The 121,896-nt window shown below is 41.1% G+C and overlaps 2 protein-coding genes across 3 annotated transcripts; one reads left to right on the top strand and one right to left on the bottom strand.

Annotated features, from left to right (window-relative positions):
* Positions 1–984: 984 nt before the first annotated feature.
* On the top strand, positions 985–57,115 carry LOC130207084 (SH3 and PX domain-containing protein 2A-like). Of its 2 annotated transcripts, XM_056435510.1 has the most exons (14): positions 985–1,231; positions 6,841–6,921; positions 16,114–16,189; positions 18,402–18,478; positions 19,340–19,431; positions 26,443–26,474; positions 34,990–35,118; positions 47,302–47,415; positions 50,554–50,637; positions 52,631–52,748; positions 52,833–53,161; positions 53,309–53,358; positions 53,842–53,961; positions 54,156–57,115. In XM_056435510.1, the coding sequence occupies exons 1-14, from the start codon at positions 1,160–1,162 to the stop codon at positions 56,079–56,081; spliced, it is 3,300 nt and encodes a 1,099-aa protein (XP_056291485.1). In that variant the 5' UTR covers positions 985–1,159; the 3' UTR covers positions 56,082–57,115. The 2 variants fall into 2 exon arrangements, with proteins under 2 accessions (XP_056291485.1, XP_056291486.1); XM_056435511.1 differs by lacking the exon at positions 50,554–50,637 and having other exon boundaries at positions 986–1,231.
* Positions 57,116–61,686: 4,571 nt separating this feature from the next.
* LOC130207085 (E3 ubiquitin-protein ligase NEURL1-like) lies at positions 61,687–99,293 on the bottom strand. Its single transcript, XM_056435512.1, has 6 exons — positions 99,133–99,293; positions 92,336–92,577; positions 89,987–90,308; positions 73,652–74,368; positions 67,086–67,265; positions 61,687–65,906 (listed from the first exon to the last, which is right to left on the bottom strand). Exons 1-6 carry the CDS (start codon positions 99,164–99,166, stop codon positions 65,662–65,664), a joined length of 1,740 nt encoding a protein of 579 aa, XP_056291487.1. The 5' UTR covers positions 99,167–99,293; the 3' UTR covers positions 61,687–65,661.
* Between the last annotated feature and the right edge of the window lie 22,603 nt (positions 99,294–121,896).

Here is a 121,896-nt window from a genome sequence, read left to right as displayed (position 1 = left end):
ATCACACACGTGCACTCTTACTAATACTATATTCTGCTTTACATTTCACTGTATTAATATGTGAGACACATGTTGTTGTTGCAGCTGGTCAAGTAACTCATCATTTTGAAACGAATGATCATACATTTAAACTAATCATTGAATGTGTCAAATCTCAACCTAGAAAAGAAAACTATAGCGGTCAAATAAATATAGGCCTCGTGGAGTAAAACGTACACTATTCCCTTTGTAAGAGTAGAAGTAGAAGGAGGCATGAAATACCCAAGCAAAAATAGTACTTTTAAACTGTGTGTACTTGAGAAAATGTACATTCATCTCCATGTTTGCAGAATGCAAATCATTGGAATAATAATACATAAATAAAAAACACTGCTTTAGGGAGAGAGAGAGAGAATATTGTGTGTGTTGTGCAGCGCCCCCGTGTGGCGGAGTTAGGTACATGTCCCTCTCCTCTTCTCGTGGATTTACGCCCCTGCCTCCAGCTGCAGGACGCAAAGTCGTTTGTCATATGCCGACGGAAATCCTCCCGTCACCTTGTAAATAACGCACAATGGACATGTGTTACTTGATTTGCCAGCTAGGCAGACACATTTTATGTTTCCATGTAGCCGAAAAGCTATAAATCAAACTCGTTTTATTTTATATCGCCTCAAGCGGCGAAACATTAGGAGGCGGCAATCCAATTTTCTTTCCAAAGAAAGTAAAAGTAGAAAAATGAAAAAGAAAATATAGGCTGTATATTTAAAAAAAAAAAACCCAAATAGTTTTCATTTGTTGCACAATGGGACACTTAAGCAACAATGAGACAATTCGCGAACGGTCTGACTTGAAGGTCTTCAAAGGGTCCCGTTGTGTCCAGCGCGCGGAGCCGGGTCCGCCCCGGACTGCCCTCCGGTCCGGCCCCCCTTTGAGGGAGGGGCGGAGGACCGAACACCAGTTCTGTTGCGTTGTCATGATTCACCAGGAGTTCAGAAGCTCCCGAGACCGTCCGGGACTCTCTCGTTTCATGCATGCAACCACCGTCTCCTCCTCCTTCTAACTTTGCAGTCCTCCACAATTCCTTCCCGTGTGTGTGCTTTTTATTTTATTTTTGTGAAACTCATCATCTTTTCCATGGGCGAGCATCTTCTTTTATAGCTTTTCTCTTGGGTCTGTCAAGATGCAGCTCCGAAACGTCCTGGACGTAAACGTCGTGGACGTGCAGAAGAGAAGGAACCCGTCCAAACACTACGTGAGTTGTCCCTTCCTTCCGCCTGTGTCCTCCCACAGTTGAACAGACGTCCAGAGGTGTCCAGAGGAGAACAGCCTCGCGACGTTGCGTCCACCGTGAGGACGTTTGAATAAAATGTAGCTGCGTGACAGGTCAACACTTCAACTTGTATGAGGTTTTGGTTAATTTTGCTTTAATGACACAGCGCGTGCGAAGCTAAGGACGTCATGGTCAGCCTCGGCTGTGTGTGTGTGTGTGTGTGTGTGTGTGTTGTAGTCCACATTAGCATGCTAACAGCACTTGAACAGTTAGCACGGTCACTGTGAGCATGTTAGCATCCTGACATGAGCTGCAGAGCTGTGGACTTGTACAAGTACACAAGTATTCACGTGTACTCGTCCCTGTTGCAGTCGCACGTGACGTCAGAGTGAGGCAAACATTTTTGTCAAAAGTTTCTGTCTTAAAAGGAAGAGAAGATTATTATTTCACTATAATCTGGACAGTCTTTTTCACTGTCGGTGAAACAAACTTGAAAACCTCATCATATAGTGAGGATACATTGTAATATCTCATATAGTGAGGATACATTGTAATATCTCATATAGTGAGGATACATTGTAATATCTCATATAGTGAGGATACATTGTTATACCTCATAGTGAGGATACATTGTAATACCTCATATAGTGAGGATACATTGTTATACCTCATATAGTGAGGATACATTGTAATATCTCATATAGTGAGGATACATTGTTATACCTTATTATATAGTGAGGATACATTTTAATAAGGTATTCTCTCGCGAGGATACATTTGAACAATGTAGGATTTAATGAGGATACATTTTAATACCTCATATAATAAGGTAGTAAGGATACATTTTAATACCTTTTCATATAGTGAGGTAGTATAGATACATTTTAATACCTCATATAGTGAGGATACATTTTAATAACATATATCCTCTGGGGATACATTTTAATACATCATCATATAGTCTAGAGATATATTTTAATAACGCATCATATCGTGAGGATATCAAAATTACTCAACAAGAGCTCCTCGCAGTGTCAGAGAGAATATATTCTAATCAAAATCTCTTCTCTTCTCACCTAACACACACACACACACACACACACACACACACACACACACACACACTCAAACAATAATAATGTTGTCAAAATGACACCACAGTAGACAGGAAACTAATGGTACTCTAACTCTAACCCACACTAATGCACAGACAGCAGGCGCCGTGGTGAAACCAGGATTCCTTTTTTATGTTCATAAAGGAAAACCCAGAACAAGTGATTCCGAGCAAATTGTTATGCGGTAGCAAGTGGAACAAACCACACAATGCTTCATTTCAGATAGAAATTCAATGTTTTTAAATCAAAATAGAAAGAGTTTTTGTTTTGGGGCAGGGGGGTCAACTGGCCGGCCGGCGTTTATGAGATTGGAGTGAGACATGGAGAAAAGGTGATGTGGTGATCATGGAACAGACTCGTGGAACAGACTCGTGGAACAGACTCGTGGAACAGTCTCGTGGAACAGACTCACGGAACAAGTTCATGGAACAGGCTCATGGAATAGATCACGGTCAAAGTATCTCATGTCCGCCTCATGCCACTTTCCAAGACATTCCGGTCAGGCTTCATCACAAATCAATTATTATTCAGACATCTTGCCCCCTGTGTGTCTGCTGCACGTCTGCTGCACGTCTGCTGCACGTCTGCTGCACGTCTGCTGCACGTCTGCTGCACGTCTGCTGCACGTCTGCTGCACGTCTGTATAGGCCAGGCTGCCTCTTTGCCAGGCTGCTTGAGTGACTGTTGAGCTGATATGCAATTACAACTATCCAAATTGATAATAATTGATTTGGCAGAGCTTGTGACACCGCAGCCTATTAATCTTGATTAATCTCTGTAATTTGGACAAGGACATTAAAACACATGAAAAGACAAAAGCATGTTGAGAATAATGCATTTGTAAACATTTAACAAACAGAATGTTACGGGACGTTCCTAAGGCGACTCCTTTCTGAATCTGCGTGTACGCTTTAATTATCCACCTGCAACCCAATAATTCTTCCGCTTCCCATCCCTTTTTATAGTATTTATTTTAATGATGTATTTGAGTTTTCCTTATTAATAATAATAATAACTTTAATGAATAGAGAGGTTGCTATATTTATGTGCGCAATAACGTCACTGCAGAAAATATTGGCCATTTAAGATGATAAAGAAATTGTAGTCCTGTGACTTCACTGTGGACACCTGAACTGTTATTTTTGATAGGAATAATTAAATTACAGATATCTGCAATATATATCCGCTCTACACATTAAATGTTAAAATACTGATTTAAATATATGTTAGTTAGTTTTGATGAGTATAGTCACAGTTGTAGATATAATATCAAATACAGTAAAATGTAATTACAGAGAGGTGTGTGGTTTGATTTCATGTTTAAATGGCTAGCTTTACACACACACAGATTCACAAGGTGTTGTCACCGCTGGTTATTGGCTACATAATGTTTTGTCGACAAGTTTAGATTGACGGAAACACTCAGCACATAATTAAAACAACTTTAATTGAACAATAATGACCGTAACATATTCCCAGATCAGTGTGAGCGTATGGTGAGTATCTCTCGTCTGCCGGCAGCCGGTGCCGGTTAATGGGGTAGTTATTTAAACATACCTAACGTGTATCTAACATATATTGAACAAGTTGGACTTGCTGTTCAGGAAATACATCAAACTAATTCCTCAAGGCTTTCATTAGTGGGATTGCAAATATCTCCTCCTAAGGGGCACTCCCAGAGGCCACTGAACATAGAGCACAGACCTTCCCTTGGGATGGAAGCTGGAAGTAAGGGTTGACCGGGAAGTCCCCTTGAGGGAAGAAGAAAATAAAATCTCATTATCGATGAGCTAAGCCACTGAAAATGCTTATCCGGTTCGAGAGGGGAAAGAGGCAACCCCTTTGTCTTTTGTCCCCACGGCTGACTTCCTTCCAGACACTGGAAACAGGGAGATAAACAAGCTGCTAAACAAGAAGCAATTTATTTTTAACCACATAAGCCCCAATTTAAAAGTGCGATATCAGTTATCAGTCGTGAAGTGCATGTATGGACGAGAGGCGGAGTGTACGGAGAAACAAAAACACAAGTCGAAGCAACTGCCTCACGCGAGCGACACAAAGGATCTCCTCCTCTCAGAGAGCGGCTGCCAGAGGATGAAGGTCACAACACCTCCGGTGTGGCTCGTCCAGGTGACGACACTCCACTCAGCACCTGCAACAGAGAACCAAAACAACAGGGCCACCTCGGGTTTGGGAGGAGGTGTCACACCAGGCATTCACCACACTGAAACCATGGCAACCAATCCTTGTTTACTAACATGGCCAGAAGATTCGGATAAGATTCGGATTAGCAGGCGGCACCTCGAATGGCCGCCTCTGCTATCCACGTAAGAATGTTGACATCTCGGCTAGTTTAAAGAGCTGTGAGCGATCCGAAGACTAGAAAGGTGCAACAGTGCATAAACTAGTCCATTTCCCAAAATCGCTGCCGTTAACACAACCACCTCACCTCTCGCACAGTCAGCTGTAGAGAGAGATTTGGCTTTTTACCTTCGCATTGAAAATGCCGAAGGTTATGTTTTGATCGCCATTTATTTATTTATTTGTATGCGTGTTACTCGCATAATTTAAAAAGTATAAAACCGAATCGCATGACATTTGGTGGGATGATTGGTTATAATCCGGGGACCGTTTGATTAGATTTTGGGATCGATCGGGTCAAAGGTCAATGTCAAGGTCATGAAAAGGTCAAAATCTTCTTTTTACCATAGCGCGATCAATTTGTATCCAATTGGCATGCAACTAATGCCAAAATGTTCATAATTCAATGCCCAATCCTGTGATATGCGAAGGTATGCGCTCTACCGAGTGCCCATTCTAGTTTAAGAAATAGTTACCGAGGTCCAGACTGCTTATTAAATACAGACTTTAATATTTAGAGGAAAATTGCAACCAGTTGTCAACGTGTATCCATTTGCTGTTACTTGCTTCAAATCTCCAGTTCACAATGTAATAATCCTCCATGAAATCACATTAGGCTCATGAGATACCAGTATTATTGGTTGCAAACATCACAATCCATTCCTTACAGTGTTCATGGTTTGTGAGAGGTGTACCTCCACCTCATGCTCCCTCACTTTGAGCCAGGCTGTTGCCTACATTTGGTGTGTTTGGTCATGCTGCCTGCATGTAATTAGTGACTTTCTGGAGAACTCATTCTGCCTAGCTGCACACTCTTTCCGTCATGAACCGGTCGCACACAGAAAACTACATTTTAAACGAGAACGGGCACTCGGTAGAGTGCATACCTTCGCATATCACATGATTGGGCATTGAATTATGAACATTTTGGCATTAGTTGCATGCCAATTGGATACAAATTGACCGCGCTATGGTAAAAAGAAGATTTTGACCTTTTCATGACCTTGACCTTAACCGTTGACCCGATCAATCCCAAAATCTAATCAAATGGTCCCCGGATAATAACCAATCAGGCCACCAAATGTCATGCGATTCGGTTTAATACTTTTTGAGTTATGCGAATAACACGCACGCAAATAAATACACGGCGATCAAAACATAACCTTCCGCATTTTCAATGCGAAGGTAACTAGCAACTGATGTCCTTGTAGATTGCCACCATATGTGTAAATGCTGCTTTTGTAAATACTCTGTGCCAATGCGCTTGGATGGAAATGCGTTATGTGCAGCCATGTGTTTCCGAACCTCAGGGCAGAGGTCAGAGTGCACCACTGTTTGTGGGCACTCTGTTGTCAAGGCAAATAAAGGAAACAATGAGGAAAGATTCTGGCAACAGTGTAATGTTCTCTTCATGACTAATGTCAGCCGAGGAAATAATACTGCCATTTCAGCTTATTCTTCCCTGTCTTTAGGGTTGTAACAGTGTGAGATTCTTCATTCAAGATATAACGGTTTCACAATCTAATGATATAACAATGTTATTATTGTTATTATTATTATTTATTATTAGTTACAATGGTCCTTACAGGATTGAGAACATAACATCTTACATAACTGAATTGTGTTAGTTTACATACAAGCATGTTAAATTAACTAAATGAAAATAATGTCCTTTCATTATTAGTGATTCACATATTCTGGATATTGCACAACAGTGCAGCTAGACTGCTCCTGGGTTTTGTTTGCAGACCAGAATCAAATCATAGCTTCTTGTTATCAGCACTGGGGAATAATTATTACAGTTGAGATTTAAACCTCCAATATTTAAAAACAACTGAGGTCTTAGTCACATTCAATCCACTGTACTCGAGAACCAGTGTAATTCATGATGAATGGTTTGAGTTAAATAATACTTCATACTTCTATTAGCCCTCTCATTAACCACTGATGTCTTTCAGTCGCAAACAGATGTACTTAATGGGTTTATTTAAGTTAAGTCAGGAAGGAATGCACTTTGTGCCATGAGGGCGAGGCGAGCTAAAGTGGTGTCATGGTGTCTTTGACAAAGTGGCCTTGCTCCTAATGGGCCTCTTTTGTTTGTGCTTTTCTCCCTAGGTTTACCTCATCAACGTCTCTTACTCAGACTCCACTTCCCATGTCATCTACAGGAGGTACAGCAAATTCTTTGACCTGCAGGTATGTTGTCCTGGTACATGAACTGAATTCTTCTACTGTAATATACAAGCAGCATTCATCTAAAACCTGATGGATTGTTTATTAAAAGGGCCTGGATATGTCCTCATATTAAACTCTGTGAGGGACGTTTTTCCTTTTGGTTACATCTTTCTGTTCAGCTGTTAGAAGGCAGTATGCTTTGTCTCATTTAAGACGATGCTTTGTCTCATTTAAGACGATGCTTCGTCTCATTTAAGACGATGCTTTGTCTCATTTAAGATGATGCTTCGTCTCATTTAAGACAATGCTTTGTCTCATTTAAGACTGCTTTGTCTAATTTAAGACGATGCTTTGTCTCATTTAAGACGATGCTTTGTCTCATTTAAGACGATGCTTTGTCTCATTTAAGACTGCTTTGTCTAATTTAAGACAATGCTTTGTCTCATTTAAGACTGCTTTGTCTCATTTAAGACTGCTTTGTCTCATTTAACCCTTGTGTTGCCTTAGGGTCATTTTGACCCGAATCAATATTACACCCTCCCCCCGCCTTAGGATTAATTTGACCCCATTCAATGTTTAATGTCGGTGTTCTTTCGGTAGTCAACAAACAAACATAAAGTGCCTCACACTTAAACTTGGAAAACAATATTAATTCTAATAATTTTCTGGAGGTTTTTATTGCTGGCGTCAAATTGAACCCAAAGGGTAAAATATGTTAGTAAATATAAAGGTAACAGGAGGGTGAAACATTGAATCGGGTCAAAATGACCCATAGGCGGGGGGAGGGTGTAATATTGATTCGGGTCAAAATGACCCTAAGGCAACACAAGGGTTAAGACTATTGAAGCCGTCTTGGAAAAATGGAAATGCGGGGAAATCCAGTCAGCAGATGCAGGAAGAAAACCTGACCTCAGTCAGAATACAGCATGGGGCAAAGCTAGGCCTCAGGATCTTTTAGGGATCCAGTAGCCTGCAGGGACATTTTCACACTTCCTAAAAGCGACTCAGCTTTACATTCTAACCACACAGGGCTGAATTGTCGACATATCATGTGTGTCTCAGAAAGATCTACATGTAAGTAGCTCAAGCAACAGTGTGAAGGGTGTCCACCTAAATCAATGCAAACCGTATCGAGCATTTTTCGCTGTTGTAAAAGACTCTCTGGCTCTCGTCTGATAACTCTCTCGGCCGCTCACTCTCCAGTGGCTCTGGTGGGCTGGCTGCATCGAGGGCAGCAGAGGAAACCCTTTGTTCTCTGGTCTCTTGCTAATAGCCAGGAGAATTCTGTCCCGGTCTGTTTGATGTAAACAGAGCTTCTCTCCTGTCTCTGTAAACACGAGTCCATAGATCCCTGCTGCCGAGGTGTGTTTGCCCGGCCAGGGTAATCTGAAGAGCAACAGTCTCCAGCTGTCCACACGTAATAGATAGAGATCGTGCGTTTCATTTTCATTTGTTCACATGAACATAAAGGTGAAAGATGAAGCGTTTGGAGTGAAGCACACTGGACATTTCAGACAATCTACGATCAGTATTGGATTGCGCAGGTGTAAACAGGTGCTTACAAAACAATTCCACGGTTATACAAATTACCTAATCATTAAAAAAAACGGGTACTTTCTGCAGAAGGATGATGGTGTATCGGTAATCCAAAAAGGCGTTGGATGAAATGAGGAGTAAGTTGTGGTCAGGAAAGTGTTGGGGTAATGTACAGATTTTGAGGCTTTGGATTTAAAGACTGAAAGGCCGGAAGATGTATTCTCTTGGAAAGCCTAAGCCGGCTATTTACAAGCTGCATGTCTCCTCGTGATTTCAAGAGACTACCTATAGTCTGTCTCCTCTAACGCCTCTATTTAAATATTTGTCTTTTCTCCAGGCCTGAAAATAAGCTTCTGCTTGTGTGTCTGCCAGCTGACGCCTACACTCTTTCCCCAGCTCTGCACAGCTCTCTGCCTTCGGAGAACAATTGCATATTCTACGTTCCCAAGAAGCTGAAATATGACACTCTTGGCCTGACGAGTGTGACCATGATCTCATCAGAGAGCCATTAATTCAGAATTCAGAAAAGCCAAGTAAGGTCACAGAACAAGGCACGCCTTTTAAGCAGTGGCCAATCATTCATATTGTGTTACAACAACAGCCAGCACTGTACAGCTGGTCATATACCTCGCCAACAACTAGAAGCTTTGTCGCTTGTCTTTTAAAGACGAGGTATCCACTTTGGTCGCAGAATAGAGAGCACTCTGCTATTGTTTCAAACCTCTTCAGTGCACCGAATATAACTCACAGCTGTTCCTCTGGGAAGCAATTATCATAAATGGTTAGGATCTCCTTTTACTTGAATCCTTCTCTTTGTCTTTGTGTGCTGACCCAAAGTGACGTTTTTATAACGCATGTGCAGACTTAATAAGCACATGGATTCCTTGTTTTAAAGACGGTGGTTTTCACGCCGCTGAGCCCGAGTTCCACCAAATGTTGTTTCTGGTATCAAAGTGAAGCTTTTTGGACCCGCATATGTTTGACGTGAGAAGAAGTCCAGAGAGAAGGGAGTGAGGGCTCCCCTCCTCCACACCCTTCAACCACAGCAGCAGAGCACACGGGTCACAGCCTTCCTCAGGGGGATTGGGGAGTGTGCAAGCTGGCTTTTTTTTTTTTTTGGGACAGAAATATCTCCCTTAGTCGCCATTATTTTTGCATTGAGGAATTGCACCAGGGTCAACTCTACTCTCGCTGCATTATAATTTGTCAGGCCTACATTTTTGACACATGGAGGAACTTAAACAACGGAATATTTCTCCAAACACTTATTAAAACTGGACTCAAAGACTGCAAACTAATGGCTGATAATAGTCTGACGTTAAAGATTGTTTGGAGGTGTTTTTGAAAGTTTCAAAATCAAGGCAGCAGAAGGAGAGATATGGTCTTTTTTATTCCATGCTCTCTTATTACCTTCGCATTGAGAATGCGGAAGGTTATGTTTTGATCGCCGTGTATTTATTTATTTATTTATTTGTATGCGTGTTATTCGCATAACTCAAAAAGTATTAAACCGAATCGCATGAAATTTGGTGGGATGATTGCTTATTATCCGGGGACCATTTGATTATATTTTGGGATCGATCGGGTCAAAGGTCAAGGTCAAGGTCATGGAAAGGTCAACATCTTCTTTTTACCATAGCGCGGTCAATTTTTATACAATTGGCATGCAACTAATGCCAACATGTTCATAATTCAATGCCCAATCCTGTGATATGCGAAGGTATGCGCTCTACCGAGTGCCCGTTCTAGTTCCTTGTGAAAAAATTCAGTCTGGATTTGGGTGTCGGCTCATGTGGCCGAGAGATGAGGAGTGTGCTCCAGAGCAACAGTGAACTCACTTCTTTCTAACTACACACCGCCATCTTCATTTTCAAACTTTAAAAAAAGAACTCGCTGACAGAAGTGATGTCATCTGAGCCACATGTTTAGACTTCACACAGCTGGAGCCACACACGGTTGCGTTCAACTTTCTTTCCTCATATGTACACACTTTGAATCGTTTCCCTTTCTTAATGAATACACCGATAATAGTCAGTTCAGTCTATGGGTAGAAGAGATGAACAGCCCAAAGATGTGAGCACTTTTAAAAGTTGCATCATTTTATTAGCACTAAAAGTGTAATGTGAGTTTAAATGTTTTTGTTGTAACAACATGATTGATACATCTTAAGAGTTTCTGACCAAGATGGCTGTTGCATCATAATCTTTCTGCGCTCAACAACTGTAAAGCAGATGTCAAAATACAACCCGCAGATGGAATCAGATTGTTTCCCCACTCAAACACTCCTCCACATTCCCCCCCGAGATTCATCTCAGTCCAGTTTCTTTGTCTGCTGCACAGTGCAGTGTCTCTTTGTTTGTTGCTCCCTCACTAAGATGAGTGCAAAGATGACTCTATGATTATCATGACAGTGTGCAGAAGCTGCTTGGTTTCCTCTCAGCGCCATCATTCCTATCCATAATGTCATTATGCCAAAATAGAGATGGTTGACTATTTATTACACTTTCTTTCGCGGGCATTTATTCACAGCATCTGCTGTGAATAGTCAGAATCTGCTTTATTGGCCAAGTATATGGGCGCACATACAAGGAATCTGGTTCCGTTTTTTCACTTAAAATTGATAGCTAGGAACAAAGAAAACAAAGCTGGAGGGTAAAGGATAGAATGCAAGTAGTGGAAAAAATAGGTGTATATACATATTGGATCAAGATCAATAAAAAGCACCAATGGTCCATGATGAAATAAGAAATATGACATCTTTATACAAGTTTACAATACCAATAGTGGAAATGAATAAATACTTAATTGACTGGATGATTATGGACATCATGGACGAGTAAAAATGTGAACTGTATCTACCGTGTGTAGGATTTGTAATGAAAGTGACACTTTCAATACAAATTGTGCATTTAAAAACTGTAAAATGTATAATTGATAAGGATAGCAGTGGATATTTCGAGGTCATCGACAGTGAAAGTGGTGGCAGGCGGGAGGAAGTAGTTCTTGTGTCTGGTTGTTTTTGTGTACAGTGCTCTGTAGCGCTGCCAAGGAGAGGCTGAAACAAGAGGCTGAAACAAGAGGCTGAAACAAGAGGCTGAAACAAGAGGCTGAAACAGGCTGTGAATGGTCTGCAGGGATGTGTTCAGTCTGTTTCCCGACTCTAGCGATGTACACATCCTGGATGGAGGGCAGACTGGCACCAGGGATTTTTTCTCCAGTCCTGACAGTCCGTTCTCGTGTTGTACCTGGCCTCAATGACCGTGTTTACATGCATTCGAATAGCTGGCTTAGTCGGACTGAAATCGAATGATCCGTTTCATGTAAACACCTTTGTTCGACTATTTGCGGTCCGACTACGATCCGATTAACACCCTGGATAACTCGATCCGATCCGGTTGATAATTCGACTATCGCGGCATGTAACGGTGAATTGGATTAGGAACTGGACTTTGCGTCTTTGCGCATGCTTGAGATCCCGCCGCCCTCCTCCCTCCCATGTCGTGACCCGGAAGTCGAAAGAGTCGAAAGAGACGATAATGTCACTATTAACATCATGCAAGAATAGTAGAGGGATGGAGCTTCGCCTTGCTCTCTGTTCGCCATCTTTCTCCAAATGTTGATGTTGTTGTTGTTGGTTGTTGTTGGTAGTGGTGAAGAGGTCAAGCGGAAATGGCTGTATCACCACGAGTTGTAATGAAAACAGCGCCACCTATCGTATCGGATATGACATGCTTTCGGCCAATGATTTGAATTACTCACTGCCATGTATATTGGGATAACAGCAGATCCCCCAAAAGATAGCATAGTCCGACTAAAGCAAGATTCGAATTATACCATCATGTAAACGCACTCATTGGTGGCTGATCCAAAACAATCACTGATGGATGTGCAGAGAACAGACTGTGTCATATCATTGAATCAGCAGCTCCTGAAGCAGGTTGAACTTCCTCCTCAGCTTCTTGGAGATGGTGGATCCCATAAACTTGAAGGTTTCCCACAGTGTTCGGTAATGGGGGTCACGGTACAGGTGCTCCCCCTGAAGTCCACGGTTATGTTCACAGTCTGAAGGGCGTACAGCTCCAGGTTCTTCAGGTCCAGCTGTTCAACCTCTCATCTGTATGCAGACGCAGCACCAGCCCTGATGAGGCAGATGAAGTGTGTACAAAGAGATCGAGAAACATAATAACATCCTAGCACCTGTTGCTACATGCTTCACTTTCACAGTGGGAACACTTGGCTGCCAAAGTAGTGGATGAGAGAATGAACAATCTGAATCCTTTGCCTTCTTTTAGTGCTCCTAATTGCATTTGTAAGATTCCCCCATGCTCAGTTTGACAGTGTGATTGGACTCCATGAGCCTTACGAGCAGTGATGGATATCCGTGTTAGAGACTCCTTGGCAGTGATTGGCGGTTTCATTTTGGACGCGGTGCAATGTTAATCCTACTATTACCTTTGGGGTCAATTTGACCCCATTCAATGTTTAACGTCTCTAAAAAAATGATTGACATCATTTTTTTTGCTTCATATTTCATGACTTTTCCTAATTTATTGGGGACAACTGGGAAAACCTAAAATTCACATGATGATATGTTTTCAATGTCCTGTACACAACTTATACATTTGTAAATTTGACCCCAGGTGTAAAACATATAAGAAATATCAACTTTTTTATTTATTTAAAGGGTGATTTAGGTAGACAAACAAACATAAAGTGATACTTAAACTTGGGAAACAATATTAATTCTAATAATTTTCTGTAGGTTTTAATTGCTGTGGTCAAATTGACGCCACGGGTAAAACATGAAAGTAAATCTGAAGGTAACAGGAGGGTTAAGGTCAAATGGAGCACTAAAAGGAGGCACAGGAATTCTTTCTCATGTATTGTGAGGATATATTGACAGTTTCAGCAAATATTAAAGATAATTAAATCTCAACTCCCTGAAATGTGGGAAATGTTTTCCCTCCGAGTTGTCGGGCTGTTGCCATATAAACAACTTACACACCTGTCCCGTAGAGTGGGGAGTGTATCAAGGAAGGTCTCCCGGGGGGTGATGTCATTCTCGCCCCTGTATGAGACGCCTCTCTCTCCCCCCTGGTGAAATGGCTGCATTCAGCTGAGTTTAATGTGCCAGACAAACAACAGTTGAAAAAGAGTATAAATCTCTGGTCAACCACACCTGCACACAGACACATCATGGTCAGATGTCGGGTCTCGTTAGAATGTCATGCTCCTAAAAAAAAAACAAGGCAATACTACTAATTTCACAGTAAGAGTTAAACATTTCCAAAAATCCTTCCTTTTTTTCTTTTTTTTAACAGAGCACATAATGAAGGCTTCCCTCTTCAAAAGAAACCATTTCTTGTTTGCTGTCTATATTTGGGAGGAGGGGGGGAAACGCCATGCACTGGGAGAAATTATGGGATTTTACAAAGGCAGCAGATGAGTTCAAGAAAAGGAAGAACCACAAGAAGGGAAAACCAAACCACCCGGACATGAAAAGTCCTACAAACAGCGTCTGCAGGCCCAGACATAGTAGATCCCATTTGTCTCCCCAAAGCTCGGTTCCGTTTGTCCACTTGGCTCTTTTCGGCTCGGTTTAGACCAGGATTAGTCTCCCGGTCTCCTCCTCCCGGTTAAGTGTGCTCTAGCTTGACGCTCACAGTCTTTGCCGTTTCCCAGAGCACATCTGGAACAAAGCAAAGCAGAACGAACAAAGGCGGGGGGGCTGCATCTGGATTTTGAGCCGACTGTTACTTTAGGATACTCTCGTGCGTTCATGATCTTGTGATTCATTCAAAGAGGAAACCAGAAACTCTTCTCGGTGTTACAGATACACATACATGCACATTTGCAATTGCATGTTTTTTTTCAGCATTCATCAAAACAACCTAGTACCAGCAGCACACACATCGAAGGCAGTAGTTGTCATACCATTTGACACAGCATGCGCTGGTGGAGACACCGTAACAGCAAAATAATAATGACAAAATAATAATTCCTTTTGATAATAATGTTGCAGTTCAACATCAGCCGAAAATAATTTAAATGAGATATTTAAAAAAAAATGGTGTTTGTTTGTTTGTTTGTTTGTATTTCTTATTCTGTCAAATACAATACAATATTATCCTATAAAATATACAAAAGAGAAAGACTGAAAAGGTATAGGTAGAAGCAAAAAATGCTTATAAATTCCTATCCTAAATTGAAATCAAAATAAATCAGAAAATTAATATAAAATAAAGAAGAAAATAAAACAAAAAAACAACAATAAACAAGATAAAAAACAAAATATATTTATATATACTACCACATACATCTTCCATATTAATCCGTTTTTAATTACATTTATAACTCAAGATTTTTTTTATAAATAATTCCCTTAAAAAACAAAAAGGAGTTCACCATTCTTACTTCTATTTCAACATTATTCCATAATTGGACTCCGACAACAGAAATACATCTTCTTTTAATCCCTTTTTTAGCCTTTTGTACCGTGAACTTACAAACATCTCTCAAATCATATTTACACTCATGTATTGAAAATAAACTTTGTACACAGTCTGGCAGTGACTTTGCTTTAGCTCTGTACATTGTCTGCATTATTTTATAATAAACCAAATCATTACATTTTATAATATGGGATCTGTAAAAAAGTCCAAGCAAAGCTCCAGAAGTAGGGGGGGTGGGAGCTTTATGCTCTGGGTCTAATTTGGCATCGTGGCTGGCAGGACGGACTCTTGTTTCTGTCTGTTTCACCGCAAATATCTCAATAGATTGGTCCCGTGAATGGCGTGTTGTATAAAGTGTCAACATCAAGGTGTCATCTACTCTGATGCCGTTTTATGCTCCTTAGGCAGAACTTGCGTTTGATATTTTTTTTCTTCTGATACTTGTAGGTGACGTAATCTTGCCCACTGCCACGTCGATATACACTACCGTTCAAAAGTTTGGGGTCAGACAATTTCGTGTCTGCCATGAAAAATCACACTTTTATTTATCAAATGAATATAAAATGTAGTCAAGACATTGACAAGGTTAGAAATAATGATTAATATTTGAAGTATTAATTTTGTTCTTCAAACTTCAAGCTCAAAGGAAGGCCAGTTGTATAGTTTATATCACCAGCATAACTGTTTTCAGCTGTGCTAGCATAATTGCACGGGTTTTCTAATCAGACATTAGTCTTCTGAGGCGATTAGCAAACACAATGTACCATTAGAACACTGGAGTGATAGTTGATGGAAATGGGCGTCTCTACACCTATGGAGATATTTCATTAGAAACCAGACACTTCCACCGTGAATATTAATTTACTACATTAACAATGTATAGAGTGTGTTTTTGATTAATTTAATGTTATCTTTATTGAAAAAACAATGCTTTTCTTTGAAAAATAAAGACATTTCTAAGTGACCCCAAACCCCAAACGGTTGTGTAAGTGAAACTGTTAAGGAGGTTCAGGACACTGTGGCCTTTCATACGACGTGTGTTTGCACCCCTCTTTGACCTCCGTATGATGTACTGCGACAAAAGGCTCGACTGTTCTTGATTGAGACCCCTTTTTGGTTTCTTTCAACTTGGTCTTTGTGGTAGATCAAATGTACGTGTATTTCATTGTGTTCGCTGCACAACTCATGTTTGTGTCACTCTCTACTTTCTCCCTCACTCTTGCAGATGCGAATACTCGACAAATTCCCAATCGAGGGAGGACAGAAGGACCCCAAAAAGAGGATTATTCCTTTTTTGCCAGGTGATAAACACACTGCATCATGGCATGCACAACACTAATACCACTGCATCAATTCTGGTATCGTTCAAGAAACTGGAGTACAAGCAAAAGAAAGTTAGTGCATTTGAGTTAGCCAACTATGCGCCACTCTGCCCTGCTTTCATACGGCATCCCGTCGCGTAAGCACTTTCGCAATAGTTTGCATTGTTGACAGTTATGAACCGCCGTCGACATGATGAGAGCTGTTGAGAGGCAATTATAATGCTCCCAATCTTGGATCTTGCACCATAATCAATCCCACACACCTGCGTGCAAGGCCGTAAACACATTACACCTTCTCGTAAAGTAAGTGTTCACTACTTATCGTTGGTTTACGTGTGCCTTCGTAAAGCGCGTCTGTGATTAGTATGCGTGGCGTATCGGTGTGTTTTTCACCCCTCAAACATTCCGACCTGACAAAAAGATACAAACGTGATGGAAATATAGTCTTGAATTAACTTTCATGGCAGGGATTTCTAAATCATCTCATTGTTTCTTATGTCTTTGATTAACTGCCATACTCTGGCCAAGCTAAATCAATTTGTGGTTTTTCCATGGCAGAAGGACGCTAGCACAGACGTATTTGTCTAATGTAATACATTCATTGTGGGCCAGAGCAGTGAAGAGGTCCTTTGTTAAAGAAGATGTACAGCTCAAGTCTGACCAGTGCTGTTTTTATCTCTCTTTAAGCCCAACATGACGTGAACTGTATTCCATTACACATATCAGACAGCATGCACAACTTACTGTTTAGTGCTCCTTGCATATTTATATGATATAACAGTCCCTTCAGAGTTATAATGTGAGGATGAGTAATGTTTTGCGACTGCTGGCATCCACTAATGGGTCAGAAGACCCTTTGGGGTTGTTCTGCTTTTAGACTAAAGCCTGTGGTTTCAAAGATTTAAATCATGCATGTAATGTATGCTACCTTTTCTTTAGCATGTCGTATCACAGGGAAACAAAGCTGACAACATATGAATTGATTATTGGATCAAGATACAGCCTGTGTCTAAACATCACATGTCCTTAACCCTTGTGTTGCCTTAGGGTCAATTTGACCCGAATCAATATTACACCCTTGTGTCGCCTTAGGATTAATTTGACCCCATTCAATGTTTAATGTCGGTGTTCTTTCGGGAGTCAACAAACAAACATAAAGTGCCTCACACTTAAACTTGGAAAACAATATTAATTCTAATAATTTTTTGGAGGTTTCAATTGCTGGCGTCAAATTGAACCCAAAGTGTAAAATATGTTAGTAAATATAAAGGTAACAGGAGGGTGAAACATTGAATCGGGTCAAAATGACCCTAAGGCGACAGGAGGGTTAAATATTTAATCGGGTCAAAATGACCCTAAGGCGACAGGAGGGTTAAAGGCTCTACTAAATGCTGGTGTTTATATATATATATATATATACTGTTTACATATATATTTACTGTATATACACATATACACATACATATATTTATAAGATATCTATGATGAGTGAAATATACATCCAGCATTTCAATACAACACATTATTGTATGTATATGTATATAGACTATATATTATGTATATATATATATATGTATATACTGTATACATATTTATATATATACTGTATATACACATACATATATTTATAAGATAATAACTATGATAATACAACACATTATTGTATATATATATATACAGTATATATATATGTCTATATATATATTCTATATGTATGTATATATACTGTATATATACTGTATTCATATATATATATATTTACTGTATATATATATATATTATATATATACAGTATATATATATACAGTATATATATGTCTATATATGTATGTGTCTATATACTGTATATATACTGTATTCATATATTTATATATTTACTGTATATATATATATTATATATATACATATACACATACATACATATATTTATAAGATAACTATTATGAGTCAAATATAGATCTAGCATTTCAATACAACAAATATATATATATATATACTGTCTATACACATATACACATTATTACATATATTTATAACTATGATGACATGCTGTTTTTTTCTTTAAAAAAAAAAAATGCTAAAAAAAGCCTTTTACTACTTTTGATAATCTTACACTTTGATTGTGTTATTTGTTATTTGTATATGTTCTTGGATTGGCATGTTCAGCTGACAGTGCTCTGTTTTTCCTCAGGTAAAGTCTTGTTTCGCCGAAGTCACATCAGAGATGTGGCTGTCAAAAGGCTGAAGCACCTCGATAATTACTGCAAAGTAAGACGAAGGCTGAATGTCTCATCATGTCCTATTGAGTATCACATGCTCTGCTGTAAATACAATTCACCTTCTCGAACCTACATGTTCACTACTCATCGTTGGTTTACATGTTGGCTGTCAACGTCCATGCTCTACATCCTGAACATTGTCCACAATGTTCTCAAGGCAGGTCTCAACATTTATCTCCCCCACCAGCATCGACAGGAAAGCAAAGGCTCTATCTGCACTGGTCATTTCCTGTCACCAATGTAAATAGGCAGCCTATAAAGGAAACGAGGGAAATGGGGGCGCACAGGGATAAGACAGAATACAAAGAATACGAATGAATCAGCAGTCTTGAAGTTGTGTAGTCGTGAGTCAAGATGGCTACGTGACCTCCTTTATATTCATGAGGTTGGAGATCGGAATGTGGGGCAAGTGCGTTGCCAAGTACGGCAACATTTTTCATTTACAGGAACAAAGGGAGATTTGCTGCGAAAACAAGAAGCTTAAACATTATTTTTTTAAATATTATTCCTTCAATGGTGTCTTCTCTGATTCAGGTACAGTGGGTTGAAGGACCTCATTTTGAAAGCACATGCAGCAGAGACAGGCGGTTGTTATACAATTCCCCCTATGTGTATTTTACTTTGTTCTAACCCTCCCTCTTGGCTCAGAGCCTACTTCCTTCCCCGCTACACCCTTTAACATATATGCCTAGTCTTCTCATCTGATCGTAAAATGAGTTAGTGTTATGAACTGGTTACCCATTGCCATTTAAACCACACTCCAGCACTTTCAACAATACCTGCAATCTTTGCAGTGTTTTTATCACAACCAGTAGCTTTTCCCCTCCCTTCTTCTCCCCCCCACACACAGGCTCTGATGATGCTTCCCTCTCACATTTCCCAAAGTGAGGAGGTCCTTAAGTTCTTTGAGACCAAGCCAGATGACCTCAACCCTCCAACAGAGTGAGTAGCTATGACCGCACACTTCAAAGATCACACGCTCTTACGGCGCATGAGCTTCATCTCGTTACATGAGCTCTTCGGTACCAAACATTGCCCTTTGGCGTGTTGTGTCTGCTGTGTAGTTCAGCAGCTGGGACAGCACTGACCCGTGTTGATCCAGAGACTTTGCTGTGTCTCAGGGATGAATAATGGATGCCGGTTGAAAGGCACTGTTTTTTCAATTAATAATGGGTTCTGGAAAGTGTGACACCCAATCCCTTAAACGAATGCGTACGGATCGGTGGTGTCATGAGAGTGCAGCTGAGTTCAAGTCTCGGCACAGATAAGACTCTTAAGCTAGACATTTGTCATCCTCACTTCAAAGTCAGAGTGGGAGTAATTGCTGAGTGGCTATTCTTTCTTTTCGATTTTCGCACATGTATGTCTGTGATAGTATTTTTCTCAAATCTTAACTTTTTTTCTTGATAAAGTTCCCAACAAAAGTCAAGGATTAAAGTGTGGTAAACTCTTAAGTGGTCTCTCCACTACCACCAGGCCCGCCACCTTTAACCCCAACTGCCCATTCTTGTTAATCCCACTTCAAAGCACGATCCTCCTCCGGTCTTGGAGGATCTCAATTTAAATGGAGACGTTGAGGTCGAAAAGCCAAGCCACCCAAGTGCTCCGTCTACTCCTGAGAATCTGGACAATTTGAAAAAGGAACATTTCACAATATCACAAAAAAACGTGACCTTGTGATGCCATAATATTACAATGTGTGAGGTACGGTGAACATATGTATCATTATAAACCGTTCACCACCAAAAAGTTAAATCAATAAAGTCCATCGCGAGTTTTGCAAAAAAGAAAAGAACATTTCTGCTCATGTGATAATGATAAATAATTTGTTTAGTCGGCCTAATCACTAATACATGACGAATGAGTACAGGCCGTAAAAATACATTCAGCTTGTATCCAATCAATCCAATACGTCTCTCTCACAATTACTGTGATTATTATGGAGGAAAATCAAACTGGTAATATTCTGTCCATCATGAAACATGACATACATTTTACTGATATTTCTGGCCATATTAGCAGAAGCAGCTCGGCAACTGCTGGTCAAGCCCTCATCTGCTACTGCCATCTAATGGTAAACAGATGTCACAGCACAGACTTAATTAAATAAGGACTACATGGATGTGATGTTGCTCCATCACAAGAGGGAGCCATGCAACAAGCTGGCAACATTGACAGCTGTTTCTCTTGACTTTTTATGAATGACAGACATTATCACACTCTACTGATATGAGGCAGATGTGTGTATTTGTGCTGTTGCACAACATTGATAATTAACTGAATATGTGTGCATAGTTATTGGCAAAAATCATGTCTTGCACTATTTTAATGTTTGATTGGCCTTTTTAGATTAACATTGATAAATCAATTTAATAGTGGATTTGTGACCTTTACATGAAAGATACTGTATATCGCACTGCACTGAGTTTTACCCACGTATAAAGTTGTGGAACAGGCTTTATCAGTATTATGAAACATCAGTATCAAAAGAAAGTAACTGAATATTTCTCACACACCTGATTGTCTACAACTAAATGCTTAAATAGTTGAAACAATTGTGGGAGAAAGTGTAATTCAATATTTTTGATGCAACGTGATGCTTCGTTCAAGTCACATGCATCACATCGTAGAACTCAAATAATGATATTTTCTCTGAGGGTAGCTTCAGAGGCCGAAAGGCTGAAAGCTATTTCATATTTTTCTTAGTAAAGTGAATTTTTAAAGAAACTTTGCATACATTAATAATAATATAAAAATAGATTTGGATAACAGCAACACATCTGCCATTTCTTTTGAACCGTCTCACATTCGGTGTCCAGATTGATACCTTCTGTAAGGGTTACAGGTACTTGAACCCAAAACCACGACTCGGAAACAGGAATGCAGGAGGAGGATCTTTACTTGTTAATTCAGTCAGGGTCAAAACCGGGTGGTCCGTCCAATAGGTCAACAAATCCAAAAGGGGGCAGGCAAAAATCTTAAATCGGGTCAACAGGAAAACGGGGTCGGAACAGGCAGATCAGAAATAATATTTTGAATATACTGGAGAGCTTGGCAATGACACACAAGCAACACTAAAGACAGGACTACGGGCAACAATCCAGCAGGAGACAAGAGAAAGACTGGCACGATATATAGGGGGGAAACAGGTGTACGGCATGAGGCAGTAACGAGACAAGAGTGGCTGAGGGCAGCTGCAGGGAATGAAACAATCAAGGAGACAGGCGTGGCTGAGGGCAGGTGAAGTAAATTAACCAATCAAGGAGACAGAAGTGGCTGAGGGCAGCTGAAGGGAATGAAACAATCAAGGAGACAGGTGAGAAACAAAGAAGAAACAGAGGAGACCGAACAGGGCGTTACACCTTCATTTACTGTGAAGATGACCACATGCAGAGAGTTTAGATATCCTTTTTCGAAGGTCGGAGGCCAGATTAAATTCCAGTATTTCAAATAAATTCTATATACTTCAGTCATTCTTTCATGGTGGTTTGACAATTATTCTGATTTTAAACTGGGCATTTGAGTTTTTTGCAACAAGATATGGTAATTTCAACCTTGTTTAGATGTTTTTGTTGAGAGAATATATGCCGTCAATCCAAGCCCATATGTTGCTTGTTCACTGATAAATATATTTTATTGCAATCTGACTTGGTAGCTGTGGCTTTGAACTATATCCTTAGAGCAGTGAAAGTGGTAAAAAGTCCCCAAGGGGAAATTCGTCCTCTGCATTTGATTCATCTATTTACATTATGCAGCCACAGTGTAGTGCATGGGGACCAACTGCTGATGTGAGGCCAGCAACCAGGTCAAGGGCAAAGGCATAATTATGAATAATATCTGTGAACATATTCAACATCTCCATTTTATATAACATTTAACTTTTCGTACAATCCAATCTCAGGTTAAAACATACCATGTATTCATCTGTTTATGTTTTGCTGACATGTTGATTGGAGGCCTCATTTGTTACTCTCAAGGTTGGTTGGTTTGTTCAAATACACCATAGTCCAACAGACTTAAGCGTCTACGTTGAGACTCGGTAGTTTGATCAAACGGGATCCAGCAGGAACATATCTGACTCACCATACAAAAAAATAACCCGCACTCCACCCCAAAAAGTGTGTGTTCTTTTGTGAGGATAATCTGCATCATTACATTATATATATATATATATATATATATATGTATACACTACCGTTCAAAAGTTTGGGGTCACTTAGAAATGTCTTTATTTTTCAAAGAAAAGCACTGTTTTTTCAATAAAGATAACATTAATCAAAAATACACACTATACATTGTTAATGTGGTAAATGACTATTCTAGGTGGAAACGTCTGGTTTCTAATGAAATATCTCCATAGGTGTATAGAGGCCCATTTCCATTAACTATCACTCCAGTGTTCTAATGGTACATTGTGTTTGCTAATCGCCTTAGAAGACTAATGTCTGATTAGAAAACCATTGTGCAATTATGTTAGCACAGCTGAAAACAGTTATGCTGGTGATATAAGCTATACAACTGGCCTTCCTTTGAGCTTGAAGTTTGAAGAACAAAATTAATACTTCAAATATTAATCATTATTTCTAACCTCGTCAATGTCTTGACTATATTTTCTATTCAATTTTCAATTCATTTGATAAATAAAAGTGAGTTTTCATGGAAGACACAAAATTGTCTGGATGACCCCAAACTTTTGAACGGTAGTGTATATATATATATATGCACTAAAAACACCTACTAAACCATTTATGTGTGCGAATCAGACCTCTTGTCGTAATCATAATGATTTCCCGTTCATTGACGTTGACCTATTGCCCCCAAAGCTGAAGGTCACTCCTGCAGAGGTTAATCTTCGGTCAGACAGGAGTGTCTGTGTAATGTATACAAACATGAAGCAGGACAGACACGGCAGTCCTTTGACTTGCCTGAGAAATGTTCGCAAAGGACTGATGTCTCACACATTCCATTTCTAATAGGCCCACCAACAACGAGTGAGCTGCAGCATTGTGCAAACAGATGGTTATTCTCAACTCAAGCTTAGAATGGGCTCTCGTGGGCTCTGACTTTAAATGACGTGTTCAGCCCACGCATCTCCTGGCATGGGTGTGTGTACGCAATGAAACCACAACTGTGAAGACCATCTCCCAACTCCTGTGACTCTTGGTTAACTAAAGGTTTCAAATGTATCCCTCAAAGATAGCCGCAAAGTCTGTAAAGTATTTAGATATATTTATTGCTCTCTTTACCTTTCCTTAATTAATTCAATATTGCAAGTGATAGATAGAAAGTGCGCAGAGCCAAAGTTGTGGGCGCAGTCTCCCCTTGGGAAGAGTATTATTGCAGCTCTGTGCTAAGGGTCACAAGCTTGCAGGGCAGGTCAAGCATCCACTTTATCCCCATCGTTTCTCCCCAACCCTAAAGGATAGTGCTTTCCTCAGTTTCATCTCCACCCTACCAGATTTTGTCAAAATAAACACTTCATGAAAATACGTCAGATATGTTTAACATGCTTTACAATTAATGTGAAACTGATGTGAACAGCATCTGGAGCCATTCCCATAAACTACTACGTCATACTGTAATTTATCCCCAAGCTTTCATAAAGAAATTACCCAGCTTGCTTTTCCATTCTGAAAAGAATCCGTCAACTGCTCACAGCGTATGTGATGTATGCGTTGTTTGTGATACTATGGGCGTCATCTGCTTACACTATGATTTAAAAAAAAGAAAAAGAAAAACTATTTATGTTGGCTGGGCATGAATATTTAAGATATAGAGGTTATGTAATTCATTTCCACAGATGATAATTACTTTAAGATCCAATACAAACATTTTTTAAAGTGTGGTAATCAAATTGTATTTGTTATTTTATTTCAAAATTGAGCAAGTAATGACGCTGAAGTGAGCTGTAAGCCATTATATGTGTGATTGGAAATATCTCATAACTTGTTCACGCATCTGGAAACAGAGAAGCATTTTGCCAAAAATGACTATCTTAAGGAACAGAGGAATAAAGTTATTGGTTGAAAAAAAGTTTTGCTAGGCTGGAAGTAATATTATCCTTTGAATTTGTTCTTATTGTCCTCAAGAGCAAACAGCTTCAGAAATATTTCAGAGTTTGCATTACAGTTAAAATCCAACTTGCTCAACGAAACTAAATCAATGCAACACAGAGAGTTGATGAACAAGCTGTGACCTGGTAAATGTTGGACAGGTTTATCCAAACATTTATTCATATCCATAACTGACCATGGCTCCAGTCCTGCTGCTGGTCTCTTCAGAGAGCCGGGTGTCTGTTCCGATCCGCGTCAAACCTCAGCTTCTCCTCAGGGTGCTCTCTCTGCAGCGCGATGAACTAAACCAGGCCGTGCAGTCAGCCAACAGGCTACACACCACTCAGAAAACTAGACTCTGCAATGTTGGCCTGTTTTGCAATGTGTATCCATTTCCATTGTAGAAGACATTTCTTATCAAACAGGATTAGGTAATTCTGTGAAGCATCATCACTGAAGTAAGTGCATTCGAGTAAACAAAGCACGAGCATTCAAATGAAACTGACAGCACTTGAATGAAGGGATTTAAATTCAACCTCTGTTCTTTGTATTCATTCCTTGTTTTTTGTTGCCTTTTAAATTGCACATTTCTGTCAAACAAAAATACTAGCTTCATATTTTCTCTGGCTGAATAGATCCAACAGCAGGGACAGGTTTACAGTTATGCAAATAACCTGTTCCAGTCTGAATCACAACGAACCCGACCAAAACGAGGAGCACGCAGACGTGTGCAGTGAACGCGAGTCGGTGGCACATTGATGCTCTGTGAGTCTGATGAGTGTGAAAGCACAGAGCGGGTTCATTGACACGAGTGCTCATCCTGTCAGTGTTTTGTTACAGTCCAGGCTTCGGAACAGAAAGGCGCTTTCACATCTGAACATGAATGGGACTTATCAACGGGATATGATACTGTTATAAACTAGAACGGGCACTCGGTAGAGCGCAGACCTTCGCATATCACAAGATTGGGCATTGAATTATGAACATTTTGGCATTAGTTGCATGCCAATTGGATATAAATTGACCGCGCTATGGTAAAAAGAAGATTTTGACCTTGTCATGACCTTGACCTTTGACCCGATCGATCCCAAAATCTAATCAAATGGTCCCCGGATAATAACCAATCATCCCACCAAATTTCATGCGATTCGGTTTAATACTTTTTGAGTTATGCGAGGAACACGCATACAAATACATAAATAAACTAGAATGGGCACTCGGTAGAGCGCATACCTTCTCATATCACAAGATTGAGCATTGAATTATGAACATTTTGGCATTAGTTGCATGCCAATTGGATACAAATTGACCGTGCTATGGTAAAAAGAAGATTTTGACCTATCCTTGACCTTTGACCCGATTGATCCCGCAATCTAATCAAATGGTCCCTGGATAATAACCAATCATCCCTACAAATTTCATGCGATTCGGTTTAAAACTTTTTTTGTTATGCGCATATAAATAAATAAATAAATACACGGCGATCAAAACATAACCTTCCGCATTTTCAATGCGAAGGTAATAAAAGCCGCTCTGTTGAATATCGGCAGCTGCATCGCCTTCATAAACACCATGTCTGTCATTTCAACAACGACATACATGCAATATGTCTTACTCAAAGCCCTGATTTGTTTTGTTACTCGCCTTGACACACTTCCTGCCGTCATCCACACACACCCACACTGCATGTCGCGTCCCGCCCCGTCGCCCTCCCTCTGGTAGTGGGTCAAGTTCTGCATGCATTCTCAGCGAGGGTTAGGCTGGTGCTCGGGTGCCATCTGCATTCGGACGGTCCCAGGCAGAGATTCAGTCGCTGGATTGCTCAAGTCATATTCATACTCTGACCTCTTGCACACACACTCATTCTGACGATGCTCCTCTGGTGTTGCTTCTTTTCCAGAGACTGCGGAGGCTCCGGCAAACGTAAATCAGGTAAGAATCTGAAATCGTTGTACCCGCTCACAAGAATCTCTGTTGCGGTCATTCGATGCTCCAGCCGTTTGTATTGTGTCTTCTTTGTATTGATGGTTCCTTGAATGCTATTGTGATTTTGAAAATGAAATACATCTGTGGGGACATCTGGAGTCTGCTCCTCTTCTCTGCTTTTGGCTCGCACCTCGAGGCTACATTAGCCACTGCTAGCATAACTCATCCAAACCCCCCGGCAGTCACGTTGCAATTACTCGATTAATCGATGGTGATCAACAGAAAATCGATCAGCAAACATCATAATCAGTTATATTTCAAGCAAAAATGTCATATTTTTTCTTCTCGAATAAAAACATTTGCTGCCTTTCATCGTCACACGAGAGTCAATTGAAAATATGTTGAAGACCTCTCTATGAGGTCTGAGAATTTGTATTTTGTCACGGTTTTTAAATAATGTCATATTATTTTAAAGAATAAATTGAGAAAATAATCTGCAGATTAATCGATAAGCAAAATGATTGCTAGTTTCTAGCCATATAGTTTAGATTAATAAATATTACATCTCTGGGTCTGCTGGATTATTATTATTTTTTTAACCATTTTGTTAGCAGCAATATGAGAGTGCAATGTCAAAATTGCTCTTGAGTTTTTTTATCAAGTGGACATTGTCACGGCGCTATTAGAGTGGACCCAAAAGCACGACTCAGACAGGAGTAACAAAGAATACTGTCTTTGGTTGGAAACAGGCTGGGTCAAAACCGGGAGATCAGTCGAAGAAGCAAACAAGTCCAAAAAGGGGCGGGGCAGAGAATCAGAGGTCAGGGCAGGCAGGGTCAGAACAGGCAGGTCAGGAATATACTCTAATAACACTGGAGAACTTGGCATGAAAACACAAGACAATCTGGCAGAGACCAAGTGGAAGTGAGGGAGCTAAATAGTGAGGGACTAATGAGGGGATGGGCTGCAGGTGAGAAGGGCGTGAGGACCAGGTGAAGGTAATGAGGGACTAACGAGGTGATCAGAGGCAGGTGAGGGGAGTTGGATTGACGAGATGGTGTGACACGATGAAAACAACTCTTACAAAAAGGAAGGCGTGGAGCTAAACTGTTACAGACATGGTTTTCAAAAACACACAACTGGAACAAATTCTTCTGTTTGGTAATGAAATAGTCCGAAAGCATTGTCAGGTGGGAGAGACCACCCGTTTGTGCCTCGCTAGGTTGGCTTCATGTTTGTATGTGAGAGAGAGAGCGAGGAAGACAGAACGACACCGTGACTCAGCTGAGGCGTAGGAGGCAGCGGAAAAGGCATGAGAGGAGTTCAGGGAACAGCTGTGCAAGTGTTGAGTATTTGTGTGCACTTGCATCTATGCAGTCTCAGAATACCCACATGAATTACTAAATTATACGCCAGCCGTGCTATCAGATGCTAGTGGCCGTCCTTCCTGCAATCTGCCGCCGTTGTTTACGACATAGTCTCCGTAAATGACCTGTAACTATATTTTTCGGTGGGCAATGCACTCTGAGGAAAAGCCGGATTTGCCACCAAAACGAAATAAGACCCCAACTTAATTTCATGATGTGTTCCATGGTATTGCGGCTTTACGTAACACGAAATTCCAGCTACTTCGTGAAATGGAAAAATTGTCTTATTTCTGCTGTGTGTGTGTCGAGTAACCTTCATTCAGTCTGTGCACGATTTTAGATTCCAGTCATCATTCATATGTACTGCCTGGAGGGTTCGTCATATACTGCGTGACATCTGCATGCACAATTTCATCTGTTTTATTCTGTATGGTTGGGTTTGATAGTAAATATGTTATTACCTATGTCGTTTTTTAAGACGTACATGCATTCATGCTTCCAATAAATCATTCAATGGCATCAAGTCGACCAGTGGAAACAATAATAATACACTTACTGTCTGGTGCTCATGATGATTTACCATTCACAGTCAACATGGAGCAAGTCCTGCATACTTGATCTCGAAACCTTCGCCATAGTTCCTATGCTGGAGATTAGCGGTTAACACAGCTGACAGATTGATCTCTCTCTTTTAAAGCAGGACAGCAGATAAAGTGCAGTTTATCCGTGGTGAATTTGTGCTGTAGCTGCAGCTTAGGGTTTCCATAATTACATGGTGCAGGTCTCCCTGAGAGTTTACAGAGCCCCTGTCCCTAAACAAGAGGATGTAGCCCTTTACCACAAAACTGCTCGCGGTTATAGGTTTGACAAGGAACTCTGTTTACCTGGCAAGTAGAAGAAATTTGATGAATGTCTTAGGTTGACACGCTCCCAGTTCTCACTATCTTCTTTGTCGTCATGACGATATTGGCAACATCCTTATTGTTAGACTTTTTGGCCTCGCTCTGCAGCAATTTCCTTCGGGACGAATAAATTCCTTTCTTATCTAACTTTTCATTGTCACCGTCTCCCATATGTTTTCAGTAAGATTCTGGTCCATATCTAATTTATTGTCTTCAAACTGTGACTTCACCCCAGTATGAAGCAGTTTGCATTATTGACTCAGCACCTTAACCAGGCCGCTATCTCCAAAAGTTTCAAAGACGGACATGCTATCTTCTGTCTCACACATAATGGAGTTGTCAGGATTGTCTGCCGATCCCGGGCTCGCCTGTCTGGGACTGATGAAAAGAGATGCTGCCATAACCCAACCCGAAAGGAAACAAGAAACCATGGTGATGAAATACATAATAATGTGTTGATACGCGGGAGAGAAAGAGCAGGGTGAAAGGTTTAATAAAAGAAAACAACCTGAATCAAATGAACTCAGATTGTAAGCGGATCAAATGCTGCTTACTCGAAGGGGTGTTGAGGTTCATCTTTCAAATCATCAACGATAATCTTATTAAAAAATGAAAGTGAGAAGAGCAATTTCGAAATTCAACTGGAGAGAAAAAGAACCGGAGCGTTCAGGGGTTGAGTGCATGTGAAATGGTGCTGGAGAGGAGGTTCACGTGGCAAGTGGAAACCATTTCGGACTGAGGGAGCGTGTTTATGTGTGCAGACTTGCTGTCTTTATTTGAGCTGCGTGTGTCTGGGGGTCTGTAGAGTGTGTGTGTGTGTGCATGAGTTTGTGTCTATGTGGGGGTTTAGAGACAGCGTTTGGCTATACGCATGCTTGTTGGGAGCTAAGGGGTTAATAGGTTCCGTTAGGTGGTGGGTTGGGTCAAGAGGGCTGTGTGTTTGTTTGTATTTGCAGATGGATAAGGAGATCATTAAGGCCAATGAGCGCTTCCAAATCCCTTCAACAACTGTCCACTGTTTCAGCAGCTTCCTTCTCAATGAGCACCAGTCCTCTAGGTCCATGTGCAGTGATTCTCCCAAAGCAGCACAACAGATTATTTTTGTGGGTTGAACCCGATTTAAATAGAAATCTGACACCTTTTTAAATATAATACCCTTTTTTTCATAGATATCGCCGTTAGTGTTTTGGATACAGCTGTAACTTCAGTGCAAACATGTTATTTTACCCGCTGAAGTTACAACTTAACTCTGCTGGGTCGGAGCTCCTCCCCCGCCAGCAGAGAGCAGATCCAATACAGGCCTCTCTGTTTCTGATAAGTGACCGTTTTTCACAGTGGACTCCCACCCTGGAGGCAGCACATATGCTTTTTGCTCAAAACACCACGTTGACGCCAGAAAAATGTTCTGCAATAAATTAGATCAGACATTTTTGTTTATATAAGTGTTTTATTATTTTGTTTCGGGCAACCGTCTGCAATATCCAGTGTAATGGTACTGCAGTCACCCTGTGGAGTGTCCTCCCTCTTGTATTGCTATGTGGATTATCCCTGTGTTATACACACAACTAACTGTAATATATGCACGCCGGTAGGTTTCATATTTTTCAAAAACCTTGCCGATATCTGAAAATGCTCTTTTTGTCCAGTGCAACTTTTGTAAACCTTTTTCTTTTGACATCTTTGAAATAAACACTTTTTTTCTCGACCTAAAATACTGAGCAGATGAAGTGAATTTAATTGATATATTCAGTTATCAGAAGCCTCGTGAAGGCTGTCTTACTGTCGGATGATTTTGCTGAAGGTTTCTGTGCTATTTGTTTGTGGTCTGCTTCTTCTCCCTCAGGGCCACATACTGATTCAATGACACAAGTACATCTGTACGACATTGAACAGCAGTCCAGTGTCCTTTTCTAATCCAACTACACATCTGCTGCTGAGGAGCCAAACAAAAGCATTGCACTTAGCCAACTTGTACTGATCTGAACCCAAATCTACTCTCACAAAGTTAGCCCAGAGTTCAAAATATGGATCTAAGTCATAAAGGCCAGTGCAGCATATGCTCTCAGTCTCAACCAAGATGCCTAATCCCGTGAAATCTCTCACAAAGAAGAATTCCTCGGTTTAAATGGGGAGCCGAGACTCCCCGGTTTCCTCCTCTTGGTGATGAATTATTGCAACGTTCTTAACTGTCATCATCGTTGGATGGAGCTGATGATGGGTGCGCTGGGGTGGGGGTGGGGGTTGGATGGAATTAGGACGTCTGGGAGTGCAAGGGTGGGAGCAGGAAGCACATGTATAAATCTTCCTGAGGAGAGATATAAACACAGAAAGTGGCTAACAGGGCTATCTGATGGAAGCCAAGAAGAAAATACTTTTCTTTTCAGAGGTTATGAATACATACGAATACGATCTACACTGTGCATACACACATAGTGAATCTCCACAACCGCAAGCTCACACACACACACACACACACACACACACACACACACACACACACACACACACACACACACACACACACACACACACACACACACACACACACTGTAATAGTTCCCCTCTGCTTATCAGACATACCCCCACAGCCCTATCAGTTGAACTCAAGTGCCCCTCCATCAACAACACCCAACATGTTCTAAATATGTTTGTTTGAATATAGTGTACTACATTTTTCGACCAACTGTTTTTAGAATACATACTGGATTTATCTTTAGTTAAATTGTAATTTCTATTTTTTCAAATGAGTTGAGCTACTCCACGTAATGTAACTGTCGTGGTGATCCTGGTTTAAATCACTGCTCTATGCCACTGAATACTATGACATCACATTATTTCAGGGAGTGACTGATTCAAGTATCGTAACTTTTACTGGGCTAATGTATTTCATTGTCGCCTTGATTTGTACACAGTCATTTATGAAGCTTATTATATACTACCGGTATTTGTTTTATAGCACAGTTTACACAGTTCATTTGAAATGAAACCTTTCCTGTCCAAGACTCCGACACATTTTTCTCAAACATGTTTTTTTTGTTCTGGCTCTGTCTTCTTGCTATTGCAAAACATTTAACGTCGTGAAGGACGCTGAAATATTAGCTTTTGTTTTTAAGGCATATTTACTTTGTAAAGAAGGTCTTTACTCACTCACCTCATGTCTCAGATTTACAGTTCTCTCACAGCATTAGTTCATTGTGTGTCGTAGAAACCTCCATTCACATCATTTTACATAGATTATGGTTTTATGAGTTCATAATCATCACCTGCTGAGTTTTACATCAATCTGTGTGGAAATTATATATTGGTGTGTGTGCGTGCGTGCGTGCATGTGTGTGTGTGTGCTTTTAAGACAATGTCCAGGATAGCAGATTTATTTGAAGTCTATTTTATTTCTAGGTCCATTAAGCAGACGTGTGGTTTAAATAGAGGGAAAAGTACTTTTTGTAAAAAGTAAAGAGTAGATCATTTAAAGTACATCCAGTAAATATGGTTCATATTAATAAATCTTTACATCAAGACAAACCAAGAAAAATTGTAAAATGTGCCTCCTGCATATGAAGTGTGTGATAAAATACCCTTAAAAAATGTAAAAAAATCTGCATAAACACATCTAAAATGACACTAAAATACCATATTTATAGTACCAATAACTGACAGTAATTCCAAGTTACTGTTAAAAATTGGTTGATATTTTCAGAAAGTTTGAATCAGTCTTCTTACGTCCTTGTTGAGTCGTCATGTTTATTGAACAGTGTTAATTGATACGTGAATTAAAACACCCACATTTCCAAGTAGTGTCAAAACTAATATTTGCTGTAACTAAAGTAACTGCTGTCATGTCACACTTTTAAAAGAACCAGAAGGTAATACCCCTTATTTGAATAATATGTTCTTTCCAGTGTTTCTACACCCAACTTTGTGGTTTGACAAAACATCTGGCACAAAGAAGCGACATAAACCACAGCCCAACCACAGTAATCCAGTGTCAAACTTTTTGGCAGTTTCTTCATTTGAGAAGTTAAGGGTAATGCGTTTATCTTCATAAGTTATGAGGTCCTTGACATTTAAAACATTTTCCCAACTTGACTGCGAAATATTATCCAAAAGATAATCTTCAATCGGAAGGATTGTCGCCAGGTCAGCTCTTTTATAAATGACAGCGTAATCCAAGTGGCCTCAATCATTCCTTATCTAAGCCTCAAACCTTCAATCTATTCCACTGAACTATTTTTATTTTCCATTCTCAAGACCAAACTATATTTTTGTGTTTCCCATTTAACCCTCCTGTTGCCTTAGGGTCAAATTGACCCCATTCAATGTTTAACCTTCCTGTTTTTATATTTTACCCTCGGGGTCAATTTGACCCCAGCAATTAAAACCTCCAGAAAATTATTAGAATTAATATTGTTTTCCAAGTTTAAGTGTGAGGTACTTTATGTTTGTTTGTTGACTACCAAAATAGCCCTTTAAATATATATAAAAAGTTGATATTTCTTATATGTTTGACACAGTGAAAAACAGTCTGGGGTCAAATTGACCCCAAAGAACACCGACATTAAACATTGAATGGGGTCAAATTGACCCTAAAGTAACAGGAGGGTTAAAAAAAAAAATTTGATTTTGTGAGCTCCACATATTGCTCAGTATTGAGATTAGTAAAAGCGGCGTGTGACCGTAAATGGAAACTGCGCTCTCTACTGTGGTTGATCCTCTACTGTTATCCAAACACACCATACAGTAAATTGTGTATCTAGCAGCGTTATTAGTGTAAACAGATATAATCTAAAGTGTGCAGACAAGTAGCTCCTTCTCTGTCTGGAGCTTTGAACTCAGCGGTCAGCCGAAGCTCTGGCTAATGTGTGAACTGAATGTCATCTGTGGCTGTGTCTGGATTCCAGCCGACTCTTGTTAGATCTGCTTTAAGTCATTCAGCTACGCTTGTTTTAAGGATTCTTCACGAGTAATTCTTCAGCCGGGCTGATGTGGGACAAAAACTGCTGCCGACGTTTGTAATGTGTAGCGAGCCTTTCATATGCGTTAACAAATACAACTAGAACGGGCACTCGGTAGAGCGCATACCTTCGCACATCACAAGATTGGACATTGAATTATGAACATTTTGGCATTAGTTGCATGCCAATTGGATAAAAATTGACCGCGCTATGATAAAAAGAAGATTTTGACCTTTTCATGACCTTGACCTTTGACCCCCATCTATCCCAAAATCTAATCAAATGGTCCCCGGATAATAACCAATCATCCCACCAAATTTCATGCGATTCGGTTTAATACTTTTTTAGTTATGCGAGTAACACACATACAAATAAATAAATAAATAAATACACGGCGATCAAAACAGTACCTTCCGCATTTTCAATGCGAAGGTAATCACATGTTTCTGTCCAGGCATTCCTGGAGTGAGTGAGAGTGACCACACTCTGGTGATGTAGTGGACAAGACCACTATGATGAAAGCATTGAGGCACAAACTGTGAAGAAACAAATCCCCTGCTGGGGTTTATATGGTTAACTCTGTGAAGTACAGAAAGGAAGATTCCCATTGGCTGGGTTGCACACTGTAGCGAGAGCTCTAGTGTTTCATTGAGTCAGAGGGCCATCCCTCGGAGCGCAGCTCCAGCCCCTTCATCTGGTTCTATTTAAGGCCTCTAGTGCCGACTCTCATGATTGGCGTTCACAACCCCCCTACTCTTCCTTCAGCTCCAGCCCCAGCTCAGGAGAAGGAGGCTTTTAAGCAGATGGTTTATTTTCCAGAGGAAACCATTTCTTTCTCCCACTCCACTGTCCTGTCCTCAGCTGGCTTTCGCTCACTTTGCTATCGCTTCTCCGGCTACTTCTGCTTTCTCGCCGCCGCCGCCGCCGCTCTTTCCGCTGCGTTAATGTGCCGACCGGCATCTCCTGACGCTGCCCAGCTTTGTCGGACTATCGGGATGAGCCCCCTTCAGTGACACAGAATGGATCTCCTGTGCTTGACTGCTTGATCCTTGACTTATTTTTTTGGAGGGACATACCTTTCCTTGACTTTTCAGCATCTCCATTGCCCTTGTTGTCGGGCTGGAGGGGGATGCAGCTCTATGGCTAGACTCTCAGGAAGATGCACTGAGCCCCGTGGATATCGTGATTGGCTGAGCTCGACAGACAAAGTGGCCTATGGCACAACAAGTGCCCGGCGGTCGTTCTCGTGGACCTATGGCTGGCAGCTGGCTGACGGCATGTTTCTTCCCATCGACCCCAGGTCTGGACCCTTCGGATCCCATGCTCCTGGATCAGTACGTGGTGGTGGCCAGTTACGCGAAGCAAGAGCCCGCGGAAATCAGCCTTCAAGCGGGCGAGGTGGTCGACGTCATTGAAAAGAGCGAGAGCGGTGAGTAATCAAAACAAAAGGCTCGACGCAGATTTGTCGGGCAGGAAAAAGGGGCAGCGTGCGTGTTGTGTGCATTTCCGGACACAAACAAACTATTTTGCGGTTGAATCCACAGTTCATCAAACATGCTGCCCTTTCCTCTAACTCTACCCTCTCACCTCCTTTGTCCACAGCGAGCAGTTACTTAGCCCCATCTGGAGGCTCACTTTGGCCTCCAGTCAGCCCTGTTTTCCCCCACTGTTGGTTTAGGCCGGGGTCCAGAATGTTGCCTCTCCCAAGAGGAATGTCTTCCACGCTCGTATTAATTATTGCACCTTCACTGAGATGAAAAGCCGGCAAGATATGCCGAATTTTCAAACGCCCGCTGCAGAGAGTCCTGAGTCAGCTGTTTAACCTCTGCAAAGAGCTCGCAAACGGGACAAAGATCATGTTTTAGGATATGCGACTCAGTTTGACAATATTTCAAATTGAACGAGGTGTCAGCATGATGACGTGAAGCACAACTTCATGCTGTCATGCCTCCTGGAACTCGCATTGATTTTGGGTGGGAACAGACACCAAAATTCTCTCATCATTTTTCCAGCAAATGCTGTTTATTTTTAATGAGTATGAAATCATGTGTCGTGGATAAATATACTAACACTGGCAACTATCACTCACACCCAGGGTTAAGCACATGTCTTTATGAACTTTTATTTTGAAGGGATATTGGACATACGAAGCACAAGAGTGACCAGAGAGGTATAGGGCCAGTAACATGGTCTGAAATTCAGCTTTAATCTTCAGTAATCCAGTGTGCTGACACAGTAAAACAGTAATGGGACTCATGTGTTCTTCAGTGGGCGGATGGGGACGGAGGAAACGGTGACCAGGAAGGCTATTGGACTTGGGTTTCATGATGGGTGTGAGTGAAACACCATGCCACTCTGGCCTGAAGGAAGAGGGTCTGTAGAGATTGCTTTGAAGTGTCACGTGTCCTGCCTTCGGGTTCATGTATTTATTTTAACTCACTGCTCCAGTAGGATTTCAACCCAATGGGGAGCCACAGTGAGGCGGATGATCCAACACCATAAAGTCCTTTTATCAGGGGGCCTTATATGAGAGCGTTCCTCCATGAAGTTGAACTGCATAGTCCTGTGCTTTTAAGTAGAGGCCCCTCCACTTTTGTATTTCAGCTGACCACTATGCAAAGTTACAGGCGTTGATCTGTGTGTTGATGATCCATGCAGAATGTGAAACTCATGCACTTCAATGGTTATGATTTTTTAGGTTTCCATGGTGGCTTAGTTTCCATGTTATTATTGCTTTGTTTCCTCCTCATGTCTGATGCAGAGACGATATCATGTCAAGCTCTTTCATTCATCTCTGGTTGGGTTCGGTTTTTCACCGGTTTCTAAAACACAACACGGACTTCAGGCTCCTTAACCCTTGTGTTGCCTTCGGGTCAATTTGACCCGATTCAATGTTTAATGTCGGTGTTCTTTCGGGAGTCAACAAACAAACATAAAGTACCTCACACTTAAACTTGGAAAACAATATTAATTCTAATCATTTTCTGGATATTTTAATAGCTGGGGTCATATTGACCTCAAGGGTAAAATATGTTAGTAAATATAAAGGTAACAGGAGGGTTAAACATTGAATCGGGTCATATTGACCCGAAGGCGACAGGAGGGTGTAATATTTAATCGGGTCAAATTGACCTGAAGGCAACACAAGGGTTAAAATACATCCGAAGGCTACTTGACAGTTTTATTATACACTGACGGACACTTTCACAGAGATCTGAGTAAATAGAGCCCCAACCCCTTCAACTCGCAACGCAGACTGTTTCCAGCAGCGCAGCGAGCAACAGAAATATCAACACCTCCTGCAATGGAAGTTGGCTAAATCTGCTCCATTTGGCTGGGTGACATCACTTCATATCCCTTTGCCAACCCTCACAAGACCAGGTGTGTGCGAAGAAGATTTCAGAGCTCATTTAATTGAGCAACCAGGATGAATACAAAACCCTGTAATAGTTTCTGACAGCTTGATCTGTGTATTACAGAGCTAAGCAGTACATATGGCGCACTAAAAGGTGTCCTTTACACTTGGAATGATAAAAAAAGGCGCGTATGGCTTTTTACTTAGACTTCAGCTGTACTTACATGTTTGCCTATAAAGCCAAATGACATTTAAACGGGCTTGTGTTCCCTCTGCAGACTCTTTGGAAATCTGTATCCTGTCATATTGCCCAATACTTTTGTATCAGCATTGTGTGTCTGGCTGGTTTTGGATGAGGTGTTTATGCACAAAGGTGTGATAGCATGTGAGAACAGAGACCGGTCTACTTGGATGGAAAACTACAGCTCTGTGTTATTTTAGCCATTCACCCCAGTCCTTCTACAGAAGTCCTACTGTTAAAGCTACTGTACCATAGACTTTGGCTTTGACTGCTGCCCAGTGCAGTTATCGACTTTTCCTTACTTTGGATTAGATAATATATGCTTTTGACAGGGCAGTGAATCTAGGTCAGCCCTATAAGAGAGCTCAGCTTTCTCCACTCTTCAGAGCCAAGGCAGTGTTTTCCATCGCAGTGCCTCGACGATACAGTACGTTGTATTGTTTTCTGTTTGGTTTCAACTCGGTGTGCGGATGATCAACGCAGTAGGCCGATGTATGCTTGATATTCTGTTGTAGCATTAAGTCGTTCAAGAATAATACTCGGATACTGTCAAAAAACAAACATTTTATTTGTCTATTTTATGAGAGTTAGCTAGGGGGCGATGCTGGCTCCACGGGAGAGAGAAGTGCAATGAGAAACTGGGGGAGAAAATGGAAAAAGCCATTTCCTGCCAAAGTTAGTGGTTCAGAGAAGTTTGTTCATTATAATGGCTTAATGGATCCTCCAGGATGCCTCCTCAGCTTACACTGTATTGGAGAGATGTTAACCAAAGCTAAGCGAGCAGCCTTGTTGATCAGTTCAAGTGCTCTGTATTCAGTGGTTTACAAGTTGCCCCTTCATGGAGTCGTATGTAGGAAAGGAAAACATATTTGCAGCTTGTTTTCCTCCACCTCAAGGGCAGCGTTAGGCATGTGGTGCCCATGTTGTTTGGAAAATCTCTCTCTGTGGACCAGTCAGGGTTTAACTTGTCGCCATTCCAAGTCTACATCAGCCTCGAGGAATTACAAACTGCCAAATAAACTTCAGGAATACCGTGTTTTGGAGAGGCCAGCTCACATCCGACAGTGCCTCAGGCTCCTCCAGCACAGTATGTATTATATCTCGACTGCTCCTTTCAGCTTCCTTACGGAGGGTGCTGGATGGTCACAGTAATCTTATCTGTGGAAAATTGCCCTTTTTGTCTTCGCAAACACCAATTATTTTAAGTTGGACAAATGTGAGTCACAGAGTAGCTGGCAGGTAACAGCGGCATCCTGCAGGTGATGATTGACTTCCTGGCTGAAAGCCCAAAGACACTGCTGGAGTCAAATCCTCTGGCCCTCAGCGTGGCATGATGGATGTGCAGGATGTCTTCTCTATCTTTACATGGAGAAAGAAAAAAAAAGTACCGGTACAATAAATGTCTCAGCTCTCTGTCTTCAGGCTAAAAGCAAAATGATCCCAGAGCACAGCTCAGCGGGAGCTCCGTGTTCACAGAGGCAGATTATTTTTGAGTTTACTTCGAGAGCAAAGAATTACTGTTTTGTTTTTTTTAAGGATTATTCCTGTAAAATATAAAGTCAGACATCTGTGTCAATGCAAAACAACAACAAAAACAACAACAACAATAACAACACAGGTACAGATAACTACTAGGTTATTAATCAGCTCATTTGAGTTATTTGTCATTGTTTTTTAGCAATGTTCAAAGCTAGCTGAAAGTGCTACTGTGTCTAAGTGTTTTTTGAGCTACAGACAAACAAGGAAGATATGACCTTGGTAAAGGTAATGAACCGGGTATATCCTTGAAGTCTTCAGTCTGCAGTATTCATTGTTTCATATGGGACACCCTCCTCGGTCCTCATATTCAGTTGTTTTGATCGCCGTGTATTTATTTATTTGTTTGCGTGTTACTCGCATAACTCAAAAAGTAGTAAACCGAATCGCATGAAATTTGGTGGGATGATTCGTTATTATCCGGGGACCATTTGATTAGATTTTGGGATCGATCGGGTCAAAGGTCAAGGTCATGAAAAGGTCAAAATCTTCTTTTTACCATAGCACGGTCAATTTCTATCCAATTGGCATGCAACTAATGCCAAAATGTTCATAATTCAATGCCCAGTCTTGTGATATGCGAAGGTATGCGCTCTACCGAGTGCCCGTTCTAGTTTCATATGGGACACCCTCCTCGGTCCTCATATTCAGCTGCACATATTACAATTTACTAGAACGACCAGCTGACTTTCTTCTGTACCTCGATAATAGCACCACCAAAAGGTGTGTTGCCATATTATTCTGGTAGTAATTTTAGCATCAATGGTTCCTGCGAGTGGGACAGCTGCATGTATCAATAAATTAAATTGAACTAAATCGCACGTTTACTGGTGGTTCCACATTTTCTGTCTCTGATACGCAAGAGGATTAAAGAAGAGCTCAGTGTTGAGATTCTAGCGCTGCTTGTGCTCAACCCCTCAGTTTCCCAGTTTATTATACATGCAGTTTAAGAGAGAACATGTTACATTGTGTAAAAGAGGAAAACCCCTCAACTTCTTGTCAGCGAACAACCAAAGACATGATACAGACAACTTTGCCAAGTGTAAAATGTATTTTTTGAGCAGAACTTGCAGCAGCAGATGGAAGACACATTATCCACTCATAGTCCCGATCTCCCACATTCTTTCAGCTTACCATAAGAAGCGCAAATGACCATCTCAAGAAATCAACCGTATCCTGTATTTTTAGATATGGAAAGTCACATGGGACGTTTGGAACTGTATTTTGAACATCGGCTTCTGCTACTTCTATTTACATCTTACATCTTGTCAAAGAGCAATACAGGCAGAGAGGACGAAGAACGGGAGCAATAACAGCATTTAAGAGCAAAATAATAGAGTACAGACGTCGGTTCTGTGGTGCCAAAAGGGTGCCTCTGTCTCTCACTCAGAAATTGACCATTGAGTTCTCCCAGTATTTTCAGGGGTGGTCTGTTCGACACTCAAGGACGGCTGTGTCTCCGAATCAGTGGAGCCTGGAGAGCGCTCAAGCTGAAGGCTATAGCTTAGTTCAGACCATGAGGGGATCCTTTCAGAGGCTGGGAGGGAGAGAAGGTTGTTCCTTAGGTCAACATCAGCTCTTGAAAGTTGTGTTGTGCCATTCGTGGCTCCCCCACCTCGTACCACAGCCACCCACGCAATTGAAACCCAGTTTATGTAATGAAAACTGGAAATGTGTGTATATTGGGCAGGATACCATCCCCTTGTGCTTTGATACTGAGTCCTATGTTCATGAACACAGAAGCTGGAAATGAATGGGGTTTGTCCTGCTCGACTCAACAGTGGTGTCAGATATCTGCTGAGCCGCTGCATTCCTCATCGCTTCAGGTTGGGGGGGAAAAGAAGAAAAAAAGCCTCCTTGTGCTGCTGAGTCTTTGGTTCTCATATTCACGCTAGATGTGCATAAATCCTCTGTGAATGTTATATTAAAGAGTAACAGAGTCTCTCCATCTCAGCACAGTTCTATTGAAGTGTATTTGTCTCAATGATATATTTGTTGGGATACGTAAGACCTTAAGGGGCATTGCAATGTCGCACTGTGTTATTATGTATGACATTACTGGGGTGATTTATTGCATACGTAGATTCATAGATCATCCATTCACCTTTTGAAAAACCCCAAATGTTATAAATCTAGTGACTTGTTGCAACTGAGAGTCTGTTGTTGATTGCAGTAAAAATGAAGCCGATAGAGTTTGCAGATGGCTGATACTGTATGAGAGACACTTAGAGCTCAGAAATGCTGCTCACTCTCGTCATCTGTCTGTCCACTGTCTCTGCACTTGCAGGAGGAGAATATAAGTTTAAGTTAAGTTTACTCCGCAGAAATATCCCTCAATATTCTATATTATATTCGATAGTATGGCATTCATGTCAATTTCCCTATTCGCTTTCTGGTGCAGCATCAGATGAGACTTTACTTGATACGACCAGCGTTGTTCAGCTCACAGCCGGCTGCAGGGCATACATTTAGTTATCTCGCCCTAAGCTCTGTTTACTACCTCCATTTTTCATGATGTCATAATTCAACAGTGTTTTTTAAGACAACCCGTTTGGATTTCTTCCTTTCAGAGGCTGCGACATTTCAGTTTGATGTCTGTGGTCATGATCCTACGGTGTAATAGTTTTATATGATATCTCCACCAGAGGGTTGTGGATTAAGCTATTGTCTGACCCCAGAAATGTGGCGTTTACTAAACTAAACTCTGCTCAAACGCTTTAGAAAAAAGCTTTTTGATTTACTAAGGATGTTGACTAAGTAGCTATAATCTTAATATTGAATAATGTCAGTCAGTACTTGGCTGTGTTCTTTTTCCCTTTGTGGTTAAACTCTGCAACAGCGTTACAATATTTTAAACGATTCCTCATGTAGATAGCGAAGTAGGCAGACATGGAGAAAAGTAGGTTGTCATATAGAAAAAACAGCAAGAGATGATACCAAAGAAAGCACAGATGAAGATGAAGGTGTAGCTTTGTAATGTAGTCTCTCTCTCTCTCTCTCTCTCTCTCTCTCTCTCTCTCTCTCTCTCTCTCTCTCTCTCTCTCTCTCTCTCTCTCTCTCTCTGTTTCTACACACACACACACACAGTGTCAAATAGTACACACTATTTACAAGCAAAGAAAATGTATAATACAACACACACAAAACAACACAAAACAAAAACACAGTGTGTTGTGTGTGTGTGTGGTGTGGTGTAGTGAGGGGTTGGGGGTCCTGGTGGGGGTCTGAGGGTTGTGTGGTCAGTCTCCTGATCCTGTGAGCCTGACCTCTGTTCTGCTCTCTGCTCTGTCGTCTGAAGCGTGCCTGCCTGACCGCTGCTGCTGGGCCAGCTCAGCTGTGTTGTTCTTCCTGACTCCTGCCTGATCCTTTCTCTGTCTGGTGTGGTGGGGTCTGGTACAAGTCCAGCTGCGTGGGGTGGGGAGGCCTCCTTCTCTGCACAGTTGCCAAGTTTCCTGGCAGGCCTGTCCTCCTTCCTGTCCAGCCTACAGCCCAGCCTGTGATCTGATGCTTCAAGTCAACTCACTCTTTCCTGCCAGAGTCTGAGGAGGTCCCTCTCAGCCTTTTTAATTTCTCCTCTGGCCCTGAGTGAAGTCAGGTGCTGAGTTTCTCTTCCATCCATGGTGTCTTAGTGATCCATGTCCTTGGTGATGGAGACTCTCACCCACTCCCAGTAGCTCCCCACCCTCCTCTCCAGTAGTCCCAGTCCCCAGTGTAATCCCATACTCTGTATGTGTACCTCCCTCAGTCCACACCCTCCTAAAGTCCACTGGTGTGACTTTAGTTGAGGCTCAGCACCAGAGTCAGCTCACACAGATCAGCAGATCAGGATGGGCCCCCACCACTGTCGGAGAGGGTGCAGACCACCACTGTGTCATCCACCACTGTGTGTGACCTTGTGTGTGTGACACCACACAGTGATGTACACACAGTACACAGGGTACAGGAGGGAGTCCTGGAGGAGGATCCTGTGATGGGGGATCCCCTGGGGTCCTGTGGCCACCTGACCACCCTGTGCTCCACACTGGGGGCCTGGTGTCCAAGGTCAGGAAGTCCCAGCAGTCCCAGCAGGGGTCCCACAGGGGTCCCAGCAGGGGACAGCGGCCTGACTTGCTATGGTGAACAGCCTGAGCAGACAGCCCCAGCATGGCCAGCAATGAGACAGATGAGAGAGTGTGTGTCTGAGAGAGAGTGTGTGGTGTGCATCTGTGGATCTGCATCACACAACTGGCGATAAGCAAAGGGAGGGGAGTCCATGGAGGAAGGGAGGAAGGAGAGGCTTTATCAGCTTTATCAGCCTCTGAGCATTTAGCATGAGGGCCACACCAGGGTCACATTCGGTGCATGCTGAGAAGCATTCACATTCTGAGAAAGCATTCACAGGACAGGAGTGGAGACCAGGAAGCAGGCAGGGGGGAGATGGAGATAGTGTGGAGAGGTTGAATATTATGGTGACAGCACAGCAGCTGGTTAGCATGCCATATGACAGCTTGCAGCTGCCTTCCTGGTGTTCACCCCTCAACAGAGCCCACCCTCACACCTCACCTCCTCACAGACACTGAGCTCGGTCACATCCTCACCCGCCTCATTGTTGTTGTGTTAACGATTTGGCTGCTGTTGTGTGTTGCTGTTGTTGCTAAGTGCATAAAATGAGTTCAGGTCAGTCGCTGAAGGATGCGGATGCGTCCGCTCTTCAGGCGGGGCTGCTCATTAGTCTGTGTGAGTGTCCTGAGCCCCTGCATAGCGCCTGGTGTGTCGCTGCTCCGCTCTGTCTCTCTCTCTCTCTCTCTCTCTCTCTCTCTCGAGAGAGAGACAGAGAGAGAGAGAGAGAGACCAGGAAGTGAAAACACGTTCTTCTCTTCATCTCATTTCCATTCTCTTCCACTTTGCTTTGGAGCAGCCAAATCCACCACTTCATTCATTCACCTCAAAGTATTTTTAATTTCAGAAAAAAATGCTGTTTTATCAACAAGAGACCCAGCAAACAGCAGTTTTGTTGTTGTTTTAAGTTGCATGTCATCATAAAGAATGTACAAATGATTACTATGTAAAGCATAGATGGGATTAATTTGAGATCTGAAGCCCTAAACATATGCCATAGATTGATTGAGGTCAAGGTTTCAAAGTTGACATTTTACCGTGCCAGTATACATCAATTATTGGAGCTGGTTCAGTTGCAGTCACTCTGTATGAATGCATGTGATGAAAGACATGAAGCAGGTTTCTCTTTTAGAAGTGTTTCATTTCTTCATTTCATATAATTGCAACCCGCCCGGCATAAAGCTGCAATGACCAGGAAATCGGCACTTGCGTAATGCATGTGTGTTTTTTTATTAATTTTACTGCGGTACTTTTTGAGGTTCAGTGAACTCAGCCTAAGCACCTGTCATATGGGAGGATGGCTGATAAATACAGGAAAAGCAGCGATAGCCATCAATAACAGCTTATATTTACTTAAGCCTTTTTAAGTGGCAGTGTGTCTTGACTTACAGCCAAGTGCAATTAAAGAAACTTATTATAATATTTCCTTACATTTTTACAAGTGTCGGTTTGCTGAGGTGAGAATGACATTTTCTTCCGAGCAGGCGCGTCGGTGTGAAAATGGCAAATTGCAACTGTAGCGTTCGTTCTTTATCGAGCTGACGCAGTTCTTTCTATTCCTGCCAAGCTGACCTTTATTTATAATGGACAGTTTAATTTAATGTGCCATTAATGTAGTTGATGTTGCCCTTTACTGTTCATTAAAACACGACTCAGACGATTTATTTAGACGTTTTCACTGACTCAACGAGATATACAGTCAGTAAAATGTTGGTATAATTGACTCATTCATCAGTGTAATTAATGCTTAACAAACTTAGTTTTTCTGCTCCACTGTGGGGGGAAAAAAAGACCTGAATATTGTAGACACCATTTAGTTTTTGTCTGATTTATTGGCATGAGGTTTTGTTCAAGCCCCGGCTTTGGTGCAAAGCCTGAGCCATTACATGGATTGTTATGTACCTGAGCCGTAGCCAGCATGCGGCTCGGAGCCAGGCACTAACGGCGTCCTCCTCTGTGGACCCAGCCTCACTCTGCGCATCGCTGTTGTTTAGCTGAGCAAGTTCATCACGTGAATAAATCATTTGTCAAATGAATCACAGAGATTGCATGTGTGGTTACAAAAAGGCCTGAAATGATTCTCTTTATTATTTCCTCTACGTCATTGGATCCATCAGTATAACAGCCGGCTGAGAAATTGTTCAGTGTTAGAAAAGGTTTGCATCGCCACCCTGCTTCTTTTTTTTTTTTTGCTGAGCAGGTGTGAAATAAATTGTACTTTTTGTAATTTGTTCAAAGTACAAAATAATTTCTCCACATGAAACCAATCCAACATAATGTAAGGAAACACTGTGTACTTTCCTATCTCCCTCAGACACCAGTAATACCCCCTTATAATCAAATCACAACAGCCTTTAATTGCAACTTATCTAATTGTGATGCATGACTGTGAAATGAAGGACATAATGACAACATATTTCACCACATTTAGATGAATTATTAAAACCTAATAGAGGAGTCGACACTCTTGTTGCTGTATTTTTCTCATCTCATCCTTTGCCATATCGTTAATACATCTTATTTCTCTTCCAGTGTGTCATACTACATTCTGCTTCTTTTTTTCTGCAACTAAATCACCTCATTACTCACCATTTCTGTAGAAAAATGTACACTGGATGTTTGTACCAGCTGTGAAAGTGTGATGGAACACCCCTATCCTCTTTATGGCCCGTCCAGACAGCTGTCGGGCCATATTGTACCACAACAAATAGCATATGTGCGGCATACCCCACAGGACAGTTTTTGTGCCAGCTTTGTCAACCTCATATGTGGGGTGACCTTTTGTGGAAGTGATTTAGCACAAGTTAAACTGTTCTGGTTAGTGTACATATGTACTTTACATTAGCCGCGAGTGTCAGGTTCTAGTGACGGGGTGAGGCTCAGGCGCAGAGAGACAGGCTGGACGCAATATGAAGAACAAAAAAAGCACTCTTTAATGAGGCAAAACAGTTTACAAAAAAACAAGGTCCAAACGGGGCAGGCAGAGAATCCAGGTTCAGGGCAGGCAGGGTGAACAGGCAGAACCAGGAACACGGACAGGACGACGCGAAAAGGACACGGAACTAGAGATGACAATCCGCCCGGAGACAAGGGAAAGACTGACACAATATATAGGGGGGGAAACACAGGTGTACGACATCAGACACTAACGAGACAAGAGTGACTGAGGGCAGGTGCAGGGAATTAAACAATTAAGACATAGGAGACACAGAGGAGACATAGGAGACATGGAACATAGGAGACACGGAACACAGGAGAAACAGAACAGGGTGTTACAGCGAGGTCCTATAAAGCACACTTTATCGAACACAACGCGTGACTTTACCCCACGCGCTTTATCTGGATCGGATTATTCAACCGAACTACGTATGAACATATTTCCAGTTTTGGCATTTGTCGGAGAAAAAAAAGTCAGAGCAATGGCGTCATGCTCAGAGGAACCAAGTCAAATTAGCTGTGACATTGCAAATGGATATCTTGGGCTCGGAACAGCACTTCAGCAATGACCTGCCCAGTGAAACCGTGACTGATCCTAATGAAACCCAAGTTGACCGAGACCTCGTCACAAGTCGAGCTGCAGCCAGGTGGTGTTCCCTCTGATGTTCCTGGCATTTATCATAGTTATAGATGCTGTCAAATCAGGGCTCAATAACTCAACAAAGATGCAAGTGATACAATTGATTTTGACAGGTGATATAAGCCAGTGTGTCATCTGTGTTCATTACCGTCGCATTGAAAATGCGGAAGGTTTTGTTTTGATCGCCGTGTATTTATTTATTTATTTGTATGCGTGTTCCTCGCATAACAAAAAAAGTTTTAAACCGAATCGCATGAAATTTGGTGGGATGATTGTTTATTATCCGGGGACCATTTGATTAGATTTTGGGATCGATCGGGTCAAAGGTCAAGGTCAAAGTCATGAAAAGGTCAACATCTTCTTGAATCGCATGAAATATGGTGGGATGATTGGTTATTATCCGGGGACCATTTGATTAGATTTTGGGATCAATCGGGTCCAAGGTCAAGGTCATGGAAAGGTCAAAATCTTCTTTTTACCATAGCACGGTCAATTTGTATCCAATTGGCATGCAACTAATGCCAACATGTTCATAACTCAATGCCCAATCTTGTGATATGCGAAGGTATGCGCTCTACCGAGTGCCCATTCTAGTTTCCATCTGTCTTTGTGGAGAATTTTTAAAACTTTTTTAGTTTTTTGTGGGGGTGGGGCGGTCCTATCACAGGTCCAGATTCATCTGTAAGAAATGTCAACAAATCGTATCGTGGATTGCAGGACCGAGAGTGCGCGCACTGTGCACCGCTTGACGTTGGTAGGCTGTGCACGGTCCCGGTGGTCTTCAGCATGTGTGTGTTTCCAACAGGCTGGTGGTTCGTCAGCACTGCAGAGGAGCAGGGTTGGGTCCCCGCGACCTACCTCAACTCCCACAGTGGCACACGGGACGACTTGGAGCTGGGGGCCTCGAAAGCCGGGGAAGGTAAGTCACTGCAAAGTCTCCCCCCCCCCCCCCCCCCACACACACCACCTCTTCCCTCAATCCTCCTTTCAACTGTGACAAAATGGAGCAAATTCGCCACGGCCGGCCTCCGCTAACGGCCGACGCAGGGCCGGCGGGAACACCTCTCTCTGTCGGCCCGCCATCATAAGCACGCGTGAACAGAGTGTAGATTCAGACCTTGGTTAAATAGCGCGGAGGAGTTCCAGGAGAGACTGCACCCGCAACCGCTGAAGTGATGCACTGTACAGAATGGATTCAGTGCAATATTAAGCAATATGACCTCCGTGGAGTGAGCTCATGAAAGAAGTGTCTGTTTCTATCAGCAGGAAAAACATGTTTCACAGCACACGCTTTTTGAATCGTAGTTATTGTAATTTGACACAAGCTCAAAGATGAGTTATGCTATTTCATGCTGTGTCTGCATATCCTCGTGGATTGCAGATAAGTTACAGTACAGTAGACACGTGTTGATGTTACGTTGCGTTTCTGGAATGAGAGAGGGGTCCAAAACCCTGACGAGAAACACACCGATGTAGAGTTTGGTTCGCTCGAGTGAAATGCACACGTGGGGGGGACGACGTCCAATTAATCATCTCGATAGCCCTGTCAGATATGGATATCAAGCCATTGTTTCACTCTACAACCCTTTTTCAATATTACGAGAGAGAACATTTGAATCTCGGAGCGATGGAGCTCAATAAATGTCACATACTCAGACGTTGATAGTCCTGACAGGTAGGGCAGCAGCTGCAGCTTGTTTGTAAAGACATATGCAGCCTTTTGTTAGAGAGAACCCAACAAACTTGGAGGCACGGAAATAATTAAGTTGCAAATTACACTTCCAAACAAACATCAAGATTTTCCAGCACTGTGGCCAAAAGATCTTTTTCTGTACAACTGCTGTACTCTGGAACAATGGGACCCAGGGTCCCCTTGGTGTTGTATATATTATGACTCAAGGCTGGAGTGAGCTGGAGAATACTAAGGTTCAACTGTTTCGCAATACTTTTAAATGTCTTTTTCACTTGTGTGTGTGTGTCACACACAGACAAAAATAGATAGATAGATAGATATATACTTTATTAATCCTCAAGGGGAAATTTGTCGTAGCAGTAGCAGCACCAATAAACCAAACACACATGAATAAAAAATAAAAAATAAAATATAAAAACAGGGATGAAAGATAGAGAAGCATACAAAGCAAAATATAAAATAAAAATATATATGTATATATACAACATATATGCATACACAATACACAATACCAATGACAATTAAACTAAATATAAAAACACCAAATATAGACAGTGTGCAAAATGCAAAGTGTGTATGTGTGTAGTGCAAATGAAATGTGTGTGTATGTGTAGTGTAAATAAAAATAAAAATGCAACGCAAACGTCGACACCCAACAGAGATAACTGGAGTTTGAGATAACTGGAGTTTGCTGCCAGGGGTTTCGGGAAGGACAATCTGTCAGTGTAATTAGTGTTTATGTGTCTAGTCAGTCATGGGAATGGCATAACACTCATAAAGCATCTCTTTGTCACTCCTGTGGTCTTCTGTGGTGTCACAGAAAAAAAAGCTTTTAAAAGCCATAAAACTGCTATTGGAATTCCTGACGGGTCTTTTGCAAAGCTAAAAAAAATAGACATGTTGAAAGCTCAGACGGCAGGAGATGAGAGTGGATGCACCGATGGAAGTGAATGCACATCCTCCTTGTTTTGGTCAAATTGTACACACACAAATATGTGTATTGCCTCAAGGAATAGTTTGACAGTCTGGAAACAAGATTGTTTTGCTTCCTGTCAGAGAGGTAAAAGAGCAGATTGATACCACTCGGTCTGTGTGGTAAATATGGAACTAATGCAAGGAGTCGGGTAGCTTCGCCTCACATAAACAAATAATGGGAGGAAAGCAGCGAGCTTACTGTAGCTGTGTCCAACAGTTATGCAATCCACTTACCAACCATTAAAGTTCACAACCTAACATGTTATATGTAAATAGTTTGACTCCCTGGCGTCTCTGCTGGTGGCCTGGTAACATATCCCCCATCAAATGTTAAATTGTCATTTTTAAAGGGCTTTTTTTTGTTTGCATTAAACAAGTGGAATACAATTTTTTTTATTTTTATTAAGTTGTGGTCAGAAAGCAAATATTTCCCAAAAATATATATATTTTTAAATAAATTTTATTATAAGACAAAACATAGACATAACACCCACAAGGACACAACAAAACAATGATGACACACAATGGACATAACATCATATCAGTAGTAGTTTGTGAAAAAAAAACAACAACAAAAAAACAAAAAAAAAAAACAAAACAACAAAAAACATAATAATATAATAAAGAAGAAGAGAAGAAATTAAGACAGATGCATGTGTACATGTGTATATGTGTGTTCCCAAAAATATTTGAGGTGTTACTTTATCATAATCAAGTTAAGACCTACCTCGAAGTATATCATTTTAAATTGTCTGTGATTCTCTCTGATGTGTCATCATTAAACACATTTAAAGGTGCTAATTTTCAAATGTAGAGCACTAACATACATGCATGGGCCGGCTCCAGAAACAAAGCACACAGAAGCTGTGAGTACAACACACAGAGGGAGCGTAACGTTATAGTTGTTAGCTGCTACAATAATGCCCTTCACTTTGAATGTAACCCCTCTAAGTGATGAAAAGTACTTTCAACTCCCTATAAGATAATGTATTTAAGTTTCATCTCTCGTGCTGCCATAGCATTGTCACTGCAAAGGGAAACGTAAACCTTCTGAGGCCCACGGCTCCAAGCAGCTGCTATATTAATCGGTTGACATTCTTCCAGCTGCAATGTGTGTCCCAGATGCTCTAACACACCACAGGACGGGAGAACCATTCTAACAACATCCTAATTACAATCCACGGAGAAGATGTCCTGGGTTTAACACTTTCTTCCGTAACCTCCATCCATCCACCATGTTTTGCTTTGTTTTCATGTCCTCCATGTTGCTAATAATGTGGCTCTTCTTGTGCAATCCATGTCATCTGTGTGTGTGTGTAACATTTGTGCTCGCTCTTCATGTTCTCCGTGTGCGTTTGTTGTCGTCCGGTCACCATGTGTGTCTGTCAGTGACTAAGCGCCACAAAGCTCATCTGAAGAGGCTGGACCGGAGATGGACGTTGGGGGGTGTCATCAGCCGGCAGCAAAGCCGAGGTGATTTTAGGCAGACGCTGCATCACCTCCCTCTCTTCCTTTGTTATTGTCCTACTTATTGTCTCTTTGTCCCACGGGCCATCTCCTCCCTCTCCTCCTGCACACATTGGTTCAGTCTTTCACTTTGTGTTGTCTTCCAAGCGAATGCATTTATCGTGAGCCGCGATCCACCACTAACCAACCACTAACTGACGCTAACACGAAAGAGGTGAAATCATCAACTTTATATGCAGTAATTATTGAGGCTAAGCTCAAATTGTGTTTCAAAATTACTCCTTGTAAGCATTTTTGATATAATTAAACACTCTGTGCCAAAACCAATCTTTCCAGAATCACGGAAAAAACAACGACCCACTCCTCTGAAAGGAGTTACGTAATAGACTCTGGAATGCCTTATGCTGCATTTTAGAGCCATATTTTGCTTTTTATATGAGCAAATGAAAGTGAGCGGATCATTTTTGTTTGAATGAATGCATGTTCATTTACAGATAAATGAAGACCTTTGCTCATCTCTCACTTTTTTAGCAAGACATTGTCAATCACAAACTTGCACATGTTCTTCTTATCATGGTCACGGTGCTTTCCCCCCCCCCCCACTCGAGATACATCTGGATCGCTGACAGTGGAGTGACTCAGGATAAGCTATCGAGTTCAGCCCAAACGTAACTCTTGGCAGCGGACGCCGCTCTCTGGAGCGGAGAGAGTTGTTTCCACCCCACGACTGAAATCCTGCATTTTTTTCCTTCTTTTTTTCTAAAAGAGATATTTTGCTGACTCCACAAGAATATTTTATTACACTGATGCAGTCGATGCATGTTGTGGTTCACATTACATCTGATTCAGAGTTTCCCTTCGTTTGCTCTGCTGGATGTTGTTTGAAGGAGGTTTGGTGAGAGGAAAACGGTTCACCGGCCCCGACACAAAGAGGCCGGAAGAACCAGGCAAGAGGAAAATAAAGCGTACAGAAATATCTCTACCCGTGGTGCTTACTCTAGTTTTTGCAACTACAGGGATATACAATCCCACACCCATTTAGCTCTTACATGACTTAGGAAATGGGTGGAGAAAAGGAAAATGGAATAATTTGTTACCAGAAGGTTGCTTCCTGTTTACCAACTGAGAGGACAGCATATAGAGGGCTTTTTTCCCCCGTGCCCTTCTCCTTTTTAAAGACACCTCTTCTCCCGGCGCTGTCTGTATTTACAAAGGAATTGCTTTAATGACAGGAAATTATGTCTTTGCTTTGCCCCTTGGCCTCATGGGAATGCATAAATCAGCATGAAGCCTCTGCTCTAACCCTATGTGGAAATGGGGGGAGATAAGGTGAACACATATTCTTTAGGTGTTACGACTGATTTGACCTCAGTTGATTCTTTTGCTATGCAACTTATGTATAACAAAACAATCTTCAGAGAAATACATACTGCGGCGATGGAAAATCTGTTTTCCAAATTCAAGAAAAATTGAAGTTATGTCGTTATTCGCTGCATTATAAAGTTGTTTGTTTCATAAAAACAGTCCCAGACCAATCTTGTGTGACAAAGAACATTTAAACACACACACACACATACTCGCACATCTGGCAGCTGAACCCACTGCCAGAAAGCAGAACAGTTCCAGTCTGAAATATAGAAACGGATACACCCCTCTCTCAGTATCACATTGCAAAGTTGGTGCCAATGAATCACAAGATAGTCTATCTTATATTTGTTAACCCTTATATTAATATTATATCAATAATATTATATAAATGTCTATTGTTGTTATTGTAATTTTAGTTATTTTTATTGTATAGCTTCTAGGATGTTTTAATTTGTGATGTAAAGCGTCTTTGAGTACTTTGAAAAGTGATATAAATTTAATGCATTATTATTATTATTATTATTAATATTAGTATTATTAGAAAGGATTTATAAAATATAGACTTATTTTCTGAGGATTCTTTTGTTTTCTTAGCTCTCTTAGTTGTAATTTTCCGCTCTTGCTTTGGCAGAAGAGAAGTACGTAACAGTGCAGCCCTACGCCAGTGAGGGCAAGGATGAAATAGCTTTTGAGAAAGGAGTAACTGTGGAGGTGCTTCAGAAGAACTTGGAAGGCTGGTGGTTCATCAGGTACGCCTCGGCTCACTTGCTTCAGACATGGTTACGTCTATCATTTGAAAAAAAGATCATTTTGTCTTCTAAATTACTTTACAGGTACCAAGATAAGGAGGGCTGGGCTCCAGCCTCTTACCTGAAGAAGATGAAGGATGATCTTTCTCCCCGCAAGAAGACGGTGTCTGGACCTGTGGAGATCATTGGAAACATCATGGAGATCAGTAACCTGCTGAACAAGAAAGCCTTGAGTGAGAAGGACGTACAGATTGAAGGAGTCCCGGAGAGCTCCCAAGTGGCCAAGAAGGAGATCAGTCTTCCAATTCCGTGTGCGGACTCCAGCCCTGTTAATAGTCCACAGGATGGAAAAAGTAAAGCAGATCCTTCCTCACCGGCAGTGGCCCGCATCGCTCCTCACCGGGTGGAAATTGGTAAGAGATGTCACTGTGAATGTTTGAAAGTCTGTAACATTAAGTCACGTTTACATTTTCATTTTTTTTACGTCATTCTTCATTAATGTCTATTCTCAAACGCAACCAAACAATCATGTTTTTTTCCTCTCTGTGATTGTTTCACAGGTTCCCCGGTTCTCAGGCAAAGACCTCCTCCTCGAAGAGATGCAACCCTGGTAAGAGCGATATATTTTCCCACAAATGTATTGGTAAAGAATATGGATACTTCTTCTACCGCTGTTTATTGCTTGGTGTTCATAGAAAGGAAAAATCCTGCACATTGCCATTATTCGGAGAATTGATTGCTAAAAGATCACGACTTAATTAGAAGTGTTTTGGCATAAAAAGGTTGTTTTGCTGTAAATTGTTGAAACATCTATAAAATATGTTATTTGAAAAAATAATGAATCGGATCAGATCGGTCTTTGAGAGAGGCTAAAAGTTCATAACTACAGACATCAACAACATCTACAGTTTTTCAAGAAGTCTGGAGACCGGTCTGAATCCGATCTTTTTAAAGTAAAATCTTAGTCTGAAAATATAGATGATGAATGTAGTGGAGAAAGAAAATACAATATGTTAACTACTAATTACAGCTTGAAACGGCACTACTCAAATCAATAAAAATATCTTAAAACTGGACTTTCTTTTGTGCGAAGGGATTTCAGTTGCCCTCCCCACCAGAGGCCCCTACAGTGGAAGCCGAATATTATACCATTGCAGATTTCCAGTCCTGTATATCTGACGGTATCACTTTTAATGGAGGACAGAAAGCAGAGGTAAGCACTCTTTTTCAAAGTATAATTCAGTAACAAGAACATTTTAAATGTCGGCACCAACCATATATCTTGCTATAAAACATTTATTAATCTTCGCTCAATACAAATTCTGCCTTCTCTAAGAGAAATTGTCATATAAATGCTTAAAATTGCCATCATACGAAGGCTAAAATATATTTGTAAACATATTTTAGGTCATTGAAAAGAACTCTGGTGGCTGGTGGTACGTCCACATCGGAGAGAAGGAGGGCTGGGCTCCCTGCTCCTACATTGACAAACGTAAGAAGCCCAACCTGAATCGTAGAACCAGCACTCTTTGCCGCCCAAAAATTCCTCCTCCAGCTCCGCCTGTCAAAAAACAAGACTCAGTGGAGACTGCACCTCCCAGCAGCCCCGGGTCTGACGCTCCAGAGTCCCCTGTGTCTGCTGGAAGGCCTGTGTATGAGGAGCCAGAATATGATGTTCCTGCCATTGGTGATCTGGACATGGAGTCTGAGTTTGAGTTTCTGAGGGGAGAAAGTTCCTTGCTGGATGTTAAAAATGAAGACACTTCTTCCGAGAAGGGATCCCACCAGTTCTCCAAGCCTTCTCCGGCTTCGTCGCTCCACAGTGCCTCCTTCAAGACGTGTGACTCGTTTGAAGATGGCCACGAGGCAGGAGAGGCCGAGGGAGAGGGAGAGTGTATCTATGAGAATGACGGCTTCCGGCCCTTCAGGGAGACGCCAGAGCGCCAGAGCAGCAGGGACTCAAATTCCTCCAAGACAAGTGTCTTGTCAGAAACTGGCAAGACCGCAAACCCGACATCAGGTGGATGGAGACCTGCAGGTAACAAGCTCAAGATGGACTTGAATGGGAGCCCGTTTTCAACCAAAGCTGAAGAGGCATCCAGTCCTAAGTCTCCTTCCACTGAGTCGACTCCAGATTTGTCCGGAAGTAAGAAAGACCACGAGGAAAGCAAGGCATCCTGTTCCATCAAATCCTGCACGAAACCAAAGCCAGTGGTGAGGCCTAAACCACATCTCGCCAAAGCATCCAGTGCAGAGAAGATGGACATCAGCACCTTGAGAAGACAGCTGCGGCCAACAGGGCAGCTGAAGAATGGCACCAAAGCCAAAGGTGAGGACTCTGAGACGGCTTCAGTCGTCTCCTCCGAAGACTCCTTCTCTTCTCAGAGCACGTCGGATCTCTCCTCCATCTATTCCAAAGGCAGCCGGGGAGACTCTGACCTGGAAGGCAGCAGCCTCTATCGAACCACAGATCCATATGAGAAAGTCCAAGAGTCTGAGCTCAGCTTCCCCGCCGGTGTGGAGGTGGAAGTGCTGGAGAAGCAGGAGAGCGGCTGGTGGTATATCCGCTGGGGAGACACGGAGGGTTGGGCTCCCACTTACTTCCTGGAGCCCGCCAGGCAACGAGATGACACGGCAGGGTCTGAATCTGATGGCACCCCGACAAAACCCGGTAGCCTCAGCAAGTCCAACAGTCTGGAGAAGAATGAACAAAGGGTACAGGCGTTGAACAACATCAACCAAAGCCTCAAGAAGGTCACCCCACCCATCCCCTCCAAGCCTCCAGGTGGCCTCTCCAAACCCATCGGCTTGTTCGGTTCACGGAAACAGAATAGCGCCAAACAGCAGCAGGTTGTGAGACCTCAGTCTGTCTTCATATCGGCCCCGATCAGGGACGGGTCAAGCCCCGTTGGCTCTTTAAGGAGAAACGAGTCCCTCAACTCAACGGACCACCCTCGCGCCAGCCCCACGGTGCGCCGCAACGCCTCCTTCGGCACCGTGCCACGCAGCCTGCCGCCAAACAACATAGGACTGCCCAACAGGAACAGATCCGGTTCCGGTAGCTCGGAATCGCTCGGCCTCAGCTCTCAGAGGAATGCCCTCCCTGTGTCCACAGTCAAGCCCAAGCCCCACATCATCCACAACAACCTCAAAGAGGTGTACGTCTCGATAGCAGATTACCATGGTGACGAGGAGACCATGGGATTTCCCGAGGGGACGAGTCTGGAGGTCCTGGACCGAAACCCCAACGGATGGTGGTACTGCAAGATTATGGATAGTGGCAGACCAAGGAAAGGATGGGTTCCCTCAAATTACCTTGAGAAAAAGCACTAGCACTCACGTGGAGCTTGCAGAACTCTGAAAATGCATGGAAAGACTATTAACAGATTTATTTTGTGAAAAAAGCCAAAGACATTAAGTAAGGATTGAAATCTTACCCGGTACCTTTGCCAAAGCGAACAGCCAGATCCAATTGTGACTTTGAAATGAAGTACATCTGGTAAAATGAGTCTACATTAAAAAAGTGCCTGAGACGTCGCATTAGGAGCAATATATTGAGACTTAGTGACGCAGCCAAAGAGAACACCCGAGAGAGGAATAATGCTTTAATGATATTCTTCAGATGTTGCCTTTAACTTGAAATAAGATCTAATTGTGTGTCCTCGAACCTTTTTCTGTAAGTTTATAATGTAATCTTTTTTAAACTTTTGAAGCATTTAAAGCTTACTGCATGTTTGAAATGATTCATTATACCGACAATGCCTTGAGCTCTTGAAGTTAAATCTTTTTCTCCTCCTTTTCATAAAGAAAATCTCAATTGTTGCCAAAGCTGCTTTGTGTCCGTCCCACCATGGTGCTTGTCTGTTTGCATGTTTAAAAAAAAAAATCTCTTTATCCTGTACGTGACCGTTATGTGATATATTTTATCCATTTAATTGTGTAATATTGTCCTTCCGAAACTATTTGTGAGCATCTCTGATTATCACAGTTTTTTTCCTACACTTATATGTAAAAACAATCGCTTATGATCTTCCGTAAAAAATATTTTGGGGTTTCATTTCATTGTCCGAGATTAAATCTTAACGTCAGTGGAAAAATTATTTATTCATTACTTAAGAATCATATGTTACTTGTTTTATTATTATTGTATGGAATTTACTGATAAATACCATTTCACAACTGCTTAAACATTTCTAAGAACTGCTCTATTAATTATGATTACAGTTTGAATTTCTGCTGGGCAGTAAATTTGACATTACTCTTCAGCTGCAGCAGATGCTCACTTTTGTTTCATGTTAACTATGTGACCAGTGATGATAACTGAAGTGCCAAAAGAATGAATTTAATAAATGCACTTTTGAACATTAGTACTCTCTTTTTTTAAACTATTCATCCCACACACCTGGTTTGGTCCTCTGTTACAGTGTTTCCTAACCCTTTCTGACATGTACTCCCACAGCCCTGTCACATCCACTCAAGTACCCCTTTGTTAACACCACCCAAGTCCAAAAATTATCCAATTAATGCCAGATGTTATTTAACAATATTCATAAAAAGAGACATTGTTGAGTTCATTGATATGGTTTCATGTTGTTGAATTAATAATGTTCGGGATGCTTTTGTACTACTCGTGGCAAATGCTGGACGTTTTATCTCTACGTGAATATATCACATTAAAAGCATATCCTTGTGCATTACAATAAATCTACACAGTTAACTAAATTAAATTCACGCTCCCGGTGGTATAATTGACGATGAAATCACAATGGCCCAGTTTAACTGGGATCCAACGTGGAATATTCTCCCTCACTTTCTCTCACCTCTTAAGTTTCTGTTATCAATACCCCCAAAATAGTATGTTTTTATTTAATTTCTGTTAGTACTGAGACGTATATTATCTCTGTATTTTCTCTTATTAGTTGATATAAACAGAAAAACGATTACATCTCAGGGGGAAAAAACGACAGAAACGTATTTAAATCATCTTTTTCAGTCCAATTAAAGGCACATTTAGCAAAGTCAGCATGTACCATGTACATGTATTGCTAATAATTAAAAAGGTCTTTGTGGAAATATCAGAAATGCCCTCTTCTGGAGGGGAGCGTCAGGTTTGATTGGCAGTAGCCGGCAGGTACGTTTACTGGTAAAAGTGCTGCAGCTGCAGCTAATGAACTAATTAGCCCATGAACTGTGAGCAGCTGATTTCTCATGATTAATCGTTGTTTGGTGGTTTCATTGTAGCCCCACGAAACCAATATCTACATATTTTCTGATATTTTCTACTCAGAGAACACAGGACAAGTGATTTACAGAGCAAATCCGAAGGCCTACGCTGTAGCAGAACAACAAATCAAGAAACGCTATTTAATTTGACTTTATTGCCCCACATGTGGTGTTTTGTGTGTTCATATGAATAATCATCTGGTGGACTAATTGCAAGTTAATGTGGCGTATAATATATCATGAAAACATCACAGGCCATAATCAGGTTTCTCAGTTTTGTTGCATTAGAAGCTTTCATTTAGCAATAAGGAGAAGAGCTACGTTTTAAATGTGTTTATATCCAGAATAAACTTGCATCTGCATATGCAACAAAGATGGATGCTGTTATGCACATACATCAAGTCACACTTGGTTGCCTGGTGTGTCTTCCATTGTTTTCCCATACCAGTGGGCCAACTAGTGATGCAATTCCCTTTAATGTCCCTCCTCTTGCAGCTTCTGCTTCAGGAGAATCTGCACATGTGACTTTGGATTCGATGGCTTTCATTGTGTGGTCACAGGGCTCTGAACTTAGCATCAACTGACAAACCAAAAGTATAAGTTCCCAGCGGAGAGTTGTGACACATAATATTGTCACCTTGAGCTATAATGAGAAAAAACAAATCCAAACACCGATGCCGTTTCGCACTGTCAGACACTACACATTTTTGATATATTTGATGTGGTGCCTGAAATATAATAAGATTTACAGCCTACAGGAATTGTATGTGAAATATGTCCATCCCGCTGGCCGCTTCCTGCATTGGGATCTCATACGACACTCACTGGATCGGAACTAAGCGATGGATCCCTGTTGATCATCTTTATACCATGTGTGTCTGCTGGCTGTGTGTCCGTCATTACTTTCTTGTTGTACTCATGTGTAGTTCATCGCAACTCATAAAACACAGGCATTCAAGAGAACGAAAAAATATAATGCAAACATTTTGCAGAAAAGAGACCCCCCAGGAGGCTTACAACGTGGTCCGAACTCAGATTGCAATGTATCGAGTGTGGAAGTTCATTCTTGATCTTTAGTTCTGGGGGGGAAAAACTACAGTAAGTCGCCTTTAAAGCCCCATAATGGAGTTTTTCCCTTTTAGCGCCCCCTTCAGTTTTGGAGGTATTTAACGTTTACTTCAGTGTCGTAAATACCCAGTTACGATAGATATTGATGACCAGACGAAGTCAGAAACCAAGAAATGATGTCAACCGATAAGGTAAGAATATTCAAAGATTTTACATAAATATGACTGCATAGTTTTATTCATTGTGATATCGGAGATGAATGCTAACATAACCAAAAGAATGACAACATTTAGTTGAGATGAAATACCGATCGCGTTTTCAGCCTATATACGTTGTTTTCTAAATCTTTGAATGTGGAGTACGTGTGATCGAGTACAATATTGTTGACGACATCAAAAAGCTACATATTCATAATTTACATTGGAACGTGTAATTCATTACAAGAGACTTCACTTGCTTCGCCCTTATACTGTAGCTGCGAGCGTGGAGTGGCACTATATGACATTATGTAATCACTGCCAGAAAGCAGGTCGAAGTCCATCCGCCCCGGATCGGGCGGCTCCAGAATCCTACATAGCGGAGTTATTTCCCCACAGACCCCCGATGGCAATAGCGGAGGCGCAAATCGCCTCCGCTAAATAAGCTGTTATTTTAAGGTACAATTGTTGCATAATGTTACTTTAAGTCAAAAGGGTTTTAACACATTTATATTAATATTATTTATATGAATGCAAAGTCAGGGTTCGACGTTAACACCAAGTTTCCTCGTGTCTGATTGAAATCGCAGCTACCGCGAGAAACTGAGTGTGACGCAAGCGATGGCAAAACAATCATTCTGATTGCTTTGTTTGCTCTTGGAATTTAGTGCAAATAAATATAAGTCTCTTCGGCTTCCTAAGTCTGAAGGTTTTTCTCCATTTAGTTTTCCCCAACACCTTTAAAATAAAATGAAACGTGTTGACTGCCTTGAAAAAACCTCTTCCCAGTTTATTGTCATGAATAAATCATTGCTGATGGTTATGTCTTTGAGGGTTTCTCTGTAAGGTGCTGCAGCTGCGTCTGGCCTCTGGAGGGCAGCAGCACTCAGCCTCCGATGACCGAGCAAAGCAGCACCGTAACCTTCAACTCTGTCTTCATCAACACTGATCAGATGATGTAGGGTTGAGATCCCCTTTGCGCCATGAACAAAGTTGTATTTCGAAATATAATCGCACTTCTCGACGGTCCGTCCCATCGACGCCGCAAATTTCACAAAAAGAAAAGATTTGACATCACGCTGCATAGCAAACGCTCAAAGCCTGGAGGAACAAACTCAACGTCTGATGTCTAGTTGGAATTCAAAATCGATGGCCTCGCGGCTTTGTCGGAACACCAATGTGATACCTTAATGGACGGCATGTGTGTTCGACCGTACGGCCGTCGAGAAGAGATACCGCGACGCAGCTCAAACAAAGTCCGCCAAGCCCTTAAGCCGGCAGCCAGGTTCACCGAGAGGTCTGAGTGGAAAGTCTGTGTGTACGCAGACACAAGTAAGATATACCGTATTCGCGTCACTGTCACAGATCCTGGCTGCGTATTACCCTCGCACCTTCGAGAACGCTTGGCCGTGAACGGCGGCCACCGCTGCCTGTTTCATCTCCAGGCGTCGTGGGTTGTGTTGCTGCCAATTGGAGTGCAGCATGAAACAGCGCTGCATTAGAGGCCAAGCCTGCAGGGTCGTAAATATCGGATGATGTCCACTCTGGCCTGGTCTGCATACCACAACTCCAAACAGTTTATCTGTGAGTTATAGCTGTTTACTAAAAGCCCTTGCCTTTGTTATTCATATAGTATATGGTCGAGTACACGACTGCGGCGGGTAGTTTGTTCTCTAACTTTTGTCTACTTTGAATTTTCTTGCACGAGACATTACCTCAACCATTTGTTTGTTGCACGCTTTGGGAAAACATAATGGCACTTTTGCTCTTTCATTTCCAATCTTTTGTGACGGATTGACTTGTTTCCCGCTGTGCAAATCAACATAGTAAGGAATAGCTGTGAAATGGAAATGGTCAGTTTTATACACTACCGTTCAAAAGTTTGGGGTCACTTAGAAATGTCTTTATTTTTCAAAGAAAAGCACTGTTTTTTCAATAAAGATAACATTAATCAAAAATACACTCTATACATTGTTAATGTGGTAAATGACTATTCTAGGTGGAAGTGTCTGGTTTCTAATGAAATATCTCCAGAGGTGTATAGAGGCCCATTTCCATCAACTATCACTCCAGTGTTCTAATGGTACATTGTGTTTGCTAATCGCCTTAGAAGACTAATATCTGATGAGAAAACCCTTGTGCAATTATGTTAGCACAGCTGAAAACAGTTATGCTGGTGATATAAGCTATACAACTGGCCTTCCTTTGAGCTTGAAGTTTGAAGAACAAAATTAATACTTCAAATATTAATCATTATTTCTAACCTTGTCAATGTCTTGACTATATTTTCTATGAAATGTTCAATTCATTTGATAAATAAAAGTGAGTTTTCATGGAAGACACAAAATTGTCTGGATGACCCCGAACTTTTGAACGGTAGTGTACATTTTCTATTGCAACTCGAGTCAAATGCATGAACTGATGTAGGTGATATAGGCTTTTCTCTTGTACATACAGTTGTATGAGGTCAAAATGTGAAAGATAAATACAAAATAAAGCCAGCGATTCAGACTTTAAACTTTATTTATCAAACTTAACATAATGAAACCACCGGAAGAATGTTTTTCAACAACTAATATAAATTCCAAGCCAAGAAACCAAAGTTATGAGCAGATTTTCTTGTTCCAAAATGCACAGTATACTCGCTGGCTTTGTTTTGTTTGGACAGCGAACATTTGGTCACATTTGAAAAACTACGTATGCCTGCTTCACGAAAACACAAATCCAAGATATAATTTAAATATGCACAGGTAGGACAAACTAGCCTAACAATGAATATTTTTCACCAACTATTTGATAACTAATGCCACCTTTTATACAATTTATTCCCTTTAATAGCAAAATTCAGTTGCCTATATGGTCTTTAAGGAAAAGTTTGACATCTTAGAAAACACGCTTTTTTTGTTTTCTGGTGAAGAATGAGATGCAATGATTCATACGACTCTCATACTGGCCACAGATAGAATCCAGTTAGCTTCTCATAAAGACTGAACACTGCATCTATCTGGATCAATATATGGATTCAGTGATCCAATATCATCAATGCAAAGTGAAAACATCAATATAATTATCTCCGAGATACGCCTTTATCTAGACATTCCTTATGGCACATCTGGGTCACCGATTTCTATTGAAGCGCACCTCTTTCCTTCAGAGCACAGTAATACAATTGTCAAATCAAATTTATTTGCTTTTTTGTGAGTTGCTATCAATGTTACTGATTGTGTTAAATGGCTGTATGATATGGTGTCATATCGATTGCAGGCCGCCTGAATTGGATCAAATCACAATTGCATCGTGTCATTGTCCAAAGACATAACGGATCGAGATGATTTACACCCCTATTTCAAAGACACTAGCACAGCTAGCGTGCACGAACTGACAAGTTATAACTGTTTGAAGACTCCAGCGGTTCCGCGGCGTGAGCTTTAGAGCTGCTGGTTGGCACATCTTTTACTGTTGGATAGAATCTGGTGAGCTGTTTCCCAGTTTGCAGTCTTTAAATGAGCCGACTGGGAGCTTTTTAATTGAGCAGGCAACGGTGCTAATGGTGCTAACAACGCTAATAGTGCTAACGGCGCTAACAGTGCAACCAATGGCAACAGTCCTGACAGGAGTAACGGGGTTTTAAGTCAAAGTTGTGGCTCATGCCGAAATTTCAAATGCACTTAAGGTATCAAAAGTTAAAGCAGTGGTGGTGTGAGACCGGCGTCAAATTAAGTCCGCTGCAGGTTATTTATTTTTTATTTTGGTTTTATTTTGTTGTGAGTGCTGTATTGGTTTGTGTAGATATTAATGTGTACGGATGGGTGTAGGTAAACTGTGTAGAGACTGTGTAGATGTATAAATGAAAGGAAACTGAGAGCCATACAAGGGGAGGGATGGGGAAAAGTTTGTGTAATGTGTTTTTTGTGTGTGGCTTTTGTTGTTGTTGTTGTTTTTTCTCCTTGTTTTCATCTTATGTTAAAAAAAAACCCCCATCATCCTTGTGTGGTGATTTCTACAAGGTTATACATTTGTACATTTTCTTTTTGTAAAATAATATTTTCAGCATAACAAAATGTAAATGCTATTTCACTACAAATATTTAGAATTTATTTTTTTTGTTAAGAAAAAAAAAATCTTAAAAAAAAAAAAAGCAGTCCCTTTAAAATTATAATATTACATTGAACATTGCAATTTTTTATCAGCCAAATGTCAAAATTACAACATTTCTCCTGAAGAGTACAAAGTAGCGTCATTTTGAATTATATTATAGAAAACACACATACCTCATCGGGTACAGTTCTTGAGTAGAAATACTTGGTAGTGCGTACTGTTATACGATAGTAGCCTACTAGAGCGTGGTATAGATATTATCATCTAACTCTCCTAGAAAGTAAATAATCGATTTCCCAAAATGTCAAACTATTCCGATAAATTAAAACCAGCTTGACAGATCCACAGAGCATTTCAGATGGAGTAAGGTTTATAATCTATAATATGCAACAATAAAGTAAACACTATTCTTACTTCTTGGAAAACTATAGCCCTACGCACTAAACAAACTGTGATCATTATTGATAGTAGTATTGACAAAATAAATACAAATGATCATGTACAGTTAATATTACACTCATCTATATTATTTTTCTATCAGAAATCTTCCACAAATGTTTAATTTCTGTTAGGTCATATTTGGTCAGGAAGAAAAACTAAAACAGGTAGAAATGTAAAAGGTTGAGCATCTCTCAAGCACAACAAACTTCCAGTATTATGCAACGCAGTGACAGAAGGGACACGGCGACATTCAAACATTTCATCTTTAGCAGTGAATTAATTCACACGCTGATATTAAGCACAGTAAAATCTTCGTATTTGTAGGTTGTGTAGTTAAACCCGCTCACATCAGAGACATTACGACCACCAAAGAATGACTATAAGATAAATGTGAACCTCCCGGATTTTGCAGCGAGGAGCCGAACGGACCAAAAGTGTATCCAGACTTCTCTTTTCAAAGGCACACAAGAAAACACGACTCAAATATTGTACAACATAACTGCTAATTTTCCAGCACAACGGCAAAAATAACAAGCTTCAACACCTTGAAAAAACCAAAACAAATCAGCACTGACTAATAACACAGAGTAATGTTTCAGCGAGGCCAAGATAACACCTGAAAATAGCTTGGAATTCAAAGCGGCGCATAACGCACGAGCTTAGTCGAGTGAGAATGTCCTTGGAGTTTGCTTTTACAGAAGAAGAGCAGCACTCAGAAACTGATATGCAAAATGAACGTCTCACCGTGTCCCCCGACAGCCCGCTACATCCTCGCCACTGACGGCGCTCAAGTGATTTCCACTTGAAGACACATTGTGCTGAAATCCACAGAAAGCAAATGTTCATGTTTAATTTCTATGTACACGAAAGAGAAGTGAGCAACCTGAAGTCAGCCCGGCCGTCTGCGACTTATAGCGGGATTTCATGGGTTTTCCTGCAACGACGAAGAAGAGATTTCTTCATCATCCCATCAGGATTCTACAAATACTTCTGCCCACCGATGTTTATTTGAATGACTTTTGTCCGATGGCAGCATCCGACTCATTGCGGCCGCCGAGAAGCACGACATGCAACTCATGCAAGTCCCCCACACACAGGCGTTCATACAAACCTGTGATGATGTATGGAGTGAGCACACATTGTCAATGTGCACCTTCCTCCCCTCGTCTTCATCCCAAACATACAACATCCTCCCTCGCTCCATCTTCCCTGATTTACATCCTCATTTGACCTCCGGCGTGTCCTTCTATGGTGACAACACTCACCTTTTTTTTTTTACCCGTTGCACAATCTAACCCCCGCCTGAATTTTCAACAGGTAGTAAGACAACCGACAAAAACAATGTGTTCATGCATTATTTACCCTTTAGGTTTAGACATTGCATTGTGTTTAATTGCAGGAGGAGTATTTTAAAAGATGGCTTATTTTAAACGTATTGCAAAAATATATATATATTTTTTTACTTATTCCTTTCTGGCCCTCTGGAAGCATTCACGAAATGTCAAATAAAACTTATCTCGCAGAATTGACTCAGTTTTTGACCCAATTGCATGGCAAAATATGCGGAGGAGCAGCTGGTGGAACCACGTATGTCCTCTCCTTGTTTCTTCTGCACTTCTGAAGATGACCTCATTGCTTGGTCCTTACTGTGAGACGCCATAGGCAGGAACTGTGAGATTTACAAGGTTGTGTATTAGCCATAACATTGAAATAATGTTTTAATGCTGATTTTTTAAAAGTCCTGTTGGAGAGTACCTGAGCAAGAATGCACACGCAAACAAGTGGGGATTCCACTTGTGCTGCATCCATCTATACAAAAGTCTGACATGGCTTTGAAAACCTGGAGCTGAACCTGACGAGGCGAAACACATTGTCTTCCCGCGAGCCTACGTGCTCCGGTAGGTCTTGATGATATCTTTGATTGTCCTCCTGCAGATGGGGCAGCATGCGTTGGCCATCTTCTTGAGTTTGAGGCCGCAGGCGTAGCAGAGACACATGTGTCCACAGGCGTAGAGGACGGTGTCCACCTCGTTCTCGTAGCAAATGGTGCATTCGTCGCTCCACGAGCCCGAGTAGGACGGGAAGGTCGGGGACTCCGGGTGGCTGGAGAAGGGAGAGTTCGGCGTCGTACCTTGAGGTGACGAGAGGGAACACATTAGAGATGCGTGAGTGAGTGGAATCTTACGAAATATTGGAGGAAGGCTTCCAGGTAGTTCAGGCAGATAACTGTAACGCTCACATGTGACACGTATGTCCAGTGCACCTTTTTTATTTAACCCTCCGATTCCCTTTGGGGTCAATTTGACCCCATTCAATGTTTGACGTCTCTAAAAAAATTAACATTTTTTTTTTTGCTTCATATTTCATGACTTCCTACTTTATTGGGGACAACTGGGAAAACATAAAATTCACATGATGATATGTTTTCAATGTCCTGAACACAACTTGTACGCATCGGTGTTCTTTGGGGTCAATTTGACCCCCAGGCGGTTTTTCACTGTGTAAAACAAATAAGAACTAGAACGTTTGACACAGTAAGCGCATACTTCGCATTTCACAATATTGGGCATTGAATTATGAACATTTTGGCATTAGTTGCATGCCAATTGGATAAAAATTGACCGCGCTATGGTAAAAAGAAGATTTTGACCTTGCCATGACCTTGACCTTTGACCCGATCGATCCCAAAATCTATTCAGATGGTCCCTGGATAATAACCAACCATCCCACCAAATTTAATGCGATTCGGTTTAATACTTTTTGTTATTGAGTACACATACAAATAAATAAATAAATACACGGCGATCAAAACATAACCTTCCGTGTTTTCAATGCGAAGGTAAATATCAACTTTTTTATTTATTTAAAGGGCTATTTAGGTAGTCAACAAACAAACATAAAGTACCTCACACTTAAACTTGGGAAACAATATTAATTCTAATCATTTTCTGGAGGTTTTAATTGCTGGGGTCAAAAAGGGTAAAAGATGTTAGTAAATCTGAAGGTAACGGGAGGGTTAAGCTGTTAATCCCATTCCTCGTGTTTCCTCTGCTAATGGAGCTTCTTTTGCAGACATTATCTGCCAAGAGTTCTCCTGTAGTGCTGCAGCTTAGAACAGGAGGGAAGTGTGGGCTCACCGCTTTTAAAAATGACTCTCACATCTGTTTTATTATTCTGCTGCATGATTGCATTATCATCAATTCCGTAAACAAAGAAAAAAAAACAGCCATAAACACCTGGACAGAAATGCCCATGGGGGGGGGGACTAACGTAATAGAGAGAGGGCTAAACTGGAACATTTGGGACGAACCTGTGGAGGAGGAAAAGACTGTGTAGTAGCTGGAGTTGAGGCTTGAATTGAGGTTGATGTTCAAGGGTGCGTTGAGGTCGGGTTCAGAGTCGCCGCCGCCGAGCATCGTGGGGTTGTTGGGTGTGCAGGACGGGGAGCTGGGGACCGACGCGCCTCGTACATCCGGATGCGGCGATGAGCCTAAAAGGTACAGAAGAGACATCTGGGTCACAACAAAGATCGAGCAACGAACAGATAATCCACGAAAGTAAGCGTCCAAAAGAGCCAAATGCAATGCTTTCATTGCTGGGATTTAAATATTTCCATCTTTCACACCCCGAGGAGTTATTCAGAGCTGACAATTAGCAAATGGGGGTGAGCGAATATCTTGTTGCAGCTCTGATGCCGTCTGTCACTCACGCTCACACTCACGCATACATTAAATCTCCTAAATTACCAAGCAGATGACTTGTGAGGCCACAGCTTCTGTGTGTGGGTGTGTGTTAGTGAGTCATGAGTCGGACCACCCCCCCCCCCCCTTTCCTCCATGAGCCCATGATCCCTCTGGGTAGGGTACAAAATGCTTTCACAGACGATCTGTTGTCTGTTCCGTGTGATCCGTCCCCATCCTCTCCCCCATACCCACCGGCTCTGGCATCGGTTCTCAAATTGGCAGACAAATTCTGATCCCGTCTGTCTGGCAGGCGCACACTATTGTTGTTTATACATTGTCCTTCAACTGACCATCGCCGATATATTGCTACCCTGTCGGGCCTCCCACTCACTCGGCACCAACGTCCTTCCACGTGTCAAATGATCTAATATTGGTTGTTTACATCCTACCAGACGCCACCATTTAATCATCCAAACTTTCCTACAATGACAGTGTTGAGCAGAGGAACAACTAAAAGAACAACAGATGGTGAGAAATTGCTGAAATTGCTGAAATACTGTTCCATTTAAATAGGAAAAAGACATTTATGTGGTGTGTTTGTGAGCAGAAAAATGCATACACTTAGTTGCATAACTCTCGCTACGTGCTCCGATCCACGACTCTGAACTCGTGCATTTTCTTTGAACCACTCCAACCACTGGAGTCTCAGTTTTAGCCCACGTAAACAAACCGCAGCAGCGTTTTAGTCATGCAACAAACGACTTGCTGCTGAGAAAAAAATCAACAGACGTAGCAAAAAATGCATGAATAAACCTTTCCATAATTAGTGTGCTTTTTAGTTTAGCGCTGAGATCAATGCGTTTGTACCGCTTTGCTGAGATGGGCTTTTGTGAGTGTCATCTATTTATTTATATGATGGTATGTTAGAGTGGATACAGAGATGTGTACGCATCCTGTAGCGTGTACACACACACACACACACACACTGCCTACTTATCGTGATCCATGTGGCAACCCAGCTGTAAGCAAATGTCTTGGTGAACTCTAATAAGCCAGAATGGATAACCTTCATGTCAAGTCATGCACCCTTTCATCTTCTCCTGTATTATGAATGTGTGTAGTATTTGTGCTTGAGCATGTGGTTTCAACACTTTCTTATCAAATAAGAAATGTGTTAGTCAGGTTTTAAGCAATAAAAGATTGTTGTTGGCCACTTGGGGGCAGCAGAAACAAGCTTGTTAACAAACAGTTGCTCATTGCGCAGCGATTCCCAAAGTGTGGGCCGGGGCCCACTGGTGGGCTGCGAAGGTACTGCAGGTGGGCCGCGAGAGGTCATTTACAATAAATAAATAAAATGTTTTCAATTTTCAATTTTGAAAAGTTTGAAATTAATATATAAATATTTATTTGTTTGTTTCGTATCTGCTGTGTGTGTGTGTGTAGGTGTGTCACTCTCCACAAACCTATTTGTAACACTTGTATATATTGTGCAGGGAAGTAGGGAGTTTGACAACATTTTCTTTCTTTTCGTCGTCTGTTTTTGTTAGATAGGGAGTTAGGGAAGAACGGTGTATATTGATTTTATTTTTTGTTTGCTTAGGTTAGTTAGTTTCCTTTTAAAAGTAAGAGGTGTTTTGTTTTTTGTATTTTGGCCTTGTCGGCTCCTGAAGCTGTTCTCCCAGCCCCAAATAAATACAAACAAAAACAAACGCAAAGTTGGATAGTGGTCTCGCTCTTTCCTGTTGCGTCTAAGACCTGGTCGTAACATTAGGGTTGCAAATTTCTGTATTTTACTTAAAACGATTGATAATTGATAAGATACAAAACATACATCTTTTTCTTAGTTTAAGTATTATTTGAACAATTCTAGCGGCACATTAGTTATGTGAAACATTAATTGATGAAGCACAAACAATTTAAACGAACAGATTAATAAAACAATAAGGCTCTCGCTCGAAACGGCTGCTCTTGTCCGCCTGTCGTTATCCAACAAAAGGCGCCGCCAAACAAAACAATGTCAAATGGGGCGCCCTCTTGTAGTATTAAAGTAAATATATATGAGCTCCGGAGAAAATGGTATACAAAACATACATTGTCGGTTAACACATTTTTAATCGGTTAAATTCTGAAGGTCATTTAATCATCCCTAGTTTATGTTTTGATCAGAGTTGTGATTAAAGGCTCGGGTGGGCCGCAGAAGATTTTCAGATTTCAAATTGGGCCGCGGCATTCTGGAGTTTTGGAACCGCTGGCGTACAGTATTGCCAGATGGAGCTCGTGTAGCTCAATGTCGCTACATTTGAGTACGTTGGGTAGCAAAAAAGGGTTTTGAACATTTTGGGAAAACAATATTATGCACACAAAAAAAAGCTAGTCCACTGACTCTTATTATCCACTCATCTTATTATTATTATTTTAGAAATACTTGATTGATATGAGTTGTTATCAATCTTTGTTAGTGCTAACAAAGGACCTACTTACTTCATCATCATGATGCAGATATATGAAGCTTTGAATGTGCATGTAATGTTTGTTTTTTTACGATTTTACATGGGTGTCTGGCAAGGTTCTGATGTGGGCTATTTGTTTTTGTTTTGTATGGGTTTGTGTTGAGTTTGTGTCCACCAAACAAATGAAAATTTAGAATGTTTGCTCTGGAAAATATGTCCCTTAACCCTTGTGTTGCCTTCGGGTCAATTTGACCCGATTCAATGTTTCACCCTCCTGTCGCCTTCGGGTCAATATGACCCGATTCAATGTTTAACCCTCCTGTTACCTTTATATTTACTAACATATTTTACCCTTGAGGTCAATATGACCCCAGCTATTAAAATCTCCAGAAAATTATTAGAATTAATATTGTTTTCCAAGTTTAAGTGTGAGGTACTTTATGTTTGTTTGTTGACTCCCGAAAGAACACCGACATTAAACATTGAATCGGGTCAAATTGACCCGAAGGCGACAGGAGGGTTAAATATTGAATCGGGTCAAAATGACCCGAAGGCAACACAAGGGTTAAGTAGCTAGTTTTGTGTTGTAAAAGCTTTCGGAGATTTTTTCACCCAAATCGACTTTGTGAGCAACGGAATAGAGCGATGGAAGTGAACAAACATATGAAGTTGAGGACTGGAAAACTAGCAATGAGTAAATACACATCCAAACCCTCTGTAGAACTGAAGGGAGATACAGAATCGGGTGATAATTCCCTGTGGGTTTGTAACTCAACGTGACCCCTTTCAAATGTGATCAATTGTTCATTTACAAATATTGATTAAAGCCGCTCGTTTGAGATTGCACCAAAAACCAAAGGTTATTATTGATTCCGAATATCTCACGTGAAATTATCAAGATAACGCGGACAAAATGACCATGCGAGAGCAACAGACTCCCATCTGTTCCACTTCACAGGCTTGATGACAAACTGTCACTTGCCTCGCCGGCTAGATGTTTCCATGGCAACTTGTGGCACGCGGCTTCAGCGAGTGGGTGAGCGGAGACGTCACAAATGCACTCCCCACAGCTGGAGTGGGTAATGACTCGAAGAACGGCGGCGTGCACCAGTGGGGGGGGAGGGGGGGATGATTGGCGGACCGGTGTTGAGGGAACGAACTGTGGGTGGAAAACCCAGCATCTCGGTCCTCTGTGCAATTACATTTTAATAATGCATATGGAGGGCATAATAAGTAGCTTTCACGGACCCCATCCTGAAGCACAATGCTGGCTGCTGGGAGCCCACGCAAGACAGAAATAACCTCCTCAGCTCCGGTCTGACTGACTGCATGAAAGAGAGGAGAAACTGAAATCCAGAAATTCATCACGAGAAATAATTGAAACTAATTCGAACAAACCAGAGTATTTTTAGCATCGGTTTCTCGGAAAACACAGTACATTAACTGTAAAAAGAAAAAAAGGGCTAGAGGGCTAGACGACAACACTGGAAGTCTTGTTTTCAAAGAATTAAGGCGACTGCACACAAATCAAAAGCACTCTTCAGAATGTCACAGTCATTATACTAAGTCCAATAAATGCTGGAGCTCCATCTGGTGAAAAATTGAGAATTTAAAGTCCTTTAAGTGCAGAACTCTTCAAAAACGTGTAAGACATACTTAACTCGGCTTTGCACGTACTGCGGTGAAGCTTATTTAACTGTTCACTGAAGATGTGTGTTAAATGTCCTGGAAAATAAACTTGGAATATCAGAGACTTTTAAAATGTTAGGTGTATATTGCTATTAAAGAAATACAAAATGTGCATAAATAAACATTAAGTTTATCTGAACATCTTCCCACGCAGGCAAACAAACCTTTGACTCAAGCCTTGAGCCGGTGCGGGGTTCATCACATGTACACTGCTGTTCAAAAGTTTGGGGTCACTTAGAAATGTCTTTATTTTTCAAAGAAAAGCACTGTTTTTTCAATAAAGATAACATGAATCAAAAATACACTCTATACATTGTTAATGTGGTAAATGACTATTCTAGGTGGAAACGTCTGGTTTCTAATGGAATATCTCCATAGGTGTATAGAGGCCCATTTCCATCAACTATCACTCCAGTGTTCTAATGGTACATTGTGTTTGCTAATCGCCGTAGAAGACTAATGTCTGATTAGAAAACCCTTGTGCAATTATGTTAGCACAGCTGAAAACAGTTATGCTGGTGATATAAGCTACACAACTGGCCTTCCTTTGAGCTTGAAGTTTGAAGAACAAAATTAATACTTCAAATATTAATCATTATTTCTAACCTTGTCAATGTCTTGACTATATTTTCTATTCAATTTTCAATTCATTTGATAAATAAAAGTGAGTTTTCATGGAAGCCATGAAATTGTCTGGATGACCCCAAACTTTTGAACGGTAGTGTATGTTTAATTTTCCTTTTCAAAATCAAAAGAACCCAGAAATTGTATTGGACCACTGCTTGTCATGAAAACACAATTTTCACCAGGTCTTGAACTCATTCTGCTAATTTTGAGTGAAACTGTGTGCACGCAGTCCCACATCTAGGGATGATTGACTTCAGGTAAATCATTGTGTGAAATCTGCTGGAATCAAACGGCCCTGAGAGAAACTCAACCGATACAAAGTTAACATTCATATGCAAACTGTGAGGGGGTAGAATGTAAATTCCCAAGAGATACGAGTTGATTAAAAACTCAAGGGAACAGCCCAGACAGCTAAGGAGGGGAAAACTATTTCCTGACTCTGCCGAGAGAGAATTCAGCCTCCGAAGGTCATTGAAGGGTCTCAGGCGGCGAGAACGTCGGGATGGAACTTGTGTTCAGATCTAGAGAACATGCTTGAATTCCTCAAGTCAAGCTATGGCTAAACACGAATGCAAATATGAAACCGTTGTATTGTTGTTCTTTCTTTTTTCCAAAAAGGCTCAAATCTGAATGAGTTGCTTTCCCTTGGGGTTGTGGGTTGGGGGTCATCACGCGTTACTCTGAAATCTGCAGTCCTCAAACATAATTACCTTCTCATTGAAAATGCGGAAGGTTATGTTTTGATCGCCGTGTATTTATTTATTTATTTGTACGCGTGTTCCTCGCATCACAAAAAACGTTTTAAACCGAATCGCATGAAATTTGGTGGGATGGTTGGTTATTATCCGGGGACCATTTGATTAGATTTTGGGATCGATCGGGTCAAAGGTCAAGGTCATGAAAAGGTCAAAATCTGAAATTTGGTGGGATGATTGGTTATTATCCGGGGACCATTTGATTAGATTTTGGGATCAATCGGGTCAAAGGTCAAGGTCATGAAAAGGTCAAAATATTCTTGAATCGCATGACATTTGGTGGGATGATTGGTTATTATCCGGGGACCATGTGATTAGATTTTGGGATCAATCGGGTCAAAGGTCAAGAAAAGGTCAAAATCTTCTTTTTACCATAGCACGGTCAATTTTTATCCAATTGGCATGCAACTAATGCCAAAATGTTCAAAATTCATGCCCAATCTTGTGATATAATAATAATAATACATTCAATTTCTATAGCACTTTTCATAGTACTCAAAGACGCTTGATATGCGAAGGTATGCGCTCTACCGAGTGCCCGTTCTAGTTATGTAAGTAACAGTTTCCTTTCCTTTTTTTTTTCCTGAATGTTATTGCATTCCCAAACTGACTTAAGAGCATCGACCTGCTTGCATGCAGTCGACGCACAATCGACGTGTCGTGGAATCGTACCTAAAATCCTGAGTTGCGTGAAGGCGCCGTGCAGACCGTAGAACATCCACAGGGGCCTGGAGTTATCGACACACAGCTGCATCCCTGCACCGACGCCGTTGTGGCTCATCATCACCTCGCCCTCCGCGTTCACCACGAAGCCCAAGATGTCTCCGCTGTGGAGCGGCGCCGACACCCGGCACACGGCCCAGAATTCCTTGCGGTCGACCAGGGACTCCGGGTCGGACGGGAGGTCACTGGGCCTCAGGGTGGCCGGGTCACATGACGTCACGCCGTAGGAGAGAGACCCGGGCCGCCCGGCGCCCGCCTTCACCTTCACAAACACGGTCTCGGAGCAGCGCACGGGCCGGCTGGTGAACACCAGGGTCCTCTCGTCTCCGCGGTGATCCAGCCGCGCCACCGTGTGCTTATCCAGCGCGGTCACGTGGACGCCGCGCACCGAGTGGAAGTGCAGATCGGCGTCCAGGCGGCCGGGCAGCACGGAGCACTGCTGCGAGTTTTGAGAGTTCTGGGGGATGTGGCAGGAGGCCGAGCTCGAGCGCTGCAGCCGCTCCTCTTCCTCGTCGTCTTCCTCCAGACGCGCCTCCTGTTGCCGCAGGCTGAGGTCACACAGGCTGACGGAGAGGCGAGGGTCGCCGCCGCTCCGCTGAATGGAGGCCCGGTGGGCGGCGGCGAAAGAACGAGGACGCAGGCAGTCCAGGGTCACCATCTCGCTGTCTGTGCGGGGAACGAACACACACACAGGAATGTGTTATGCTTGTTTGTTACCTTCGCATTGAAAATGCGGAAGGTTATGTTTTGATCGCCGTGTATTTATTTATTTATTCATTTATTTATTTATTTGTATGCGTGTTATTCGCAGAACTCAAAAAGTATTGAACCGAATCGCATGACATTTGGTGGGATGATTGGTTAGTATCCGGGGACCATTTGATTACATTTTGGGATCGATCGGGTCAAAGGTCAAGGTCAAAGGTCATGAACAGGTAAAATCTTCTTGAATCACATGGAATTTGGTGGGATGATTGGTTATTATCCGGGGACCATTTGATTAGATTTTGGGATCAATCGGGTCAAAGGTCAAGGTCATGAAAAGGTATATATTTTTTTTTTTACCATAGCACGATACATTTTTGTCCAATTGGCATGCAACTAATGCCAAAATGTTCATAATTCAATGCCCAATCTTGTGATATGCGAAGGTATGCGCTCTACCGAGTGCCCATTCTAGTTTGTTGTGTTTTATTTCAAATTACAATGTAATCTGAACCAACAAATCTCCATATACCGCCTTTTTAAGTATTAATTGTTGCGTATTGCCATCTACAACTCGCTATATTCACTGTGTTTGCTGTTCTCTCATCAGACCTGTCCTCGTCAAGATGTATGGGGCCTTTTAGCTTCTCGTACTAATGCACTCTCCATATTAAGGACCAACAATGTCAACAAATATGTCAACGTTTACATATTTAGAAACACATCAGGGCTTTAAGTGGGGGCATACTGTAGCCGCCGGCTAGTGGCTACATCACAGTCAAAGAGACGTAAGAGCTTTATGTCACGGTGCAGGATAAGAGATGCAGATGAAGCCAATGAAAGACAATAAAGCTGTGTCTGAGCCTCCCACTCGGGCTTTAGCTCGGAGTCCTTTAATAATAAACCACATTTTCGTACTCATCTGATTTCTTAATCTTATTTCCTCGTATTATTACAAGTGAAAGCTGATAGGTTGTGAAAATGCAAACGTTATATTAGCAATTTAATCCACATGTAGGATATGAAAAACTCCGTAATGAAGCCAGTCTACCTTCAGTCAGAGGACTAAAAGTGTATGAATAGTACTCAGTGGGTGTGAACGAGCTGGAATGAGCTGCTGCGAGCGAGTCTGAGCTGTTTACATAACAAACTGCCTCAGCAGCAGTGACTGTGTTCTACCTCCATGCACAGTTAGCGTTTTAAGTTCTGTGTCTGGAGGCTAAAAGCGGCTTTTTTTCCATCGATCGGCGAACGAGAAAGGCATTCTGAAAACTGTATCGAGTGTCTCTCTCACAGATAGCCCTCCCTCTGCTGATTCTGCTCACTGTAAATTACAATCCACACGGGAACATCGCCGCAGAACCGCAAGAGTCTTCACGTGCGCACGGTCGGTACAAAAGGATCCGCGGCCGTATTTAACACGGCTCTCCGACACAGGTTAGAACGAGAACGGGCACTCGGTAGAGCGCATACCTTCGCATATCACAAGATTGGGCATTGAATTATTAACATTTTGGCATTAGTTGCATGCCATTTGGATTGAAATGCAGATTGCACTTTAACTGGAGGCCTCCTCCACACACATGCACTTTAACTTAAACACACGTCACATGTAACATACACTTTTAACTTAAACACACATGTCACTTGAAACACACAGTTAAACACTTTAACGTTATTTGTTGTCCGAGCACTTTATCTTTATCTTATCCTATCTTATACTTAAGTTCAATGTTGCTGTCGCGTTGATTGTTGTTTGTCATGTCTAAATGTTGCACCTTCCGCGAAAAAAATTCCTCGTTTGTGTAAACATTCCTGGCAATAAAACGGTTTCTGATTCTGATTCTGATATAAATTGACCGCGCTATGGTAAAAAGAAGATGTTGACCTTTTCATGACCTTGACCTTGACCTTTGACCCGATCGATGCCAAAATATAATCAAATGGTCCCCGGATAATAACCAATCATCCCACCAAATTTCATGCGATTCGGTTTAATACCTTTTGACTTATGCGAATAACACGCACGCATACAAATACACGGCGATCAAAACATTACCTTCCGCATTTTCGATGCGAAGGTAATTAACCTGATTAGGACATTTGAGGAGAGCGGGGAGGGAAAGGCCGAGGGACGATTGACACGGTGGCAGAGTTGCGTGGCTCTTAGCCTCGATCTGCTTCGGGCTTCCCCTCTGGGGAGTGGATGCAGTGGGAGAGTGCGACAGTGGAGGCGAGGATGAAAAAATCGGGTGGGGAGGACACTTGAGAGAATGGGCATACCTCACCAGCTCCTCTTTATCACACAAAGACAGCACATCTCCGGCCAGCCACTGATAAACTGCTTGAACTTAATTACTTCCTCAGTCAAGAGTGTCCACAACCAAGCACGAGGCTCTTATTATTAGCCGCCTTATCGTCTTCAAGGCAAAGTTAGCCGACTTTGGGCCACAAGAGATAATTTCTATTCTTGCTTTTGCGGCTTCCTGCAGTTCACCGTGTGAGCGGCGAGGCAGTCGAGACAAGTCGTGAGGAGAATGGCAACGTCACTGTACGAGGAAGTTTCCACCTTTCGCGGAAAAACAAGCTTTACAAAAGATGTAAGAAGACAAAACAATGAAAGATAGAGACGTGAGCCGCATACATATGTATGATCTCTTCCTCGGTTTGGTTTAAAAGGACGACTGAGAAATATGAAAAAGCTTTGAAACACACAATACGCTGTGTTTATCTTCTGACATTTCACGAACGTGTTTATGTGAGTAAACAAACATTCATGGTTTCGTGACGAGAGGTAAATAACTGCTCTCATAACAAACAGAGCAGAGATATAGAGTCCTGTTCAAGGTTCAAGGTTTATTTTTATTTTTTATATATCATTCACCCAACAGATTCTGCAATATTTTAATGTATTTTTCTTTCCAGAAAGTCAACACAATACACTACAACATTACGCTCATGCAGGCGTTGGTTGAAGGCAGGTAAAAAGCAAAGGAGATGAAACGCATTGGCTGAAATGCATTCTGGGAACCCACCGGCTATTGTGCGAGTTAGATTGTGTTGGCTTGAAATGTGCTCGTCACCTGGATACTTGTGAAACAATCCGGTTGTACACGTCGTGTCGAAACTTCAACTCCAGTCTCATATCTCAAGTTGCAAATCAGAAGGGTAGCGTACACAGAAGGAAGTCTGTGCACGGATAATTACTGGCCACACCCAAATTACAGGTCATTTTGACCGGTTTTATTTCTAAGAACTATAATTGACAGCATAGATAAACATTTTGTAACTTTTCATTCATGGAAAATTACATTGAATAAATTATGAACATGATATGTTAACATGATTTACATATCAGAGAATTTTTTTAAATTCTAAACTGTGAATCTAGGCCTATTATTCATGTCTACATGTGTCTAAAACATGTGTTTATATACATATATATATATATATGTATATAAATGTATATAAATATATATTTTTAAATAAATTTATAAATATATATAAAATGTATATATATATATATATATATACCGTCCGCTCCTGTTGACTTCTTCCCCTGTCCTGTGCCGGTCACGTGATAATTACACTGCAAACCTCCTATTTTGTCTTACTCTTGTCTTTATTACCTTCGCATTGAAAATGCGCAAGGTTATGTTTTGATCGCCGTGTATTTATTTATTTGTATGCGTGTTACTCGCATAACACAAAAAGTATTAAACCGAATCGCATGAAAATTTGGTGGGATGATTGGTTATTATCCGGGGACCATTTGATTAGATTTTGGGATCGATCGGGTCAAAGGTCAAGGTCATGAAAAGGTCAACATCTTCTTTTTACCATAGCGCGGTCAATTTTTATCCAATTGGCATGCAACTAATGCCAAAATGTTCATAATGCAATGCCCAATCTTGTGATATGCGAAGGTATGCGCTCTACCGAGTGCCCATTCTAGTTTCACATAGAGATTACCATCAAATAGATAATTGTATATTTATTACAAGAATATAAAGTAATAAAACAGACAGCTTTGCTGTTTACTTAATTCTAATGACTTGGTGGTTCATTTATTTTTCTGTCTTCATCACCAGCAGTCACGGATGTAACTCTGTGTTTGAGAAGACGGCACAAGGTTGCCTGAGGAACACTAAATGTTGCTCATGCATCTCATTGGCTCATTTTAGGCAGTTTGTCAAAAGCTTTTAGGAGACTAAACTTTTTCATGAGGGGAAAATGACTTTATTTTTCCTGTCATGATCTCAATGTGCACACAGCAGGAGTTAGGAGCCAATATTAACACTGTAGACGGACAACTTGATTACTAGCAGGATAGTATTCAAACAGCATTTGTACAGGCATGATTCTGTTCCAAGCTTTTTGATCCATAGATCCACTGTCGTGAAATTGACTGCCACAAATTCATCGACCTGTGGAAAAAAACAGGGTTAGCCTCTAATCTGGACCACGACTGATGAAGGTGAACTTTGGTTCATTTGGTGACGTCTCGCAAAAAAACCAGGTCTGGGAGTCACTGACTTGACATATTCAAGCGACAAATAAACTGGTGTGTAAACACACTTTGTTTTTACTCTTGAGCCAAGCCTTCCTCTCAATTAGAGACAAGTGCAGTCTTGTCTTTTATCCTCTGATTTATGTTCTAAAATTAAACATGGGCACTCGCCGAAAATGAACTGCAGCGTTGCACAACTTTTAAGATTTGGCGATGCTTCAAAGGTTTTTACTTTCACATGCAATGAACATAATGGTGAATATATTACTTTTTTTGGTATAAGTCCTTGAAACTTTTGAATAGCAAGGCAAAGTTTGAATCACTTTTTCAGGCACAAAAACTATACAGATCTGATTAAGTGTGTGGCTGAAAGTGTCCAAGTAAAATGAAGTGGTCTTTAAACAGCTCCAGCTCCTCAATCTCAGGAGCAAAACTCTGATTAAATAGAGGAACACATACAAGACTGACACTGTTCTGCAGGGTCAATGGTTCCCCGTTGTTTTTGGCTTTTTATTATGCATTGCAACTGTGAGAAAAAAGTTGCTAGACCATCATGAAAGTATTTCTTGGCTATGTGGAAGTTAGTACACACCCTCAACAAAACATAGACCTGCAGAAAATCCCTCTACCCGGTTTCAGTAGACCTCTTTAAACAAGTTGCAACCGTCACAGTATTCTAAACGCAATCCGGAAAATCCAGTAACTGTAAAGTGAACATGATGTTGGCAAAGGAGGACGGCCGTGTCAGATATAACTGAACAAAACGGCACCCTGATTCACTGGGAAATCATGCCGTGAATAAAACAATGTAATGCAGTCTAAAAATATGCTACATTGCGAACAAAAATAGCCTAGCTCCACCTCATCTGGAAATGCATTTCAGAGAGAGGCCTGCATGTCACAGTACATTGTAGTTTTTGATCCAAATCCTTCAATTAAATGTTGATGTTACCCTTGTATTTAGAAGGGCTCCCAGTGAGAGAACGGCATGGTAGTGAAGAGCGAGTGTTCACTTGATTCCTTGCCCCGGTGGAACGGGATTAAGAAGCTTTTGTGGGCTTTAGTGAAGCCGCGACCTCTATACAAGGTCAGCTGAAGCAATTGTGTGCGTGTGTGCATTTGGGGATTTATCCTAAGTATGCACGCCGAGGAGGCCTATCCAGGGCTCTGTCTAGAATGAGTGAGTGAAGTCATCTGTCATGAGTGTGTGTGTGTGTGGGGGGGTGTCCCAACAAGGAGAGGGAAGGGCTTTAGCTTATCAGAGAAACAAAAAGAGAACAGGCTCCAGGGGGGGAAATCTGCATCGATGAGCTTTTAAGGAGTGGTATCCCACTCGAGATAATGGAAGTATATATGAGTGTGAAGCGTGGGATGAGGGGGGGGGGGGGGTCGCTACGATATCGATACACTGGGAGGAGCCCGACGGTTTGAGTAGCTCAGATGCCATGTGCAATTGGAGCCACATACGTGGCGTCTTTGAGAGATCAAGTCAGGTCCTTTGTTTGGTGCCAGCTGGTTGTGAGTTTTGGACCGTGATCGTGGAAAATAAGGTGACAAATGGCTGCAGTGGAAACGGCGCTCAACACTTCAGGGATGTCACAAGGGTACAATGTTTCCAGCTCACCTCAACTGAAGTGTGTAACAGTTTAGCTCCACGCCTTCCTTTTTGTAATAGTTGTTTTCATCCTGTCACACCATCTCGTCAGTCCAACTCCCCTCACCTGCCTCTGATCACCTCGTTAGTCCCTCATTACCTTCACCTGGTCTTCATGCCCGTCTCACCTGTTGCCCATTCCCTCGTTAGTCCCTGTCTACTTAGGTTCCCTCACTTGCACTTGTCCTCTGCCAGATTGTCTTGTGTTTTCGTGCCAAGTTCTCCAGTGTTATTAGAGTATATTCCTGACCTGCCTGTTCTGACCCTGCCTGCCCTGACCTCTGATTCTCTGCCCGCCCCTTTTCGGACTTGTTTGCTTCTTCGACTGATCTCCCGGTTTTGACAGTAATCTTTGTTACTCCTGTCAGTCGTGCTTTTGGGTCCACTCTAACAGCGTTGTGACAAAGTGTCTCTCCAGTGGATGCATATAACACTATGTATGCACTTTCACACAGACCTGATTTGAACCCCCTTTTTTCTTCTTCTTTTTAACTTAGTGTTTTTGAGTGTTGATGAGATGTCTCTGTTTCAATTTGATCTCAAACCCATTTCTCCGATTATAGATTCATCTCATTGTTTCGGTGGAAACACCCTCTATGAAAACTGCCCCGATAGACACATTTGGGCAATAAATACACACAGAATACAAAGTACACATTAACGTCTTCGCTGGGACCGAACTCTGTTCGTCTAAAAGTGATTGGTTTCCTCTCAGGAGGCTTCCCTCTGTACAACTCGGCTCCCAGGATTAAAACCCGACAGGCTCCATTACGATTTATATTTTGATTTCTCAGCAAATCTGTTTGATTCCATCTGGGTTGATTAAATCCCAGCTGAGGCACAATAGCCTGTCCAGCAGAATTTATTTTGGTTCAACAAATCAATTACATTTCACGCACTGAGATCACTTGAAACAGAGTTCACATAAATACAGAGACCCAAATCCTGCAGGTGCACATGCTGGCAGACGTTAAGACATAGAACATTTGAGTTTGAACCGGGCCCCTCGTTTCATTTTAACCAACTGTCTGACAGAATGACTTCACTTCTTGAAGGAAAACAAAGCATACATTATAGCATGTGTAAGGAGGTTAAGTATCTGGTTAGTTTTTGAGTTCAACAATAAAACCAAAAGGAAAGTGAGATATACTTAAAGTGAATCTAATATATTTTGTTAACCCTCCTGTTACCTTAGGGTCAATTTGACCCCAGGCTGTTTTTCACTGTCAAACATATAAGAAATATCAACTTTTTTATATATTTAAAGGGCTATTTAGGTAGTCAACAAACAAACATAAAGTACCTCACACTTAAACTTGGAAAACAATATTAATTCTAATAATTTTCTGGAGGTTTTAATTGCTGTGGTCAAATTGACCCCAAGGGTAAAATATGTCAGTAAATATAAAGGTAACAGGAGGGTTACACATTGAATGGGGTCAAATTGACCCTAAGGTAACAGGAGGGTTAATACAAGCAATGGACAATGGACTGTGTAAACGATAAGATTTTGCTCCAGACAATATAAGTAAGCATCGTAAGCTGGATTTCGTGTTTCTTTTAGCCCTCATGCTAAACTAAATGCAATGGAAAAGAGAATCCCCCCTCTCATGTTTAACTGAGTCTGTGAATATCCTACTCATTATTTATTTTTTCAAGTCATTTCTTGGCACTTATTTTTGTCTGCTCTTGACTCACACCAGCCTCAGAGGCACCGTTACCATGGTTGCCTTCATCCAACATTGTTCTCTTGCCGTCTTATTATCTTGGGCAAGGTGAACCGCTATCATCAGTTTTAACTTTTGCATTCATGATCTTCTTCTCTTCAATTTTCTCGGCCGTACTGCACCAACCTTGTTCCGCTCCCAACCTGAAGTCCTGCCTCCGCAATGCGTTTATCTTTAATATATGTTAACATGTTGCAGCGGTGTATTATAGCATGCTAGTTTATAAATATATGTAACTAGAATGGGCACTCGGTAGAGCGCATACCTTCGCATATCACAAGATTGGGCATTGAATTATGAACATTTTGGCATTAGTTGCATGCCAATTGGACAAAAATGTATCGTGCTATGGTAAAAAATTTGTTTGACCTTTCCATGACCTTGACCTTGACCTTTGACCCGATTGATCCCAAAATCTAATCAAATGGTCCCCGGATAATAACCAATCATCCCACCAAATTTCATGCGATTCGGTTCAATACTTTTTGAGTTCTGCGAATAACACACATACAAATAAATTAATTAATTAATAAATACACGGCGATCAAAACATAACCTTCCGCATTTTCAATGCGAAGGTAATAAACAAGGGACTATGCTTAAGTGCCTTTGCCCTGGAATGTTATGCAGGTTGGGATGCAGGTTATCTGCATCCCAATTCAACCCCATGTATACATTCTACACTCGAATCCATGTTGTGCATTGTTTGGGCAGTTAGTATACAAAAAAAGTGACTCATACCTAATGAGTGTGTATCTCTATCATCAGGTTATAGGGCCAAGTGTGCAGCTGCAGATGCCAATCAGGATGAAACTACTGCAAGCAATTACACATTTGAAAACCTCACATATAGCAATTGAAATACTGCAATGTAGAATATAATGTATGTTAAAGTAATAAGTAGTCTAGATACACAACTTGTTAGATCTAGCATGTACAGCTTTGCTTTGCTGCCCCTGGGAAGCGACTGAGGACGTGTGATTGGCTGGATGCCAAGGAGCAAAGTCACAGCTTCAGCATCAAACATGGTGGGAAAGCTAAGAAGGGGCATGGAAACGGACAAGGTCACCGCAGCCTTGCACCACAATCATTTCCAGCCCCATGAATTCTTCCCAAAAAAGGTATCAACATGGGCTAAACTGGTTCTCTTGACCTGAAGATAAGTTGCAGGCTTCAGTAACTTCCAAGAGAGGTGAACTTGCGACAAGGTCCACAGTCTTGAAAAATGTTAATGTCATGATAATCAGGTTTCAATGTTCAGTTCCTTGAAAAAAGGATCATTTTTCATATGATTTATTGGTGTGATCAGCACTCAGAGAGAGCCAGAGAGAAAAATAGAGAGCGACAAGCCGTAGTATGATTCATGCTTTGAGTCAAATGCTGCCAAAAGAATTCAGCTGAAGGAAATGACTAAATGTTTATAATATGACCATTTCCCTTACAGTCTGCTATGTGCCTTTGGCAGGAAACTGATAATTGACAGATTTTCCAGAATATTGCTTTTGGAGGATTTTCCAGAAAGCAACTGACGAAATTGAACATATTGGTATTCGACATCCATTTGCAGTACTTGAGAGTAATCAACCCCTTGAGGCTCATCGTGTGTCTTTATCAACCAAAATTAACTCATTAGTTTGGCTCTGCTTTCTCAATATGTGGAAAGGCAGGGACCACACCTCCAGACTCAGGATTAAAGACACAGATGACCACAGAATTTCAAGTTTGACTCATTCTGTTTTTCCCACAGTCGTTGCATTGCTGGCTGCTCGTGACAGACGGGTCAACTACCAACTATCTACTACCCCCTATATTTAAAACCATTTCATCCGCAATTCAAAACCCGTGAAACTCCACATAATCTGCGTTGACAAGTGGAACAATAAGTGAGATCTGTAGTGAGTGAGCGGCCGGCACACTGAGAGAACACGGACACAAATAGACACAAAGGAAGGGAAGTGCAGCACCGTCGGGTTCAGACAACCCAACATGTTTGTGCAGCACGGAGCTTTTCAGCATTTAAAGCTCTTAATCTGTCGACACAGATATGACAGGTATGACTCAAGGGTGCAGTGATCTTTCTCCGCTTACGAACAGCTTTTGCTGAAATGACGTGAGTACCACTTGATAACAACAACAACCGTGTGAAATGGTTTCAGATAAAGCTGTGAACTATTGAAAATATGCACCAATGAAAACAAGATGGTAAATGCATGCCAACATGCTCACAGTGATTATGCTGGTTTGAGCTGAAAACATAAGTTCATAAACTGATCAGTCGTTTGACAGACGAACTATGATAATTTTTCAAATAAAAAGGCCAAATATTCTCTGGTTACGGCTTCAAAGGGCGTGTGATCAGATAGTGGCAGAAAGACGCTGGCAGGGCACTGGGGAGCACTTCCACTGTGCATGGATTTGTATTTCTACGACAATAATATCTTGACAACACATCAACCACCATCACCACCGTTGCATCATGGACTGCATTGTACCTTTGATTTTCTTTTCTTCTATTCGGTCTATCATCTATTGTGTTTTCCACTAGAGGTGGCTGCCCAAAAAAAGGCTTTGTGCAATGCGTTTTGGCATGATGGTGCTAGATGTGTGGGGGGACATTCATATTTGAAACATAGTTTATGGAAATCCATCCAAAATTGTTGAGATATTTTACACGAAATGTGACGGTGGCACAATAGAACAAGTGTTGGCATCAGCAAAGTCATAATTGAAGAACTATGAATGTATCCAGTGGAGATATTTCACAAGCTAGATGAAAAGACAAGAAACCACAAAGTCGCATTCCCTGCGCAAACTCGTACGGACCTCCATCGTACTTTTATTGATAAAGACAGAATTCCATTCCCATTCATAGAGCCACACGACGAACACGGCTCAAAATCTACATCTGTGCAAACTGTTTTAAAAAAACAGCCGGTCCGTCTTTCAAAGCGGCTCGCCGTGTCCCCAGAGGGGGAAACATTGGTGATATCTCTCAGGTGCAATAATAAGCATGACAAGCGTACAGCGCCAGGCTTTTCCCAGCATGATGCTCTCTGGGCTTAATGCATCGCAATGCCATGTACAGACATGATTGATGTCAACGCCCTCCTCTTCATCACCTGGGATACATGCAGCTTCTTGACAGTCTAGCAGACATTTTGGGTTCTTCTCTAATGACTAGGGAGACAGGTTGCAGATGATGTTAGCTGACGTCGGTCCCACGGATCACTACCGGTCTGTCGGTGATTAAGTGACTCATCTACCTCTAGTAAACAAACCCCCAGCAGAGCATCTTGCATCCATCAAAGGATGCCTTTGACTCGCTCCGCCGATCCGACTTGGAAGGAATCCATCGTACCTGTACAAAACGGTCGAAGCTGCGGTCTCTCTGGAGTCGTCCCATAAACAAACACATTCTGTTGAGGTGTGTGTATAGGGAGCCCTGTTACTTTGACTGCAGGAACACATAGTGTTCCCATTTGTGTCTCGCTTTAGGGAAATGAAACCGAAAACACTTGCAAGTTTATGTGCGACCTGATTTCTGGAGCTACTCCCACGACTTGAAAAAGTCGACCGAGAATAAAACTTATGTTGCAAAACTTGCGTGTGTCTGTTTGGAAATTGTATATCTTAGTTTCGCAACGTTGTATCTGAAGTCTGATGTTTTTACAATACAGTCATTAGAGTCATTTATAATAAGACACAGCTGATAAATTGTGCTTTGAAAACAGTTATGTAGCTTGAGACATATTATACACTTGAGGAAACCCTTTGTCCGTCCCTCTCAGCCCTAATGTGTCTCAGCATAGCACAGGCCCTTGTGTACAAAACCCGAGCAAGGCACTTCAGTCTGTATTCATAGTTGCGTGAGTGTGGTGATGTAACAGATCGTTCTTAAATTGCGTGGGCAGCATTGTTGGTCTGCACAACCCCTGAGGCCCAGTTTGATTTCAGCAGATTAATTTAGCTTCCTCTCTTACGCAACACCATCTCAGCTTTCGAGCTGTCTCGCTGATCTCAGGATCGCCTTTGACTCTTTGCATGGGTGGCTATAGCTCCTGAACTGCACTCCCTTGATAAAAGCTCTTAAAGGAAACAACGCCGCTCTTAAAAAGATCCATAAACATCAGAATAAGACCCGATGGCAGGGAAGCTGTCGGACAGCAGACTGCACCGAGAGAACAGAGAAGTCGACGATGGACAGCAGCTCCGATGGATTCCTTAATACAGTGTGTAAGGATGTAAAAGATAACAGAGACACAAACGGTGTGTGATGCATATTATCCACAGGATCAAAAGAACACACTTTTGACAGTACCCCTGCTGAAATGGATCACTTTCATAGTAAAAAGAACAGAAATATTTTCTTTATCATGCGTTCAGGTTGAATTTTAATCCTAAAAACTATTAGTTGGAGAAAAATAATCAAACCAGGAAAAAGATTTCATCATAAAAGCAATGACGCATTGTGCCTGTAACACTGACGTTTATACTCTCAGACAAAGGTTGACATGTGAGCACTTTCATAATGAATCAATGGATTATTTAAGATGAGGAAGCTATTCGCAGAAAGCATGTGATCAGATAAAGTTGTCCTCAGTACATGGGTCTTAAAATAAGATAGAGAGAAGGCTGTTTGGTCTGAGCTGATAGTTGTGTCAGCTGGGGAATGAGGTCACATCGAATCGCATTGAATTCGGAGCAGATATCATGATATCCTGAGTTTTAGTCCCTATGGGTCATACTCCAGAACCTTGAGTCCTACAATTCTCATAATGCAACTCAAAACCATCTTTCTTTCATTGTAAATGCTCATATCTTTCAAACACCACATATCAGTTTGTAATGCAGCCTTTAATGCAGAATATGATATCTCAAGCCCAGGTCAAAATAACCCTGATGACATCATGAAGGTACTTTTCAGTTCAACTGTATGTATAGAAAAAGTTTCAAAAGCCTTCTCTATCTGTGCAGCATGAATACACTAAATCATCATAAGACATCCTCAGTTTGAATATGAACAAATCTGTGGGTGTTGAGTTCGAGAAGTGAAGTTACCAGACCCCCGTAGCCCACTCCTTATCTGTGCTTGAAGCTATCAGCTTGAGCCTACATTAGCTCCCGCTAACGCATAACGCATCTAAATCTCTTTCAAGTTGCATTGTGGGAGTTTTTTACAGTGAAAAAACTGCAAAAAAAATGATTAAATCTGTAGTTATCCTTGCTGCAAACTGTCTATTGTGAGTCCAACAATGTTAAAGGGCTGCTCTTAGGGCTGGAGTCAACGGTCGACTGAAATTCTACTCACTCTTCAACTTTTTGCGATTAGCTTAACCTAATTATTTTAGATCTAAATTATAACAACATACTCAAAACTGACCAGGCCCTTCATTTGGTCAAATTTGATACGTTTACACTCAAATCCTATCAAGTAGTGATAGGAGGTCTGGGTTTTTAATAGCCGCACCCACCTGACCAGTGGGAGCAAATAGTACCGCACAACAGGCACACATCTGCATTAATCAAACGCCCAAGTTCAACCCACAAACCAACGACTTTATGCATTATAGCAGCGCAACTGTCAGAACTGAAGACTGAGACGAGGACTGGGAAAAGCTCACCAAGGGAGCGCTGCAGTACGAGAGCAGATGCATAGACGGATCGTTCCAAACCGTTTTCTTTGTTGTTGAATCGGAGCAAAACAAGGAACCCTTCATTAAAGACACAATCTCTCTCTCTCTCTCGCTCTCTCACACCTTTCCGGCCCCTGAAAATAATGGCTTGAGAAGGGATTTTCCACCTCATAAAATTGTCCAACCAGTTGACCAACCGACCAGAAGGTGCCAGCCCTAAATTGATGGAGTCCACCTTTAAAGCCACAGAAGACAATACACAACTGTGTCACAGACTGAGTGCTTCTCTTTGTGACAGGTGAACTGATCCGCATGCGTCCAATTGGTGAAGTTCCCCTTTAAGAAACCTTAAGCTCTTAAAACAAACGATCCAGCTGACACAGCAATCTATATCACTCCAGTCAACAGGTCTATCTCAATTTATTTTCTCTCATATTTTTATTGTCTCGCACATGAATCTCAAAAGCCAAATCAAGGTCACCCCACCAAGCCATTCTCTCCAACCCACAGAGCTCATTCACAGCTCAACGCTCCATTTGTCTCCGGTAAAAGAAAAAACAACTGCAGCAGATCTGTAACTCCCAGCTGGACAGATTGTGTGATTAAAAGCCCACAACAGGTGACATTTGGCTCACTCTATCAAGCGGGTGCAGCCTTCATATCAGACCCGAGTGTAAGCATCATTAGGAAACTAAATGCACCCTTCTGTTGGAGGACAATATGCAAATGTGCCAGTTCACATCACCAGACTATGATGTGTCCGCCCATATTTCAGAGACTAAGTGTTTGCTGAAATTCAGCCAACTGCCGAGACAATACCGGGCCTTTGAGATACACCATGCTCTCCAGGAGTGTAGCTCTCGGGCTGTGGAGGAAAGCTGATAGCCGAGTGATCCTTTAGCTGACGGGAAAACCCAGAGGAGAAACAGTGGGATTCATTCACAGTTCACACGCACGGGACTACTACACATGAAGCGATCTTTTCACTTTCATTGTAAAATGGAAACAGCCTCTTATTCTACCAAACCATTTAAATGTAAATCTGTGTTTGAAGTTGAATTGTGACCTGGATCCGCAGAGTGAGACGTTCCTCTGGTTTGACTGCTTGGAAAAACCACCCCCGACATGTAATTACCTGACATCATGCCTCCTCCTCTTGGGGATGACCAACACACTCCTCTTGTTCTTCAACAAGAGCTGTGTGCTGATCAGCACCACAAGGCCAGTGAACCCCAGATAATGGCACTCTGGCGCTGGATACCAAACAGCCCAACGCGAGATAGCGAGCGTCTCGCCGTCAACCACACGAGGAGAAATGAGGTTAAATGGCACTATCTACGCAACATGGGAGCCTCCTCTATTTTTATTAATAATGCTGACAGCCTCTATTCTTTGGAGAGAGGCTGCACAATTCCTGGAAATGGTTATAAATAAGCACTGAAGCTTCCACAAGGATCCCTATTTATCTATTGTGGTTTGGTGTTGTTTTCCAAAATAGAGACGGCTGTTTTCGATGCATGATGTGTCCCATGAATGCGTCTCGGTGTGCAATCCGAACATACTTCGGATAATCCAGTGCGTGAAAAACTGCTGTTAATAATTGCGGAGGACCTGTTTGCTCTTAATTTCTTTGATGTAATGACCCTTTAAACAGCACGTAGAACTTGTTAGAACGAACTTCAGACATTTTGAAATTCCCCCTCGGGGGGGAAATTTCTTTGATACTAACGACCGCGGTAACAATATAATCTTTCACCATCTTTTTCCACTGAGCTATTTGGTGAGAGTGGGAAAAGTGGAGCAGCTGTATGTAACATCGTCTTTTAACCACTCACACAGATGCAGAAAGGTTTCCGAGTGGTGAAGCATTTTCGCAACAACGATCTGTGAGGTCTGTACCGTGCTTTGAGCTCAATACTAAACACAAAGTGCCGCTGATGCTGATTAGTAATTAGTTGTTCCAGATATTGATTTATAAATATTGGACAAATTGTATTTCAGAGGATCAGGGAAATCATTTCCTGGAAAGGACCTGGTTTTGTACGCATGACTCACCTAGCAGCTGGACCCCCCTGGTGAGGCCGTAGATGTCTATGAGAGCCCACAGCGGCCCAGAGACATGAACCCCGCTGAAGAACAGCATTGGGCTGGAGTCGTTGATGCGGTAAAACACCCGGCCCTTCTTGTCCACCCAGAAAGAGATGACGTTTCCCTCGTCGGAGAGCTCCTCCGGCAGGGCTTTTGCCCAGAAGCCGCTCTGGGAGACCAGGTCGGGGCAGGCGTACTTTGGCAAAGTGTCTGGGTTGATCCTCGATGGGTCTTTGGATGTAAAACCAAGACGCAGAGCGCCGCTCCAGCAGCACTGCTTTTTCGTGATCTGGAGAATATTAATTGAGAAGATAAATTTAACCCTCCTGTTACCTTAGGGTCAATTTGACCCCATTCAATGATTAAGCCTCCTGTTACCTTAGGGTCAATTTGACCCCATTCAATGTTTAACCCTCCTGTTACCTTTATATTTACTGACATATTTTACCCTTAGGGTCAATTTGACCCCAGCAATTAAAACCTCCAGAAAATTATTAGAATTAATATTGTTTTCGAAGTTTACGTGTGAGGTACTTTATGTTTGTTTGTTGACAAACAAAATAAATAGCCCTTTAAATATATAAAAAAGTTGATATTTCTTATATGTTTGATACAGTGAAAAACAGCCTGGGGTCAAATTGACCCGAAAGAACACCGACGTTAAACATTGAATGGGGTCAAATTGACCCTAAGGTAACAGGAGGGTTAAAGATGAACTGTTGCTGTAAAAAGACTCTAAAATGAGGCTCTATGAGGTGGAATGTTGGCACTGCACTGCTTTGAGCTAATTGATCAAATCAGCACGCGTACATGTTCGTGATAACAACGATAACATACTGACTTGAGTTCAGCCGGTGTAACTAACAATTCCCATGCGCATTGTCTTATTTTAGTGCGATAGCATCTAATATGGGTTCATAAGCACCAAACACAAAGAGGATGATATGAATGTTATTCTCTTTACAGATATTTGGTTAAAAAACTACGTTTTAGACGAATTACAATTAGTACCTGATGCTAGATTAAAACAAAATTTCTACTTCATATCCTGAAGGGGACTTCAATGTCTGTCCCATATTTCATGGCGATTCATCCAATCGTTCCCATAGATAATCTGGAGATATTTCAGTTGAGACCAACACACAGACCAACACAGCCATCCATAGTGCCAATCCGTGAGCTACAAATCAATTGTAATCAAACTAAGACTAGTTATCTTGGTATGTGTATCACCTGCAAACGATTTTTGTCTTATTTTGAGCCTCTATTTACTTTGGATTTACCGTGCCAGATAACAGTGTTCCTCACATGGCAATGCTTGCCCTGCTCTCTCACTTTCGAGACATAGATGGGCCGATAGGTGAAGTGGAAACTTGTTCTAAGCTGCTGCTGCTTTGGCCCACACAAGAGCAGAGAAAAGAGAGAAATACAAAACAGGGGAGAGCAAAGACGGGGGATGGAGAGAGAGAGAGTGTGAGAGAGAGAGAGAGAGGGGAGGGGGGGAGAAAAATACAAACATGCTGAGGAGTGAATAAGAGAGAAAAGAAGACAATCTGCTAATTACAGTCACAATTAGTGTCTTAATGTGTCCCTAGTCTACTGTAAATACTAATATTAGCAAATGCAGGATATACATATGTTGATTGTGCAGTATCTTGGCAGCAATAACCTTTACAAGAAATTAGTGCACTGTATGGTTTGGGAAATGAACGTGTTTTACAGGAAATGATGGAAGCCATCAGGATGACTAATGTTGGTGGTGTTCTATTCCCCGGGGTCGTTTCACGTGGAGGCGGCATCGTGTTTCGACTTCAAGACGAGGAACGGGAAACAATCTCATGCTACAAATTGCAGCTTTCATGTTGAAATTTGGTAAAACAGGCTTGACATTTAAAATAAATAAATATGTTTTTCAGTATATATATATACTGTATATATATATATACATTTTATATTTATAAATGTATAAATTTATTTAAAATATATATTTATATACATTTATATACATATATATATATATATATAAAGTTTTTCAGTTTATTCCTAATTTGTGTGAAGTCTCATCAAAGCCGTTGAATTTGTTTCTATTATGACAACGACCTAGATTTGCATTTTGCATTCGCAATAGTTTCGCAATAGTTTCTATCGATGACCTACTCTGACGTCAATGGACTTTAATTATATGTTAATATAGTGACTCATGCTGGGATCTTTCAGTTGACCTCCTGGTGTCATTCTTCCACTGTTTACAGCGTGCCTTCTCCAAACATGATCAGACTTAAAATATATAATTATTTGTAACTCGGACACAGTTACCTTCAGTCGAACTTGTTCGTACACGGCAGTGGGTCTGTTGCTGAAGGTGATGGCGTTACAGAAGCTGGCCTGTCTCTTCACAGTCCTCTGGGACATGTCCATGACGATCTGCGAGCCCTTTGTGCTGGGATGGAAGAGGAGAGGGAAGGAGGACAGACTTCCACACGGCTGGATGGGCAGGCAGCGCTTCGGCTTGTGGTGGCATCGGTGGGACGTGGCGGGAAACGGCCCGTTCAGAGAATCTATGTGGGGAAAGAAAAGGTGTTGCTTGCTTAGTCCCCAGGTGGGGAGAATGGAAATACAACACTGAATACATTCTTCTTGGGGCGAAATTCAAAGTAAAAAAATCCACATTTTAAATTAGATTACAATATTGGATGACACGGTCTGCACCACCACAGGCTTCGTTTTTTTTAAATATATTCTAACATTGTGAGGTGGACACCTGGCTGTGACCTGCTGTCACATGTCATTTACTCTCACATAGCTCACCTTTTCCTGTCACATACAATGAAGTAAAAATCAATTCACATAAGGTAGTTATTCTCAAAATTTTCCACCACACATCTATTGTACTACAGACGTGAACGAACAATGTGCAAGGTGAATTACATGCAAGAGTGCCCTTGGATGGGAAAAGACAATCAAGGATATCATTTCTCCCTTGGTTACGCAATCAAAGAGAACAATGTAGCTGTGAGACGTTCATACTAAATGCTCTTTTTCCCCCACTAAATGGTCACCAGCGGTAACACCAAGAACATTCTTGTATGTATTATTACCTTCGCATTGAAAATGCAGAAGTTTATGTTTTGATCGCCGTGTATTTATTTATTTATTTATTTGTATGAGTGTTACTCGCATAACTCAAAAAGTATTAAACCGAATCGCATGCAATTGGGTGGGATGATTGGTTATTATCCGGGAACCATTTGATTAGATTTTGGGATCGATCGGCTCAAGGGTCAAGGTCAAGGTCATGAAAATGTCAAAATCTTTTTTTTTTTTATCCAATTGGCATGCAACTAATGCCAAAATGTTCATAATTCAATGCCCAATTTTGTGATATGCGAAGGTATGCGCTCTACCGAGTGCCCGTTCTAGTTCTGTTTGTTCTTATAAAGAATAAGGTGAATAATATATAACACCGTGCTGGAAAACATTTGTACAACAATAAGTAAAGAGGACGAAATGGAGGATAAAGAAAGCTGAAATGATTAGCTAACATTTAGGATGCTCTAACTTCATCTCCAACAGCTGACTCATCGTAGCAGAAAGCATGCTTTAAGATGTTACAGGAGTTCTTAATGCGTATATGTTCAGCTGGCTGTATATTTAAGGCTATACTTAAAATAGAGAGGCATGGCTGCTACATGTTATTGACAGTTGTGGCTCATGTTTTAAAGGGTGCATATTAATCACAGTAGTTTTGCCTGAGAGTCAAGTAAACGCTACCTGCCTTATCAGAATGAGGACACAAATGAAATCTATATTTCTGATTCAGGATTTGTGACATTAATCTTGTTTTTCCCATTCAGGAAATTCGCAGAAATAATAACAGACTCAAACGGCAACATTGCATCAGAGCTTTTCCCGTGTGAAATGAGAACTTTATGACTGATCCCACACACAATAACCTCATAATAGAGCACTCACTCTTTTTTATGTTTTAGACTGTGCTTCATGTCATCATGACCCTGATTTCCCACTCATTCCCTTTCATGAAGACCAACTCTCCCTATTTCTCTCCTCACAGTTCTCTTTAAAGCACAACACCAAGGTCACTGTGGTGTTGTTTCTCACAGACATTGGGTTATCATTAAATGTAAGGCGGGATTATTCAGAGTTGATGGACGACGTGGTCGAATATAATCTCATGAAGCCGTTTGATACAGTTTTCCGCGCTACAATACTTCAAGGCTCTCTGCAATGCTATTTAAAAGTATTCATGTACCATTTACGATGCCAAGATTTAAATCCCAACGAATAATTCAGGCCTCATTAACACTTCTTCGTCCTTGAGAACTGTTTGTATTTTCACACCTAAATTTGGAAGACTGTGGAGGAGCTGCTGTGTTTGTTCGTGGGAGAAGTAGACTATATGAGTCGCTGATGAAAGACGACTATTCTTGCTTTCCTTTGAGGGGCCCTGGAGGGTCAAGAGGTTGATATTGTACCCTGGAGACAAATCAATCAACACTGTCTAGATTGGCACTGACTCACCGTGTGACTTCTGAGACCAGCTCTGATACAGCGTTGGACGTTAAAGCCTTTAATTTGTTGAGATTAAACGAGGAACTATAGGAGTCTTTCCCTTCACATCACAATCACAGAGGCTCTGCCAAGTGTTCTGGGCTGACTGCAGAGTATTTGTTAAGCTCTTCGCATGCTCTTGTCGCTGCGGAACAATGTTGAATTGTGCTCTGTGCACAACAGTGGTCTTAAATGGAGTCATAACAAATCCTTCAACCATATTGCATCCATGATGTCATGTCAGACATGATGTCTTCTGGAACACAAAACAGGACTGTGTTGTACTCCATTAACGAGCCGGCCCAAGACTGGATAGCGTAGTTCCTGCAAAGTCTCAAACACCTCACAGGCCTTGTGCTTGACCATCTCTCCAAGACTGGAATATCCAATATTTTTGAATGACATTGATATCATTTCGGATGCTTTGAATTTGAACTCTCCGGTTTTCTATTTTTACATCCCACGGCATCTTGGGGTCTAAAGCATTCAGAGAGCACAGAGGACTTTAATAACTAAGAATGAAGCCGGATAAGTAAATAAATTGAATAATAAAAATAGCACATTTAAATTAAAGGAAATTACATCTGGTTAGAGCCAAAAGTGCTGATGATTCAGTGGCTGTTAAAGTGTGTTTAAAAATGTCGCGCAACCTGACGGAGACGTCGGGGTAAACAGTGACCGGAGCCCTGTCGTGATAAAAGAGAGGTGCCATGACGAATGTCAGGTGAGCAACTTAAAGCCCCAAAATGGAGTTTTTCCCTTTTAGCACCCCCTTCAGTTTTGGAGGTATTTAAACGTTTACTTCAGTGTCGTAAATACCCAGTTACGATAGATGCAGCCTCGCATACACTTGTATTGATGACCAGACGAAGTCAGAAATCAAGAAATGATGTCAACCGATAAGGTAAGAATATTCAAAGATTTTACATAAATATGACTGCATAGTTTTATTCATTGTGATATCGGAGATAATAATAATAATAATAATTCATTATATTTGTAAAGCGCTTTTCAATGACCCAAAGACGCTGACAGAAAATGCAAGCAAAAGAACAGACAAGAATGGGCAACATATAGAGACAAAATAGAACAGAACAACAAAACACAGTAGTCAGGGAGAAATAGAAGCAAAGCGGAGGGGGGGGGTTGGGGAGAGGAGGTGGTTAAGGGTAGGGGAGGTCATACGCTCGGGAGAAGAGGTAGGTTTTAAGGCGGGATTTGAAGGTGGTAAGTGAAGGTGAGTCTCTGACAGGCTGGGGGAGGGAGTTCCAGAGACGAGGTGCAACTCGAGAGAAGGCTCGATCACCAAAGTGTTTGAGTTTGGACGGAGGAACAATGAGGGGAGTGGATGAGGATCGGAGGGTTAGGGTAGGGCGATGGAGAAGAAGGAGGTCAGTCAGGTAAGGGGGGGCCAGGCAGTGAAGTGCTTTGTAGGTGAGGAGGAGCACTTTAAAGTTGATGCGGTCTTTGATGGGGAGCCAGTGGAGAGATTGGAGGACAGGAGTGATATGATCACGGAACCGGGTGGTAGTGAGCAGGCGGGCGGCAGAGTTCTGTACCATCTGTAGTCGATGGAGGGAGCGGGAAGTGATGCCCGTGAGGAGGGAGTTGCAGTAGTCCAGGCGGGAGGAGACAAAGGCGTGAATGAGGCATTCAGCGGCAGTGGGAGTGAGGCAGTGTCTGATTTTGGCAATGTTGCGGAGATGGAAGTAGGAGGTCTTAATAATGGAGCTAACATGAGGGTCGAATGAGAGGGTGGGGTCCAGGATGAAGCCAAGGTTGCGAGCCAGGGGGGAGGGGGTGATGGTTGTGTCGTCAATGGTAAGAGTGATGGGTCCGGTCTTGTTGAGAGTTGATTTAGTGCCAATGAGGAGAAGTTCAGTTTTGTCACAGTTAAGTTTGAGGAAGTTATGGGTCAGCCAGGTTTTTATTGCGGATATACAGGTTTCAATGTGGGAGAGGGGTGGGTTCTTTGTGGATTTTGTGTTTATGTAAATCTGTGTATCATCGGCATAACAGTGAAAGTCCAGGTTGAAGTTGCGAATAATTTGGCCAAGGGGGAGTATGTAGCAGATGAAAAGCAGGGGGCCAAGGACTGAACCTTGGGGGACCCCCTGCGTGACAGAGGAAAGGGTGGAGGTATGACCATTGATGAATGCTAACATAACCAAAAGAATGACAACATTTAGTTTAGATGAAATACCGATCGCGTTTTCAGCCTATATACGTTGTTTTCTAAATGTTTGAATGTGGAGTACGTGTGATCGAATACAATATTGTTGACAACACCAAAAAGCTACATATTCATAATTTACATTGGAACGTGTAATTCATTACAAGAGACTTCGCTTGCTTCGCCCTTATACTGGAGCTGCGAGCTTGATTTTTTTCAAGCTGTTATTTTAAGGTACAATTGTTGCATAATGTTACTTTAAGGGAGGATAATGTTACTTAATGCACCAACGCGCACAACCTGACTGCCTTTGCTGTCATTAATTGGATAGGAGAAACATTGCAGAGACAAAGAGTGGCCCTGGCCAATGTCACCTGGCCTCTTATGCTGTTACTCTGTGTTTCATCCCCGGGCTCCGCCTCACTCAGGAGCCCCAACAGAGGCCCTAATGTGGTGTGACGTTCGTACGGAGGCTCCGTGGCCCTCTCTCACAACACAAGCACTCACGGGAAGCATTCGACAGAGCCAAAGGGCATGTATATGTTTTTAGCTTTTGCAAATATGTCATAGCGTGTGTGGTTTCAGGAGAATGATTCTTATACAACACTTGAAACGTTTTAAAACATCTCCCCCGTATGTATCACGGCGTATTAGTCCTGTTACTTTTACAATGCTGTTCATTTTTCATCTTGTGACATGTTTGGAATTATCCTCTAAAAGAGAGAAAAACGTCTGCCTGATAGTCTCCCCAGTTGGCTGTTTCCTTCACAGGCAATATCGTGCTTTGTAAAGTATTCAATCGGTGGACAAAGTTTGGGGCCTGTGGGAAAAAAAAAGTCTATGAATACATTTTCAGTGTAACAATCTGCGAAAAGCAATTGAAAGTTAGTTGATATCATGGACTTTAAAGAGATTTGTTTTAAGTTTCACATAAGTGGCCCTTTTTATCCTCCAGTCTAATCGGTATGTACGATGTATATATTGTAATTACTGTACTTTAAAGTTTTGGGCTGCAATCAACAATTATTTTCTTGATTAGAGGATCAATCATCATTTGGTCGAGAGAAAACTCTTTAAATGTCTATTAACTATGAAGTAATGAATCAAGAGTCCTGCTTGTTTTAGAGCTATTGTATAAACCGGGGAGGACACAAGCCAAAAGTGAAGCAATCCAATGTTACTTGTAATCTCAACGCTATAATCATTTATCTTTCTTTTATAACACTCAATCCATAAAAAGAATCCCCTTTCTTGCTAAATGGTTTAACCTCTGCGCTAACGCCACATAGTGATATCTAAACTTCAGTAATACAATCATGCAGTTTGCCAAATGGGGTGAGCTGAATGATTCATGAACCTGTGAGCTGGACAGGGGCCCTGCAACATGACAGGGATGGCACATTCAGGGCCCTGACTGAGCTCCTGTCAGAGGGCCAAGGATTTCTAGTAGGATATTTCAGAAAAGCAGAATTGACATTGTTAAACTAAGTGGTGAAGTGATTATCAAAATAGTTACTGACTAATTTTCTGACAATCAACTCATCCATTTATTATTGTTGCAACCCATTATTAACATAATCCCTAAATTCTCCTTTGATACACCAATTTATACCGTAGACACTTTGAAGTTGTCAGAATATAAAACAAACTGTTAATATGCAGAAAACAGCAATGGTGTTTAGCACATTTAAAATGCATGACAGACAATCAGTTCAGTTATCTATGTTGCATGTATGTATTACATAGAGAAAGCAAATGAAAACATCAGACATTATGATAGTCTTTGCACATAACTATAAAGTAACTTAGGAAAAAAAACACAAACTTGTTTGTTGTATGAGCTAGTTAGAGAAATAACATTTTATCTGAACTGGAATCTGAAAGTGGATTAATAAAAACGTCCAATACACCTGTTTTAATAGTGAGTAGAACGCTGTGACAGTTGACCAACAAGGACACATTCAGGAAGTGTGTCAAACAAATAACAAACAATGCGGGAAAAGTTAAGAACACACTTGCTTCAGATTATCCTTACTGACCTCTTTAAATAGTTCTAAAGAGTCACAAAGTAGAAGAACAATATTGAGACACATGCATCTCAGTGGATGTTGTTTATAACATGATAATATGCAGGGTTATCAACTTGTAATGTCCTGCAAAAGCCAGTCGTGACTTACAAGAAGATGGACAAACTTGGCTTCTCTCAACTCTCGTTTATTTTAGTCAACCAGGACGCCTACAGTTTCCGTGCAGACTGTCTTCAGGCTGCACGAGCACGCTTCCAACCGGAACACATCGTGTCCTATATCATATCATCATCGCTTCATTAGTAATCGCACATCATTCCGCGTGATGCCATATACGTCCTTACCGTAGAAGGTATTCCTGGTGATCTGACCTCCCATGGCTGGATGCAAGGTGCTCTCACCTCCTCTCGAACGACCCCGCGGGCTCCACGGTATTCACGGTCAGCTGCGCGTCCTCCGCGGCGACATTACACGGACACGAGGGCGTTCACGTCCCGGCGGTGGCTCAGCGGCAGGTCGCGTCCGTCCGCAGCCTCGTCGACATGGAGCGGCGCGCAGCAGAACCCGCTCTCTGCGGCTCCCGCTGGAATTAGCATAAAAGGTGGTGGGCGTGGCTTCCCGGGACCATGAAAGCTGTGACGACCAAAGAGGGGGACGTCTAGATTGTCTTCAAGCAACAACACACCGGCATTATCCACAGGACACTTACGCATTTCTTCAAGAAAGTCAAACTACAAAAATACCATAAGTAATACCATAAGGACAACTATAAGTAAAACTATAAGTAATACTATAAGTAAAACTATAAGTAATACCATAAGTAAAACTATAAGTAATACCATATTAATACCATAAGTAATACCACAAGTAATACTATATGTAATACCATAAGTAATACCATAAATAAAACCATAAATAAAACCATAAGTAATACTATATGTAATACCATAAATAATACCATAAGTAACACCATAATTAATACTATAAGTAACACTATAAGTAATACCATAAGTAAAACTATAAACAATACCATAAGTACAACTATAAGTAATACCATTTTAATACCATAAGTAATGCCATAATTAATACCATAAGTAATACCATAAATAAAACCATAAGTAATACTATATGTCATACCATAAATAATACCATAAGTAATACCATTATTAATACTATAAGTAACACTATAATACCATAAGTAAAACTATAAGTAATACCATAAGTAAAACTATAAGTAATACTATAAGTAATACCATAAGTAATACTATAAATAATACCATAAGTATACCATAAGTAATACTATAAGTAAGGGCCACTGAAGTGCTAATCTGTTTTTATTCAAGGTAGTCGGAAAAGATGTGATTTTAGTTTACGGCGGAAGATGCACAGTCTCCTTCAGGGTTTGGTGGTTCCCCCCCACACACTGTTGAGAGGAATAACCTATTTGCTGCCCCCACCTACTTTGAACATCTTTCACTTTCAAAATACTTTGTATTTGTTTACATGACAAAGAAACCGAGATGTTGCCAGCCCACTGAAACCCACTGAAACAGTTTTCAAGGACCCGTCCTGAAACTGACCGATAATACAAAGATGTCACACTCGATATGTATTCCAATCCGCTGAAGGTTCAAGGCTTTGCGGATTTATGCTCATCGAAATCCAATATCTTCACTCAGCACAGTTTTTTTTAGGATTTTAAATCGAATGCTTATAGATTATATGACTTGTCTTGGCAGTGGAGTTATGGAAACTATCAAATGTATATTCATATCTCTTGACAACGGGGGTTTCTTTTGATGACAATGACAATTTAGCAAGCCAGCAATTTATTGAGGGGAAATTCACACACGAGATGACATATAGAACGTTTCCTCGTACAACACTGTGTGTGATTGCATTGTTCCTGCTCTTTCCTGCAACGTGTCAATTTAGGTTTGTTACACGCAAACAATCTTTTCAAAATAAACTTCTATCTTCGATAAATCTTTCTCAACGTTGACTTCTCGTTGAACACGGGCAACGACCAGCGGCCTCCTGGCTGATGGGTTTTCATGAAACATTGAGATGCCAGAATGCACCAAATCCACCTCTTTGCAGATATTTGCAGAAGCTATAAAAACTATTAAAAATGTTTCACGGACGATGAAAATATAACGCACGCGTTTCATGTCATGTTCTTGGGCTGCACAGAATGTTTCTGAGGAACACCATTGGCCCGCGGGAAACTACATGCTTCACATTATCTGCAACATTTGAGTAGTTGCACATTTTAGAGGTTGCTGAAATGAAATCTGATGAAATGAATTCACCTTGAAGACGGATGTCCTTTCTCCTTATCTTTCAATGTAAAGAAGCAACGTGTTGGGGCTCCAGAGGTTCAGAGTTGGCATGATGGCCCTCTTTCCCAGCGAGCACCTCTCAGGATCCGCCTTGTCGCCTTCGTGTTTACGTAACGTGTGTCCGCAGCCAGGCCGATGAGACACTGCATTGGCTCAGTAGCATGAGCTATATTCTCATGCTGTTTATACAAACTGATTGCAGTTTACTCGACTGTCTGTAAGCAATTTGCAATGAGGGTTAAGCCATACAACTGGGTTGGTGGGTTGGGGGGGGGGGGGGGGTTATGCAGCATATTACATCGTGAATGTCTTTGAAAAGTTGTCAAACTGATTTCATTCGTCACAGGAAGTTTAGATGAAGCAACAAAAAACAAAAAAAATGTATACAGAAAATGTCTGAATTTATGGCGTGGACCCCTGTAGCTATCACAGTCATGCTTAATGGAGTTTGACATGCCACCTGATCGCTGGGCTGTCAACATCTGACTGGCTGTAATACAAGGAGAATTGTTGTTCACCGTGAAATAATACAATACGATGCCTTGTGAGTTAAAGTCGTATCAATGCAACACGCCACTAATTATGCACGGAGGAATGTTGCAATAGTAAAATATCAATTACAAATCAGAAACAGTATTTTTGCCTAAATGCAGCCTGGTAGTGTGTTAAACCAGAAGATATACTCTCATCACATCTAATGGGTGTGTAGATACTTCCTAGTTCATCAACCTTTACGTTGCTGTATCATTTTAAATCTTTTTGTCTTTCTTGATAATTCTTGGTCATTTAGCTCCCGTTTATAGTCGATCATTTTGTGTCTCCTCGGAGTAGTTTTGCTCATCTTTGTTGGTTCTTTGTGCATTGTTGTCTGTTTTCTTCACTGTCTGGTTGTTTTTAATCTTCTTGTCGTCGTTTGACATTTTACGCCTCTTTATGTCTTTTCGGTATCATTTTGCGCCTCTTTATTGTTAATTTTGCATCTCTTCATCAAAATGTGGATCTCTTTTATCGCTTTGTGCCTTTTTGCTGTCACTTTAAATCTCTTTCTGGTCGTTTCTTGTATATTTGTGGTAGTTTTGTGTCTTTCTGTGGTCATTTTCCTTCTCTTTGTCGTTGTTTTGTGCCTTTTTGCTTCCCTTTGTGGTCGCGTTCTTCTCCTTGTAGTAATCTGATTGACTTTCCATCATGAAATGTTTACTGTCTACTGTCAAGAGGTCAGTAGGCCCCTGGGATTGTGCCGGTTCGGCCGGTCCAGAAATGGATCCACTCGTGAAAGTCACACAACTTAAGTATCACAATTGGCAACATTTGCTTAAATTAAAATACTGCTATATTCTTAGCAACTTCCAGAACTATTGTTATTTGTACAATAGCTTTGAACTTTTCGCTCAGAATTAAACCCTGTATGCTCTGACAGAACAGGCTGACACCTCCTCCCACAATAGATTATTTGTAGATGGGCGCCTGGCAGGCAGCAGCTGCCTGGTGGGGTGTGCTGGCGTGGGGCCTCCACGGACATCTTGACAACCTTGTTTGAGGCCGCCGTGTACACGGCTTGAGCTCTCCTGGGATGATGATGTTGAACAAATACACCATCCAACTCAGAGTTTGGCCCCACGCCCTGCAGCCATATGCAAAACATTACAAAGCAACACAAGATAGGGGGGGGGGGTCAGCAGAAAAGGAACCGCACCCGGCAGGCATCAGAGGTGAAATCAAGTCGTCACATAGCGTTTAAAAGTGACAGATCCAGGGAAGATACCAAGGGAAAGTGTATTGATCTTGAGATTGTCCTCAGGAGAGATTTAGCTGGAGGACATTCACGACATTCATCTATAATCAATCACGAGAATCCATTGTAATTATTGGCAAAGTATGCTCTCAGAAAGAATTTTCACATCAGTTGTTCGAGGCTCTCCCGGTCTCTACATTTAGCGGCGAAATATGTAGACAAACAGACACACATTCAACTGTATAAAGAAAACAGGTATTCATATAGTTCATTGTCACGGTCTACTGCATTTCTTTTTCTCTCTCACTTTGATAGAAAGTTGTCCAAAGGCTTCAGCTGTTTCTGAGCAAAGGGTTGTAGTTCTTGCAAGAAGAACATCAAAGCATGATGAGCTCGGTGAGGATTTTATTTGGCCTGGCGTTCAGCGGTGTGCAGGGATCCAGAGGCCGTGGAACTGAAGGATCATCATTACGGCGTGTTTAAAGACCGCAGAAGTTCTTTATCCTGAAAGATAAAACATTGCAACATTCAGTCGTCTCTTTTATTACGCAATAACTCTCGTTACCAAACAGCCTGTCGTCCAGAGCAGCGTTGCTTTGCCTTCCTCGGAGGGTAATTGCTGTTGACATGTAACCAAGAGGGATAAACACACCCAATGGCAGAACTTGACACACTGACTCCTGACTCCATGTCGGGTGAACCGCGCGGCAGGACCACAGCCCAAATATTTAGAGTGACTATATTTGATTGGTAACGCGGTTTTTAGTTATACTTTACTGGGTATGTCTCTGAAGAAGTTATGGGACATTTTTTTCATGATAAACCTCGACTATGACTAGCAAAGCACCACATATGGTTTTAGTGTTGATATTTTATTTTGGTTGGATTACATCCGTTTCAGACACAAAACTGAAGACGTGACTTGGACTTGCCTGGAAGAAGCCATAACGCAAGACTTTGCTCGACTTGGCACCTAAAGCTCATTTAACATTTTAATCTTAAATCCTTTTAGCCAGGTGAAAATGGCCTCTTCTCATCATCGTTTGCTCGACTATAAAATAAATGTATGATTATGTTCTCATCCACATGGTGAGTCAAAACTCTGGGGACATATTAACTGTTAGATGGATGCTGATTTAGCCCCCACGGCTCCATCGCAGCCTGACATTAAAAGAGTCGCTATTTTACAGCCACAATCCTGCATAAAATAAACATCACATTTCTCAAACTAACTCGTGGACCATAATAATCAGGTGTTTTTTGCCAAACAATTGCAATGCAGGTCCAGTCATTATCCCGTCTATTTTCCTCAGTGGAAATGCTTTGTTGTAAACAAACGACAGTCCCACCACGTCGCCAGAGCACCGCTAGGAAGGAATATAATGAGGTATTCAGGGAAATTTGACCGACGTTTTATGTGTTTTTTTATCTGTCTGAATGGATGGTTCCATCAACATCGACACATTGGGGGATGGAAGTGGCTGATTCACCTGCGGCTGTCAGTCCAAACTTTATTGGAGTTCTGACTAGTATAGAAAAGGTGAGTAGAACATTTTAGATTTCATCCTAAAAAAATCCCAAATGTTTCTTTCGTTTACTTTGAACATGGCAGCTTTTAAATAGATGTAGGCCTACATAGAGTAGGCTGTTTATTATAAAGTTCTTTATTGTACTGTTTTGGTGCTCAGAGGAAGTCTCTAACTATACTATACAATACTATACTTACATACAATTTAAATTCAAACATTTAGATATGCACTCTATATTTTGGGAATCAAGAGGAAAACACATTATATATATATACTTGATTATGTTAATCTAAAAATCTAACATATGATTAAAAGATTATGTTAACTAAGTTGCATGACTTCCACAAGAGTTTAATAATAATAATAATAATAATACATTTATTTTATAAGGCGCCTTAAGGCACTCAATGTCGCCGTAAAACACATTAAAAACAGTTCAAGGATGGACACAATTAAAAAAGCAGAACAGTAAAAAAAGCAGAACAGTCTGCAGCAGAGCAACCATCACGGGGAACAAGTTAGGCATAGGCCTGCCTGAAAATGTGAGTTTTGAGGTGAGTTTTGAATAAAATGATTGAGTCAATGTTTGAGGCTGCATGGCATGCAGTTAGCCTTCTAATAGGCTAGATCAGGGGTCAGCAACCTTTCCTATCCAAAGGGCCATTTGGCCCTATTTTCTACCAGATAAAATGTCTCCGGAGCCACAAAAAACGTATAAAGTTATATATATAGTCATATTATATATAGGAAAACTTTAGTTTGTGGTATCTATGCATATTTGTTGGTCACGGGGTAGAGTGGTCGTCCTGTAACCACAAGGTAGCAGGTTTGAAAGTGTCCTTTGGCGAGACCCTGAACCCCCTGCAGTCGCTCCCTGGGCGCTTCACAGCATTATTCGGCTCCCAGAATGCTGATGGTTTAAATGCAATAACTTATTATTTAAATGAATTAAATAGGCCATGTCCACACGACTACGTAACTATTTTAAAAAACGCGTTTACACTGAGTGTCTTCACTTTGACGGAGTTTTAGACGAGAGCACCGAGGACGGAGGGGTTAGGAAACGAGGACAGAGGAGTTATGAAACGCTCCCGAGAACGGACACGTGTTCACTAACGGACTCTAACGCCTCACGAGCTGCCACAGAACCGGCAGCACGAGTTGATTTTGGAGACTTCGTGAAAGTAGGTTTACTCGCTCTGTTTGCTGCAGCAGTTGAGAAATCGCTCTTCTTCTTCTTCTTTTTACTTGTTTATGAACATGCTATGATAATTAGTCACACCTTACCATGACCCGTAATGCAAAGGGGAAGCCGCCTTAGCCATATAAATGTAAATAACTTTAAAAATAAATAGTTTTGAAATGCGAGAACAGTCTCTGTGAGCTGTAGAATACATCAAAGATATGAAACAGGCCCAAAAACCATTACACAAAAATACTTGAACCCTGACCTTGAATGCTTGTGATAATAGATTGTTCAGTCACAAAAGAGGGTAAATTAGCTCTAGCGAAGGATCTCTTGCTAATCGTAGAAAAGCAGATTCCAGTATCTGCACTATGGGTTTTACCTCTCTTTGTTTACTAGTTCTTAAACAGACTGACCACAAAAAGTAAACATTTCTGGCATAATATTTTTCAATTGTTGGGGTACATGTCTACTTTTCAGATTCTGGTCTTAACATTTACTAAATATATAGTCTCTGCATGTTGGCTTTGTCAGGCTGATTGTAACACCCTGTTAATGTTGTGTCTGTCTCCCCAGTGATTAATCATTCCCTGCACCTGCCCTCAGCCTCTCCTGATTGTTTCATTCCCGTCACCTGCCCCAACCACTCCCGTCTCCCTGATGTCCCACACCTGTGTTCCCCCCCCCCCCCCCCCCTTATATATGCTCCCAGTCTTTGCCTTGTTCCCTGCCAGATTGTTGTGTGTTTTGTCCCATGTGGTGAGTCACTCGTGACCACTCTGTTTTGAAAGTAAAAACAGTTGTTTCTCAAACCTGTCGGGCAGTTCTTCTGCACCTGAGTTACCCATGTGAATCCGTGATATTGATATTACTCTTGGATTTTTTTGATGTTTACAGAGTTTGTAATGTTTCTCTTGGAAGGGGAAATGCAATTTGAGAAGTTTCTTTGTAGCTATAGTTCTGTGAAATTGATGTTTTTATGTTTCCATTGTTCGGAAACTGTAAAATACAAGCTGATTGCTTTTTCCCTTTTAATGTATAACTGCACAAGGGTCTAAAAAAATTAATCTAAATGGACTTCTTTGGGGTTAATTTCAAATCGATTGCATTCCACCGTGTTTTACATCTGACGTAAGTTGTACATTATTTTGTTGCAGACCTCTGAAACAAACATCAGAAGAAAGATGGGTTGCAAATATTTTTTTTAAACATGATATTGTAGGAGCGTGGGAATGAAGGCAGCAGACAAAGTTGATCTCTTTGGCTGCACACCTCTGTGGCCGTTTATTCCAGTCACAAACAAATCACCCGTGACACTGACACCTCGTCATCTTTAACCCCTCAACACAACCTCGTTGCCCTGGTGACGATACCAGCTCTTAAAGGGACCCTGTCACGTATATTGTAAGCCACCCCACTAGTCCGGTAAATTATGTGCTCCAAGCAGTACCTACAATATGATTATTTCCTTTTTCTATTAAAATCTTATTCCATAGCCATAAGCACTTAATTAATTTTTTTTATATATCTTAAGGTTTATAGAATGAACATCTATATTCAGATCATTAAGGTGGTTGTGAGGAACATTACATGTTGATGTAATATAATATCTGTAGCTAAATTATTGTGCCTTTTTTTATGGGCCAGTGGATGTTTGCCATCATGTGATGCTCTTGTCAATAACCAGATATGATCATTATGGAACATGTATTAGTGCTTGTGAAAACAACATCTGAAAGCAGGCCTACCATCATTTATATTGCCATGGAGATTTCAGATGATTACAATTGATCTCTTCCAGAGAAGATAAAGTTCAACCCAGAGTGAACAAAAATCCTCATTAAAGACCCAGGATCATCACAGTCATGATACAAATGCGAGTACGATTTTCATCATCATATCCACCGTGCAATACTGTACAGTTCTCATACAAATGTAAAACATTCAAAAACAATAGAGTTCAATTTTCTGATGAAGCATAATAAATGCTGACCTTGAAAACTATGCTTATTAAATGAAAAAGTAATAGCAGTAAGAACAGAGAGTGAACTAATTAGTGCTTCATTTTTCTTATTCTTTTAATTGTGCATTTACATCCGAGTACCACTGCAGTAGCTGTAATTTAATATAATCAGCAGATAGTTTAAGTACCATCCACTCTACAGATGTCGGTTCATCTGATGCAGCACAGCAAATCAAATTAATTCAATGCAGCATTTTTTTCTCATCACGAAAAAAAAAGCACCTGCACTTTTCCTCCAAGGAAAAACTGAATAGACGCAAGACAGCAAGGCCAAGTCTCAGAGCCCATTAATCCAGTTACTTACTATTATTATTTGGTTATTTAATGATGGCGAATAGTCATTTGTGAAGCACATGTTTTATACTTGCATTGAAACCCCATGAAATCTTAGTCCTGCTGTACTATGAAGCACATGCTGTACAGCAGTATGCCTGTTTACAGTCTTTCTACCATTGTTAGCACTGTCTTATAAACTGTTTAAACCTACACTAATAAAGAGCTGTAAAGCATTGCTGGAGCAGAGTGTGACTGCAACCATGCTGGAATGTTAACTGAAGCAAAAAGTAAACCAAGTGCTAACAAAGCAAGCTCATAATGAAATAGGACATTTATAATCAATACATATTTGAGGTGGTCCCTCCAGCTTTGGCATAGTGCATAATTAAAGCATGTTAGATGAATTCATAATGATGTAATGACAACAGAAGACATGGCATAAACACTGGCTTTCTGTATTTGCTTATGAGGTGTAACACATTGATCTCATACTGCTGCTCACGGCGCATTTTATTAAAATGCAACCATATGGAGCGTTGGACAGTTTTCAACTGCTTGTCGGTGTGGAATTCTCTATTGAATAACGACAGTAAAGCTGGTCTTAAGGGTTCCCTATTCATTAACCAGATCATTAAAATAGCATCAAAAAACTATTCGTTATGGAAAGATACCGTGGAGTAAGTTGCTCTCCCTCTCTTTGTGTTGTAATGTGGCTTCTCTGTGCCTTTTTGTCCATAACTTGGCCGGCTGCCTTTTATTGCATGTTAGTGCTTGTGAGCGCGCCCCACTGGCTGGCGCACGACTGCAGGGCTGCACTGCGCTCTTACGACGGTTGCAGACCGACTGCCCGCCCTCCACTTCCCTCTCAGATCAGCACTGTTAGCGCTGTTTGCACAGTTCTCTGCAAGCATCCGGCATGTTTAGCGCCTTTGAGAGGCAATAGATACGTTTTGCAATTCTGTCTTTTAGTTTCTTTCGGTTTGATCTTGTTCACTGCATGCAACAATATGAAACTAGAATGGGCACTCAGTAGAGCGCATACCTTCGCATATCACAAGATTGGGCATTGAATTATGAACATGTTGGCATTAGTTGCATGCCAATTGGATATAAATTGACCGCGCTATGGTAAAAAGAAGATGTTGACCTTTTCATGACTTTGACCATGACCTTTGACCCGATCGATCCCAAAATCTAATCAAATGGTCTCCGAATAATAACCAATCATCCCACCAAATTTCATGCGATTCGGTTTAATACTTTTTTACTTAAGCGAATAACACGCATACAAATAAATAAATAAATACACGGCGATCAAAACATAACCTTCCGCATTTTCAATGCGAAGGTAATTAAGTCAATTCAGAGGAAGGCGTGGAACACGTTTCAATCCCTCGCAAATTAGCAGTTGCTAAAACGACATGATAATAGGCTACTCCCATGTACACACCTATTCGAGAAGATCTGATTTGCTTCATGCTGATTCAATGTTTAGCGCCTTTGAGAGGCAATAGATACGTTTTGCGATTCTGTCTTTTAGTTTGTTTCGGTCTGATCTTGTTCACTGCACGCAACAATATGAAATTAAGTCAATTCAGAGGAAGGCGTGGAATACGTTTCAATCCCTCGCAAATTAGCAGTTGCTAAAACGACATGATAATACTCCCATGTACACACCTATTGTAGAAGATCTGATTTGCTTCATGCTTGAAAGAAACCCTTGAAAGACCTCGAGGATTGATGTGAGGTTGGGTGTTTATGCAGGTGTCAAGAGAGTTTCTTGGTGAGGCCTGTTTGGCCCAGGATCTGATGGTGTTTATTGATTTTTTTTCATGTGGCATATCCCCTAAAGGCAAGTGATAACAAGGTTGGATTCATTAGTTGGATATTCAATTGCACAAGGATGAACGTAGACGAAGGTGAATGAAGTTCAGTGTCAGTTTTCAATGACAAATTTCGTACATGTTTTGAAAAGCGGTTCCCTAGATCCCAATCCTTTTTTCATACAATATATTTTTTTGCCTCAACAATACAGTTTCTAAATGAGCATTTAACCTCATTGAGATTAGTAGCTGAGAAGCTCAGCAATAAAGACGCAGCGTGTCTTTGAAGATTCCTATTTCATTGAATTGTGTCCTATAATGTGTGACAGTTGTGAAGAGAGAAGTGTCAGAATGGAGCTGTTGTGGGAGAATTCTGACGGCCTTTCTTCAACCCCAGCATGAGCAAAATACTGCAGTTCAAATGCAGTTTTGAACCAAACAGCAGCACTTAAGATGTGTGGTGTCGCCCACAGGACCTGCTGCACTGTGCCGGTGTCATCGTGAGGAAGCTTTCGTTGCAAGAGTTCTTCAGGATCAGTCAATCAGCCCATGTGTGAATAGTTGAACCAAGGAGGAAAGCAGAAGTTATTTATTTATTTCTGTTGGAGACTGAGATCTACAGTGACTCGTCCCCCTCTGGGAAAACTGGTTAAAGGGAAAACACTACTTAACTAGAATGGGCACTCGGTAGAGCGCATACCTTCGCATATCACAAGATTGGGCATTGAATTATGAACATTTTGGCATTAGTTGCATGCCAATTGGATAAAAATTGACCGTGCTATGGTAAAAAGAAGATTTTGACCTATCCTTGACCTTGACCTTTGACCCGATTGATCCCAAAATCCAATCAAATGGTCATCGGCTAATAACCAATCATCCCACCAAATTTCATGCGATTCAAGAAGATTTTGACCTTTTCATGACCTTGACCTTTGACCCGATCGATCCCAAAATCTAATCAAATGGTCCCCGGATAATAACCAATCATCCCACCAAATGTCATGCGATTCGGTTTAAATCTTTTTTTGTTACGCGAATAACACGCATACAAATAAATAAATACACGGCGATCAAAACATAACCTTCCGCATTTTCAATGCGAAGGTAATAAAACTAGACTTTCATTTCCTGTACTTTAAAACGGTAACGGCTCAAACATTTTTTGAAAAAGAAGCTGGGACGGCGGTTCGATCCCCGGCTCCACTATCCCATGTCGATGTGTCCTTGGGCAAGACACTTAACCCCAAAGTTTCTCCTGTGTGTGAATGTTATTAAGTCCTGATGTGTAGGTGGAACCTTAGCTCCTCCAATCAGTGTGTGAATGATGTCATGTAGTGTTTAAGTGAAAGTACCGTTCAACAGGGGCGGCTTGTCCATAAGGGCGATTGGGGCGACGCACTGCCTAGGGGGAAAAGAAAAAAGAAAAAAAAGAAAAGAAAAAAGTCGCATTCTACCACTAGACGTCTGCTCTGCCTCTGTATGTCATTGTCCAATCAGGTAACAGTCATTCAGTCAGCCTAAAGTCGTGCTTCAAATGGCCCCGCCCTTCTGGGCGATTTTGCGAAATGAAAATCGCCCAGACCTCTCCCATTGACTCCAATGTTAAACCCATTTTTCACAAAACAGAGCTCTCAATGCATTCTCTATGGCTTCCGGGAGGAGTCGCCTCCAGGTCTTGTCATAATTAATCGACGTAAAAGCGTCTCAGTACGTCATACAGCTTCGACAGAGGCGTATTCAGTCGGCCAGTGCTCAGGGCAACAGCAGCGATTCAATTCTTTCTTTGAAAGAGACTCCTTTCGGTCGGCGTAACATTGAAGACACATCGGCAACAATAGAAGTAGGACCTCCTAGACCAGTGGTCGCCAACACGTCGATCGGTCGACCTCGGAGACGTTCCCTGTCGCTCTCCAAAATAAAATGAAAATAAAATCAGAAACACATTGTTCCTCATTCTCGAACATTTTCTGAGGTGTCTTCTGAAACGTTTTCTTCCTGACTGGAAGATGGACGTCAGAAAAGATCTCCGCCTGATGTTAAAGAACGCCTGTAAACGGGTTCTCTGACAGCCGTGTTGTCAGCTGTGCTCCCTGAAAGAGGAACGTAGGACTACAGGTGAGGCGCAGGGGAAATGCAGAAAGACCTTTATTGACAACTCCACATATTACACCGACATAAAACTAAGTCATGAATAAATAAATGTTGAAATGCCTACGTTACGGTATTTACAAGTTGTGCCTGCGCATGCGCGACAGCCGAGATTCTTGGCGACTTGCCAGGTCTTACCTCCGTGAGTTTGGCTTTTCTGCTGTTGCCCTTCAAAACAAAAGCTCAACATTTAGCTTTTTCTTGTCTGGTGGAGCAATCTGGTTTACTTGAAAGTGATTGCAATTGTATTTCTTCTATTATTTGAAAAAGCACAGATGCAGGAATCACAAATGGGGATCTCATATTTATTATTATTATAATTATTTAAATCTTGTTCAAAAAAATCACCAAATCAAAGACCAGGAGCTGGATTACTGACAGACAGCTCACAGACGGCCTCAGACTGTCTGTCTGCTTATGAACTAACTACAAGCTCACAGACAGAGTTCAGTCACAGCCGTCACACTGACTGGAGTCACATGACTTGATGGCATTGTGAGAAAGCTACACATAGACAGCTGTCTGAAGGTCTGTGGTTTTGGGTTAATCATTATCAAAAAAATTGCCCCCCCTGAGAATTTTTTCAGGAGCCGCCACTGCCGTTCAATAAACGGATTTGCCATGATTGAAGCAACAATTTCCTGAAAAACAATGTATAGACTGATATCAAAACAATCCCTCTCAATCGTCTCTTCCGACCCACTAGAAGTGTGTGGCTTTGTTCAATTCAATTCAATTCAGTTTATTTGTATAGCCCAATTTCACGAATTACAAATTTGTCTCGGAGTGCTTTACAATCTGTACACATAGACATCCCTGACCTTTGACCTCACATCGGATCAGGAAAAACTCCCAAACAACCCTTCACGGGGAAAAAAGGGAAGAAACCTTCAGGAGAGCAACAGAGGAGGATCCCTCTCCAGGATGGACAGGTGCAATAGATGTCATGTGACCAGAAGGACAGATTTAGAGTTAAAATACATTCAATGAATATGACAGAGTGTATGAATAGTTCATAGTCGGCATATTCCACGATGGAGACCTCCACGATCCATCAGGCAGATGGCGGTGGGGAGGAGGAGTGGGCGGAGTCTCTTCGTTCACTTTCTAGCTCGCTCGACCACCACTGCGTTCTCTCTCCCTCTTTATCTCTTTCGTGTTTGCTCGCTTGTTGATAAGAGGGACACATTTTTAATGCTGTGTTTCCAAACCGAAACCGACAATAGGACTATATATTATACCTTTAAGTTCTAACCACAGAAGTACCATAACAATGCTATTGGTAACATCGATAACATTCAGCTGCTGGATGTCACTCTGCCCACCCTTTCACTGGTTGCCAGTTATTTGCACAACCTGTATATTTCATAGTCGACAGACTTGATTCATTGTACAACATGAAGCTATAAATTATCTCGAGATGTTGGTTACTTACACTCTGTTGTCGAGGTATATGGCTTATACATACTTATTTATCTTCTTTTGGCCATCAACTACTTCTAAATCTCCTTGGGCATCTTTGTTATAGATTGTTTGAGGGTTGTATACTATTATGTTGCTGGATGAAACCTTCACCAAGCTCCTCTGGGATTGAAGATAAGAACAAGTTGAGTGAGATGTTGTTTTCTCTTCATTCTTCGTCATGTCAAGTATTTATAAAAAAACTAAACATTGAACCCCATCTAGTCTGAGCCGGTCTGTTTATCGAAAGTCAAGTTGATCTTTCACTGTAAGCAAAACCTTAGAGAATATGTCAGTGTCCAGCTCCAAACACCTGGGCTTTAGAGGTCATATCCGTTTGAGGAGATAGTAGCATGAGCGAAAGATCAAAAATAATCGCTAAAATGGAGTCAAACATTTCTTAACTAAGTTGAAATTGCCAAGAGAAACCTAAGAGAGCGTGAAGGGTTCCCCCACTGCACAGTAATGCAGAGAGATTCACTGGTGGCTTCAGTCATTACCTTCGCATTGAAAATGCGGAAGGTTATGTTTTGATCGCCGTGTATTTATTTATTTATTTGTATGCGTGTTATTCGCATAACTCAAAAAGTATTAAACCGAATCGCATGAAATTTGGTGGGATGATTGGTTATTATCCGGGGACCATTTGATTAGATTTTGGATCGATCGGGTCAAAGGTCAAGGTCATGGATAGGTCAAAATCTTCTTTTTACCATAGCGCGGTCAATTTTTATCCAATTGGCATGCAACTAATGCCAAAATGTTCATAATTCAATGCCCAATCTTGTGATATGCGAAGGTATGCGCTCTACCGAGTGCCCGTTCTAGTTTATCTTGAGTTAACACACTGATTTAAAGCCATCTGCTGAGAATCAGAGGTTTGGCAAGAAGTAAGCATTTTGAACTATTGACATATCCTTCTCAGCTTTATGTATTGGTTTGTAAAAATGAAAAAAGCAGTATTCTTTTTTAATTTTGTATTTGACCGCTATTTGTATGTTTGTAAAGAGGCATCTGTTGGAAGACGAGTGTGAAGACGAGAGGGTATGTTTTGCACCACTCCTATACCTATACTCAATGCATGTATGTCGCACTGAAATGGAAGTGAAGAATACATCTAAATAAATTATCTTTACTTGATTACATGAATAAACCCAATGATGACAGGCCTATGTACGGTTCTCTGAAGAGCAGGCATTCGCATCTTTAAAACGGCGTATATACTTGGACCACTCGGGTGACGTACGCAGAGGACACACGTTGGGACTCTGCAGTCTTTCTGCTCCTAGAGAGTAAAGATCCCTGCCAGTCACCGTGGGGAGGGAGAAGCTAATGGAGCAGGGAGCCCAAGCAAGTCATCTCCCAGACAGGTTTACAAGGTGTAGTATACACACTTTAAACATACTCACTCTTACCACACACTTGGAATTTACGGGAAAACACAACTGGACAACAAATTGGAAACACACTTTACGAGCTCAGAACATGTATTATTGTCCTCGAGGATATACACTGAAAATAGACATAGGCTACAGTAGTTCCCGATATGTCAACATCCTTGGAAAGTCACTCTCTCTGTCCCCAAAGTCTTTCTCTCATCCACTGCAGACGAAGAATTTACACAATGCCTGGAGAGTTATAGATGATATCGTGGGTTTAATGGTTTCAAATACTTTATTTCATTTATAGTCGGAGCAGTCTTTCAAATTTGATTACTCAATCTTGGATCAATAGAGTTCTGTTGGTACATTTATGAATAATCTTACACCACTGAAAGTCAAGGTCCATGTACTTGCTTTAATATTAAAAGATATTTATTTAAGGGTCAGTGTGTTTGTTATGTTTTTTGTTTCCTTAGAACAGGGGTCAGGAACCTTTTTGATTGGGAGAGCCATAAAAGCCAAATATTTCTAAATATATTTCATTGAGAGACATATAGTATTTTTAACGTATAATAAATTAAATATTTTTTCAACTCAAAATTGTCTGGGAGCCATATGCCGTGACCGAAAGAGCCATATGTTCCCGACCCCTGCCTTAGAATAACCCATGTATAATTACATATATATATATATATATATAACTACATGTATACAGTATGTCTGAAATATACAGGTTGTGCAAAGAATATATATATTTTTTCTTTTAGAAAGACTTAACACTGACACTGACATTTAAATGTTCTTAGTTCTTAGTATGCTTGGCACACAAGAAAAGTTTTAGTTGTTTGCAATCTGCAACCTCACCTCTAGATGCTGCCAGATGCTGCACACTGGCCTTTTCTCCCCCTCGGATCCCCAGATCAGAAACCAAATATTCCCTCTTATTAAATATGACATTTGAATGCTCATTTTCAAAGAAAGAACATTTTTCGATAGCAACAGATATGAGAATATAAGATAAGATAATCCTTTTTTAGTCCCGTAGTGATGAAATGTACATGGAAATACCCGCCCAAGATTTAAATATCAGTTCATAGAGCTAGTTTCATCAATGCTCCTCTTTATCTTTACCCTTTTCCCCACAACCAGTGCTTTTATTTTCAAAGTCAGTGCGTAACAAGATCTCTCCAGAGTATTGATTCCTTCGTGACACAAACAGATGCTCTTTCATTGGCTGGTGAACAAGGTGAAGCCCATGTGATATCTGAATGACGGCTCGTCTCCTCCAGAAACAAATGGAGTCACATAGCTTCCTCTTCTTTTTAAAATTAAAATTAAAATTAATTATTATAAAAAATTATCTATATATATATATGTATACAAAAATATTTAAAAATATTTAAATTTAAATCATAAAATAAAAATAAGATGTGTTAGGGAAGCATATTTATACTGCATGATTTGTTGATTTTAATTATATATGTCTTAGTTGAGAAATAATGATTTTGTTTTTTTTTTATTATTATAGAAAAATAAAGAACTTTATCACAATATTCTAATTTTCTGAGACAGTCCTGTATGTCTTCTGTCTGTGCCAACGTGATTTTCCATTCCTGTGTGTATGATTTAAAGCTGCACGACTGCATGGGTCAGATTTACACTCTTGTTCCGCCTGTTGATACTGTGCTCTCCAAACAGATGCTTCATCAAATCTCTTTATACTTGGCTGAGCAATAGGAGTTACGCACTGTCACTCCATGGCCTCCATTCAAAGACTTCCAATGTATAAGCTGTCATTCACCATGCCAGCTTTCATGAGTGTGTGCAATGTGTGTGTGTACATGCCGGCTCCTGAACATATACCAGCGAGCTCTTTTTTTTGCATCTTCTCATTATTTGAAAATGTGTTGTAAATTCGGACTGCCAGTAAACCAGTAATATGTGTGTGTTTATTCTCACCTGGTTTTTATCCAAAAGCCTCCATGCTGTAAAACATTAACCTTGTAAAAAATCTCCTTTGAATAGAGTTAAATTTTTCAAAGTGTCCTCCTATCAAGTTATCTTAATAGTGCTGCACTCCACTCCGTCATTAGGTTCATGTCATCAGGGAGGGACTCATAATGATGCTTAAATCATGCTGTTAATGTGCGTTTTTGATAAACTGACATTGAGTCATAATAACATGTTCTGTGCTCAAAAGAATCATACAAATATCCTCATTATGCAGAATATTTCTGCCTTGTGTCCATTCATCCTTTTCAAATGTTGATGATTAGAGTCTAGAGTCTTAGCTGATTTATCGACACTGATCTGCATTGGACATTGAAAATAATGATTGATTCGGAAAGTGTAAGTCACATTTGATCAAAAAATGTGTATCATGTTTAGATTTGACTGAGTTTTCCAGGAAAAAGTGATATATTTCTTCTGCAAATCAGCGGGCCAAACTACAATGAAACTTGGCGTTGCTTTTTGAATCCTTGCATGCTCTTGTCCCCTTTCCCTCACACAGCATCTCTGCTTCACCTCAACATTTGAAATGATTATTATTCTTATTTAGTCATGACATTACATTTCCTCCTTTAAATCCTGAAGCCGCATGTCATCTCTACCTGGAAGGGAATTTAGAATGACAATGTGCATGATTTTATAGTAATCGACACCATAAAAAATGGCTGAAACCCTCGACATTATGAATTAAAATGACAATGCAAAGAGTTAGTGTGTGAATGCAACGAGTTGTCTTTGGAGAGGCACGGTGTTTCTCTTGACTGTGTCACACAGTCTGTCTTCAGCACATCTGTCTTTACTCACATTGTAAAGCTGACATCATCTGCACACATGCAAACCCATGCACAAACGCCAACTCTCCCCCCAGCACAGGCCCTGTAAGTTCTAGAGCATGAGGATGGAGGAGCGGGTGAATAAATAAAAGTCAACAGCAGGGCTCTGTTGGAAACAACCGACAGGACCCGGGATTCAGAACCCAGAGCAGGCATGCCGAAGGTCAGTGTGGAAAAAAAGGAAACGATGCAGTCTCTCTCTTTCAGGCTGCAAGCAAATTGGACCACTTTTTTGTCATATTTGTATAACCTAGTTTCACATAAATCACATTAATAATAATCATGCTTAATCACTAAGGATACAGATACACAAATTCCTGGATGTTGCACTCTGTTGTCAAGGAAACTGGTCAGAGTTGGCTTGGTGGCCTTGCAAGCTTAAAGTAAAGTGCTGACCAAAACCTTCAGATACATGCAGCGTAAAGAACTATGGGAATCTGTATCCTCTGCTGTATTTATTTGATTTATTTAACTGGCATGGTGCTTTCAGTTTAACAGGAAGAACATTTACAAATGTTTTTAAAGTGCAGTTATTCATGAATTGGATGTATACACAGTACCTAAAACATGCATATTATTTTACCGATTTTCCAACAATTCACATCTTTTATATTCTATTTCCTTCTTGTCAAAGTCTATGAATCAAAACCCAAATTAATGATGCAAAAAGTCTTTTGCAGCAAAATAAAATCATACATTAGCAGATGTATTATCTGTTGCAAGAATGCATAGATGTAGTTGGCACCAGATTATTTTTATACTTTGACTATTTTGTAATCATATACGATCAATGTAAGTCATATTAAGTGTATGACATGTCGGACAATCAAGTGCTCCATAAATATACGTACTGTATAAGAAAAACAAATGATCCGTTACATTTAAGAAGGACCTTGTTTAAAATCTGTGAGAAGCTGACATGCACATTACTTTAGGGATACAATTTTGTTGTGAATGTGAGTTTAGAATAATTAATGTCTGATGTGTGTGTGTGTAACAAGCACAGAGGACTCCCTTCTATGAAGAAAACGCTTAATGATGTGAGATGAGTAAACACATCATAATAAGCACTATTACGGCTTCTTATACTGGAATTGAGCATTCACTCTGAATCTTTTGCAAAATATGTATTCAAAATCTGTACATGACGTCTTCTTTGGTGGATCTCACATTTTGCTCTGTCAATTAAGGAGATTGTTTCTCCCTCCGGAAGCCAATTAAACAATGGACCCTGTATTCCCATCCTTCCCAATATTCTGCCAGTTCTACTTTATCAACACACAACTATCTCATAGCAATTACTGCCTTTCTTTTCAAATACATGCAAATTAAAGTTGCAGCCAATTAACTGGCTTCCCAGCTTATCCAAGCTCATGTGCACCCACCCTCTGCTGCTATATCTTTCATGATGTCATTATTTTATTCTCCAATCAAAGTCAGTGTGTTCCCAAGGGTAATATGATGGGAAGGAGATTAACCTGACTCGTATTATCTGACTCAGCTGAGACTGATGTGTCTGTCGCTGTTAAATGTGTACATATGTGTGTCTATGCAAGTTAGAGAGGAGATATCCTTCCTATTGATGTGGTGAAATACATGACCAGAGCACTTTCTGTATCATAATCAGCGATATGACTTCCTTCCAATGATCTAGCCCCCTCTAGTGTGTAAATAAATGATCATGATCTTTAGACATGCATACATCAAACATGGAACAGAAGGTTTCAGCGTATTTTTTTAATTGTGCTGCATTGGAATATATTTTGTAAACCACAGATAATTGCTCTTAAAATGAAAAAAATACAATTTCAACATCAGGTTCCATCTTGGCTGTGTGTTTTTCTCATAACTCCCTCTCCAGACAATGTCTGCCCTCAGTCTCTACTTGTCTTTCTCTGTTGTTGCATACATTTGCTTTTTACTGATTAACCATTTCCTCCAGCATCAGATAAATGGGCTTCTTCAAACCACTAGGGGGCACTATGAAACAACTCAGCCATTAGCAAATTAGCAGGGTTGTCATGATTATTTCTCCAGCAGTAGCTGTTTGTTGCTCTGTTACTGAAAGTTAAATTCAAAACAAACAGATCTGTTTGGTAAATGTTCACCCCATTCTCCCCCACCCTTCCTCTGATTTTCCTTTACACAACTTTTTTTCTTCCTGTCTTCTTTATGTCTGTCTTTCGTTTTTTCCTCATAACCAACCAGTGGTTATGTTGTCTGGGATATGCTAATCTGCTATGCACCGGCAACTCCCTGGGTGAAGATCACTTATTAAAAGCATAGTTGGGAGGGTTTATGCAAATTGAATCAAATCAAAGCAAGCTTTCCCTTGGTTGGTTACCCCTTTGCATACATTGGGAATTTGAGACCAATATTTTATTCCTGATTTTCCTTTTCGTGGAGCCTGTGCCACTTTCACATTACCTCTTAACTATCCTCGTTGTGTGTTTAATGTTGAACTCGCGATGCTCCGCTTTTCTTATTCAGTCAACCGTTCTTGTCTACGAAAGGAGAAGTTGCATTTCCTCGTTGAGTGGATTGAAAGATTTGTTAGAAAGAAAAGATGGATCATATTCGCTGTGGCCAAAGGCCGCCGTGAAGTAGTCTGACACGGACACTGATTAAGCCTCTTGAGATCTGAGGGGATTGTGGGTCTTAGTTGCGAGAGAAAAGTAGAACAAAGAAGAAAGGAGTGAGAAGGCTAAAAAACAAAATCGTAAATTGGATTGGATGAGATGCAAGTGTCCTGTGGGTGTGCTGGCTTTTGCGTAACATGTTGTTCAGGTTGGAACCAACAATCAGTCGTGCTTCCTTAACTCCAGACTATTAGGCGCAGTAGAGAAGGAGCAAGCATATCTCAGATTAACAAGGAGGAACAGTGTTGTGGATAATGTGCAGCATTGTTTTTGGGCAGCGTTGGCTTCATTATTTAGGAGAGAGCACACTTTCTAAATCAGCTGTGCCCGTTACGCACGTATTGTAATGAAGGACTTAATTGGGCTTCTTCACATGCATATGGGTTTATGTTTATAGTGCACACACACCTGACTTATAAAATCACCTCTGCCCTTTAGCGTACCTTGTGCTGTGCAAAGGTGAGTCTTCTATGTTCCATATTTATATTTTGACAGTAAATTAAGTAAAAAGAGCATAGGTCAATGTCTGTCCTCCGGGCAAATATGCAGACTCGGCAGTCTTGTATTGGGTACTAAATATCACCAGGTGTTCCTTTTCCTATTGTTGATTGTAGTCTATAGGAATTTTCACTTTAAAGCGTAAGGACATCAGTCATTACTCAACCGTTCACTGCCACCCAGCTGCAAGATCGATTAAATATATTGAATGTGTGTTCATGCTTTCAGAGGCAGAAATGCACATTTAGCCATGCTTCACAAATGGATTTTCGCACGGACAATTAAGAGTTAACATTTGACCCTCTTTGTCCTGTCAACGTGAATATAATGTCTGATGAAGACAACTCATAAAAGCTCACATGGCTCACAACTGTATTAAAGTCAGCATTTATCTTCTGTGACTTTTTTTTTTTTACAGGTATAGGATACTTTTAATGAGCTACCTCGGACTAAATCATACCATCTTATCTAAAGATGAAAATACACTACCGTTCAAAAGTTTGGGGTCATCCAGACAATTTTGTGTCTTCCATGAAAACTCACTTTTATTTATCAAATGAATTGAAAATTGAATAGAAAATATAGTCAAGACATTGACAAGGTTAGAAATAATGATTAATATTTGAAGTATTAATTTTGTTCTTCAAACTTCAAGCTCAAAGGAAGGCCAGTTGTAGCTTATATCACCAGCATAACTGTTTTCAGCTGTGCTAACATAATTGCACAAGGGTTTTCTAATCATATACTAGTCTTCTAAGGCGATTAGCAAACACAATGTACCATTAGAACACTGGAGTGATAGTTGATGGAAATGGGCCTCTATACACCTATGGAGATATTTCATTAGAAACCAGACACTTCCACCTAGAATAGTCATTTACCACATTAACAATGTATAGAGTGTATTTTTGATTAATGTTATCTTTATTGAAAAAACAGTGCTTTTCTTTGAAAAATAAAGACATTTCTAAGTCACCCCAAACTTTGGAACGGTGCAAAACATGCAAAATAAAAAAATATTCTGTGTGCAAAATCTTAATATTAATACTTTATCCAATGTCCTTTTTATATGTAAATAACTCGTGTATTGCGGCTGCTGCTGCACTACAGACAAAATATAGTGTGTGTTTCAAGTCTTCGCAAGCGGCTTTTGTCTAGACGTATTCATTTAGACAGTTGCATTCCTCCCTGTCTTTGTGGGTCAATTCAGCAAGGTCTGGACT

Source organism: Pseudoliparis swirei, chromosome 17 (genome assembly GCF_029220125.1).
Source record: "Pseudoliparis swirei isolate HS2019 ecotype Mariana Trench chromosome 17, NWPU_hadal_v1, whole genome shotgun sequence".
NCBI classification, from domain to species: Eukaryota; Metazoa; Chordata; class Actinopteri; order Perciformes; family Liparidae; genus Pseudoliparis; species Pseudoliparis swirei.
This window is presented reverse-complemented; position numbering and strand designations above follow the sequence as displayed.

Bases quoted from the DNA above. Each gene is read 5' to 3' on its own strand.
- LOC130207084 (XM_056435510.1), top strand. From the start codon at position 1,160: ATGCAGCTCCGAAACGTCCTGGACGTAAACGTCGTGGACGTGCAGAAG. The intron at 52,749-52,832 runs GTACGCCTCGGC...ATTACTTTACAG, and splicing joins GAAGGCTGGTGGTTCATCAG to GTACCAAGATAAGGAGGGCT. The intron at 53,962-54,155 runs GTAAGCACTCTT...AACATATTTTAG, and splicing joins ATGGAGGACAGAAAGCAGAG to GTCATTGAAAAGAACTCTGG.
- LOC130207085 (XM_056435512.1), bottom strand. From the start codon at position 99,166: ATGGGAGGTCAGATCACCAGGAATACCTTCTACG. The intron at 92,578-99,132 runs GTAAGGACGTAT...TTCCCCACATAG, and splicing joins CACCAGGAATACCTTCTACG to ATTCTCTGAACGGGCCGTTT. The intron at 90,309-92,335 runs GTAACTGTGTCC...AATATTCTCCAG, and splicing joins ACGAACAAGTTCGACTGAAG to ATCACGAAAAAGCAGTGCTG.